Genomic DNA, 144179 nt, shown 5'->3' with positions numbered 1-144179 from the left:
CTGATGATGGCTCATAAAAGTGATTGGATCTGTTGAAAAACCTTAAATGTTTTTTTTTTATGTCCGAATTCCTGGCCTTCAAAAGGAGATCTCACCTGAAATGATTTGCATGTTACTCTCTTCATCCTGGTATATATGGTCTGTTACGACTCTATGGACCTAAACTAAGTAAAAGAAAGAAGCAAAACCAGCAAGATTTGTAATAAATAATTTAAGTATTCATAGTTATAATTGAAAATGTGAGAGGAGCCTACAGTATTGTGAAGTGAATCCAAATAATCCTGATAAAGTTCTATGAAAGCCCAAATGGAAGAAAAGTTTTGTATAAATTTCTAAACCGGAAATGTAATGGTCCGCCAAAAATTGTGACGTTGTCAATATGGCTTTTTCCAGAACTCCCTTGAATAATATTATACTTCAAATAATGCGCACTTTTTTCCCACTGAACAGTCCAACAATTTTTTCCTCTCGGATAATATCTAAGTGCAAATAAAACACGCGTGCAGGCTTAAAACAGAAACACAGTAAATGAGAATGACTCCAAAAAATAGGAATGAAACTGATTGCTCAATTCTCTCCTTATATACACCTTCTATTGCGAATCTATTTAACAGTGTATCCCACGTGACGCTTCTTACTACTCATTGCCTCTAACGTGCCTTCTCATGTCACCTAGCCTAACCAATGGGAAGTTAGTAAATTCTCCCAGAACAATCCAAACCCCATTAGCCAATGAGAATTAACCCAACGTCGTCATTATGTCTTCTTTATTGAGAGTATTATTAGTAAATGTCAACACATATGTTAGCATTTATTTATAGATCCCATGTAAAAGTATTCTCTTTGCAGACCCAAGTCACGTAGAAAAAATCTAACAAAGATAATCTGTACAACTTACCGCTATAAATATATAAAAAAGTAAATAAAACCACGTACAAAGAGTTACGTAATATAAAGATATACATAATAGATCTCTCTTAAAGGTTCTGAATCACGAATGATATATTCGATATAACTGGGCATGCATATGTTATATGTCATGGCTGAGATCATGGTACAGCATCATGGAATAAAATTCACATTTAATCTTTTCTGTCTTTAATGGAAACAGAAAGCAAGAGGAAAAGAGCACATTTAATTGGGGGTGGGAGTGTCTTTACTAGCAAGAGAAAGCATGGAAACAAAGGTCATAAAATAAAAACATTCTCTTTCTACATGCCTTTAATAGAAATAACATTGATAAAATAAATTAAGAATCAATAAATTTTAAGGAATTCATTTTATCCAAACTTTTCTATTCAGAACACCCTAGAGTGAAAACAAATATCACAGTTCTGAAAGTGCGTGTGGTTTATTGCATGATAAATTGTCTACATGAGCTAGAAGAACAGTTTTGTATATTTTAAAGAATGTGTCATTATGTTTCAAGAAATGTGATGAAATTCAATAGTGTACGAGAAGGAGATATTTGTACCTCATTTGTGACAAAAGGTGACGTGAAGTAGAATCAAAATCCGCTAAAACACATGTTGCATAAGATGACCTCAACTTTCATTCCAATTGGTATATAAAGTTTGTTTCTCATTTGTGTTGTCATTTTGTCCAAAATGGCCGTATAAAACGTTTTGCTCACAGTGTACTTACAAGCCTAGCTGAAATTCGAACATGCAAAACTCGTGTGCACTTGATGTTGTGAAGAATAACTTGAGTCATTACATTCCGTTATGTATCTTGACCTAGTAGAGAACAGTATTTCGAAATAATAGTGTTTGTTATTATTTATTGCCATGTTTCTTGATTTCACATGGTCATTTTTCATATCGCATGGTCATTCTTCATACCCCATATTCATTCTTCACGTCATATGCGCATGCCATCACTGACTTTTCCACATCAAAAAAGTTCTACCAGCCATCCTCTTGAGATGGCATTTGTATAAATCTTAAGCAAATTAAAATACATATTTCTTAAATCAGATAATAAAACAATTATAGACCTTCGTTTCAATGAATATAACGTTTTATGATCCAGTAAACCAGCCATAGTCATCTAGTTTCGTGCCACTCAATACAAGCCTTAAACATAAGAAGAGACTTTCTAAACTTTCCTCAGTGTTGATGCATATATCTCTCTCAATTGGACTGCAATGCAAATTTTTATGATTTTAAGATCTGATTTTGAGAATGAGTTCTTGCACAAGTCCAAAACGTGGCCCGAAGTGGAAGTGTTTGCACAGTCCACAACACAGCCAAATTTATTAAATAAAGAACGTTAGATTGCAGTTTATTACACGACTTTGCTTTGCCCAGTCTGGCTTAGAAACTTGTACACTTCTTCATACAGGCAGTCACAAAGTCTGTTACAAAATCTCAAAGCCATATTTCGTATTGCACATAAGAAAATGTACGATGTACCTTGGACTCCTGTTGAGGTGTTTACATTCATTCAGCAAAAAAGAAACAACACCCACAGCAAAAACACCAAATGATATGTACTGATATGTTCAATCGCTAGACAATGGATAGCTTGAATCTATTGCTGCATCTAAGAAAAAACAATATCATTTAGACATGGGTACACATGACGTTTTAATAGTTTCCACTATCAAAATAAATTGTAATTGGATCAGATAAAATGTGCATTTCACATGTCGCAATATATTTAAGTCCTTTCGATGAGAGGTTTGTTTAGATGAGATAGATATGCTACAGATCAAAAACAATTTATCTAATGGTTAAAAATAATAATTACCTCTTGCTATTTGTAATTGAATTTTACGGACTTTCAAGAGGAAAACGAAAATTTGCATAAGTCTATCATTTATTTAAACGTTCATTTCCAGAAATTATTACATCAATTCAAAGAGTGAATGAATGATCTTAATCGTGATTCTAGTTGTATGTTTATATTTATAAAAGGCATTATTTTGCATAATCAATATTTTATAAAACACTTCTATATTCAGGAATATAGAACTTTTGAACACATTTAAAGGCACATGCAAGATAAATGTATAAAAATAAATAAAAGTCACATTTTGATTCTCAGAAATACTCTCAGATTAGAATATGTGACTAGAACAAGGGCATAATAAACTATGCTACAATGCAAGTTTCATACTGGTTAATTGCATTTCATGATTGTAGACGTACTTTAGGCTTGTACAAGACTAATATAGCAAGGCAAATTGAGCTTGAAAGCGGAATAGACCAATAATTAGAAGGCTAGACACTGAGCTATTTCTAAACTAAGTTTCTCGAGTTTTCTTTTCTCGAATAGCTCCTTTTTGTAGACAAAATATGCGTAAATTGTAAGTCTACTTCCCTGTGGCCGTTTACTTCCACCCAGTGATCAACATAATGCTCCATATTTGATCTTACCACTTGTTTACTTGTACTGATAAAGTAATTTAGAGTCTTAAATAATGAAACAAAATCGCGAAGTATCTGCAATTTGAATGGATTTTGTATTAATGCGTTTCATTTACTGTTCCAGTAATTTCAATAAAATCTTTATAATAGTTTGTAAAATATTTGACATGTTCCATTTATTTTGGATTTTTCTTTTTAATTTAGTCATAATTATCATCTCATAATTCTTTATTATTTGCCTTGAAACGTTCATTTTCCGTCTGTACTTCTTGATGATTTAGTTGATTGTAATTCTCTACATTGAATAACCACCTGTAAATATGATATACTTGTCTGTTTTCATTACCACTGGAGAGCGCATATTTGCATATATTGAACAAATCTTAGCAAGAATTCTTACGTTTAGTGTCATCTGTCTGATGGAAGATAAACTAATACACAATAGGCAAGAAGTGTAATAACAAATTATCACATTACTGCAGAGTGCATCGTTAAAAAGAACAAATGCTCTATGGAAGCAAGACAGATGGAAAAAAAATCAATCGTTTTCCAAGGATATATTGTTGTTAACATTTGGCATGGTATTCATGAATCTGAAGTTGTGAAATAAAGCTCACTTAGGAAAAAAAGCAGGAAACTCATTTCTTCACTTATCGAAAACAACTGGAAGATCTTTGTCATCGTTGATTACATTTTGTGTTAAATTTACAATCTTCAATTGTTGAAAAAAATTATAAATAGAAATAATTATATTCTAATAAACGTTTGAATAAATGATAAAATGAGCTTCTAAGGAAAGAAATGCAGCACATATGGAGCGCATATGACAGACTTTCTAACTAATATAAGATTATGTCAGACTCTCTACTTGATATTAGATGACTGTGCATATGACAGACTTTCTACTTCATATTAGATGATTATGTGCATATGACAGACTTTCTACTTCATATTAGATGATTATGTGCATATGACAGACTTTCTACTTGATATTAGATGATTATGTGCATAAGATAGAATTTCTACTTGATATTAGATGATTATGTGCATATGGCAGGCTTTCTACTTGATAGAAGATGATTATATGCATATGACAGATTTTCTACTTGATATTAGATGATTATGTGCATATCACAGACTTTCTACTTGATATTAGATGATTATGTGCATATGACAGAATTTCTACTTGATATTAGATGAGTATGTGCATATGACAGAATTTCTACTTGATATTAGATGATTATGTTCATATGGCAGACTTTCTACTTGATAGAAGATGTTTATGTGTATATGACAGACTTTCTACTTGATATTAGATGATTATGTGCATATGACAGAATTTCTACTTGATAGAAGATGATTATGTGCATATGACAGACTTTCTACTTGATATTAGATGATTATGTTCATATGACAGACTTTCTACTTGATATTAGATGTTTATGTGCATATGACAAACTTTCTACTTGATAGAAGATGATTATGTGCATATGACAGGCTTTCTACTTGATAGAAGAGGAGTATGTGCATATGACAGACTTTCTACTTGATAGGAGATGAGCATGTGCATATGACAGACTTTCTACTTGATATTAGATGATTATGTGCATATGACAGAATTTCTACTTGATATTAGACGATTATGTTCATATGACAGACTTTCTACTTGATATTAGATGATCATGTGCATATGACAGACTTTCTACTTGATATTAGATGATTATGTGCATATAGCAGACTTTCTACTTGATAGAAGAGGAGTATGTGCATATGACAGAATTTCTACTTGATATTAGATGATTATGTTCATATGACAGACTTTCTACTTGATATTAGATGATCATGTGCATATGACAGACTTTCTACTTGATAGAAGATGATGATGTGCATATGACAGACTTTCTACTTGATAGAAGAGGAGTATGCGCATATGACAGACTTTCTACTTGATATTATTATGATTATGTGCATATGACAGACTTTCTACTTGATATTAGATGAGTATGTGCATATGACAGACTTTCTACTTGATATTAGATGATTATGTGCATATGACAGACTTTCTACTTGATATTAGATGATTATGTGCATATGACAGACTTTCTACTTGATATTAGATGATTATGTGCATATGACAGAATTTCTACTTGATAGAAGATGATTATGTGCATATGGCAGACTTTCTACTTGATAGAAGATGATTATGTTCATATGACGGACTTTCTACTTGATATTAGATGATTATGTTCATATGACAGACTTTCTACTTGATATTAGATGATTATGTGCATATGACAGACTTTCTACTTGATATTAGATGAGTATGTGCATATGACAGAATTTCTACTTGATATTAGATGATTATGTGCATATGACAGACTTTCTACTTGATATTAGATGATTATTTGCATATGACGGATTTTCTACTTGATATTAGATGATTATTTGCATATGACAGACTTTCTACTTGATATTAGATGATTATTTGCATATGACAGACTTTCTACTTGATATTAGATGATTATTTGCATATGACAGACTTTCTACTTGATATTAGATGATTATGTGCATATGACAGACTTTCTACTTGATAGAAGAGGAGTATGTGCGTATGACAGACTTTCTACTTGATAGGGGATGATTATGTGCATATGACAGACTTTCTAATTGATAGAAGATGATTATGTGCATATGACAGACTTTCTACTTGATATTAGATGATTATGTGCATATGACAGACTTTCTAATTGATAGAAGATGATGATGTGCATATGACAGACTTTCTACTTGATATTAGATGATTATGTTCATATGACAGACTTTCTAATTGATATAAGAGGTATGTCAGACTTTCTACTTGATATTAGATGATTATGTGCATATGACAGACTTTCTACTTGATAGAAGATGATTATGTGCAAATGACAGACTTTCTCATTGATAGAAGATGATTATGTGCATATGACAGATTTTCTAATTGATAGAAGCTAGTTGGTACAAAATTATAAGAATTTTACTGTTAAATTTACATAAAAAGTATGTGCAATTCTTGGAAGATTTAACACACGCTTCATTCTCCCTTTGAATGCATCCGTATGAACCGTAGATAATTTCCTGATTACTAAAAAGATTCAAAATTCACTGTCGCTATTATGTACCCTGTATAGTATACCAGTTCACCCAAGGACCATTTCCTTTCAAATATTTTTTCAGGACGTAAATTTATTCTTAAAATCTTAATTTATAACAAACCAAATAAAAAACAAATTTAAATGTTTGGTTCACTCTTCAAACAGGCATAAACTAACTGTATTTATTCGACGATGAAATTAATATTTTGTTTAAATCAAGTTATTTTCCATGATGGTAAAACTAGTCCTTTTTATGATATCCCATGTCCTCGTAACTTTGTACAACGTCACAATGTGAACTGTTGACCTTCTGAAAAAAAAATATCTAAAAAATGACTTACGGAGATATACTCATTTCACTTTGTACCAAAGACAGGAGCTTGTCATATTGATAAAGACACTCTTGCCTTATTAAAGTGGATACTGAAGTGAGAGTTGGTCTCACTCAAGCGATGATATTCTATTATTTAATCACACTGGATTTTAATAATGATTTCACTGTTTCAGTTTGCATAGAACTAATGAAGAGACGTTGGTATCGTGAAAGTACTGTATTCAGCCAGCGTATTGATTAGTGAGAACAAGTTATCTTTGCAATTTACATTTTCTTAGTATGGTTGGATAATTTAATTCATACGTTATTATTTGTTTTCTTTTCTTTCATTTTTACATTTAAGAACAATGTCACTTTTTAAAAAACTTATTTAACTTCTCAATATTACAACGCTTTGTACAATTAACATAATGTGAATTTAGAAAAGCCTAAAATATGAATTTGTTTGCCATGTGCGTGGAAAAGGGTACTTACAGAACCACCTGCCATCCGGTCCCGACCACTGTGTGATGTGCTTGATGGTAGTATTTTTAAACGTTACCTGTCATCAGATCCCGACCACTGTCAAGTGCTTGATGATGGTATTTAAAGTTGTTACCTCTCATTCGATCCCGACCACTGTGTCATGTGCATGCTGGAGAGTACTTACATGCATTACCTGTTAGCCTTTCCCGATCACTGTTCCATATGCGTGGGAAAGGGTACTTAAAGATTACCTGTCACTCAATCTCGACCAACATGTCCAAAAACTTAAACATAAATAAATGTTAACAAGTATCTGCTTGGTGAGAATTTGATTGAATGCTGCATATAAAACTAAAATAGGTGTCACGTTTTGCATTATTCCTGAAATTAGTATATAAGTCTAGTGTACTGTAGTACAAGGGAGATAATCCATTTTACCAGATACATCCCAAACTTAAAAAATTCCGGTGTCTTTCAAAACAGATCACGTCTCTTTAGGCATGATGCTATTCATACATGATTTTCTTACCTTTGGAATTGAAGAGCTCGATAACATGCAAAACTACACACCTCCGATAAGATAATGAAGATTTGACAATGAATGTACTCCTAAAACAAGCACGGAATCTTACGTTTTGCAAAAAGTGTTATCACATTTCTTTACGAAAAATTTTGCTTAGTTTATATTATAATCAAGATATATATTAGACTGACCTTAGCAAAATCATGAAAATGAATTAGTTAATTAGACCAAGTGTTTCGAATTATCTTTTTACTCTCCACATTCAGTTTACAGAACTAGCCATATAGCACAGACGCTTACTTGGCGGTGCTGGTGAAGAGTAAATGTACCTCCTAATAGTGTGATTAAAGCTTGTATAAAACCATGATTAATTTCCTGTAATAGAAGGCTGCATAGCAGGCTTGTAAGAAACCTTTGTCAACCGCTTTATGCCACGGAGTATTAATATTTCTATACATCGACGCTCCGGTGGCCTAGTGGTTAGAGCGTCAGCCTCGGATGCGGGAGGTCGTGGGTTCGATCCCCGGCAGAGTCATACGAAAGACTTACAATAATGGTACTAACAGCTGCCTCGCTTGGCGCTCAGCATTAAGAGGCTAGTGTTAGGACTGGTCGGCCTGGTGTCAGGATAATGTGACTAGGTGGGACATCATGCTACATGTCTGCGACATGATGCCCCAGTGCTAGATATCACTAAAACAAAAACTGCCACACTGCAGACATCGTAGCGATATGACTGAAAAATTGTTAAATTCACGTTAAAAATCCAAATCACATCACACATATATACATCTATTAGATCGTTTTTTGTAGCTGGATTTTCAGCCGCCTAGCCATACAAACACTCAACGAAAGAGAATGTGGCCATGATCACGAGCCGGACAGTGAAATGCTTGCTTACAGACTGAATCACGCGTTTCTTGGAACCTGTTATATAATACAGAAATCTAATGAAATGCTCATACCATAAAAGTAATTGCTTCATCAGATATGGAGGGCAAGTTGTGTATGTGTAAAGCCTAAACATTATGTCTCAACTCTTAATGTTTATATTGATATAGTTTAATTATTTGGCCTTTGCATGTCACGGCTCTTGCAACAGGCAAATGCGAATGAAATGACTCATAAAATCACTGGAATGTTATTATATAGAGAGATGGCTATGGATCACAAAACGTAAGATACTATATACAAGGAGGCAAATTATTAGGTCAGTATGAGAAATCAGTTGGGAGCCGTACATGTGAGGACTTGTTAACTTTGCTTACCGAAGGGAGGCTGCAATTGCCGGTTGTATTAGTTCTTGGTTGCCAGTTAGTAGTGAAAGGGGTGAGATTAGCGATAATGGGAATTAGCATTACAGACACACACACCCCGGGTAAGATTAGCGACAATGGAAATTTAACATTAACCACCCTGGGTAAGATTAGCGACAATGGAAATTTAACATGGGCAAAAAACCCTGGGTAAGATTAGCGACAATAGAATTTAACATTGGAGAAAGGAAAAAAAAGGAAATATCCATTCTAGGGACAAAGGCATTCGAACAATGGAAATTTAACATGGGAGATATTGCTGGGTCACTCTAGGGACAAAGGCAATTGAACATGGGGAATAGAGTTTGGGCTTGTCTAGGGACAAGGGGAATTGAACATGAGGAATAGAGTTTGGACCTGTATAGGGACAAGGGGAATTGAACATGGGATTATTTTATATAAAAAAAATTTAAAAAAGGGGTAGGCAATGGAAAGTCAGTCTCTTTTCGAGAAATGTGGGTGGCCCTGAAAAGGGCCTTTGGTTTTATGTTAATATTAACATAGACGGCATCTGTCACATCTTCTTCTTCTTAAACTCCTTCTAACTGCAGGTCCATACACAAGTACCCTCTTGAGGCATCCTTGTCTTTCTATGTAAACTCTTCTCATCCATAGACTAGTATCTGTCCTATCGACAACAGTCCACTTGGATCGGACATACATGGGTATGTCCGTCCTGAACATCATTGTTGACACAAGGATGGAAGATTGAACGTCGGTCCACATCTTGAGGCTCCGAGAACAGGTGAGTGATTGCGCTGAACTGCGCTTATTTATAGGGAGAGGAAGGATTGAAACGGATTGAGTTCATTGACCAATCCAAACACGCGTGACAAAATTCAGTCAGCCCGCATCCAATCCGAAGAGAGCAGTCTGTGACGTCACGTGGTCTATATAGATTCGCTAGCGCCTGTGTGCAGTCAATCGATGCGAGACAGTGATTCAACATGACGGAAACTCAGAAAACGATTCACTGGGGTGCACCAGCAGTGGAGACCGCCAAAGGGAACCCGGACTTACTTTCAGAAGAGGTACATTGGGATTTTGTGGATTTTCTTACCTCGCAAGAATTTGTTCCGGAACCTTCGTCTCATTCTTCATTACCGCAAGTGGAGAATTTTAGACAGAGATAGAAAGAAGAATTGGAGAAATTTATGCAACGACAAAAGGAAGCGGAACAAGCTTTTCTCCTACAGCAACAGCAACAGCAACAAGAAGAGGCAAGAAAAAAACAAGAAGAAGAAGAAGTAGCAGCAAAGAAACAAGAGGGTGAAAATCAAACGGTCACGGTACTGTTGGACATTTTAGCGGAGTTAAGAAGTCTGAAACAAATGTATCAGACTTCTTTATCACGACCGAAGAGAATACGACCTTCCCGAGCTAAACACGCCAACCCTGTCACCACCCTTAGTGATTTCAACCCAATCATCATCATCAGAAGTAGGCCTCGGCCGTGGCAAAGGCTTAAGGCAGTTAAAGTTGATTGCTTAAACTCACCCCTACACCAAAAAAGGCCCTTTTCAGGGCCACCCACTTCTCTCGAAAAGAGATAGCCTTTCAATTTGCCAATAACTCAAAAATCAACAAAAAAAAAACATTTTACCCTTATAGTACGTGTCTGTGTATTAAGGCGTGAGTGTAGCTTCTTATTTAAAATCAAAACTCAAAGACACTTACCTTATATAATTAATGTATTCTTTTCTCCATAGTTACAATCCAATTCACAATTCACAACAGAACACTTTATAAAGTTAATACACTTCTTCTGTTTCTTTTTTTTTTACTCTCTCTTTTTTTTCAATTTCTTCACCGTCACAGTCTTTTCCTCCTCACTTTTTTCCCTTCTTCTTTTCTTCTCCTGTTTCTTTTTTCTTCACCTGGCTGCTTTCTTCCTCTGAAGAATCTCTCTCTTCTTCTGAAGAATCCCTCTTTTCTTGACTCCTCTTGTTTCTTTTTTGGGCAATCTGGAGACCAATGTCCTTTTTCTTGACAATAATAACAGGTATCTTGACTTTTGTCTTTTCTAGCCCCTGTTTTTTTTTTTCTTTTTTGACGGTCTGGACACTCTGAAGACCAATGCCCTTTCTTCTGACAGATATAGCAAGTATCTTGACTTTTATCTCGAAAGGAAGGAGAGTAGTCCGTCTGCTGGTCTAAAGAGAATTTTCTAATGACCCCTCGCAAAGCTCTGATGAAACGTTCGATTTGGCTCGTCTCTTCCATCGTTGTGCTCGGTTTGAGAGTGAAATGAATAGTGAAAGGACAAGACACACACCCTTTTATATACGCTGGTCTGTCAGGACTATAAATTAGTCCATGGTGTTTAAACTTGAGTCATTTGACGTTTTGCACTCAAGATGAAACGATCCTATTCATTCGAGAAGAAAGAAGAAGAAAGTAAGAGGCAGAAACGTGATCTATCGCCTCGTACCAGAGCTGAACTCTTGGCACAAATTCATGCCAGTGATTTTGAAGAGGACATGAGTGAACCAGAATCCGAACCCTCTAAACAAAGTTCACCACCCTTAGTCAACCCTGAAAAGTACTATTCCATTCGAGAGACGGAAAAGCGCTCCTCTAGAAAATTTAGAACCACGGCTTACACCTACACAGTGAAGTTTAAAGATTTCAAGTCCGACGTACCATTGGAGAAAGCAGAAGGGTTTATCACCGAGATGTGGGATTCTTTGCTCACCGCACTCAAGCGACAATGTCAACCCAAAGAAGACGATCGCTTGACACTATCCATAGATCACGACGGTTTGAAATCCCCTGTTTGGATCGAGTTTAGCAGACCCGCAGAACTAACCCCTTCCAAAGTCATGGACAAGATTCAACACGTACAACAATCTAATGACCAGTTTGACATCACCGATGGAAAAGCCACACTGAAAATGGCCCACGTCTCTCCTCCTCAAGGGACCGGACAACGCAGTAAGGTGTTATTGGTGAACGACCTTCGCAACACCAAAAAGAGTCTCGTCCAAATTCACAATTCTCAAGACCAGATGTGTTTAGCCCGAGCCATCGTGGTGGGACGAACCTATGCCGACAAGAACGACACGGTAGAATGGAAAAGAGCCTGGAAAACTATTCAACGATCCGACCGAGCCAAACAACGAAACGAAGCAGAACTCCTGTTACAACAAGCCGGACTGTCCAAAGACACACCCTGTGGCATTCCTGAGATGCAAAAATTGCAAGATGTCCTAGCTCCATTCTACACCTTGAAAGTGCACCCTCAAGAAATGCGCGGACCTCTGTTGTTTCGAGGCCAAGACTTTAAGGACGGAAAATACATTCATGTCCATTATCACGATGACCATTTCGATACCATTACCACTATCACTGGATTTCTGGGATAAAGTTATTACTGTGAGAAATGTGACTATGGCTATAACAATCGAGAGCAACACAAACATTGCGGATGGAAATGCCCAGGATGTTTGGCCTCTCCACCCTGTCTGAGCGAAGGACAAGAAAGAGTACATTGTCCTGCTTGTCTGCGTACGTTTGTCAGCCTTGCCTGTTACCAACAACATCCGAAGACGCAAGGTTCACAGCAGAAATGTGCTTGTCAACTGCTGAGATTGTGCCCTACGTGTGGACAAGGCCTACGTACCAATAATGCCAAGGCACACATATGTTCAGGGGAAAAAAATGTCACATTTGTCACCACATCGTGGACTTGGAACGCGAATGCTACGTGCAAAAATACCAACCCCCACCAGAGAAAGAGGACGGTCACAAGAAGAAAGGCAATTTCATCTTTTTCGATTTCGAATGCATGCAAGAGACCGGCATTCACATTCCTAATTTCTGCGTGGCTCATCCAGCGTGCGAGAAGTGCATTCAGGAATCTATCTTCAGTCATTGCCCTCACTGCAGTAAGATTCCCGGAGGGCGTGAAAAAATCTTTCGAGGACCGAACACGTTAGCCGATTTTGCCCAATGGGTCTTAGACCCCATCGACAAGACGTGGAGCCAAGAGGACATCGAACGTTACGGAGATTGTCATCGTCATGCCACAGTGATGGCTCACAATTTCTCCGGATACGATGGAGAGTTTCTTTTGAGATACTATACGGAACAAGGCACCGAACGTTCTAAAGTCACTTTGAACGGAGCCAAAATCATTTTCATGCAAGTGGGACAAGTGCAGTTTAAAGATTCGATGAGCTATTTGGCCATGCCTTTGAGTCGAATGCCTAAAACGTTTGCAATGACAGAAATGGCTAAAGGGTACTTTCCACACTTTTTCAATACGGAAGCCAATCAACACGCCGTTCTACCCCATTTACCTGAGGCTCACTATTACGACCCCGACAACATGCGTACCGAACAACGAGAAGCTTTCTACGCTTGGTACCAGGCTCACGCCTCGGACCCTTTCGACTTTCAGGAAGAAATGCTAAAGTATTGTCGTTCCGACGTGGACATTTTACGGCGTTGCTGTGGAAAATTTCGAGAACTGTTCATGGAACACGGAGGGGTCGATCCTTTGAAAGAAGCTTGCACCATTGCCAAAGCGTGTTCCTTAGTGTATCGACAACGATTCATGCCTGAAAACACCGTGGCTGTCATCAGTCGTCAAACGACCCACTATGTCAAACGTCAGTACTCGGTCAAAGCCGTACGTTGGTTACATTACTTGTGCGACAAGGAAGACAAATGAATTCAGCATGCTCGCAACGGAGGAGGCGAAAAGACCATCGGAACGTATTCGGTCGATGGCTGGGACTTAGAAAACCCCAAGATCGTGTACGAGTTTAACGGTTGCTTATTTCACGGATGTCCCGTCTGTTACCCTGACCGTGGCACTAAAAATCAGTTTTTACAACGAACCATGGAAGACTTGTACCAGGACACTTGTCAGCGACGCCTAAAGTTAGAACAGCAAGGATACCAAGTGGTGGAAATGTGGGAACACGAGTACGATCACCGTATGAAAACCGATCCCGAGTTTACACGTGCCGTGGAAAGTTACAAGCTGATGGACCCCCTAAACCCGAGGGATAGTTTGTACGGAGGAAGGACCAATGCCACCTGTTTGCTGTACCAAGCCGACGAAGAGAAAGGAGAAGAAATCAAATACTTGGACGTGTGTTCGCTGTATCCCTACGTGTGCAAATATTGTCGCTTTCCTGCAGGGCACCCGCAATTGCTGACGGAACACATCAACCTGAAAAACATTCGACAATACGAAGGCTTGATCAAGTGTAAAGTTTTGCCTCCCACGAACCTATACCATCCCGTGCTACGTCACCATTGCCAAGGCAAACTGATGTTTCCTTTGTGCCGTACTTGTGCCGAAACGTGCAACCAAGACCAACCTTGTCAGCACACCCAGGACGAACGGGCCTTGACGGGGACGTGGGTTAGAGTGGAATTGTTCAAAGCTCTGGACATGGGATACCAACTGTTAGAAGTGTACGAAATTTGCCACTTTCCCAAGACACAACAATACCACAAGGGTGCCCCAGTCAGAAAGGCATTTTCGCCGACTACGTGGATGCCTTTTTGAAACTGAAACAAGAAGCCAGCGGCTATCCTTCCTGGTGTCACACTTCCGAAGACGAAAAGACATTCAAAGAGAAATACTATGAACAAGAAGGCATCTCTTTAGACCACATCGAGAAAAACGAAGGCAGGCGGTCGTTTGCAAAAGTGATGTTAAATTGCTTGTGGGGTAAAATGGCACAACGACCGTGTTTACCCAAGACGGAATATTTGACAGAACCTTCCCGCTACTTTCAGATGATTCACGACAAAACCAAATACATGAAACACGTGGACGTCGTTCGCGAGGATTTGATCTTGGTCAATTACGAAGAAGATCTGGACTTTGTACAAGACGACCCCTTTGGAAATGTCATCATTGCGGCTTACGTGACAGCTCATGCTCGCTTAAAATTGTACGAAGCTTTAGAACTGTTAGGGGAACGTGTCCTGCACTTTGACACGGACAGTTGCATTTACATCCATCACCCGAGTCAACAGCACCCTGACATCGAAGGAGACCGTTTAGGAGCCTGGACAGACGAACATCCCGACGACAATATTCTAAGTTTCATCAGTGGCGGTCCCAAAAATTACGGCTACGAATACCGGGACCCACAAGGAGAAGTGCACACGACGTGCAAAGTGAAAGGATTGACTCTGAATTATCGTACCAGTCGTGTGGTCAACTTTGGGGTATTGAAAGAAGCCTTGCAATCGGGAGAGGATGAACACTTTAAAGTGACCACCTATCAACCGAACAAGATTGTACGTTTACCCACTCACCACATCGTCAGTCGACCCTTGGAAAAAGTCTATCAAATCGTGTACCAGAAGCGAGTGCGACTTTCCAATCATTTCACCTTACCGTATGGACACGTCGGTATTGGTCTGTATATAAAAAGGAACCCTAGGCAAGATCGATAGTTCATTGTGACTACCAAGACCAAGCGAACAAGATGAATACTTTCAGAGAAACACAAAACATGTTTAGAAAGGCACAATTCAAGTGTGGGGCTTCTGAAGTGGAATGCGATTGTGAACCTTGCGACTTTTCAACCTGTGTTAGTGACAGTACCAGAAGAACCCGTCACCCAGGACAGGACTGTCATGGACATCCCTGAAATACCCTTTCGGGACGACACTTGTGTGACCTTACCCTATAGAACTGGTCAGAACATTACCCAAAACATGTTGTACAGACACTTGTGTTTATTCCACGTTGATGGTTATCATGTGCCTTTTATCGTTGTACTTAAGCCTTTGGCTTTTATGTATTTTTGTCTTTCGTATTCATGTTTAAAACATTCAATAAACGTGTCCTGAAAAAAGTATATAAACTCTCGTCTTGTTTGTTTTCGTGTCACAAGTGACATTCCTAACACTATGGCTACCTCTGCTGTCTCTGCTCCCTCTTCCTCTACTGTCAAAGTCATCGACGAACACTTAGATCGTGCCAGTTGGGAGGCTTTGTATCTTCGCCATCCCTTTAACATGCTCATTGCCGGACCTAGCGGTTCAGGCAAAACCGAATTCGTCAAACGTTTGATCGAACATAAACATCATTTGATCGATCGGCCACCTCAGCTGATCGTGTGGTGTTACAAAGAGTGGCAATCGGCGTACAGCCTCTTGCGAGAAAGTCAAGGCGATTCCATCGTGTTTGTGGAAGGCATTCCTAAAGAAGACGACGGCATCGTCTCTGACTCCCGTCAAACCCATTTGGTCATTTTTGACAACATGTTAGGAGAAGACGAAGAAGAAATTAAACTGTGGTTCGCGCGCAAAGGGCATCACCGTAATGCCAGTGTCGTTTACATCACCCAAAATTTGTTTCAACAAAGTAAAGCCCATCGCACCATCAGTCTCAATGCGCATTACGTGGTCTTGTTTAAAAGCCCTCGAGATAAATCGCAAGTGCAAGTCTTAGCCAAACAGTTAGGGACACCTTGGCTGACTCAGGCGTACGACGATGCCACTCAAACTCCACACGCCTATTTACTCGTCGATTTGAAACCTACGACCCCCGCGGATTTGCCATTTCGTACCCACTTGTTTCACCACTGGGGCCAAGACGGAGGGCCTGTCCTGTACACGTCTCCGTCCTCGACTTAATTTCACTCCACAAAAAAATCTATAGAAACCTCAGACCCTTTTTCGTCTGTCTCACACATTTTGAACATGACGTCCCTTCAGTCGCATCTTCCCGTCAAATTGATTCGTGCCTTGTATGACATCAGTCGAGCTAGTCTCAAAGAAGTCTTACGATGGCTCACGGTGACGGCACGTCAAATACTCCAAGGAATCATTCAGATTCCTCATCAAACCAAACGCTTTTTTGATCGAAACAAAGTTGCTTTGACCCAACTGGCCGATCTCCGCATCGACACTCAAACCAAAAAACAAATCATTTTGAAACCTGGAGGGAGCGTTACTCTAGGAGGGGTCATCATTCACTCTCTCTTAAGATGGGATCCTAATGCCCCCAAACTTCTCCCCAAGAAAAAAGTCAAACTAAGCTCCAAGAAGAAGAAGAAAAAGACCAGGTCCCCAAGGAGAACTTCTCCAGTGGCGGGACCCTCCTCTTACCAGACACCAACCCGGAAAAAGAAAAGAAGCCCCCAGAAAAAGAAAAGTCCACAGAAGAAAACTAGTTGCAAGAGAGGCACTTCGGCCAGGACGCAACTTTACACTCGCAAACCACGACCTGCCACGGCAGTGACCGTGTCTCCGGCAGCCTCAAGTTCATCCACTTCTCCGTTGATGACACCAAGAACTGAAGAGTACTTGGAGACGTTGATCACACCAAGAACTTCTCCGTTGATGACCCCAAGAAGAATTTCCCCAGTGGCAGGACCCTCCAATTTAGTGGCAGTGGCTGCTGCTCACAAAGTACATTCTCCCAAAATCAAAGTTTAAGAAAGATCGGGCATGTTACAAAGTTTACTGGATTTGTCCAAGCTAGAACTGGCTCGATTTAGTCCGTTGCGTACCCCTGCACGACGTGTCATGCCTGTCCTCAAACTGATACGACGTAAAGACAATCAGTGGCGACGCGTTCCAGTGTTTTTGGTGCTGAAGACTCAGAGATGTCACCCTCCAGAAAACATCCCTCTTCTAAACAGCCCCAAGGAAAGAAAAGGAAAGGACTGCCTCCTCGTTTAGTTAAACATGGGGACATGTTATCTGTCCTGTCCAAAGCATCTCCACCCCTACGAAAAAAACTCATTCAATTGGCCTCCAAAGAGGTCATCGATACCGTGTGCGAATGCTGTTTGAACGTCTTGAAAGGCACGATCCCTTTGTCCAAACACCAGAAACAATGCTTAGGCAAACATCGTCACGTTCTTCGCCAAATGGTTCAAAAGAAAATTCCCATTCGTCAAAAAAAGAAGATGTTAGTGCAACGTGGAGGTATTTTACCTCTCTTGTTAGGCCCCATACTGAAAGGAGTCTTGGGAACCATGTTGGGAGGACTGGTGGGAGCAAGATAAAAAGGCCCTCGGAAGTCCCAAGATCTCAGAATCGACCCCTGACAACCTCATGGAAGGACGAAAACTGGCTTTAGTGCCTTACAAACGATGGATGGAATACCATCGTTGGCAAGAACAACGCACCCCGCATTTACCTCCCAATCCCCATTTGAGCGAGATGTCCCAGTTACAACACGAATTGCAGTCCTTGATGGGTCGCCAAGATTTGTCCGAAACAGAAAAATCTCAAAAGTACGGTCAACTCTTGCAACGACTGCAACTCTTTCACCAGAAAGCTTTAGACGAAACAGCTCTACCCACTCTGAAAGATTTTAAGACCTTGATGAAAAGTTCAGCACCATCACCAGTACCACCACCACAACCAGTGACCAAGACAGAAAAAGGAGAAGAAGAAGAAGAGTTTCAAACTCCACCAGAAAAAGTAAGCAAGTTAACAACACCACCTACCTCCAGAATTGGATGGATTAAAAAGATGATGGTCACCCCTTCTTCATCACAAGAGAAAAAGAAAGTGAAGACAGAAGTGAAGACAGACGTGAAACAAGAACCGATATCCCCCGCTCAGACATCCTCCTCTTCAACACCTATTGCCGGTCACACACGCAAAGCATTGCAATCCAAGAAAATACCCCAAGAGAAAAAGAGTAGCATCCTCCAAGAGTGGGTGTCTTATTAACACACAAACACAAAAAAAATGGAAAAAGTCTTAGCCAGCATTTACTACGATCCCTCCCATCCTGCAGGTTACGCAGGAGTTCAAAAATTGTATCGTGCTGCCAAAACGCGACTGAAAAGTCTCCGTTTACCTCAAGTGCAACGATGGTTACAAGAACAAGCTACCTACACTTTACACAAACCCATTCGACGCAAGTTTGCCAGAAGTCGCACCCGAGTGGAAGGCATCGATCATCAATGGCAAGCCGATTTAGCCGATGTCTCTCATTTGGCCAGCTACAATCGTGGCTACAAATATTTGTTTTGTGTCATCGACGTCTTTTCCAAATTTGCCTGGGTCGTACCCTTGACTTCCAAATCGAGCAGCGAGTTAGCGCGAGCCCTGCAACGAGTGTTGAAACAAAGCGGTCGTCACCCTCTTCGATGGCAAACGGACAAAGGCACGGAATTTCTGAACCAAGCTTTCCAAAAAGAATTAAAGAAACGTGACATTCATTTTTTTACCACCGAGAATCCCGAAACCAAAGCCAGCATCGTGGAACGTTTTCAACGCACTTTGAAAGAACGCATGTGGAAATATTTTACGCATCACCACACTCTGAAGTACATCGACATCTTACCGCACCTGGTGCAAGCGTACAACCAATCTTACCATCGAAGCATCGGACGTGCCCCGCAAGAAGTGACTCCCGAGAACGAAGTGTTGGTGTTTGAGCGCCTGTTTGGTACGTCCCCGACGAGGGCTGTCCCCAAGAAAAGTGGAATGTTGGCCGTAGGAGATTGGGTGCGCATTGGCAAAACCAAACGCACTTTCGACAAAGGTTACTTACCTAACTGGACGACCGAATTGTTTCGTGTCACTGGACGAGTGCATGGCCGTCATCCTGCCGTCTATAAATTGGAAGACATGAACGGAGAAGTGCTCAAAGGAACGTTTTATTTGCCCGAGTTACAACGTGTCACCAAAAAAGAAGACGACGTGTACGACATCGAAAGCATTCTCGAACGCAGAACCCGTAAAGTGGGCAAACGACGTGTCAAAGAAGTCAAAGTACGTTGGAAAGGATATCCACCCAGTTTTGATTCTTGGATCGACGCTTCGTAAGTCATCGACTATAAAAAGAAGTGACCATCATGCCCTTTCACACAGACGCAGCTACGTCGACCACTCCTTCACCCAGTTCTTCTCTGCAAGATTTACAAAAACAACCCTTGTGGGTGTGGTGTGGAGAACGTGTGCCTAAAACGCAGATCGTCTTTTTCTGCCAAATCTTCGTGGTGTATTGTGTCATCGGGGTAGCCATGGCCAATTTGAGTTTGCAACAAGGAGACAAACAATTGTGGACCATTTTATTGAGCAGTTGCATCGGTTACCTGCTTCCCAATCCCTCCCTGAAATTCACCTCGAATGGGAACCACGGGAAACTTGTGTCCAGTGCCAGTGCCAGTCACCAGTCCAATAACAACCAGAACCCCATTTTGGGCGGAGACACACCTCTGACGTCCAGTAACCCCTCGGACAGACACAGAACTCTGGAATTATGAGTCACCAAAACCAATTTTACTTAACCTTACCCAGTGACAGTTCCATGGAGGTGTTTCCCAACAACACGTTGTGCTGTTACACGGCCAAATTACCTCAGGCCATCCCATTAGATCACGAAGCCCATTGGGAAGTGGCTTTAGTGGAAATCATTCACCCGACCCAAGTCCTCAATGTCCTTCCCAATCAAAACTTTTTTGATGTGGAAGTTTATGACCAGCAAATGCAACAGTACTTGGATACCCATGGCAAATATGACAAGAAAACCCCTGGCACAAGAAATCAAAAGTACACCACCTATCACTTGTTCATTCCCCCAGGCTATTATTTTAGTGGTCAACATTTGGTGAGCACCATTACCTCCAGGTTTAATGTCGTGTTTCTGAAAGCTTTGGAAAGTGTCAAAAAAAGTGTCACCATGGAATACCACAAAACAGCTCGTCGCTTCTTGATGAAATTTGACGGGAGTAAAATCCTGTCCATTTCATTTTGTCCTGAATTGTTTGACATGTTGGGCGGAGACAAGGACATGAGAATGGCCATGATCAAGAAAAACGAATTACCAATCGTTTACGACAACGAGTCTTTTAGCAAGTTATTTCGTGCCCCGGTAGAACTGAACCAAGGACTGAATTTGATGTTTGTGTACTCCGATGTGGTGGAGTACAACGTGGTGGGACACACCTCCGTACCGTTACTGCGTGTCATTCCTTTCAAAGTGGATTCTGCCACGAACGCTGACGAGGAAGGTGGAAACACTTACCACGTTCACAGCGAATTTGTCCATCCTCACTATTTGCCTGTCAGTAAGTCTTATTTGGACACGGTCAACATTGCTATAAAAGGAGATCTGGGACAAAATATTCCATTCACCAAAGGAAAAGTCACGGTGAAACTCCATTTTCGAAAACGGTTCTCTCACGACTCGTAAGTCATGTATCCAGTGTACCGAGGGGTTGCTCGACAGCGAGGACACGGTTTAGAGGATATGCTGAAATCGGCCTTTCCTTCGGTGTCCCCAGTCTTGAAACCGATGGTGACACGCGGATTGCACGCCTTGAAAGATGCGGCACTGACGCAAGGCAAAGAATTTCTCCAAAATGTCATCATCGACAAACAAAACCCTAAAGAAGCCTTCATGAGGGCAGGCAAAAATGTATTGCTGCAAACGGGCAAAGACATTTTGGGCCAACGAGAAACACCTATAAATGCCCTGCACGCTACCGAGCCAGGCATTCAGCAAGGACAAGGCAGAAAGAGACGATGAAGAAAACACCCTTTCACCAGACTTCACACGTCTAAAGCGAGAAAGACAAAGAAAAGAAGAACCGTTCGAGACTTAGACGTTTTCGATTATTGAGAAAGAACAAAATGCACCGAGAATCTTGCGCTTGTTCCAAGTCGGAACTGGATCTGTTTGCCATGCCCCCCCACTATGATGACCATGCAAGAATCCCAGTGGGTGGAATTTCACCCCGTCTCCTCTTTGACAGCCTCAGCTCCCATCGAGTTTGAAATCAAAGGACAGCCCGAAGATTACATCGATCGGAATAGCAGTTACTTGTACCTGAAAGTCAAAGTTGTCGATGAGGATAATACGACCCTAGATGGTGATGAGGTAATAGCTCCCGTCAACAATTTCATGCATTCCTTGTTCAGAGGAGTGGACTTGTACTTGAATAACTAGTCAGTAGCAGCATGGATACTTACCCTTATCGAGCGTACCTGGAAAATCTCTTGACGTACGGAATAGACGCCAAGAACACTCATCTCAATGCCTGTGTGGTATGGGAAACTGACGATGCAGGCCAGTTTGAAGAATTCGAAATTAATACAACCAAAGAACACAATGCGGGATTTGTAGAACGAAGAGACAGAATCAAAAGTGGAGATAGTTTAGAACTGATGGATCGTTTGCATTTGGACATGTGGTTACAAGAAAAGTATTTGCTGAACGGAGTGAATCTCCACCTGAGACTGAATCGTAGTAGTGCCGCTTTCCATTTGATAGGTACTAGTGCTTGCAAAACTGTCATCGAGGAAGCCAGGCTCTACGTACGACGCGTGGAAGTGTTACCTAAAGTGGGTAACGACATCAGTCAGACGTTGAGCAGAACGACCGCCAAGTATCCCATACGACGCGTGGAAGTGGAAACCTTCACCATTCCTACGGGGCTGCGATCCATGATCGAAGATCATCTGTTCCAAGGACAGTTACCCAAACGTTTGATCCTTGGTATCGTCGAGAATGCAGCCTTCAACGGAGCTTTGGCTAAAAATCCTTTCCACTTTAAACACTTTGACGTGTCCAAGATCGAAGTCAGTCGCGATGGCAAGACCTTGTGTACCCGACCTTTCGAACCTAACTTTGACAAGAAGAATTACTTGAGGTCGTACTTGTCCCTGTACGAAGCCACTGGTCAGTTAGGAACCAACACCAGTCACGGCATTACGTACGAGGATTACGCAGGAGGCTACGCTTTGTGGGCTTTCGATTTCACTCCAGACCAAGGCAGCGACGAGGGACATTTCCACCCTATAAAATCTGGCCAGATTCGCGTGGAAATTCAGTTTACTACAAATCTAACAGAGACAGTGAACGTCCACCTGTATGCCGAATTCGACAATACCGTAGAAATCAACAGTTTGAGAGAAGTCATTCTAGACTATTAGAAGCCATGGAAGACTGTTATCCCTCTTTACCTAGTGGAGAAACTTTGGAGATGGAATGTGAGGAGACCGTGGAAGGAGAATCCCAAGACAAAGACGATGAAATTTTGATGAAGTCAAGATGGCCAGAACAAGAAGTCCATTTAGTCTGCTATTTTGCCAAACACTTGGTCGAAAAAATGACGGAATTGATCAAGAAAGATTGCTATGGATGTCAAAACGATCATCCCAGTCAAATTCAACACGATAAATGCCTGATGCTGAGTCAAGAAGAAAAATTGGATGAGTATCTGGACGAAGCTTGGAGTATCATCTCGGACGAAGTCGTGTTGCATCAGTGGTATAAAGACTTGCGTGAACATTCTTGTCCACCATTAACCACTCAAGAGATTCATCGTATCGAAGCTGTCCTGAATCAGAGTGGGGAGACGAAACGAAGAAACGGTTATTTGTCAGACATTTTCAAGCAAAAAGTCAGGATCGAATTGATGACTTATTATTACCTGTGAAGAAGAAAAAAAACAAAAAAAAACATGGATACCTGGGAACTTTATTACCTTTTGAACCACAGTTCGTACACGGCTTCTTGGAATCCTGTCGTCTGTGCTAAAGATGAACTCCCTCATCGCAAACCTCAAGACCATCTAGCTTATGTCATCAACACGGACGACAGTCATCTCCCAGGAACCCACTGGGTAGCCGTCTACTTTCCTCAAGAAGGATGTGTGGAATATTTCGATTCGTACGGATTGCCCCCTTTGGAAGACGATATCATTGACTTTATGAGAAGAAATGCTCAGACCACCCGATTCAATAATGTGAAATTACAAGGGACAGATTCCTTGGTGTGTGGACAGTACTGTGTGTATTTTCTGCATCATCGCAGCCTGGGCTATTCCTTAGAACATTTAGTGACTCATTTTGATCCTCGTTCTTCTTCAAGAAACGATGTGAAAGTAGATCGATGGTTTTGTGACCGTTATGCTTATCTTTTGTCTCAAGCTAGGAAACGTAGTGTCCATCAATGGCCTAATGACTTCCAACAGTGGAAATCACAATTTCATTCACAACGTTGTCAACCCTGTTTAAAGTAGAGTGTTAATTGAAAAAAATGTTTGTGATTTGAAAAAAATGTTTGATGTTATATTGTTGGATTATTGTTAAAAATGTTAGAGTTGTTGGTTAGTGTTAAGTGATTTTGAATAAAAAATGTTGTGTTTTTTAAAACAAATGCCTTTGTCTTTTGTTTGGCTATAAGAATTTTGATATTTGCTCTTTGACTTCTTACTATCCCTCTCATGACACTCATTGAACGTTGCGGCTTGAAAACCGTAGAGGGATGTTTTCCTTCACGTCCGTGCTTTGACTTTAAGAACCGGGGTAGTTTCCAGTCTAACCATCCATTGTCGACTCATCCTCCTACGAAGATGTGCTCCAAACTAGCTAAGCTAAACGAAGCCTACGTGAATTTGCATAGGGTCAGACACAGACTGATACCGGAGCCAGAAGAGATAGAGAATGTGAGAATGTTAAAAGTCACTGAAGACCTGATAGAAGAGCTCTTCAGAGAAGAAGTGAACAGGGAGAAAGAAGAATGGACAGAGAAGTACAGACTTCAGAGACAGCAGCAACAGCAACAACAACAGCAACAGCAGCAGCAGGAACCTGAACCTGACAGTGGCTTTGTCGATTGTCGTATCGACACCAAAGAGTTCTTCTTCTCTTTCCGAAGAAGCAGACCTATCGTCAGAAAGTCTATCCTCAGAGGACGTCGCATTCTTAGAATATAAAAGATCGCCCTAGCAAACAAAAATAACAGCCCTTTTCAGGGCTACCCAATACTCTAGAAAAGAAATAACAATCGATTTGCCAATGTGTGTAGGTAGAGTATTGTGAATATAAACACTGACCCTTTTTTATAGTGTGAAGGTATGTGTTCGTGTATAGGATTGTGTGTTTGTAAGTGCTCACGTACGTTGGTGTGGATAGTAGATTAAGATCATGTTTTTTTTTTGCTGTTTGAGGTGTGGGGAGAGTAGATTTGGGGATGGATTGGATTGCTTTGCGTATGTGAATAGTATATTGAAGTGATTAATGAAATTGTTTTTAGAATAGTGATGGGTAGTATAAAAAAGTGAGTGTTTCTTTTAGGTCTGCGCGTTGTTTTGGTTATGATCTAGGTAAGATCAATTTTGTTTTAGGGGATGTTTTCCTTCACGTCCGCGCTTTTACTATAAATTGAAACTCGCTGGGCAGTCTAGCTACCCTTGTTGATTGATGAAGAGAATGAATACCAGAATTGTAAAGCTTCTAGAACTCCAGATGCACCTGGAATATGCCAGGCGCCTGTTAAATGAACTGGCCGCGGAGGCCATTGTCGAAGAGGGAAGGATGAGAGAGGAGGAGGAAAGAAGAAAAAAAGAAGAGGAGGAAAAGGAGAGAAGAAATTTCAGAATCCCAGAGACAGAAAATTGGGATTCTGAAGCCACATATCCCGCCTCTGCTCTCCCCCCAAAAAAGAGTGAAAAGAGACTGGGGAAGAAGATGTGTGTGTGGCGCCAGGCCAGGAAGGTGCCAGCATTAGATAGGTGCATCTGGAGTTAAAAACCAACAGCCCTTTTCAGGGCTACCCAATACTCTAGAAAAGAAATAACAATCGATTTGCCAATGTGTGTAGGTAGAGTAGTGTGAATATAAACACTGACTCTTTTTTATAGTGAGAGGGTATGTGTTTGTGTGTTTGTGTTTGTAACCGCTCATGTACGATTGTGTGGATAGTATATTATGGGTTTGTTTATTGTTTCTTAGCGTATGTGGAGAGTATAGTTTCGGTTTTGTAACCGCTCACGTACGATTGTGTGGACAGTAGATTATGGATTTGTTAAATGTTGCTTCACTTATGTGGATAGTATATTATATGAAATGAGAAAGTAGGGGGATGTTTTCCTTCACGTCCGCGCTTTCACTATAAGAACCCACAGTATTCGTCGTTCAAACCATTCTAAGGAATAAACAAAGAAGATGGAGATGACAAAATTATTTAACGATTTGAGACATAGTTATTTTTGGATCATGGATGGAACTTATGTAGTAGAAAGATTGAATAAGGAAGGAAGATTTGAAGGTAGCCTGAACAATGTGAAGAATCTTGGAGTAGCAAAAGATCAAATAGGGGGAATGATTGAGGAAGAAGTAGAAAGAATCAGAGGATTCATTGACCCACCTTACGTGAGAGTAGGTACTTTAAAGGAAGCCTTGGATCATATCACAGAAGTCAGGAGCTTCCTAGAAAATAGCTTTCATTGGACTGACTGGTGGTACGTAAAGTGGGGTTGTAACCAGTTAATAAAAGCAGAAGAACTAATTAGAGAGGTAATGAAAGTAGAAGTGATGAAGATAAAAGAAAAATGGAGCAAAGAGAGAAAGGAAGAAGAGAATAAGAAGAAGAAATTAGAGTTTGAAAGATTGAATAACAACTGGATGAAGATACAGGCCAAGTTCCGAGCCATGGGTCACCCGGACTGGATACCAGAAACAGAAAAGAAGAAGAAAGGAATGATGGCAAAAGTTAGAAGATGGCTACAGAAGTGGAGGAAATAAAAGAAGAAGATGATGATGAAACCAAAGGCCCTTTTCAGGGCCACTCCTATTTCTCGAAAAGAGACTGACTTTCCATTGCCTACCCCTTTTTTAAAAAAAATTTTTTTTTAAAAATCCCATGTTCAATTCCCCTTGTCCCTATACAGGCCCAAACTCTATTCCCCATGTTCAATTGCCTTTGTCCCTAGAGTGACCCAGCAATATCTCCCATGTTAAATTTCCATTGTTCGAATGCCTTTGTCCCTAGAATGGATATTTCCTTTTTTTCCTTTCTCCAATGTTAAATTCCATTGTCGCTAATCTTACCCAGGGTTTTTTGCCCATGTTAAATTTCCATTGTCGCTAATCTTACCCAGGGTGGTTAATGTTAAATTTCCATTGTCGCTAATCTTACCCGGGGGGGGGTCTGTAATGCTAATTCCCATTGTCGCTAATCTCACCCCTTTCACTACTCCAGTTCGTCTTCCATGCATCTATTCAGCTTGTCGAGATATCTTGAGCTGTGGGCAGTGTTTGCTTTTGTTTCACTACTTCAATTTAATAGTCCATTAAATACATGTCTCTTTTTAGGTATGTTAATAATAACAAAAACTACCTTGACAATAATTGGATTTTATACTGCAAGAAGATCAAAGTGTATTCATGGATTAAATATGCTTTCAAGTCAACTGTACTAAATTATAATAGTTTGCCAGACCTCATGATGGATGTCGCCCTGTATATCTAAAGGTGTTAGATGACCATGATCATTTTTTTGGTAACATATAAGCTCAAACCACCAAGTGAATTACTATCTACCACCTACAGGCATTTCTTCTATATGAACTTAGACCAAGATTACAATGACACTCCGATTCCTATGGGGTGATAGTTAATTATAGTACATCCACAGATACTAAAGTTTGTCAGAAATTACACTGCATTTTTTAATCAAACTGGATGAAAGTCCACTGGGGTCATGATTCCATTTCCGGGTCAATGAAAACAGTTCTTGACCAAATTTCTAACTTACTGTACCTGTACACTTCCACCACACTGCATGAACGGTGTCACGTTTGCAGATCGAGAGACTTCCCACCTATGTGTTACAAACATCTGAGGAAAAGTGAGAAACGGTGAGTGTTCTAAATCCACCCCCACGTGGCAGACAGTGAGAAGGACATTGTCCGCTAAGTTTGATTGGATCGAATCAAAGCGATATCCAATCGTAAATGAGATGGAGGGTGTGATAACAATTTCGATCCGAATTATAGCATCTAACTAGCAAGCGGAAATTTAGTCTCGCCTAGGAAGATTGATGATCAATATAGGGTTACTCCAAGACTCGTAATTTGGCGCTAAAACTTTGAGAGGAGATTCTAAGAAAAGACAAAGCTTCGTAAAGGCCAGTAAGGTATTTGCTCGATTTTGCAGAATATTATGGCATTGTAATTTTAAGTATGTGTAGTATGCATACTTAATTACTAGGATCGTTTATTACTTAGAATTACCTTTGTAGTGTTTAATTTCCATGCGTATTTTAGAAATGAGTTTCATTATTATGTAGAGAAATATGTAGATTATTAGTTTGTAGTTAGAATTAATTTTGTAATTCGCTTTTAGGTTACTTAGTAGTAAACTAGTGCATTTATTCATGTGATATGTTAGATTTTACACATGCTTGCATTGTGAATTGGGAATTGGTGTGTTCCTGGAAGACAGCTATGGAGCATGTTTACTTATCACAAACTTACTTGAATCTATTTTCTGCTTTGTTTGATAGAACTGTCTTTCTTACATAGGTTAGTACCTATAGAAGAAAAATTCGGGTGATAATGACCTCCTTTTCTTGCTTAAATGGTTATGCTATGTTTTTTGGTTTATGTACCGGCAAATAGTTACCATGCCAATTGCTACACTCAAAGTGGTGAACTATAATACTTATCATGTCAATTGCTACACTCAAAGTAATGAACTATAGATATTTACCATGTCAATTGCTACACTCAAAGTGGTGAACTATACATACTTACCATGCCAATTACTACACTCAAAGTGGTGAACTATACATACTTACCATGCCAATAGTTACACTCAAAGTGACAACTATGCATAACTGCCATGCCAATTGCTACACTCAAAGTGGTGAACTATATGTACTTACCATGCCAATTACTACACTCAAAGTGATTAACTACTTACCATGCCAATTGCTACACTCAAAGTGGTTAACTATACATAATTACCATGTCAGTTACTACATTCAAAGTGATTATTTATGCATACTTACCATGCCAATTACTACACCCAGAGTGGTGAACTATACATACTTACCATGCCAATTACTACACCCAGAGTGGTGAACTATACATACTTACCATGCCAATTACTACACCCAGAGTGGTGAACTATACATACTTACCATGCCAATTACTACACCCAGAGTGGTGAACTATACATACTTACCATGCCAATTATTACTCTCAACGATAACATGCCAATTTTGCATAATGCACTGAGCTCTACTTATCATTCTAGCATGGGTGATCTCAAATAAAATCAGCAGTGAAATAACATTTTTACAGTTGGAAACATAAAATTATGCTCTCGAAAACGTTTAAAATAGAAGAGCTTTCATGGGCATTGCACCCTGAGATTCCGTCACATACTAATCGCCTACATGTTTTCGCCCTACCCCAAAACCTACGATATATCTGGATCTGTCACTGACAACGTCATATCACTGGTAGCCTCATTAATGTTCAGTGAGTCATTTGATCCCATTATATAATATTCGGGTAACTGTAGGCACAGGAGACGGTTGTAAAAACATATTTACATTAGCTATTAGCCAAGACGTGACAATTTAAAAAGTCGTGGATGGTTGATTTCGTTGAGGGGAAATACATTATCAACCCTATAATTTCTATTGATTTCGTGTAGGGGAAACATATTAACAGCTCTTTCAATTATCTCGCTACTCCTGCACCTTTCTTCCTCCACATAACGTACCAATGCATCGGTTGTGTTCGATTCATCCTATCCATGGATGCATGTACAGTCTGTGGTATGGAACACGGGGACACTGTGTAAACGTCAACTGTTCCTTACACAGCACTGAACGCAGTGTAAAGTCTGATATTTGCTGATTTCTTATTAATTTCCCTACATTTTCATTATTTGATAAGAAGAATGTTAAGTTTCAGTACAAGCAAACGGAATATCGCAAAAGACTACGTTGGAGGGATCTGCTGTAAAATAGTTTGGCACTGCATTCAAGATCTCCAAACTTTCTTTGTTTCACACACACATACACACACACACACACGTACACACACACTATAAAGTCCAAGAACATGTCAGATGGAACATCATCACGGGACACATTCCAAAGTAAAAGGACCGATTGCCATTAGTCGCCTCATACGACACGCACGAAGACACGTCGGGCCTATTCTACATACCTGAGCCCACACCGGGGAGGGGGAATGGGGACTAACATTACGACGGGGCAGTAGTGGGTGGGACTAACAATACATCGATTCCTTGGAATTCTGAAGTACCGGAGCTCATCCTAAACCGAAACATTACGCGTACACATAGCCAGTGTATACAATGGACAAGTGTGTTCCCTGTTCAGAACTTTTGCTCAAAAGAATGAAAGTAAGAATGAAAAGAAACACATAACGCATAATCCTATTCAGAATGTTTCCAATGACCAGTCTTTTCAAAACAAGAGTCCATGTTTATCTCACTTTGCCTCCAATGGACAATGCAGTGATGATACTCACAAGAGCTCATGTCTAAGTTTCAGTTTGCCTCCGTGGGAAAATGCAGTGATGGTACTTAACAAGAGTTCATGTCTAAGCCATCACACCTCTGTCTGCATGGGTTCGAGTCTCGGATTCGGCTAATGTGGGTATGTGAGAAAGCTTGCCAGTAGCTTCTCGTGGGTCGGTGGTTCTTTCCGGGGTTTTCCCGGTTTGTTCCTCCACCATTAATACTGGCCGCCATGTATAGCCTATCGTGTGCTGAAAAATGGCGTTAAACTCTACAACAACAACAACAAGAAATGATAACAGTACGGATGTTAACTCTCTACAGTCAATTAAATTGATACATTGGGTCTGCACAATTTTTTTTTCTTCGGATAAACACCCCTATGGATGCTGTTAGCATATTTACAAGTTGCACCGGATCGATTTCATTTAAGATGGATTGATAAACTGAAATTTGTTCATATCCTTAATCTCTCAGTTAAAGAAGGGAATTCAATTCCATTAGATTTTTGATCGACATAGATTACTAGTGGCGGGGTTTAGGCTACTCAATTCAGCGAAGACATTATAAGCCTGTGCCATTGGATAATGTGTCAACAACGTTGTAATTTCGAGTGATAAGAATACGATAGTGAACACTGAGCAAGACACAACGCAAAGGAGAGGTAGATAAAGTATTTACGGCGTCCGCCATTTTTATTAAGCAATGTCAGGGAATAGTTTGCACTGCGACTTTTAAAACGCTTTTTTTCCAGTCAGCACGTATCATTTCAAACGAGGTGTGACTAAGAATGACATTATAGCACGAGTACCATTCAGTACTAATTGAAGGTTAAAGTCAACTTCAGTGTCAAAAGATGTGTTTGATATTTACTGGCGCTGTGTTGTTCATAACTGCATTGTGGGTATGGATACAAAAGAACGAGTCGTTCTTAACTCTAGCGTACGCCATGTTCTTTCCGGGAGCTACAGCTCTCGTGACGTCAGCGATCCAAGGGGACCTATTCAGCTTCATTCTGCAGGCTGTAGGAATAGGCACGGTATGGACTGGAATTTGTTTTTCAGCTGGTTTAACAGCTTCTTATTCTATATATGCTGCTTTTTATTTTTGTAATACTATTCTTTTTACTGCATTTATAGCGACATCTCTTATTACCGTATTGCTGTATTTATAGCGATTGCTCGTATTACCGTATTTATAGCGATAGATCTTATTAATGCATTTATTGCTGAATATCGTATTAATGTATTTATTGTGATAGCTCTTTTTACTTATTACTGTATTTATAGCGATAGGCATATAGACCGGAGGGCTGGTGAGTGATTGGGTGCGTGGAAAGATAGATCATTGGATGAATAGATTGATGGCTAGTTACAAAACTAAACGGATGCAGTTATGTATCAACTCAACTGCACACTTGTTTCCCATTTCCAGTCGATTGCTGATATGTAAGAACTCTCTCTCTCTCTCTCTCTCTCTCTCTCTCTCTTCAGTTTGATAGTAATGGCCGTTTGGGCTGTTGAACGCTTGTATATAGCATATAAATATCATTGTCACTTCTGGAAAACCAAGTTGAGTTCAACGTGATTTTTTTTCTACCAGGTTGTTGACAGCATCGTGTTTTCGGCTGCCTCTGTAGTTATAGTCTGTTTACTGGTTGGATGTTGTGTGACACTGACGCTGGGAATGGGATGGGCTTCGATAGGTAATATTTTCAGCAGTAAAATTTCATTATTACAATAGTTACCTATTCCTCGGGGGCCCCGAGTGGCCGAGTGGTCTAAAGCGCTCTTCGTTACGGATCACTGCCATCTCACCTCTGTCTGCGGCGGTTCGAGTCTAAGATTCAGCCAATGTAGGCATGTGAGAAAGCTTGCCAGTAGCTTCTCGTGGGTCGGTGGTTCTTTCCGGAGTTTTCCGGGTTCTTCCTCCACCATTAATACTGGCCGCCATGTATAGCCTATCGTGTGCTGAAAAATGGCGTTAAACCCCACAACAACAACAACAACAACCTATTCCTCGTCCTGAAGACTCGAAGGCTATTGGGTAGAGGATAAAGTGAGATGTTTTCCGCATTAAACGAGTCATTAAAATATTAGTATATGTGTAAACAGCCTGGAAACTGTACAACTCTTGAGTTTTAGTTTGCCGTTGAGATTGTATTTCAACCAATTACAAATAATGTTCTGTTACATTGTCGTTTTTGACTGGCTGATGGATGAAAAGCCAATCTAAACCTCAAGTTCAGAATTGTATAATTTCCAGGCAAGATTGAACAAGGTTGACTCTTTACAATGTAATGACACTAAATGACACTAAAAACCTTTGTTTTCAAAGCTTGAAATTTTGTATGGAATTCAAAATCGGTCTGATAAAATTTTACAAGTCTATATCCTATAAAAACAACCAGTTGTACACTTTAAAAAGATACCAAAACGCCAGTACCTATCAAAAAGGTTGACAGTGACCTATATTTGACTCAATACAGCACATAACAAGCAACTGTTAAATAGGTCGAGAGAAGATATTCAACTCGCTGTTATCGCCATAGTTGTTGTCATCGTCAGCATCATTTTCATCAGTTTCTCTTCATGTTCTACTTACAGCTGAGGATCAGCAAAGTGGTATTCACGAACATAATAAGCATCTCCTGGCGGGATATATCCGGGCCGCTGGGGAGGAGCTTGGGTGGAGATGCTATCTATTGCCCTGTCTCATGGCAAGGTACGAACCGCTCTTGGCCATCTCCCTCAGGTAAGAGAACGAACAGCATTGCGCTATTGTTTGAAAGCTTCTTTCCCATTCAGAAATAGATCTTGCCTTTGATAATATAACAACTAGCGGTTCACTTCCAATATCTCAGGGGGCCCCGAGTGGCCGAGTGGTCTAAAGCGCTCTCCGTCACGGATCACTACCATCTCACCTCTGTCTGTGTGGGTTCGAGTCTCGGGCTCGGCAAATGTGGATATGTAAGAAAGCTTACCGGTAGCTTCTCGTGGCTCGGTGGTTCTTTTGGGGATTTTCTCGGGTTCTTCCTCCACCATTAATACTGGCCGCCATGTATAGCATATATTGTGCTGAAAAATGGCGTTAAACACAATAACAGTAACAGTAACCAATATCTCAGGCCTTTATGCTAAGAGAAAAGACATCTTAAACAAAAGTAATCACCAAATTTGAAGTACAAAATTCATATGATTGCAATATGGCTAAGCTCTAATAAGACGACATTTTTCTGATTGGGTTACTGAGAAGGGCCAAAAGAAAAATGCGATTGTGATTACGGAAGTTAATGGCTTGTCTTATGTCAAATGTAACAAAAAAGATATTCAGCTTTTTATCCACCGTATTTCATTTAAGGTTTTGTTGCTTTGTTTTATGTTTTGTTTGTTTGTTTGCTTGTTTGTTTTGCTTTTGTTTTTATGGGGTGGGGGTTTGGGGGGGGGTTGCTCTCAGAAAGGTCTAAGATTTGGAGATCGATTGCGGTAGTACATATATTGCTAATCTACATGTTACCTTGATCCCTATCGTTTCCAAATGTTACACGACTTAAGATGCATTACAGAGCAACCAGACCTCAGTAACACGCAAGGCGTTCGAAATAAAACCTGTCGAAAACCCTTAAGAGTTGTCAAGTTCAATTTCTTGACTGGTCTTGCAGACCGATGGCGAAGGGATTGTAAGAGGAAATGTAAATTTAAATTTAGCACCTTTGACCCATATCATAACATTATTTTCCTAGGGACCCGTGGGCACCCTGAGTTAAAAATTTAAGAACACGTTGCGGGTTTGAGTTGTTTAGATCAGTCTCGGTCGGCTAATGTGATTTGTTTCTGGGCAATAACTGCAATACCATTGACCCGGTACTGTATAGCCATCCTTGTGATGATATACCATCAAACTCCGGGGCGGGGTGGGGGGTGGGGGAAAGAACATTATTCACTGCAATTTAAGCGAGACAGCATCACATTGGTTGCACAACAAAACATGAAATATTATTGATGATGATGTAAGTACATTCGCTAACACCAGCGAGTACAACCTGTAATTCGTTAGGTCAATGGAAGACGTTTTCTTAACATAACTGATTGAGTCAACTTCAAAGAAGTATCTTTAACAAAAAACAACCAGTTGGACAGCAATAAACAATTGATTAGAGGAAATCTGTTTTATCACTTTCCAGTGCCAAAATTGTTTTCCGCAGATAGGTTCACCACCGTTTTCGTATAACATTTTAAAAGGCTCTTTTCTTCTGCATTGCTTTACCACATACATTATAGTCGAACTAATGTAACCCCACCCCTTCAACTTTCGTGAACCTTTTTTGAAATGCAAATTATAGCAGATTTTATGGTAACATATTATAACGAGTTCTCGAGCTAAACAATAACGAGAACAGAAAAAGGAAATATATATGGAAAGAAGAATTTTTTAATAACGAGTTTTTTCATACTTTGCTTGTAGTCAAGGTCTGCTACTGATAGTTAACAGTTTAACAAAATCGAACACTAATGTCTGCATGGTGATATGCTAAGTTCATGTAGTAGGAGAGATTGTTTGAAATTACTGTCGATCCGGAAACAAAACAGTATATATTGTGCTTTTGACGAGACCGTAGTATTTGACCTATCTCGAGTCGTAGAACGATGATAGCACAAAATCTGACGTACATGTTTAGGTGAGCTGAATGAAATTCCTCTGATCTTTTTTTTTAATGTACGAAACAGATTATGCATTGCAACTTGTAACTTTAGCTTAATCTTCGACACATATCAGATAGTATATTTACAGATTTTTAACCAGCAGCCATGATAGGACGCTGGATGAATATCTCGTCATAAAAACAGATTTAGAGCAAGCAGCCATGATAGAACGCCGGATAACTATCTGATCATAAAATGTTACATAGGCATGTAATATTTCTTAGGCGACATAAATATGGCCAGAATCTTTTATCGGAAGATATTTCATACATTGGAAGAACAGTCTTTATCCTAACAAGGTGATTTTTTTTAGAGACATTGGAGTTTTCTAGGAAAATTAATTGGTAGATTTCCGATGGAAGCAAGTTAGTGGGAGCGTATTACTGTTTTTATGTGTTGAGTTGTTTGCAAATTTGACTTTCCCAGAAGGTTTATGGATGTGTTTAAGATGTTGGCCGAAACTGTGTGTGTGTGTGTGTGTGGTAAATGTTTTGAACTTGGGTTTTTGTTTTAATACGAGAAATGTGGTTTGCTCTGCACATTCTAAGCATAATAGTCGCTTGTTATAAACTCTGATAATTTTCGTAAAAACATTTGGCGACATTGTGTTACGTTGCAGGTAAAATATGTGGGTTTCTTTCCAGCGGAATTGCTTGGGGTCTGTTCCATGTTCCAGTGATGATATTGCTGACGTACAAACTTAGACCACCAAGGCCATACCTCACCGTCTTCATTCAGTGTCTCTCTTGTATCATGGCGGCCTTCCCTCACGGATGGGTAGCGATCAAGTCAGGGTATGCCACGGTCGAATGTTCAAGGAACATGATATAAATAAACCCAAATAGTTCTTTCTTGTTTATTATAATAAGGATTTATACAATCCTTCATACTATGTCAGTTTTGTTATTTGTATGCTAAACATTCTTCTTTTTTTATATATAGCCTCGCTTAAACTGACTTTGTGCGTCTTTGAGATGGTTTTCTTTTTTAACTCTTTATCTTGCCTATGTTGCAAGAAGTTGAAAGACTTTTATAGCTTTGATCAGCATTCAGATAATTGATTACGAACATTCAGAACTTTAAAATACCAGACTTCCACATTTTTCTGCAAATTCATCCCTCACTATGGAATAATTTAAAGCTATAATAGTTTCTTCTATAAATGTGTGACCTTATACAAATAAGAAATTTGTATAGTAAATTATGTCACAAACTGATTTTTTCTTATTTTTCAAAAACATTTTATATCACATCACTAACTTTAGTTGCTAGCTTTACTTTCTCTCAGAATGTATCGTCGGCATTTAATAAGAATATACTGTTCGAATTCGACAAGTTTAATTTAACTGGAATGCTTCCCAGTTGTATTTTTGAAAGTTGAGGAAGTTTAATAGAGCTGGAATGCTTCCTAGTTGTATTTTTGTAAGTTGAGGAAGTTAAACACAGCTGGGATGCTGCAGAGTTGTATTTTTGATGTTGGAGAAGTATAATACAGCTGGAATGCTTCCCCGTTTTATTCTTGTGAGTTTGTGAAGTTTAAAATAACTGGAATTCGTCCCAGTTTTATTTTGTAAGTTGATGAAGTTTAATATAACTGGAATTATTCCCGTTCTATTTTGTAAGTTGAGGAAGTTTAATATAACTGGAATGCTGTCCAGTTTTGTTTTTGTAGCTGATGAAGTTTACACAGCTGGAATGCTGCACAGTTTTATTTTTGTAATCAAATAACTCTTACTGTTCTGATACGACAGCTAGTTTGATATATTCTTGAATAGTGTTTGACTTGTTTCCCTTTCTCAAGAATATAACATTTATCATTTCATTTCATCTTTTGTAACATTGTTTGTGGGGGTTTTTTTCCTCTCCAGGTATTCTTTGTGGGCTGCCACTATAATGCACGGTACGTGGAACCAGGTCAACCCTAGATTACTGGGCAGTATATACACCCAGACGCCGGGGAAGCTTGTGGGACCCCAGTGGGTCATTAATGGTGAGGGGTTGGCAGGAGTCATCACCATCCTCCCTCTAGCGGCGTTGTTAACACTGGATCTAAAGTATAACTGGATATGAACGTTGAAGGCCTCACTATACGCTGAAGTACAGATAAAGGCGAAATCTCAAGACAAGAGTATAACTTGATATCAGCTATGACATTTAACTTTATTTCAAACATTACACAAAAAACATCAGTGAAACTACCTTTATTATGCCACGATGGGTCGTAGCATGACATGGTAAGTGGTGGTTAACACGTTAAGAAAGACACTAAAATTGCTTCAAACAATAAAATATGGGGAAAAGAAAATTAAACTATTGACAGTCTTTGTGTTTAGTTTATATAGAATTTGGGTTTTATTTCTCGTAGATGCGATTTTTTTGTATGATCTGCGGTTCTAAATTTTAAACAGAAGCAGAATATATTGGCTTGTGATGGTAATCGACACTTGTCACTCAAACCCCAATACATCCCCATCCTTACAGACCACTAGCAAAGGCGTGTGCATGACGAGATTTACTAGTGCAGTGGCAGCTTTTGAGACTTTCATACTTAACATACACCATCTGTCCCACTTCCACTATATATCCTAAGAGTTCGAATAGTCATAACATACTATGTCTTCAAACGTTTTTCATGAAAATTTCAGCCTGCGCCAATTCTAGTAGTGAATAAAAATAATTTGATTTTTATATAATTTGTGTTGTTGATTACGGCGTGGTAACTTCAACTCTGTCGAAATTGAATTAATCTCAAAATTCAGGTAACCTCAGATCGATTCACATGACCAAAGCAACGGAGATACTTTCAAAGGAGCGAACGAGCAGATGTCTCAGCTGATTGGTCGCTGTATCTGGTGGAACATACGCATGTAGCCGAGAAATTCGAAATCGACAGTGTAGGGTTGTGTTTTACAAGTTTATATTCAAAAGAGTTGCTCCAGAAATATTCTACACATATCGCCGAAAGGCCTATTCAAACTTCCGAAACTAGAGTTACTGGTGAGTGTCTAAATTTTGATACTGGTGTGTAGCGGAAAATCTCGTCTGTACCAATTAAACGATTTATTGAATGGGTGAACTCAAACCAAATCCGTCCAGCAATATCACTGGCAGTGGCGTCATTTTAACTTTTTTCAGGAGGGGGCAAAACTTGGAGTGGGGGGGGCAAAACTTGATGGGGGAATTTGACGGGCTTGTTAATTTTCGTATATAGGCTACAGCAATTTTATAGCACATGCAAATTCGGGATGGGGGGGTGGGGGGCCCTGGGTATCAGTACAGGTTTAGGGACCCATTTAGTTTACTAATGCTTCCTGAAAGATTCTAAAGACCCAACCGAGTACGAATGTTTATGGAATTGCAGAACGAAGAGCATCAAAGTGACAAGTCATATCTATACAAATTGTCTAACCTGGTCAAACCATCATCTAAACTGTCAGTTTACAGCCGATCCAGATCACGATGCGGTTGTCTTCCCATTGTGTAGAGAGGCGTAACTATTGCCCCAATGCGAGGGTGTGCGTATGTATGTATGCGTTAATATTTTTTCACCACACGAAATCTTGGTCACATGTCACTTGTTTAACTGCTACTTGGTCATCTACTGCGCCCGCTCATTCGCTTCACGAAAACCGGTAAGGGATAAAACTGGATTAGTCAACTGGACGTGTCAGTAAGTCGCGCAATAATTCAGTTTAAAACGAAGACCATGAGGTCTAGTGTACATGTGGTGATCTACTTGATTCAAATCTGTTTTGAATATCAACTCATGGTTAAGAAAAATATTTTCTTTGTTTCTAAAATTGTCCAGGCAGCTCTACATTATGAAATCAACGGTCTTATTGTGAAACAGGTCTAAGAGTTCACAGGTTGATTTCTACTGATTAGCTGAGATAGCCACTAATGTAAGCCGTTATGGGTATTTTTATTTTTGCAGGAAAATACCATTGCTAGATTGGTATTATCTTCCCCTATCATAGAAAAAAATGACAGATTAGCATCGTCCTCCACAATAATAAAAATATGCCATTGCCAGATTAGCAGTCTTCCCCAATTATAGCAATATGCCATTGCCAGATTAGCATTACCTTCGCCCAATTGTATAAATATGTCATTGCCAGATTAGCATTATCTTCCCCAATTATAGAAATGTCATTGCCAGATTAACATTATCTTCCCCTATTGTATAAATATGCCATTGCCAGATTAGCAGTCTTCCCCCATTACATAAATATGTCATTGACAGATTAACATTATCTTTCTCTATTGTATAAATATGACATTGCCAGATTAGCAGTCTTCCCCCATTACAGAAATATGTCATTGACAGATTAACATTATCTTTCTCTATTGTATAAATATGTCATTGCCAGATTAGCATTATCTTCCCCTATTGTATAAATATGACACTGTCAGATTATCATTGTCTTCCCCATTACAGAAATATGCCATTGACAGATTAGCAATATTTTCCGCTTTTTATGGAAAGAATAAGCAGCCTGCATGAAACGAAAGACCACTAAGGTTTTGCGGTTTGTTTTGGTTGGTTTTAATGGGGGCCATAACATAAAGGAAATTGTCTTTTCCATTGACATACCAAGACAACTAACTGAGGCAGGTACTGAACCCTCGACCCTTGGATTACAAGTCTGACAATCTGCAAACTGAGCTACTGCAGGCTTCTCTGAAAAAAATAACGTGACCTATAGTACACGCGCTGTTTCAGACACAGTAAATACCAAATATTTTCAAACGATTAATTTTACAGAAGGCGCATTTTTGCAGCCACTTGAAAGCCTGTCTTAAATATTAACCATTTGTGACATCACCTTTTAATTAGTGTAGATTATCGTCCAAATTAGCAGTTGTGTACCAAAAGAATTTGAGAATATCTACCTATAAAAAAACAAAGGTCACGGATACAGATGATATTTGCCTAATATGATACAGTAATATAGAATGGAATAGGTTTGGAAAGTGTAAAAAAATCTTTGATTACCGGCGCCTAAATATGGCAAGTAACGAAGACAGAATTTCATAAGCAAAAGACACTGAAGTACTTCAAAATCTTATGATAACAGCTAACAATAAAAATTTATTTCAATAAATTAATCGTTATACATTTGTATACGTAAGCAACAATAGTTTCATTAAAAACAACAGGACCGAGGCATCTGAACGGCGCCGATATGTCCACATACACATATATATAAATATATACACAATCTCATCAAAGTTGTAAATAAAACGAAATTGTAAAACGAAACATTGATAGCCAAGTCTTCTGTGTAAATTTAAAACTGGGCTACCAAGGATATGTGAAACTAAATGAGATGAATTGTATTTTTCCTCCCGTTATTTTTTTAAAAACAAGTACATTATATTTTGGAAGTTTGACTAGCTTCGTTTGAATACCGCTGAAAGGCTCTGTAGAGATATATTGCACACTTAATAAACATTTTAACACACTTTAAATTCATTTCATACTTTACGAATGATATCCCATATTCCATCAACCAGGTTAACGCTATAAAGTCAAAGGTAAATCAGACCAGTAACCCAAACTCATGCAGAGGAGCATGCATTTCCACAAATACAGGGGTACAATCCCCGCAAGCTAACCCGACAGTGGTTTTAAAAAAAAAATGCCTGGACCTGGGGAAAAACCTTAAATCGTTTTTTTTTTTTTTTTTGTTTTTTTTTTTGTATGTCCGGATCCCTGGGCTTCAAAGCGAGATCTCACCTAAAAACGATTTGCATGAAACTCCCATCACCTTGGTATCTATGGCGTCTTAAAAGCGCTGAATCACGGAAGGTATATTTGGTATAGCTGCGCATGCATGTGTTAGGTGTCATGGTTGAGATCATGGTACAACATCATGGAATAAAATTCACATTTAATCTTTTCTGTCTTTAATGGAAACAGAAAGCAAGGAGAAAAGACCATAACATAGTATATCTGTCTTTTTACATGCCTTTAATAAAAAAAATTGATAAAATAAATTAGGAATAAATAAATCTGAATGAAGTCATTTCATCCATCAGACCACCAAGGAGTGAAAAAACAAATATTACAGTTCTGAAAGTGCATAGTGCTTCTAAAACCAGAACCAGTTTTAAAACAACAGTAACAGTGGACAACTATGTTGCCCTAAAAACAGAAAGATGACACCATGTCCTCGTACACACGATACCCAACACGTGCGCAGCTAACCTAAAACGGGGAATAAAATATAACACAAGACGAAGCAACAACCACCACCAGAACACCACAACCAAAACCGCCACCATTGCGTTCTATATTGTTTATTGCATAATAAATGATATATATGTCTACTTCAAAGAATGTGAAGTAATGTGAGAAGAAATGTGATTAAATTTAAGAGTGTTTGAAAAGAAGCCATTTTGTACTTCATTTGTGACAAAAGGAAACATCTGAAGTGGAATCAAAAACCATTAAAACACACGTTGCATAAGATGACCTAAAATGTAATTCCCTTTGGTAATGTTATTTAAAATGTGCTTTTCATTTGTCTTGTATTTTTGTTCAAGAGCAAATAGCCTTTAAATACTATTTGCATACATTGTACGCAGAAACCAAGTCCAAATTCGAACATGCAAACACACATGGACTTGATCGCTTTTCAAAGTCATTATTTACTGTTATGTTTCTTCATATCATAAAGTCATTTTACTCATTGCGTGGGCATGTCAACATTGACGTTCACACAGCATCACAAAGTTCTTCTGCTAAAATGGTATTTGTATAAATCTAAAACAAATAAAGATACATTTTTGTCTAAATCTCGTTACAAAACAATTATAAACTTGTGTTTTAACAGAGGTAAAGTTTTATCAACCAGTAAACCAGCCATATTCATCTTTTGCTTCGTGTCAGTCAATAAAAGGTCGACGGGTTCAGAAAACTTAATATTCCCCTCATTGAAAGTCTACAGTTGTATAATAAATAGGTCATCTTATACAGCTTACATAGCTTGAAACATTGCCCTTTCACACCGACTGCTTGCTATATTTAGCATCATGTGATGACAACAGATCTAAAAATACATTGGCTTTTCATGCAAAAGAGTTTTTCCCTAACATTGATACATTTACCTCTCTATTGCACTCTACCTCACTTTTCCACTCTTCCTCTCTATCCCACTCCAGGGCGAATTTTTAGGCCTTATTTTGAGTGTGAGCTGTTGCACAAGTCCAAAATGTGGCCCAAAGGGGAAGTGTTTGCCAAAAGATGGCCAAATTTATTAAATAAACAATTTTGGATTGTGGTACAGTACACAACTTTGCTTTGCTCAATCTGGCCTCAAAACTCACACAATTCTCAATACAGGTAGTCATACAAATATGAGACAAAATCATAAAGCCATATTTTGTAAAGCACATAAAGAATACATGATGTACCTTGGGCTCCCGTTAAGATGTTTACATTCATTCAGCAATAAAGAAACAACATCCACAGCAAAAACACCGAATGATATGTATTGATATGTCAGTCGCTAGCCAATGGATAGCTTGAATCTATTGCTGCATCTAAGAAAAAACAATATCATTTAGACACGGGTACACATTACTTTTTTATAGGTTCTACTATCAAAAACTGATTAAATTGGATCTCACAGTGTAGTTTACAGTCCATTTATTTCCATTCCCTGAAGTAACTTTCATGGTATTTTTTCCATAAGAGATAAATATGTTACAAAAGAAAAATGTATACAGGACAATGGTTACAAATGAAATTGCCACTTGATATTTGCAATGAAACTTTTCAGCCATTCAATAAGATATTTTTTTAAAATTTTGTATAATCATTCACTCATTTAAGGGTAAATTTCCAGAATCAATTACATCCATTCAAAGAGTCAATGAATCTTCTAAATCGAGATTCCATCTGTATTTTTATATTTCTATAAGGCACGATAACAAAGACCCCAAGGTATTACAGCCAGATAAAGATATTTAACATTTTAATACCAGCAGTATTCAATGTATACCCTAGACAAAGGTGTATTGCACAATATTAATGGTATGAAGAAATGAATGTCATGTTATTACATACAATATATCAGACTTAGTTTCATCATAAAGAAATTATACATTCAATATTTTACAATTAAATTTCTAATGACCTCAGATAGGTCCTCCTATATACATAATAACAAATATGTTTACAACATTGGAAAAATATACAATACTTTGAACAATTGAATTACACATTTTCTGTAGTATATCTAAATATCCATTTACATAGTTAATGAGGAATCAATCAAAACAGTTCTATATTTCTGTCTTGTTCAATATTCTTCAAAGAAATTATCTGAATCCTACCTGGATAACTCTAAAAGTGAATGACTCCAAACATATTAATGAACACTATGAACTAATGATTGTCCGAAACATTTTGGAGTTGTAAAATTTTGGGTAAGTTATTTGAATTTATATGCACAAAGCCAGGTACAAGTAACAAGAATATCATCTCAAAGTTCTTTTTGTCATCTTGTGGAATATCTAAGGTAAAAACATTAAGAATACCTAAGAACCACAAATTACAAGCATTTCAACATTGCGTGTTGGATGTTGGGACACATTTACTTTTCTGGTTTTTATTGGCATCATTTTGCATACTTAATATTTCATAAAACACTTCTATATTCAGGAATATAGTACTTCTGAACACATTTAAAGGCAGATGCAAGATAAATCTATAAAAATAAATAAAAGTCACATTTTGATTCTCAGAAATACTCTCAAATTAGAATATGTGACTAGAACATAATAAACTCTGATACAATGCAAGTTTCATATTGGTTAATTGCATTTCATGATTGTAGACGTACTTTAGGCTTGCATAAGACTAATATAGCAAGGCAAATTGAGCTTGAAAGCGGAATAGACCAGTAATTAGAATGCTAGATACTGAGCTATTTATAAACTAAGTTTCTGGATTTTTCTTTTCACTGACAGCTCCTTAAGTACACTCAGACTTGTAATTTTGTATCTTCAAGTGGAAGACTTAAGGGAACTGCTTAAATGTAGACAACCTTCCATATGGAGGCTCAAAAAGGGGTATCTGGCATTTTGAAATATCCGACCGGGAGGGATAAAAATGTTAATATTTCTACATCTAATAAAACATTCCAATAAATCTAGTATAAATATGATACTTGTTAAGAATCAAGAATGAAAATCACTTAGATGCCATAAAAAAGTAAAATAACATTTGATGAGATTTAAAGGGAGAAGTTCACAAATTGTATGAAATTGTTGCATATCTCAAATGCCCAAGAGCTACAGTCACTGTAAAATATATACACATTCACACACTCACATAAAGGTACATCTTCCTTCAGAATATATAAATCTACCTTAGGTCAGATCAATAAGTTTCATTGTTATATCTTTCTCTAATATATACCCTGCTATAGGCATGCAAACACATTTACATCTTTACAATTTACTAATACTTTTATCAGTCATGGCTTTAGCTACACAAAAAATAAGATAAAACTTTATAACTATTAATTAATAATTCCTGCTACATACATATTTACAAGAAAAAAAATCTTGTCCATGAGACAGAATATTACAAGGCATGTGAGTAATGGTAGGACTATGTATTATTGATAGTTCTGGTGAATAATCAATTTTCTGGCGGGGATACTTCGTTGAATTTGAGGTTTTACAAACTATTACATTCAAAACCACAATACAAACAAAATTAAAAGATGTAGCATTCTTCAAGTAGAACTTTAAAACATTAAAAAGTCATATTCTTTTCTGAGGACAAGGTTAAGTCAAAAACATTATCACCCAAAAAACAGTATGATTTATGATTCAGTCCTACCTATGTGTTTTGTTGCACACAGAGATACAAGAGTGTGAGTAATGAATCAGTTCTATATATAACTTTCATTACACATATAGATATCCTACAATATGAAAATGATATATTGTTTTCTACAATAATGGTGAGCATAAAACTAACATTTCATATATTCAAAAATATGTCAGGAATGATACCTATCTTTGCTTATAACTATATCATTAAAATGATGCCATTGAAAAATGACATTATTGCAATGGAAATACAGATTTGTGATAATATCTGACAAGAAGACTGCATATGCCAGCCATGCATTGCATCTGTAACAATTATATAATGCACATGTTGTTCAAGAAAACAAAATTGAGAGAACTAAGAATTTTTTCTAAGAATTTTTTCTATCTGAAAAGGTTGTCAGGTTTTTAGATGGGTCCAGAAACATCTAATGAAGTTATCACCATATTCCCTATTGTAATGCAAAAAGCAAATAATCTTTAAAATGCACAATGATTTGCAAACACTACTCTAGCGATGCCAACAAAAAAAAAACCACATAAGAGAAGACCTGAAACATCAAAGGTTACTAATATATTACTGACAATTTTAACAATAAGTAAACAATTGGTCTAGGCAACAAAAAGCTCAATTAGTCTGTTTCCCATCAAGTGTCTACTTCGTTCGATGACGGCACGTTCTGCTTCAATCCTAGATGAAAATGTCACCAAAACTTCACCCGTGGATCGCCCATCTGCAGTCTGCTGGAACTGAATTACTTCTGGGGTCACCTACATGCAGAAATGCAGTTTGTTACAATGAGAATTTGAGTTATCACTGTTACTTGTTGAAATAGAATGAATACTTTCTTTTTACATTATTAAATAGTTCATGTAATGTGTGAAATTATTTTTCAGTTTTAATGATTTCATGACCAGTGCCAGGATAAAAAGGATATTGTACCAGAAAATGTTCTGTTAATCTTTGCAATACATTTCAAAGCAAATTATGTCAATAGGAAAATGAGTGTCTGCTAAGAGATATCCATTTGTAAAATAAATCTAATATCCTGTGTACTTGAGTTCGGACTAGTTCATCAAACATCACATTTAATATGGACTTTTGTACTATTATTTAGACATGACACATAAGAGACTGGTATGAAATTATGACTTGAATACTGTATTACTGATATAACTTACATGCAAACTTGATGATCACTGAGGCTAGAGAATATTTCTGATCAACATTAAATATCTTTTTTGTAAAATGGTCTATTATTTCTCACGATTGTTGAAGCAATATCTAACAAAGATATAGTGTACAATATCAGATCTTACTGAATACACAAGTAAATTTTCCACATGTGTCTTCAAATTATCACTGCTTTTATTTGTAGCCTCAGCCTACCCTGCATATATTTGCCAACAAAAGTACATGTATAGCAGAAATAAAAATTAATGTATCATGGTAAAATGTTCATTTTATCTGCTATAACAGCTATATATGGAGAAAATCTTCAATAAGTAGTTTAGTCATGCTTCTTGTAGAACAATGTGTAAATTGTTAAGTCCACTTCTCTGATGGTATTAATTCCACCATTTAATCAAGATAATGACCCATATTTGACCTTAACACTTGTCGACTCGTACTGATAAAACAGATTTGAATTTTAAACCATGAAACAATGGATGAACTTCTTTTTAAATAAATTAATGAAATATTGACGATTTGGAATGCATTTTTGCATTAATGCATTTATTTGCTGTTCCAGCAATTTCTATAAAATCATTCATGCTCACAATTTTAATAAATATTTTCCAATTTCCTTTACTGTGGATCTTTATTTTTAATTTATCCATAATAATCACCTCATAATTCTTTATTATATGCCCTGAAACTTGAAGTTTCCATCTGTGCTTCTTTAAGATTCAGTAGATTGTGATTCTATACAGTGAATTATCACTTGTAAATAGGACATACTCGTCTACTTTAATTACCATTGAAGAGCACATATATGCATATTGGACAACCTTTATTTCTGAGCATGCATTCTTATGTTTAGTGTCATCCGTCTCATGGAAGATGAATTGATACACAATAGGCAAGAAGTGTAATAACAATTATCACATAAGTGCAGAGTGCATCGTTAAAAAGGACAATGCTCTATGGAAGCAAGATAGATGGAAAAAATAAATAGTTTTCAAAGTATATATTGTTAAAATTTGGAATGTTATTTACGAATTAGAAGTGGTGAAATAACAGTCTAAAAGAAGAACATATCACTTAGGAAAAGAAGCAGGAAACTCATTTCTTCACTTATTGAAACAACTGGAAGATCTTTGTCATCAAGGGTTGCATTCAGTGTTAAATTTATGATCTTCGATTAAAGAGATCAAAAGAAAAAAACTTTATAAGTAGAAATTGCTATGTGCTAATGAAAGTTTGAATAAATGATGAAATGAGCATCCAAGGAAAGAAACGCAACATTTACAGCGCGCATATGACAGACTTTCTAATTGATAAAAGATGATCACGTGCGTAAATAAAATGCCCCATTAGTAAAAAAAAATTACCCAAAAAGGAAATGAACTTCTACACTGAAATCTACATAAAAGTAGCTGCAATATTCTTGAATGATTTAACACACAGATCATTCTCCTTTTAAATGCATCTGTATGAACCACGGAGTTTATTCTGTGTCAGTAATCGGCTTTAGAATTTACTGTAGCTGTTATGCATCCAGTCTAGCAGCCCAATTCACCCGCTAACCATTTTCTATCAAAATTCTTTATGTCTTTTCACAGGAATATATATTCTAATAATCTTAATTTATGACAAACTTTTCAATAACAAATTTACATTTTTGGGTCACTATTCAAACATGCATGAACTAAAGGTATTTATTTGATGATGAAATGATTATTTTTGAAAAGGTGTGCACCAAAATCAAGTTATTTTCCAATATGACAGAACTAATCAGTTTTATAGTGATACACATCCTCATAACTGTTGGACTTCTGAAGCATATATTTCAATCAAATTAATTTGCATACTACAAACAACAAGGGAAAGATCTTGCAACCAAGAGGATTAAATATATTATTTCTATAAAATATTTAGTTTGATTAATCAAGCTGAAAGTCTGTCTACATTAGAGTACAGGGAAGAAATTGCAAGATTTCAAACACTATAGAAAGTTATTATATAAAAAATACTGACAGATATGTAAGCTAAGAATTATATATTGGCCAAGAAACTTTCTCGAGTTAGTATAAGGAAACACTTTGTATAGTACATCACACAACACCTACCTTTAGACCCATCCTTGGTCGTGATAAAGTTCTATATCCTAAACCTGCCCAAGTTGCTTCTAGAATGTTTTCTTCTTAAAAACATATCTTTCATGAAGCTTTGTCAAGTTTTGCACATTTTTCATTAACAATATCTGTAGAACTTAAGAGTTATTTTAATTATAACATGACTTTATTGGTGCCTTTAAAAATACAAAATTTAGAAACAAAAGTTCCTTTCCATCTTTTTTCACAATTTATATGTGACATTACTTTTGCATGTTTTAATGCATTAAATGGTTTGCAAATATATTGCAGGATAATAAATTTGTTCTAATCGTATATTTTATGCTAGCTTTCCTCAGGTAATTTGACTGTCATGCGTGTCGACCTTGATATCATAAAGAGCATAGTCTCTAGTATTTTCAATACATTATAATTTTATATATGCAATAAAAAGTTTTATCTCCAGTATATGGCAATTAAGGTAGGCAATCTTTATGAATGTGTTCTGTTTTAGTCGTCTTAACTTTCTGAGTATTTTATAAACTTTGATAGAAATTTAAACCCTGATGTGAAATGATTTCCATAAAAATGACATACCTCTGGAAAACCTTGAAAAAAGTTTAAAATATCTTGCACGGTGACGTTATGAGGGATTCCCCTCATCACGACCAGGGAAGGTCCAGTGTTAGTTGGAGTGAAATAGGTCTGTGGAGAAACAGGTGGGGTAGGGTACCAGTATATGATCTGTGGAAACATGGTGGCAGGCCGCGGTGGAATCTGTGTGATGGGGGTGACTGTGGGAGGCAATGCAGCATGTGGAATGTGTTGTGAAAAATGAGTTAACGGCAATGCCGTGGCAAGGGATGTGCTCGTGGGAATGAATGTAGCTCCTGAAAGAACAAAAATTTTGTTTTTTAATTACATTGATTATTATAAGAAAACAGGTTTAACAATTACAGTAAAAAGTATTTGATAAAAAAATGTTTACCAATTATCGATAAAGAATGAAGACAAACAAAATCAATATACATTTTACGGTTTTTGGTTCCCCATGTCTAGTGATGTGACCATTGAATGGGATAACTGATATGTGCCTATCCGTGAAATTCAAAGCCGTTTTTGAAACTTTGACCTTTGTGTATATGCACCGTCAATCCATTAGCACAGCCAACATCTAAACTAACAAGATGCAATGTTTCTTTTTGCATGGTGTCATATACAAAGAGATGCAAAGGTGTCTTGATGATCCTCATTACTTAGCCATGATAAGAGTAAAGAAGCTCATGCAGATTAATGCTCCATCGCAGGAATTCATTACTGTCAAATTTAAATTAAATACGTATTCTACTATAAAAATGTGTCCATGATATTTGAGTCACACTATCTGCTCCATCAGACACTGATGAAGACAAGTCTTTGCCATTGATGCCATGTTACTTACTATGAGAGAATATTGGCCTCTGGATGAACTGTGGCTGGGCAAGAGTAACGGTCGGCATAGTTGGCACCATTGTCGGAGGTAGAGAGGCAGTGGGAATGCCATTTGTCAAGACCAAGTTCATATCTTCTCCGGAACACTGGATGACATCAATAATCCGCTTTTTGCTGGCAAAGATCATCTGACGTCGGTGACGGTTTAGTGATGTCAGCTGAGCAGATTCCTCGGAGTCCATCTGAATGAAAGCTTCGCCTGACTGCTCTCCCTGACCAAAGCAACAAAGTTGAAATGATATAAGCTAATGATCATAAGATGTTCAAATTATTAAAAGCCAAAAACAGAAGCCAACCATATCTTTGCTTTGAACCTTGATCTTTTTCAGATCTAAGTAGGTTTTCTACCTCAACATGTTTATCCATCTAATTCATAAATAAAGTCATATTCTTTCACAAAGAATGCAATAAGCATCATCATCAGTGACGATTCGGTCTCATAAACTATCAAACAAGACTATCTGAATGCAAGCATTTAACGATACAATAAGCAAATAATTTACTTCTTAAAAAATGAATTTTTGTCATTAAAAGGTTGAAAGGACAATGTCACTAGTCATTGATGCAAATACCAGTTCATACATGTGCACTGTACACCATATGGACAAGTCATTAATGTAAATTCCAGTTCATACCTGTGCACTGTACACCATATGGACTAGTCACTGACGCAAATTCCAGTTAATACCTGTGCACTGTACACCATATGGACAAGTCATTGATGCAAATTCCAGTTCATACCTGTGCACTGTACACCATATGGACTAGTCATTGATGCAAATTCCAATTCATACCTGTGAACTGTACACCATATGGACTAGTCATTGATGTAAATTCCAGTTCATACCTGTGCACTGTACACCATATGGACTAGTCATTGATGTAAATTCCAATTCATACCTGTGCACTGTAAACCATATGGACAAGTCATTAATGTAAATTTCAGTTCATACCTGTGCACTGTACACCATATGGACACCCTGGTAGATTATGAACTGGGAAAACTCCGCAAGAAAGTTTAAAATGTCAGTCACTTGACAGCCATTTGGAAGATTCCGCAAGCGAATGCAGTCTTTCCGAGTTCCACTTGTGATTAAGCTCTGAGGGATGTATGGTAACGTGACTTGGGGCGGGAGCTGGGCAATGAGGGGTGGCAAGGTGGCTTCTGGGTGAGGGTCAGGATTTCTGGGGTCCATACTTCGATTTAACACCTGCAAATATGTGTTGAAATAACGAATAAATTTCGTTAACCGGAGGAATTGTACATATTGTCATAATGCATATTATTATTGATAAATGATTCATCTTGTATCTTTTAAAGCTAAAACAAATAACTGCAATTATAATTATCCAAATTTTACTTGTACACGTTAAAGTATAATATGAGTGATGTAAAGCTATGTCAAAAAGTATATATGAGTGATGTATGCTATGTCAAAAAGTATAATTTTATCCAATGACCACTAGCTATCTTATCACAAGTTTTTCAAAATGCATAATTGTATCCAAGGGGAATTAACTATGTTTATGTTAGTTGTTCAAAAGTTTTAATATCCAAGGGCAATTACCCATGTTATCATGAATTATTCAAATAGTATCATTATATCCTGCGGCCATTTGCTATGTTATCGTGAATTATTCATAAGGTTCACATAGATCAATGAGTGTTATTCAGTTTGGTGTGTGTGTGTGTGTGTGTGTGTGTGTGTGTGTGTGTGTGAGTTTGGATATTTAACATAGCTTTAACATTTTTACAATCATATCCATACGATGTCTGCAGTGTGGAAGTTTATAGTGATGTCTAGTGCTGGGGCATCATGCCACAAACATGCACATTATCCGACCAGTCCTGGAACTAACATCGTAATGCTGTGCTCCAAGCGAGGTAGCTGCTAGTACCATTTCTATAAGTCTTTGGTATGACTCGACCGGGGTTCAAGCCCGTTACCTACCACATCTGAGGCGGACGCTCTAACCACTTAGGCCACTAGAACAGTTTATTCAGTTCGATAAAAAAAATTTAACTCAGGAAGATTTTCTAAGTGACAACATTTTCCTGCACAAGAAATATGTAAATTGAGACAAGTTTTACAAAATCATGCTTTATTTCTGGTGTAAAATTTTATAATTTATAATGAAAATATTTTTTTTATATACGAATGGAAAATGCATGAACACGAGAGTAATCAGTGCTATAGATGGCTATTTCATCGTAGCAGCTTTCAGTGCAATAGATGGTGACTTCGATATGACAGCTTTCTGTGCTATAAATGGCTACTTCGACGTAACAGATTTCAGTGCTATAGAGGGCGACTTCGACATGACAGCTTTCAGTGCTATGTGTGGCTATTTCAATATGACAGCTTTCAGTGCAATAGAAGGCGACTTCGACGTAACAGATTTCAGTACTACAGATAGCTATTTCAACATGACAACTTTCAGTGCTATAGATGGCGACTTCAACAGGGCATCTTTCAGTGCTATAGGTGGCTATTTCAACATTACAGCTTTCAGTGCTATATGAAGCAATTTCAGTATGACAGCTTTCAGTGCTACATATGGCTACTTAGAGATTATAGCCGTCGGTGCTATAGAGGGCTACTTCAACATATACTTCATCATAATAAGTTTCTGTATAAAAAAGATAGTGCTATAAACTTGTAAAGTATAATGCAGATATACTATGTACTTGATAGTAACCATCAATAGTTTCATAATGAGTCAGAAAATAAACTAGTCTATTGAAGATGAAGAATTTGAAAAGCAATGTCTATGAAAATGACTATTAGTTCGAACAGTTCAACACATTCTGAAGACACTGTATAGGGACTCCAGAATAATAACTTCTTCAATTCAGTGTTCACTACTCGAATCAAATTTATTTTTAAAGTGGCAAAAAGATCAGTGCCAAATATTCCTTTAAAAACCTAGAAATGTGTTCATGAACAACGATACCCTACCACAAAACCTGACATTACACAATACACAACTTAACTAAAGTATGACAAACGGACGCACTGACAAGTACAACACCATATGCCCCTACCACTATCGTTGGGTACGAGGGGTATTAAAAATGGTCTGAATAATCAGTGTGCTGTACAAAAAAGTCCTTTATTTCTGAACAGAACGTCAGTGCACCCACACACCCCGCCCCCGAAGCACTCGCCATGCGCTTCCACACGCTTTCTCCGTCTGATTCTCCAAGTGTTGAATGCCATTTTGTAACACCTTTTGGTATTTTGTTCATAAACTGACAAACTGCACTTCCAACCGCGTGACCGCTTTCAATTCGTCTGCCCATCACCTAATCTATGACTAAATCAACAAACATTCACTTGTAGCTAAGACAGGGCTGTAAGTAGAATGTGGCAAAGATAGGATGTGATGTTCCTTCAAGAAGTCTGTCACAATAGTAATTTGTATGCACCTGTTTGTTACCATCGAGTATATGGATATATCAGGTACCGGTGGGCGGATGCGTGGATAGGTATTGTTCAGCAACTTTTTTCATACATTTTGGAGGCATAAAAATGTCCATTTGCACTAGTAGAGCCAGGCACAGGTACCTGGATGTAATGGCCTTTTTGCTTTGAAAACTAATACGCATACAACCCTGTGGACTGTCTGACCACGCGGAACCATTTTTGTGATCTCTGCTCATTGCTCATTTTCTCTGATCGAAATTTAATTATATTCGATTAAGACGTGCTCAGAAACGTGCACCAGTGTTTCCCGGCCTGTGACAATATCATTTAAACGTATGTAATCCGTCTTTTCATATTTGGCGATTTCAACGAGAGCCTGGTTTTGACTAACCATCGACAAATGCGGGATCCATCTTTCACAAACCTTTCTGAGCTTCAAACGTTTTCGTCAGTATATTAAAAACAGCTGACAAATTAATGCCCGTATTAATTGAATTATCTTCCATTGTGTATTTAACGTCTTTATAAATTACCTCATCAAAGTAGCCACTTGACTCTCGCCAATCGCAGACAACGGTCTTTCAGAACGTGGGTTGTCTTATATGGACTGGCGACCATCTTTAAAACGATTTAACCCCATCACATGTGTAGCATATGAACGGAATTACCTCCGTAAACTTTGCACAAGTCGACATTGATATCCGTCAGAGAGGACCCTAAGTGCACCCCAATTTTACAGCAAGCTCGTTGCTCCATTGCAGAATAGCTTTCTCCAATATTTTTACGTCACGGTCATTTACCTATATTACGTCACACACACACACACACACACACACACATATATATTTCCGGCGCTGTGCGTGCCGCTGGGTAGCATTTTATAGCACGCGATTTTGTCTATCAATCAGCAATAAATTTACTGACAGGTTCAAAGAATGAGAACATTTCTGAAAAAAATGTTCAGAACTTATCAAATACCCATCGTATAGTCTAAATTGCAATTTCACTAGTAATCAAAAATCAAAAATTCAAGACTGACACGAGACGAATTCCGAAGTCTTTCGCTATAAATATCTCGTATCACCTTTTGTCGTTGTGCATGCGTTTGTTTACAATTTTATTAAAAATCTTTTTTAAAATATTTCAAATATGTATACTTTGTAAGGAAATTTTGTCCAGAACTGACTAAAATGTACAAGACAAAATGTTACTCGGGTAATAAATTGGTGCAGAAAGGGAAACAGTACACGGAGGCGTTAAAATTCTGTCAATAGCCAACTTATGACTTTTCCTACGCTTCGTTAACAAAATTAATAATAACTTTTTTGGGATGGAGCTGCTCACCAGTTTATGGCACTAAATTGAAATTCAAAAGTAATATGTTTAAGTTATGATGATAAAAGACGTACAAATATATAAATACCTTAATTACGCCGTTTGCTTATTTATTTATTTATTAAATTGTATTAAACGCCTTTCCGCAAAACACAAAGCGTAGGAACAAAATACTAATAGGATTTATTTTCACTATACTACTGTTACTTTTACTTTTATTATTCTTTATCAAACTTGAAAAGAAATCTTGTGAAGTAGAAATAAAAAACCACCGATAAATTCTAAGTTTCATCTGATAAAATACGTGTGGTGGGTCGCTTTTCAAATTCTTTGTTAAAACAAAATCATAGCATTTTCTGTGAATTACAACACTAAGAAAAATAGATCCAAGTCTCCAATCATACTGCGTTATAGTCGTACATATTATTTACTTCCTTATATTTCCATATTACAAGTATGTGTGTGTGTGTGATTTAATTTTTTAACATAACAGTAACAATTTCAGTCATATCGCTACGATGTCGGCAGTGTGGTGGTTGATAGTGATGTCTAGCACTTGGGGCATAAAGCCGCAGACATGTAGCATCATGTCCCACCCAGTCACATTATCCTGACACCAAGCCGACCAGCCCTAACACTAACCTCTTAATGGTAAGCGTCAAGCGGGGTAACTTAGTACCATTTTACAAGTCGTTGGTCATCCATTATACACAGCAGAGGCAGTCCGTAATGTTAACCAAATTTGTATTCCAACTGTTATTACGTTTTTTGAGCTCAGTGAAGTCGCAGACTAAATTTCATTAGAAGAGATTCCTAACTACTTAACTTCCAGTTCCATATTATCTTAGATTGCAAGTTCTTCATAAACCAACCTAAAATAGGTTTTATATAAAATACTAATTAGTTTGTAACGGAAAACGTTTTCTAGCAAGCTCAATGAGAGAAAATATGCTTTCAGGTTCTTGAAAACCAGCTTATCACGAAGATGTCGATAAAAACATAACTTCCTTTGCAAGGTTCTTTTAAAATAAATTACATGGGTTTGGTGACGTTATGGTGACATCATGCGAGCAACAATTTTGAGATCATATCAGATAAAACATTATCTTACCAGTCTGCATTAAATGAATCAAACAAACAAAAAATCCCAAAATATCGTCCATCCATTTATTCGTTTTGAACTTTATGCAAGGGCCATCGAGCCATCTGCAACCAAGTCTGGAGGTTTTTAACATCAAGAGAAGACGTTTATACGCGGACTTAAATTGAATAGTTAATTAGCTATTTTGTGTATGAAAATTAGCCAATGAAAATTACAGGATGATATTAAGATTAAGTGTGTACATATATATTCATACATAATGCATAACATTTAGAAGTTAATTTCCTAACGAGCAGATTCAGCTATCATGTTGAGGCTAACAATTATATTTAAAAAAAGATTTTGTTAGATTTTTTAACTCGTGCTAATTTGTCCATGACGGCGTGTGTAGTCTTCCTCCTTTATTATTGTTTGTATTTATTTTCACAACAGTACTGTGTTCACGTTTTCTATCGCTAATTTTCTTTCAAAGTTCTCTTGGATTTTTTTTTTTTAAAAACAACTGAAAATGAACGTTACCAATTAATGTTAGCTTACCAGTATAAGATACATTGATGACCACTTCCCATCCAGGTATGAAAAACTCTTATTCCCATATTACAGCCCACGCCTCTGTGTTTTGTTAGCCACTATATTTAAGCTCAACAAGTCCAACACATCTGTATACGCAATCAGTGTGTATCCATAAATGCAACACCGGGAAAACAATGGGAAGTTTAGAAATCCAATATGTGAACTTTTTCGTAAAATTACAATCAATCAGTATTAATTGGCAAATTGTACTTTCTGACAGCATCTTTCCATATAAAAAAGTATACATGAAAATATTAGAGAAAACTTTCCTTTTTAATACTTTTAATCGGCGACAATACAGTTCTGAGTTTTGGACTTGCTGAGTCGTAACCAATATCTGTTAACAGCACCAGTGAAAAGGATTGGTTCAAGTTGACACAGGTTATTTCGGAGGGAAGCATCCTTATTTCAATAAAACTTATAAGCATGCTATAGTTTAAACCAGGGGTCTCAAACTCAAACCAACCTGAGGGCCGAATGAGGGCATTTTCGATGGCCCAAGGGCCGCACCACCAAAGTTATCTCTCATGACACCTTGTGACGCCATTCATGTTGCGGGCTACAAAATACGGCTTGGCGGGCCGTGTGTTTAAGACCCCTACTTTAAACAATCACCCGTTTCTATACATGAAACACTGGCATCCTTTGATTAATGTCATCAAACTAATGTAATATTTGTCCGCACATATTTTGCAGACTGTCAAATCTTATTTTCTTCATCAACATGATATAAACTGGTGTCTTTCCGAAATATACTGTTGCTTAAACATCCAAATCCTTTTCACTCGTGCAGTTAATTTTTTTAAAAACTTGGAACAATACGTGTACAACAAGCAAGCGATCCAATACCTGTTGAACCTCGGCCGTAGTACTTTTAAATAGCTCTATGTAACGTGTCCCCATAATTTCCCTATGTTTTTTTAGACATTTTTCTGCCTCTTCTTCTGAGGCAAGGAGAATGAAGGCGTCCCCAGTTGACCTTCCATCGGGGTAGTGCACAAAGAGTATTCCATCCTCGCCGTCCAAAACCGTACAGCTATTGGGCTCTCTGGCAAAGAATTCTAACTGCAAGCGCAAGACACAGAACCAAAGGCAATTAGATACGGAGAGAAACGCTCAACCACATGCACCTAGTAAAGCCAATTATACGAGAGTCTCCCATGTCAACGGAAGCACGTGACCTGCACGAGTAACTGAAGCACATACCCTGTGGATAGTGTTGCCACCTTGATATTTTCCATTGCAAAGTAAAATGCTGTGCAAAAAAATATTTTCTCTGAATAATTTTGTGTTGAATATTTACATTCTCAAAGGTTGTGCAAAATAGGTTGTGAATTCCCTCATAATACTAAGCAGAGGTCTCAAAATTAAATGTGATGATATGTTCTTTATTACTAAGACTGACCTTTCCTCTCTTTTTAATGACATCAAAATATTACTTTTACAGCACTGTTTACTTGTATGATGGTTTTGGAATGACCACAACGTAGATTTACTTAGAATAACTTTAAAACTGGTACCCTCGGTATCAAAACTGTATTCATTACACCCAGACAGTCATATCATATATGGCAATTTTTCATATCAACAGTGTATTTTGAACTTCATAGAGACAAACTGAATACAATTTTCATATGCAACAACAAAATCATATTAAAAATAAATATGATTAGCTCGTAGTGTAAAGTGCAATTCAGTTTGGAATTCACAACTTATTTCCCCTTTTCTAATCCGCTATAAAGTATTTTACGTATGCACTGTATATACATTACCAATTACACGAACCATAACCATAACGAAAAAGGCAACCATAACCCGTCAAAAGAATGCGAAAAAAAAGGTTTCTTTTATGTGCTTCATGGGAGATCCTCGGAGAAAACTTTTACTCGGAAATTAATCACGAACATAAAATAAATGTTAAAGATTTTCCCTTGAAATTGCTTTCACAACTCCAAGTATATTTAATATCCCGCATCAACTTACTGCCCCGCACCATATGAGACCCTGCAAAAATTACTGGGCTATTTCTGTCACCATGGTTTCCATTGCCAAATATGGCAATCAAACGCTATCCCAATTTCCCATTCCCTACCACACGCCATATACCGTTTATTATTCATGAGAAGCCCAACCAATGAACTTACCTCTCACTACCGATTAGATTATGTTACAGCTATTTCCATTGGCTGAAAGTTGAAGTTAATGTGTAAGAATAGTTATCCACTCTCTCTCTCTCTTCGAATGCTTATTCAAGTAAAAATGTGTCCATCCTAAAAACGCAAGTACAAAAAGCTAAATTAGCCGTCTAAATAGATGGTCATTAAATACGATCAACATAGTTCATACGAATTGTATGGGCGTATTTAAATAATGCATATATTTGTGCCCTTTCATTCCTAATCTATCTTTGAATCTTAACAATGGCGGAATGAGACACATCCAGGAACTATACATGCTCTTAATAATTTTGTTTCAACGTTTCTAGAGTTCATCACTAAAGTTTTGATGGCGTCTCCACAAAATCATTTGATTACAAACAATTTTTTATTTCCCAGTTGTAACCGTTTCAATTCTTTTCGAGTAACTCTAGAGTGGTTACCTCCTTTCAATACCAAAGAAGAATCAGTTTTTATTTATTTATTTATTTTTGAAAATGTCAAACTAAGATGTGTCATGTCTTCGTCTATTAAGTTTCCTAGTTTCTGCAAATTTTTAACATTCTACACCATTCATGGCCAAGTTTTCGAAAATGTTTCAAATGCACAAACATACACGATATATGTATCATACTCTGCCAAAAGCCGGTTGTTATTATTATGTTCACCAGTGGGTTCTTTTGTTTTTCGTAAATGATGGATGGATAAAAATCGACTGGGAACTATGTTTTAAAAAACATAGAGTTTAGAATATTGTCGCAGCTTTCTAACACCTTATCAAACCAATGCTCTTGAGCCTGGAGTCACATAACTTACTGTATCAGGTTCCCATTGGTCATTTTAAAAAATCATTAATTTAAATAAAAGGCCCATGTGAATGTCTATTGACAGTATATACCAGATAATCTAAATTTATACACACATCAATGTCATTACTCAACAATAAAGCATACACAATGTTGAAAATCGACAACAACATGAATCTAGACATAAAACATATAACCTAAAGGTCATCGTCTTTGCATTTTGAGGACGCTCTGGCGACAACAAATAAATAACGTTTCTACAATTTGCTTCAAAAGTATCAGAAAACATGTTCATTCTTCATAAATCTGCATTATTTGTCTGAATACAGAATATGCTTTACAAAAGAAAAACATTCGGAATCAAATCTATAGTCTAATAGTAGAGACGCTGAACACAAAACCAATAGTTTAGGCTGAATTCCTCTATTGGTAATCAAATTTCTTTTAAGTAAACTATTGATCACAATGAATAAGAAACATTTTTTGAAACTACTTTTTCTTAAAATTGTAGATCTTATTGACAAAAATAAGGCTGTTTGTAAGGCAAGTTATGTCTCGCTCTGGGTGTATCGTGCCATATGAAGTATTTGCATCGTAGATATAATTAAAATATTACTCAGAATTTTTTTAACTAATGTAACAAGACGTCATCAGATTGATCCATTGTAAAACAATTCATGTTACAATCTTGCTTAACAAAATATATGCATCAGTCCCATTGCTCTTGGCGTTCGTTTTTTACAATAATCCACAACTACACTTTCATCAAGTCAAGTTTTCGAATTTATATAATTAAAGTTGAGTTTGTAGCACTAGTTCTAACAGCAAAATATGTAAGGAGCTCTTGATTGCCAGTGAGTTCACTGGCAAAGTCAGATGCTCGCGAACATAGAAACAAAACTTAAAGAGTGAACATAACCGTTAACTTTAACTGGGACAAACTGATTGGACAATTTACAAGAAAAACGACAAGCACACAAATATACACAAGAATGAAACTTACTACTTGCGTCGGTGTGGCTGTGAATGGAAGTCCACGCATGCGTATTATGACCTGGCCTCCGCGTTGAAGGAAGGCTTGCGCTTCGGAATTGCTACCTAAAATGAGGAAGAGACGAAATACACATAATATAAGTTAGTCAAATATATAACCTATGACAGTACAAATTCTGGCCAACAGGAAATAATGTATTCTTCAGATTCCATAATATAGTTGAAACAAATTATATGAAGTTATCAGTATGTCCTCGTCAGTACGTATAATGCTTGAAACTACTTTATAAACTACCTTTTTCAGTTCATGTAACTGGTGTCAAACTTGGCTAACTGTAATAAATGATAAAATAGCTCGTGGATAAGGAGTAAGGCTAGCAATTTTGAATGATCCCTATACATAAACGTACCTCCAGCAATATTGACAAAGTCCTTGCCCGAAGCCTTGTAGACCTCAATGTACCTCTGGCCTATATGATGCTTATGTCTTTTGAGGGCAAGGTCTCTATGCTCATCACACTCAAACCGAACCAACGCTTCTCCGTTACGCCGACCCTGCGGACTCAGGCACAAAGCAACGCCACCTCTGAAACAAGGTTACGAGATTGATGAAGATGACGGTGGCTTCAAGGACTGGAATGTTTCGTGATGTAGACAAAACCATGGTGCATCAATTACTATAACTATATTAATAAGAACATGGGTGATGTTTATTAATTATTACATTACTATTTGACAATTCATACGATGAACCTTGCACGTGACTTATGATGTATTTTATCGAAGGAGGGGGTAAATATAGATCGAAAAATATTGAGGTTAGAAAGGACGTTCGGGAAAAGTACACAGCATGCTAATATATCACACGTTCTTGTAAATGTGTACTGATAGACTGAGAACTGAATTACATTGCGTTATTGTATGCATGTACAGCTAGACTGAGGACTGAAATACTTTGCATTCTTTTTATAAGCCTTCTTTGCAGGAGTATTATTATTATTCATCTTCTCTACACAAATTCATGTTTAGAGGAGTTTGACTTACCTTGCAATGTTGAGACCCTTGAAAAATCTGGCTATATCCTGATCAGACGCTTGCCAGGGCAAACCCCGTGCTCGGACCACAACATTGTCATCAACAAAGTCGCTTTTGCTGCTGCAATACACATATAAGAAGGCATGTTATATTACTGTGTTTATTACAAGATCACTACCTCTGTTTCAAAATACATGCTTGTCATCTGTTATGTATGTTTTATTTAATTATATCTGATTTAATATATATTTATTTCAATTGTTTGTCAGTTTTACAATTTTGTATTTTTCATTACATGACATTGTAATGTAAATTTATTCACTAGAGATGATACTTTTTTTTCAGAAAATAGTTTGGCCGTGACTGTTTGTTTTATAAACACCAGGTGTTGATCTAAATCCTGACCTTGTTTCAGAATTTGTAGCAACCATTGTAAACAAGTTCTATTTTATTTTATTGTTGTTGTTGTTGTTGTGGGGTTTAACGCCATTTTTCAGCACGATAGGCTATACATGGCGGCCAGTATTAATGGTGGAGGAAGAACCCGGAAAACCCCGGAAAGAACCACCGACCCACGAGAAGCTACTGGGAAGCTTTCTCACATGCCCACATTGGCTGAATCTTAGACTCGAACCGCCGCAGACAGAGGTGAGATGGCAGTGATCCGTAACGAAGAGCGCTTTAGACCACTCGGCTATTTTATTTTATTTTAAAATGATTGGTTGTTTTCGAGGTCATGATAGGACTTTAGTCTTTAAGATGTAAAACAATTTTGCTTTTATTTCTTAGAGTAAAACGATTGGTTTTCGTCAGGGTCACACTGGGTAAACGTGATCTGTAACAAGTACTTGTCTTCTATACCCTTCGAGAAGATGATCACGTGACCCCTTGTTTACGTTAATAATACGATATAACCCATGTTTTGGAGAATTAATTTCAGTAGAAGCTGGGCTGTTAAAATGTTGCATATTCTGCTGTTTGGAGTTATTTCAAATTACTTGGATTCAAAAGGATTAATTCTGTTATTTTTCTGGAAAGTCCGTGTGTTCATGTAATATTGTGGAACAAGAAGTTTCTTTTATAAAAATTTATTCAGCTATCAGAAACCGGAGTGATAATTCTTGTTTCTGCAAGAACTGTAGACGTCAACACTACAGACTGCAGCATACGTCATCGTCTTCCATCTTGGATTCTTCGTCGGGATTCGAACGTGAAGTCAGTAGAACATTTTGTTATTAGGACTAATAAAATTTTATTCTTGGATTATTCTTGGATTATTTTTGGATTTGATTCTATAAAACCGTAAGTTCATATTTTTGTATTCTTACAGAATTTTTCCAGGGAAATAAATTATTGTATTTTTTAAAGCTTGATGTTTTCACTCTTTCTTGTGTTACTGTTTATTCGAGCGTAAACACGTAACATAAGGAATCATTTAAATTCTTACCTATGTTATAATTTTGCCGCCCAAAATTCTGAGATTTTTAATTGGTTCTGATTGACTGATCTGAAGAACTGTTTGCTTGTCTGATCTGAAAATTTGATTGACTGATTGACTGATCTGGAAAAAAAACCTGACTGAATGAGCTATTGTTTTCATGGGTGACTTACATTTTGGGAGAAGGTGATCCATTACCTTAATCAACTAAAGTCTCTTGCCACTGACTTCCGTATACGTTTTCAAATGACGTGATCATTCAAACTAATCATATTTTCCAGCAAAATGAGTATCAATCTATCTTTAGTTAACAAGAATATGAAATTTTACAATGGGTAACAATCGAGCTTGGTTAAAGAACTGAATTTAAAACTTCACAATGTATTTGTGTTAATAAACTCACTTAAAAGTGGAACTAATTGTGTGTGTGTGTGTGTGTGTGATTTTGGATTTTTAACGTAGCTTTACCAATCTGTCAGTCATATCGCTACGATGTCTGCCATGTGACAGTTTATAGTGATGTCTAGCACTGGGGCATCATGCCGCAGACGTGTATAGCATGATGTCCCACGCAGTCACATTATCCTTACACCAGGCCGACCAGTCCTAACACTAACCTCTTAATGCTGAGCGCCAAGCGAGGCAGCTGTTAGTACCATTTTTGTAAGTCTTTGGTATGAAACTAAGTGTAAATAATGAGTTGATAAACGAGGAAATTACAGACTTTTGTTCTATACTATCAAGAAATCTTTGAAGTTTCGGTTTTAACGGAGGAAAACACAATTCTGTAAATTAAAAGTACAGGTTTTTTCTCAATAAACAAAACAACCACTTCAGGTTTGAAATACATGTAAAATTAACAATACTTTTCAAACCAATAGAGACTTTCACTGCGGTTTGATTACATACGTACATCAAAACGGACATTCGTCGTTAGCGATAAAATTCATTTACATCACGTCAACTTTTACTGAATTCTTGATACGTTGCAAACTGTACTGTAATTTATGCATGTATAAATACTCTCCTGTCAGCAGCTGTCAAAAAGCCGACGTGATAAATTTGAGTCATGCGAGAGAACTGAATAGGAAAACTGAAATTGACGCAGGAAATATTGATCTTTGTCCAGGCGGTATTCTCTGTCAATATCGGCTTCATTATTCTTATCAGATGAAACGCTCATTTCTGGGCAACAGATTGGACCACATAACAGGACTTTTTCCCGCAAGGAGTTGGACGGCAGAGGGCAATTTGTATTTCCAATTGTTTGATGTTTTAATTTACAGTTAACACTTTGATAAGATTGTTCTCTACATAAACCGTAATAACATGAATAAATTTCGATATTCAATAAGCTGTATGGATGAGCGTGATGCAATCCTAAACTCGACTTCAAATATTCTCATTTTCAACGTTACAACTTGTATTTATAAATAATAAAAAAACGAAGTATACCAAAATCCTAATAAATTATGCTTTCTGACTGATTACAAAAGTTGGAAAGCTTGCTACTTATAAAATAAATTATATTTATACTCTACAAGGTTTGTAACCATATTATTATATATATATTAATTAGCAATACATCCGATGCGTAATATTTTTTTCGATTTGATATTTTATCATGTGTGACTTCTTGGCTTCTCTTGTCGAGTACAGATGAATTTTGTATTCTCGCATCCATACATGTTGTGTATGTATTTGTATTTGAAAATGGTTACTGCATTTTCATGGAATTGAGTATGAACTACACACGCACTTTACAGCAGGTATTTGTACAAATAGTTTACCAGCTTACCATATTCCTGGCTCCAACTTATCACTAATAATATCTGGTACTCCAACTATGTGACCTACAAAGACAAAAGTTGATGCATAGAATAAAACATAAGGGTAATACACTTTTGTTCAATGTATTTTCGTTAAAGCATAAATGACTTAAGACCCAAAACTGTCTCCGTGTCGTATTTGCTTCAAGTTAATGCTTTAAGGACGTCATTTGTATAAACTGTCACACCTGTACATTTACGTAGAAATATCAATCCTTCTGACTCGCTTGATCATACCTGTATGTTTTCGTGTTTTTATTTATGAAACAGCCATTATTTTCAAACCTGGCCATTTGGAGAGATCAGTAGGAGTGCTTAGTAGAACCCATGGCATAAAAAGAAGGCTTGTACACTAACTGAAGGTATATATTATAAATAGACGTTCTTCCGATTTATAACACTGATAAATGCAATTAAAAGGCATGCGATTCAGGCTGGTTTCATCACCTTTCATGGTGGAGAGTCTATGTTATCTCGCAAACGTTATCCATTCCGTCTGAAAGAACTCCAATACGTTTTCTTTAATTCTATTCTACTTTATTTTTGGAACCGAATTTAACTCTGAATATGTCACTTGCGTTCAAGAATTGTATGTTTAAAATTCACCTCCTCGGTGGAAGCATACAAGCCAGTTTCTGCGAATTTCTAACAGCACCCTACATTATATAGTAATATCTTATATTTGCACCAAAGATGGTGTCCAATAAAAGTACAATTACGAGTTAAAAGTACAATTTTGTTTGTAAAAAATTTACACAGCAATTTGGTATTACTTGTTCTTGACAAAATACGATTTTTGTTTAATGATGTGTAGACTGGCAACGACTGGCTAACATTTGAGTTATCTTACAGACAAAATCCAACATTCACGCATCTCTTCTTCACATTGAAACAATGTGTTGTGAATATAATGGACTAGACATCTATTTGAATTGAAACAATTAAATATTATGGCATGCCTATACTCAACAAGCGTAACAGTATTCAAAACCTCCCGCGTTCGCATTAAATTTCATGCCTACAGCTCAAGAAACTTGTAACGACGCGAACGAAATATCGCATTAGTATCCGCCATAGTGGTTTTTTGTTCGATTTAATCTCGTTTGTAAAACATTTATTTCTATTCTAGGCATCGCCCATATTCTTGCTGAATGAAGACAGTATCCATTATCTGGACGAGAATCTTCATACGGTTGATTATAGCAAACGAATATAGGCTGTATACCCGCCTGTCCCGTCCAGATAGGGATCTGTCTACCACGGGTGATGGAAACCCGTCAACACCCGATGGAAATGCATTGTTTACCGCAATTCAGCAAGATCTGATGTTTTGGCGATATGTTTGTTATGTATATAGATGTATGTCATCCTTTATCTACCTCGATCTTCGTTACAGAATAAACTTTAGCAAATGTTTACAGAAAATAAGCATGTATATCTAGCCCACTTTTTCATTGTCGAATGTAAATAGTTGCATGTTACCATTAGACTATTTAACAACGCTTGCAAAACAGCCATTATCTCCTTTTTTCTTATTACCAAACGTTATCCAATTTATAACCGTTGTTAATTCTATAACGGGTGAATTTTATTGAACAAGAAAACTGAAATAGCTTTCCTTTTCTCTGTATTAAAAACGTTTTTTAAATTGGAAAGTAAACAAAAATATAAACTGACTGATTATCTCTAAATTCTCAATCAATACCAAAACAACAGCTTTAATTTCAAGCCAGCAAAATGTAAAGAACTGCCGCTTAGAGTCTCTACAACAAAAATTTGCACATAGCAAGAATCGCATTTGGCATAACGAGGAGAACAAATCACAAAACGCAAAGTTCATCGGCATCAGATAGCATGTATTCTCAGAGTGTAATTTTCGGAGAGATTTTTTTTTAAAAAAAACCTGCTACATATGTTTCGTGAGATCCTCATATCTTATTAAGACTATGTCTGATACAAATTTTCTACCGTCGGTTTCCACGAACTTGAAAGTCTGATTCGCATCGATTTGGCGGGACGTAGAAGAATTCAATGGCCCTTATTATATCCTCAAGTGGGTCTATTGACGATTCAGTCCTAGTTGCTGCTGGATTATTTTGCTAAGATTATCTAAATACAAAAGCATTAATTCTTGAGGAGGCCTATTGATACACTGATTATATAATTTATTCAGCTGAATTTCTTTCTTCAAAGGGGTAATATTGAACAGTAAGAATGTTGCTACACTAATACAATGTTATGTATTTGGTGTCTAATCTGGGAATTCAAGATACTCAGCCAATGTTGACAGGACCATTCGTAGCGTGTACTGCCCCGAGGAGGTTCTTATTTCAAGGGCCTTTCAAGGCATTGTCAAGCCCTTCGAAACGTTTTTCAAGGCTTATACTGTCTTAGAAAAAATGAACCTTCTCGATACGTTAATTTGCTAACTATTGGTGCTGTGTGTCCACTAATTTTATCCACTTTAATGTATATATTATTGTTTACAATATGTAGATTAAACATATTCTGAAAAAGCGACATATTTTGCCTATATTTTAGTTATAACATTGTTTTTCCCTCAAGTAAATACAATGAGTTTTAGATAAATTTGTCAAGAAATTCAAGGAGTTTCAAGGATAAATAAAACAAGTTGTGTTTTTTTAAAAGAATACTGTCCATAATTAACTACTAAGTTCAGAAATCCCTCGTTTTCCTCCTGCTTTGGCAACTCTGTACACAAAGGATGTTATGTATCTACTTAGTAGGTAACAAACAGGTAGTTTCATATTCTATAGACTAAAATGTCATGTAAATAAATGTCACGCAGTAACCGTTAACTTGGATTTTCTCAAAGCAACTATTCATACTACCGGCCAAAAGAATTACTAAGCACTTGTGTGTCGCTTGTAATGCGTGGAAATAATGTAGTCAGCATGTCGTCGTCGCTAAAATAAACCCATAATATTTCATGAACACATTTTAATAGTTTTCACACAATTATTCATCACAGCACGTGGTATTCTAAGACACAGAAGAAATATGTTTGTTATATATTATTATAGAATGTTGTTTAATAATAACACAAAAACTTGTTTTATTAATAACAAAAATTATACTCACCATCGAGGACCAGTCTTCGCAAAATGGAGGCCATTTCTTGGCACTGCCTCACGCCATATTCAACTGACTGGTCTTCCTGAAGTCCAATATCTGAGCAACTGGTCAAGGATTGTTTGCTTTTTTTATTGTACACACAGGAAAAAAAATTGCTATATTAGACCCGAATATTAAATTCTGCTCAAATGTTTAAATAACGAGACAAAAGAACATATAAGCCTTATGATGATGTATACAATACAACCATAACCCTATTTGCAAACAATTTTAGCTCCAAAAGAATGCCAGATAAAGAAAATACAAAAATAAAGTGCGTGTGCTTGTGTGTGTGTGTTCAAGCAATTTCATCGTATCGAATTAAAGTCACCGTTTCCTTCAAGGATCTCAAGGAGAAATGGTAATGGGACTCGGTTCAAATCAAGGATCATGCCTTTATCACCGATCCTTGTGTTAAATATGATCTAGAACTATTCAGTACTACCTTCATATTTACAACTATCGTGCCAAAATTACAGAATTCACGTTTTATATGGTGCACAATTGTATGCGTCCTTTAATGTTTGAAAGTGCATTGTGGTACTTTGTCTAGGTAAATATATCTCAAGATCTTTTATCACTGACTAAAACTTTACATTTAAACTATTCTGAATCACAGAAAGAACGAAACGTTTTGAGCTTTGACAAACAAACGATTGTGTCTTTGCTTTAATTTACACTTACGGCACACTTTCTTTCGCTACCACTTTTCAAAGTATTTCGTTGAGGGCCCGTTATGAAGAAAATGAGCTCAAACATTACAAATCTCAATATTTACTGTCAACAAATAGTTCAATGTGGCGGTGTCGTTTGCACGAGGCCATTCATTCCTTTTTGCATTGATTCTTTTTTTTTATATTGATTTCTAAATATATTGTGCTCTCAGCAGAGTGGATCGCGCCTTGATAATCGAGAGAAAACCGACACCTAAAACTACCCAACAAAATAGGCTCTTTCATTGATAAAAGTAACAGAGAAATAGCCGCTTAAGAATTGACTCTGATGGTAAAGAAATATTTGTATCAATGGACGAGTGAATGAAGAACGCCCACCAGAGAAAAGATCTCTTGCGGGAAAAAAGATGAGAGTGAAGGAAAGTTTTAAAGAAAGACTAGTAGAATCAAGAGACCCATCCCCATCCATATCAAAACACTCCCACAATAATCATATATGCACACATACACGGTACCATCATATTTAAAACTATACTCAACATTTTCAACCAAACATCTGGTTGTACACAGTACCCCACGCAAAATAAATTGGTCCGGTTTTCTTGTTTAATCGTGTGTTTCCTGTAGGGAGGAGACAAACTGAACAAAACGATACCGTAAACCGGTTAGAATGGTCTACACGGATGTTTGTAATTCTTTGTTGGTCACATGGTATGCAAGAACACGTTCTTATACTCCAAGAATGCTTGTTTACTTACCGGATTAGATACAGAGAAATGTCACAAAAACTATTAAACAGTGGATCAAACATACTCTAAGCAATTACCCTCCCCCCCCCCTCTCTCTCTCTCTCACACACACACACACAAATACAGTTCAAACTCGCATACGCAACCACCTGTACAGAAAGTCACAAACATGAGAACATTCACGCACTCATGCCACTGTATGTACATTAACCGTATGTGCTGTGCTAGAACTGAGCCTACATAACTATCTTATTATTTACACTAAAGGCAGTACACGTCCTTATTAAGAGTGCAGTGATGTGACTCCCATGCGAATACCACTGGAATACTTCAATTAAAAAAATATAACAATTCAATATTCAGTCGTTTCGTAATCAAAGACGCTTGGTGCAAGATTTCTCTTTGTCCAACAAAGCGGGATAAACTTAGGTGAAACTTTGTCAATAGTATCTTAGTTATGCAGAAATAACTGCTGCACAGGCTGTTGAAAATGTATGTTCAGCCACTTGTGAAATCAAAGCGACGCTTGTTGCCCGAGTTCTCCCTGCCCGACAAGGCGGGATAAACTTTGAGTGAAGCTTGTCATTATCATCTAACTGATGCAGAAATAACTAGTCAACGCTTGTTGAAAATATATATTCAACCACTTGTGAAATCAAAGAGACGTCTGATGCCTGAGTTCTCCTTGCCCGACAAGACGGGATGAAGTTTGGTTGAAGTTTCGTCAACAACATCCGTTGGCTGCTGCTGCTGACAATGACTCATGAAAATAAAGCTTGAACATCCAGATCTGAATTGTATGTAGTACATGCATGAGCCATGATGTCACATGACTAACCATGCGTTTCAAAATGGTCCACTTTTAAAGATTACAAAACGTAATTAGTTTTAATGAAGTATCGAATATACTCGATGATTAAGTCGGATCGAACCAAAATCACCATAAAATTGAATCAGCCGTCGTCGCATAATGCTTCGGAAGAGAATCGTCGATTTTGTGTGTTGTTTTAATTAACCCTAACAAACTGTACAGACCTTGATCTGTCGACGCATTATGTGACGGATGATCTGGGTGTGTGTAGCATTCAGTTGGGTCCAACTTATCAGCGAGTATATACGGTATGTGTGCAGTATATAAAAATATGTCTAGCACTAATGCATCAGTCTTATGGGTTTTTTGATTGATCAAGCACTAAGATTCTCAATTCGTGTCAATCCTGGCACGAACTAGTTTACATTATAGGCGTCATCGGGACTCCTCTCAATCCAACGTTCTAATGTACGCTTCGCATGTTTTAAAATGTACGATTCCTTCATCATTTTATTTACTTATTACTTCTGATTTGTTTTTTTTCCCTGAATTTTATAATCGCATTAACAATACTATCTGAAATATCTCTAACACATTGTACTCTGAATTCTCGATTATGTACTTTCATCAGGTGGTGAGAATACATAGGTTTGTTTAGTATCAGAACGCAATTATTGGGATCAAGACAACAGACTGATCTGTAGAGGAGCCGAAATACTAAGAGGTCGTTTTAGGCGAGTTTTCATATTCTTATAAATAATGTCGTTATTTGTTAACATTTCTGGAATACAGGAAATGAGTTTTTGGTCCATTCGTATTTTAACAGCATATAACAGGTCCTTGCAATATTCTAGTCACGAAAATGCACAGCCTGAGATTGAATGTCATACAATATTTTAGGCTATTCATTGAGGGACTGGTTATATCGACGGTAGCTATAGTACTTCGATACAGGGTAAGTCAGACATGGCGATATTGTTATACAGTGTTAGAATGCTTAGCACCATGTCGGTATTCATTCTTTTCTATCGAGAGAGACAAAACGTGACCCTACTTAGAATTCTAACACCTCATACAAAAATATCAACACACAACTAAAACAATGAGCGGCAAATGAAAAGAGACAAATGGGTCTTCAACAACTACACATGTTTAGATGTTATTGATAAAAACTATGAGCAACTCCCTTTTGTTCCAAATTGTCGAGTAACATCAATTGTTGTCCGCTGTTCTTCCAGAATATTTGTACATAAAAGAGATGGTTTAGAAGAAACAAAGCGGTTGAGAACGTTTTCAAAACTTAGCCCGATTTATAAGGAATTGTTTGTATGTAGTGTAGTACCGCGACAAAAGAAAACTGGAAAAGGTTTTGAAGATAGCATGGTGACAAAAGAAAACTGAAGATTTTTAAGATTGTGTGCAACATAAAGATAGAAGAGAATGCGAAACATTTATCATTTGTCAACGGCTGATCTCATTGTCTTTCAACGTATGGCTTATGTTCCGATGATACACAAAACTTTATCACTAACCGACAGTAGCCAATGTTTTGTTTTAAAAATGCTGTCATTGTACCGCCATAGAACCATACTACTTGGCACGATGTCACGTGATTCCACTTGTTTTCCGTAATTTATGCTCTCTGTGTAAATGTGTGTGTGTGTGCGTGCGTGTGTGTGTGTGTTATTTGGATTTTTAACGTAGCTTTACAATTTTTTTTAGTCATATCGCTACGATGTATTCAGTGTGGGGGTTTATAGTGATGTCTAGCACTGAGGCATCATGCCACAGACATGTGGGGTCATGTCCCACCCAGTCACATTATGCAGACACCAGGCCGACCAGTCCTAACACTAACCTCTTAATGCTGAGCACAAAGTGAGGCAGCTGCAAGTACCATTTTTTATAAGTCTTTGGTATGACTCGGCCAGGGTATGAACTGCGACCTCCCGCATCCGAGGCGGATGCTCTAACCACTTAGGCCAACGGGGCGGTCTCTGTGTGAATTTAAGCATCATACACGACTCAAATGAGGAGAAACATACAATCAAACAATAGTTGCCAAAATTATTGAATTCCAGCGCGGGGTGAAATCGGCAATACAATTAATCAGATCTTCGTCTCTGTGAGAATAGTTTGGACGCGTGTGTGAGATTAAAATTATATGAATAAACCACTTCTGTCTACTATTTCAGTGATTCCTGGTAGATATGTCCCACCAGTACTGTAAGCGATCTAATGATTATTACAAATATACCGTCTCGGGAATTTTGGCAATACAAATTAGGTCCAATTTTATGTTTCGCTTTTTGACAAAATAAATTAGATCCAATTTTAGGTCTTTTGGGTGTTCTTTTTTTCTTATTTTCTTTTTTTTGCAAGACAAATTAGGTCCACTTTAACCTCTCCATTTTGTTAGGTCTTGATTTGCGGACGAAACTCGGTATACTCACTCCATCACCGAAGCTGGTTTTCCCAGTCTACTGTTGTTAGAGTGACGCGTTCGTTTTAGCATGAATGTTAAGCTATAAAAAAAAGTTCAAATTAAAGTAGCCGATATCGTCACCAGTCTAAACCTGGTTCATGTAATACGGGGCTATTATCCTGGTCCATATAGTGAGATACAACATATGACCTACACACCAGAACGGGCGAAGCTCTTTAAAAATAGAAGAGAGACTGAAATTCGTGTACACTTTTCAACCAGTCAATTTATATCAGTACGAGACCGAAACAAATTGTTTTGTTATGCATTGATAATTACTGTATCTTTCAGAAATTATTTGAAGTCGTCTGACCTTCTAGATTCATACGCACGCCTCTCTTTGCAGTCAAACAGAACCTCACCTACGGTTAAAGATATTGGAAGGAATGAAAACGTTATTATCGGATGAAATGAAAACTCGACTTCCTCATACCTACACATGTACTATATTCATGATACTTTCCCAAGTTTTACTTTTGAACTCTTGATGAGAAAATTGGAAGTTAACTACTAGATGCTTGAATGTAGTTCGAGTTTTAGACACTTCAGAAAGGCTAGTCTCATATCTCTCTCGTCACAGTATTTAGCAATTTAATGTCCACGTACCTAATTCTAAATGTAAGAAGTTTAAAATGCTAACATAAATGCCGAATAATTCAATCTCCAATCCTTTTAATAATCGTGCAAGAAAGAGACGACCACTGGCATTAAAGCGATATTGGACATCACGTTCGGCCCTAGGGCAAGGCGAACGAGGCAACCGCCTTGGCACTGCGCTTTCAAGAAATCAACTCCGCAATACAGTTTTTTATTGGGGTCCCGCTCATCGCTTGCTGCCTTGCCCCACCCCACCCCATGTTGCTTTGGGTCCCGCACATCCTAGGACCGGGCCTATTGGGCATGGCTTTACTACAAGGAGGCAGGAATATCAAACGTTCCCGCAATGTTATTAAAGTAATACTGGACATCGCTTTACTATATCTGATATTGGATATCGCTTAACTGCATGCGATACTGGACATCGCTTTACTATACTCAAGCAGGAATATCAAGCGTTTCCAGTAATACTATTATGGTGCAAGGAGGCAGGAATATCAAACGTTCCCGCAATGTTATTAAAGTGATACTGGACATCGCTTTACTACATCTGATATTGGACATCGCTTAACTGCATGCGATACTGGACATGGATAAACCCAAATATTTGCGCCATGTCTTTCGCACACAATGTCATGCAAACACACACACACACACACACATACATACATACATCGACAGATTAAACAGAAATATCACATCAAACAAAATCAAGAATATTTGCACCTAATATTATTGGCAGTTTCGATATATAGCAAACACTCCTCGGGCCCCGTAAACAAACTGAACAGCATGCATAGTAAACAATTTTTCACGACATAGTACGTCTTTCTGTATTTGTTGTTTACAGTGGAAATGTGTCTCCGACAATGTCATTTGTGACCATCACTGTCATGATCAAATGTCTGTAAAACGTGTTTTCGTTTCCACTGACATACAATGATTGACATCAGTCAACGGTGAAACATGACAAGGACACGATAGGAAAGATTAAATTCAGTAGCGTAGCAACATCCGCAAATGAGAAGAATGGGGCTGCTGACGCAGTGGGGACCCTCAATTTCCTTCGAACATGCAAAATTTTATTTGGAGGTGGTCCCAGAATTAAGTTTGGCGGGGTAGGGACAGAACTTCTTGCTACGCCTGTGACTAACATATTAAATCTAATTACTGAACGGGGTCAAAAGGCAATAGTACTAATCGTTCACATAATAAAAGTACAGGTATACAAGAAACATCGCACGGTATATGTTGAGCACAATGCCCAGTTTTTATTTGCCTGTTTTTAATATTTAAAAAAATATAAGTATTACTTCCTTTGCAACCGGTTCTAGATTACTTTCCTTGCACCTTAGACCTTAGCGCAAGATAAATATCGACTGTTTGAACAGCAAACGACGACGACAACAGCAATAACAGCAATAATCTCCTTAATTTCACAATTTTTAAAATATTTCAACCGTCTAATAAAACTTAAAAATAATGAGATGCTGCATTCTGGTGTTTAAAATACAAAAGATTAAGTATTTCAAGCAGAAATACGTGCAAAAGTAGTTTTCATTAATTCGGACACACGAGTACATACGTATCTACATATGAATACCACTGGATGGATAATAAAGCCTCTAAACTTATCACAAGAAAGTAATCTCACTTTAAATATATTTAAAGATATTTTAGGTGCAGAAAATTTTAAAGTTCAAAATGTATCTGCTGTCTACAAAAGTTACCGCAACTTTTTTATGCACATAAAACCGCGGCACAACTATGTCTAAATTGGTCCCCATTTAAATGTACATTTCACTATGTGAGAGGGGACAATTAATCACCAGAAGAACGTCCAACCGTCACCGCGATGCTTCTATATTTGGTAAATTTAATGGGTGTTCTTTGTATTCAGAAAAGCCCCCGTCTAGGAAAACTTTAATTTTGCACATGACCTATGATTTATCCGATCCCCTATAGTTGGCTGACGTCGCGAAAGACATCTTGATCCAAAATGTCAAACATTCATTGTCATAGACTGGGTTTCAAATAAATTTAAATCTTTACGCACACAATCGTGTTTCCTTCAGCAAAAAAATAGGGAAGGGTGGGGAGTCAGCATAGTAATACGGTTTTAACAAATTCTTTTTTTTTAAACGACCATAAAATTTAGACAATTTTGAGTGATGATCTGATTTCATCAGACGACACAAACTCTACTAGAACTCGACGAATTTCCAGGAATAACCCTTCATTCGTTTCACAGAGTAACGCATCTATTAATTCCCGAGAAATAAATTTACACAAGATATACTTATCTGGTAAAGCTTAAAACAGCTTTTTCAAACTCCCATTATATGACATATGATGGTGTTAAACGTGATTAATACTATTCAGACGATCCCAGACTCAACAAAATGTCAAATTTAAAGGAAAACGGTTTTCATAGGTACCTTGAATGAATGAATATACTGCATAAATGGGAAGAAAAAATAAACACGCCAAAATGTTTCTGATATCAACCGAGCAGTTTTAAATATATGACCGAGGAATTTAAAGCATTAGGCTCAGTAGTCTGTGTTAATAAAAATATCGCCCAATGGAATGTCACGGTGGAGAATATTGACTTTTATATTACTGCTGTTTTCACAACTAGAGAGCTTACAAATATGGCGACATAATACGCACAGATAAAGTCGTCGATTTAGGAATTATCCTTAGCATAAGTGCTTAAAAGTAACATTAGGTAATTAGCCAACTTTCTGTACATTTTACAGTAAATAAAACTGATTTGTCGCAAACAGCTTTCCTTTATGGATTACTCCTTTTGCTCCATTTGATTCACGATTACATTTATGCATTACAAATCAACCAAGCAAGATATACGCCTGTAGAGTAAGCTCAGAACAAAGCTATATTCATGTCACATTCTAAATGGAACATTATGTGGTGCGTGTATTTCAAAAGTTATTAGAAATTTCCAAAGACAGGGCAGGGGCCCCGAGTGGCCGAGTGGTCTAAAGAGCTCACCGTTACGGATCACTGCCATCTCACCTCTGTCTGCGTGGGTTCGGCTAATGTGGTTATGTGAGAAAGCTTGCAAGTAGCTTCTCGTGGGTCGGTGGTTCTTTCCGGGGGTTTTCCAGGTTCTTTCTCCAACATTAACATTGGCAGCCATGTATAGCCTATCTTGTGCTGAAAAATGGCGTTAAACCCTACAACAACCAAAGACAGGGCAGATTTTTCTCAGTGCAAAGAATGTTGTGTGATACATTTCACATGTTGTGCATTGTTTGTATACTATATTATTGCTGTTGTTGTTTTTGTTGTTGTTGTGTAACACCATTTTTAAGCAGATTTATGACGGCCAGTATATCTGGTGGACGAATAACCCAGGGAACCACTGAGAAAAACCACCAATCCACGAACAATTGCTGGCTGGCTTTCTCAAATACCCATGTCTGTCCAGCCCGAGAGTATATTGTGATGAAGACCATATAGAAAATAAAATGTGCCTGGACTTTTGTATTTGTTATTGCTGCTGATGTTTTACCCTCCATCCTTCTCAAATATATAATGTGTATAGACGTTGTTATAAAGGTATGAGCAACGAACTTAGATTCTAGGAGTTAAAAAATTCCGTGTGTTTGTGTGTTGGATTTTTAACGTATCTTTAATACGTTTTCGGTCATATCGCTGCGATGTCAGTAGTGAACAGTTTATAGTGATGTCAAGCACTGGGACATCATGCCGCGGACATTTAGCATGATGTCCCACCCAGTCGCATTATCATGTCACCAGGCCAACGAGTCCTAATACTAACCTCTAAATACTTAGCGCCAAGCAAGGCAGCTATTAGTACCATTTTTTTAAAAGTCTTTGGTATGAAGAGGTTCGAACCCGCGACCTCCTGCATCCGAAGTGGACGCTCTATCCACTAGGCCACCAGGAGCGGTCAAAACTTCCATTAAAGCTAGGCAAAGTTAATTATTATTGCATTCAATTTCAAGCAAAATACCAATTTTCCAATGTTACAAGAGATTGTATAAATTTTGTACAGCAGAATAACACTAAAATGTTATGCTAAGAGAGCATCGTAAAAGATGTCTGCAAAATAAAGCCTCGTGTGTGTGGTACTACATCTAAGTGACAGTATTGGAATGCTAAAAATAAAATATTATTGGTCACGTTTTACAAGCCTGCAAACTACTGACCCAGTATTACTTCATACACGTAGCAGTAAGCATTACACTAATGAAATTACTGACCAAATATCCCTTGATATATGTAGCAGTTAGCGGTGCGCTCAGGAAATTACTAACCGAATATCCCCCGATATATGTAGCAGTTAGCATTACCGTCAGGAAATTACTGACCAGATATCCCTTGATATATGTGGCAGTTATCATTACACTCAGGAAATTATAGACCGAAATACCCCCTAATAAACGTAGCAGTTAGCATTATACTCAGGAAATTACTGACCAAATATCCCCTGATATATGTGGCAGTTATCATTACACTCAGGAAATTATAGACCGAATATCCCCTGATATATGTAGCTGTTAGCATTACATTTAACGTTTTGATCTTCTATTTTTCTATATCATACACTACAGAGATCTGACGACTTTCCGAGTGCTGCGTGGAGTCGACCGAATGCTCCTGATTTTATCTCCGCAGGCAAGAAAGAAACTGGTTAACATTTATTATTTACATAGCCATTCTTTGTCATGTTAACGTACAATGTATTAGGATCAAAATTCATGGTGGGTTGGTTGACATTACGGAAATAAGTTACTTATAATTATCTTGTAGAAGTGGAAATGAAGGTTGGCAAATACATTTGTGCTTGATATGCATATAAAGTTTGTGTTGTGAAGGTGTGCATATTGTTTGTGTTACCCATCTTATGCATATAAAAGTTTGTGCTATACAAATGTGAATAGTGGGTTTGTGGTATGAGTGTGTGACCCAGTCACATTATCCTGACACCAGGCCTACTAATCCTAGCATTAATCTGTTAATGTTGAGTGCCAAGAGGCGGCTGCAACTACCATTTTTATACGTATTTGGTATGACCCCACCTAGGTTCGAACCCGCGACCTCCTGCATCCGGGGCGGACTCTCTAACATCTTGGCCACCGGAACGGTCTGATTTGTGTTATGAAGGTATGCATATACAACTTGTCTATGATTAGTGTGAATTTGTATACCTTTTTTCCCACTCTTTCAATCAAGGTGAAGACAACTGTTATTTTGAAACAACCGAAGAGTGAACCATGACCAGTACGAAGAACTATGTCTTTAATTGATGACATTGCAAGGAATATTCATACTGAAGTGATTTACTGATTGATTTGTTTAACGGCACATCATCACATGAATGGCTGTCTCGTGCTGAGACAATGCGTCAGCTGTCGAATATACTCTTCAATTTTTGAAAACCATACTTAGTATGCTCATGTACAGTACTGGCAAACCTATTCAATAGGATTAATTAGTTTATGCATTGTGTATTTAAAAAAGACATTTTCCCAAAAATACCTTTACAACTAACATTCATAAACCTAGAAGCCAGCATCGAATACTTGTGTCTCTCAATCTATCTTAACACAGACTACGCTGGGATTTCTTAATGTAATATGCTACATGCATAAAAAGTAACGCGCAATCCAGGTTTTGGTGCATTTCCAATTTGCAAACAAATATGTTCAAAAGATAATAAAATCGTCGACAAAACCACAAAAGGCCCATGTCAACATAAAATAGTAGTCACTGTTATTTATGCGCGCGACATCTGGCGGATATACTTGTCGGCTGACGCATTTATGTCTGGGCGGGATTCTAACCAGCACCCTTCTGATCGATAGTCTGGTAATCTAACCATTAAGCCACCATGTCTTGGAGTGTCTAATTGTGCAGGAAATGCAGGGAAATTTCTCACTGAAAGTCATTATTGGGATGGTAGTACAGAACAAAGATTACTGCAAAGGTGGTTGTTAAGGGAAGGCAAGATATAGTGCAAGCCCGATTCGGGGTGGGGGGAGTAACCGTTGGTGGAAGAAGAGGTACGAGTACTTGCAACAGTGTTCTCGCAGCAGGACAGTTCAGGTTGCAGAATTCACATCTATGATGAGGATAGTTCATGTCTTGCTTGGCGATATCGTATACAAGGCTTTGGGATGTGGCTACAGGGAAGTATATCAATATATCATGTAGCCACAACGCTTCCCCCACCCCCACCCCTTAGTCTCCAGATCAAACACTCGAGTGAGAGGTTATGAGCAAACTGAACGGCTACACTTCCTTCTCGACGTCAACGCCATCAATCAATGTCTTTCGGAAGAAATAGCCGAAGGGAAGACACGTTTGTCAACTCTCACCAGCATATGTAAATCAAGTCGACCTCGAAGGGGGGAAAAAAAACAACCCATTTCAAATATTCAGATTAACTGCTAAGAGAGCAACATATATCCCTGGGGTTAATTCTCAAATGGTCACATTTTATATGTGCGTTAGTCATACAAGAGATTATTACTTATTTGTGCGTGAAGAGATACTTTTCAACTGGGCGCCTGGTATCTATGTGGGAGAGTTAACTGCATACTTACATTAAATGTACACATTACCCACACTGCAACACCCTATCACAATAAATAGCATCACCTGATTAATGAGCCAAGAAGTAAACTCATGTATAGAACAATATAACAGCTCTTTGTCTGAAGTGAAACAAAGTGTAATTTAGACGTATTACTTAATCAGAGTCGGAAACTGTATATACATATTTGTACCGGGTATGAGGGGTTCGGTACTTTGTCAAGGGCTAGTGAAATTTGCTGATTGTAAAGGATTTGGTCGTAGTAGAAAAGATCTATTCGATACGAACTAATAGATTACTTTGGGCGATTTAAATGAAAGCGCAGTTTGTATTGTTTTCCTGGGGGGGGGGGGGGGTAACAATGACTTTGTCGCAAGACCTTACATTTAGAAGGACGCAAGAAATATGTATCTGCATATCTCGGGAGAACCACGGCACCAACCTACGTTGTTTTATACGCATGCGTGGCGTGGAGTACAATGCAGCTGTAATTTTGTTGCTTTCTTTACTTTTGTCTTTTTGTTTGCTTTTAATCTGGCCACCTGACGACTCGGTCGAAGGATGGATGGTTGGTTGAATGGTTGGTTGGTTGGTCTATTCAAGCTCAGAACCGCCATACGACCCAAAATAAAAATACAGGATAAAATAAACAAATTTCCAATCCTATTAAAATCAACACTCTCTTTGCCATTAAGTAAATCCGATATGCACCTACACGAAGTCATATTCTCTTGAAATTTTGATCCACCAATCAAACGACAGTTTTCTTACTTCCAAAAGTGAATCTTTTTTCTCGAAATATATCGTTGTAAATGATAACTCTCCCTAACGCGGTATGCAATGAATTATCCTATAGGCTACTAACATACGTGGACAGGGGCATTCCGAAGGTCACCAAAATATGTCAGACGGATCTATATAGACAAGTAGGTTTGATTTTAATAAAATTGTAATACTTCGCATAAATAGGTTATGTACTGTTTACCTCGTAAAGTTTTGTATCCACATAAATATTTATGTCACCTCGTTAATGAAAAACATGGTATAACCAGAGATACTTTCCTGTTTCATACACTTTGTTTTGACTTCATTCCTAGTCCATTTGGTTTGGTAACTAAGTATTATATCATCCCAAAGTCAATTAAATGTGAAAACGGTTCGAAACAGGTAAAGCAAACAAAGCCACTAGAGAAAATTAAACGTTTAAAAAGGTGTCATTTAAATATTGTTAAGTTGTCTAACATTATCTGGTTTAAAAAAAATCCGATTGTCGTGTTTGGGGCGACTTTTATTTAATGTCAAGAGAACAATTACTGTTTTAAAGAAATTCAAGAGATTTTTTTTAAAAAAAAACTTTGACAAGTGTGTGGGTGTGGGTGGGTGTTAAACTTGAGTTAGTGAATGCCAACCACACACGCAGCCAATTTTTGTTTTGTGAAATATGAGAAACGAAAGGTTGGCCGTGTTAAAATAAAATCCCTTGTTTTATCTGGTCTTTGTTAAGCTCCAAACTCCTCTGAATGAGGTGTTTTATAAACTCCAACTTGTTACAGAATATGCGGTAACTAGTGGTACATGAACCCAAGCTGAACGGGGAATAGTTTTTCTCTCCTAGATACATGTAAAATACATATCTAATTCAATCGAGCGTTTCTTGGCATATACAGTAAATAAAAGTCTACATGTATTTACCTATACCATTATAGATCAGTCGAAAAGTATGTATACATGTTCTGGATATATAATAATGGGAAGGGGGTGGGGCCTTTTAACGTTTTGCAATGCATTGTTAATGATTGATTTTGGGCAGAAATGTCACCAGTCATGAGATGGATGGGGGTGATTTCATACAAAAGGTGTGACAAATGGCTAAGTCCTTTAGGCTCATTTGCGCTTTCCAGATGTTATGACGGGAACTTGTTCCTTAGTATTCGGCAAGATTTCAGAAGGTACAGATAGAAACAGAGACGTGGTATGGTTGGCAGTATTTTATAATTTAAAAATAGCATAAACAAAACTGTTGGGTTATTTCATTAAGAAAAGTGAACTGAAAGATAAGAGATAAAACATTTTCCTCTTTTTATATTGGTATTTGAGTTTATCGGACCAAGTTTGGATTATGACAGGCTCAATAGTCAACATCAAGACCCACTACGTTATGGACTAAGAAAACCGTTCTCAATAATATTAGACGACTTGCAAAACTTTTTAAAAACTTTCTATCAACAGTTGAAAGTAAAATATAGATGTCAAATGTCGTTCAATGCTTTCTGACAGATTAAATTTACCTTTATACGTTACTTTTAAATGTCAAATCTCACGGTGTTTGTAAATTTGTATTGAAATTTTAGTAATAATAAAAGTGAGCAAATCTCGTATCGTATAACCAGTGGACTATACGATCAACTACACAAATAGTCCCGCAGGTACAATGAACTTTATTGTCACGGTAAATCAAGTACGTTTTCTACCCGTTGCACTCGTTTTCAGCTCAATCCATCCCGAACAAACAAAATTTGCAAGTACTTTCATATAAGCTAGTTAGATCTACCAACCAAACATTGCTCTTTCTTTGAAAGATAATCGGCCTTTTTCTGTGTCTATCTCATGGGCCAACGATAAAAGGAAGGTAGCCAGGGTGGATAACGGTTAAGTCGAGCAACAACATTCTTAATTTTACGTTTTCTTGCCATGCCTTAATAGAAAACTTAGCAACATCTAACAAAAGGGAAGTCTACTATTTCCTCTCGCCCTGACACCGGCTATTGAACCGAGACAATCTCTCAATACACCGGTCTAAATTACCTCCGTTTAGCCCTCGGAATGTGAAAATCGTCCATCTAAAACCAACATATCCAACTTTTCTAAAGCCTGACACGCAATATCTTTAAACGGGTAATGATTCCAAGTAGGGTAGCTTTGGAAAACTATTATTCCTCAAACATGAGAGTTTACCTTTCAGGCAGCAGTTCTAGTGTTGGTGTCGAAATTTTGATTTCAACTTTTGTCTTCAGTCTTATCTCTCGCCATCTATTTGTCTCGTGTTTGGTATCAATTACCAGTATCCATTGTTTTACTTTCTTCAATTGCCAGATTTACCTACAAGACAAACTTTTAAAATGCTCTGGTCCTCAAAACACGTAAAGGTCTATTGTCATTTTCTTTCAGTTGTTTGGAGTTTTTGTTAATTAGGTGCAAAGTCATAACTACCCATTCGGTTCTTCTTTGTCACAATTCAAACCATTAACGATAATTTTACCCAGGCAGCTACAGTACTGATAATCAACTCTTTTCTTTAAAACACCCTTTATACTCTTAAACAGTATTGAAACAAAGAGACAGCTCTTTTGCAATATTATGAACCACATACATACAATTCTCATAAGGGAATCAAAATGGTCTTGCATGGATCCCCAAAAGTAACTCAAGACGTAACCGATATCGAAATCGGGTTACAATTGGGGCTGGGAACAGTACCTTCAGACAGAGTTGTGATGAAGTTGAGGTGGGAGGTGTGTGAAGCTTGGGTGGAGGTAGGCATCAATAGGTTTACATTCCAAGATGACGTAACAGGTAAAATTTAACTAAAAAAATCAGCCTAGTTTCAACGATTTTACAATAAACTGAGTTTCCACTCGACAATTTACATGCTGTATATCTTTGTACATACAGAAATAAAAGGGCAAATTAGAATAAACGACGAAAACAATGATGATGATGATTGGGATTTGGGGTGAAGCTGTGACACACTCGGCGAGTAAAACCGTAATCTGTCGATTCCAACTCTGCACATAGGTATAAAAAGGCAATATTTACCTGATTCCAAAGAATTCTTCATTGCTGAATCATTGGAAAACGCACAATACCATACAAAACTGCATATGCCACACTTCATTTCATTCGCAAAATATTACTATAAACACTGAGGCAAAAGGATACAATCCAACATAGCTTTAATGTTAACTCCAGAGTCTGTTTTATAGAATTTCTTGAACTCCTTCCTGAGATCATGGTACTTGTAAAAGTAACTTGGCAAGGAAATGTTTTTATTGCTGGCTTCTGGGTGAAGACATTGTCGAAGGTGGTTAGGTCCATCTGTGACAAAACAGAATGATTTCCCTCCATGATCGGGGTGGACTCCCTTTGCTTGTAAAAACCTGTCAAACTGAAATTTGAAATATATATATATATATATATATATATATATATATATATATATATATATATATATATATATATATAACTAAAACATGCTTCTGCTAAGAGTATATTTATGAAAAGGCATGAGAGGTGATCTTTGCATGTTGGATGAAAATTTTGTACGTGATATGACTGATATCTACGCGCTTTATTTCTTATTATACTGCCTTTCCTGTCACCGAAAACTGTATAATCTTCTAAAATTATCTTACATAATCGGTGAACATTCATAGAATTTTTCATACGCATCATTGAAGGATGGGAAAATTCGGCCTAGTTCAGATCCCATGAGTGGAATTTTTCTATCCATCATTGATGCATAATGAAGGATATATTTTTCACATTCAGTAAAATGAAAACGAGGGACAAATTTTATATTACGTAATGTGAATACTGAAGAAACTTTAAAGCAACGTCAATGGCAAGACACAATGTTCGAACTGTGTACCAAAAATGGATGGTACAGTTACTATGAATGTCAACTAATCCCAAAAACTTCCTCGCAGGTTCCACTTATTAAAGGAGACCGAGGCAAAATTTTGATATGGTACTCGATCCAACTTTGCTCAAGATTCGATTTTCATCTCAATCATTATAATAAGATGATTTTTTAAAATTAAAATAGGAATTACAAAAACCTTTAATTCAACTCGAAACCAGACTACATAATATGCACGTGCAGCTAGGTCGATCAATTTAAGATGTCATGTTTGCGGTAGACTGTCTTTAAATGTCGTAATGTTTGTAAGAAACGGAATTAAAACGCTGAAGGTTTTAGGATGTAGTATGTTGCAAACAATGTGTATCTTAGTTACCATATTTAAAACTTCTCAAAAGATGACGAGATTCGCGAGAGTTTTTGACGGTTTAGATGCAATGTCATCGCAGTGAAATGTCATGTTGTGAAATACAACCTTCACTGGAAAACACGATCATATGCGTGTAGGAATGCGAGAAAAATATATTGTCTGGTCCCATACGTCTAACTAAAACTGAAATCAACAAGAAACAGGAAAGCAGATAATGTCAAACGATACGGCATATATGAGCCCGAGGACCTATTGCATAAGGCAATCATAAAACCTTGCTTTTGAATATACATTACTCGACCTATTGCATAAGGCAATCATAAAACCATTGCTTTTTGACTATACACTATTCGACCTAATGCATAAGGCAATCGTAAAACCATTGCTTTTTGACTATACACTACTCGACCTGTTACACAAGGCAATAGTAAAACCATTGCTTTTTGACTATACACTATTCGACCTGTTGCATAAGGCAATCATAAAACCATTGCTTTTGACTACACACTGCTCGACCTGTTGCATAAGGCAATTACAAAGCCATTGCTTTTTGACTATACACTACTCGCTTTGTGGCTATATGCTTCTATTTCAGTCTCTGGCTGTAATAGAGTTGGCGTTTCATCAGGAAAGATTTTCAGCGTTTCATCAGGAAAGAATTTCAATGAAAAGTTTTACTTCATTCGTCCTGAAGACCGTCCACCCTACGTTATCAGTGGTGTGTTCAGAACATTCTTTTTTTCAATACTTTAAAATGAACCAGAAAAATATTAGCATCTTCTTGTTCATAAGCAATGCGAATGCCAGGATATTTAACTAAACCTACTTACATTGGCGGGACTCGAATCTTTATCAGATTGTCCCACACTTACCCCGTAGTACATCTGATCACATTATTAGGTTTCCAGTGATATACATTTTCTGATATATGTGTGTATCTGCCGGTGTCTGCATGTGCGTTAGATGGGTTTAAAGCCACATCAGCACAATACACTATCGTGTAGTGAGCAAACGCCTGTTAGCAACAATGGCAAAATCCGTACCAACTTTCCAAAGAAGATCAACCCGTCCAACCAAAGGTAAATATCTACCCTCAGAAAAGAGACATGGTAAAGATGTTGTAAAGAAGATAAACCAAAATCGAAGGCAAAAAGGTAAAACAACCGGGGGAAGGGAATAAAAAAGTAATCTTTTAAAAATTCCAAGATCTTCTCAGCCGGAACACTATTCCAGTATGCACCCCACAACAAAAAAGAGTCGCCTCTATGCTAAGAGTGGAACACCATGACAGTATGTACCCCATCACAAAAAAGTCACTTCTATGCTAAAGAGTGGAACACCATGACAGTATGTACCCCATAACAAAAAGGTCTCCTCTATGCTAAAGAGTGGAACACCATGACAGTATGTACCCTATAACAAACAAGTCGCCTCTATGCTAAAGAGTGGAACACCATGACAGTATGTACCCCATAACAAAAAAGTCGCCTCTGTGCTAAAGAGCTGAACACCATGACAGTATGTACCCCATAACAAACAAGTTACTATGCAGCCTATTCTACATCCATAAACACAGAGAGGAACTGATCTGCAGGAAATGTTTACAGTGTGGCGGACCAAAAACAACCATCCATAAATCATCACTACACACAACGCACAACTTATGACTTGGTCAAGTTCGTTTAAATTAAACTGATTTGTAAGAAAAGACCGTTACTACTGATGGACTTATGGACTACTGACTTGTGGTTATAACCTTTAAACTTTGGCGAGGGAATAATTATATTCCAATTAGGCTTTTCACAAAAGTATTTTAAAAGGACAGTATATGGTATTTTTGACAGCGTATGTATGTATGTATGTACGTATGTATGTATGTATGTCATACAAAAAGTTAGCCAAGTATGAACTAATGTTTAAAAGAAAAACTGGCCGAGTCTTTAAGACCTGTAAAAAGGAATTGTTTTGCTTTTTCCAAATATCGTACTTTGTCTTTCTATATTTTGTAGCTTAATGCGTGTTGTAATGCCACAGGGTACTAATATTTTATCAAGTTCTAAACTGCTCTGAGCCTTTCATCCTTTGACCCTGTGCTCTCATCTAAACAAGCCGCTTTTAAATGCCTTTAGGGACAAAGATATTATCGCAATTCACTTCGCTTGACGTATTCAGTCCAGATTGTATCACTGCCTGCCTTCAGAGCAGGAAAATAAATAAACAGAACAAAAAGTCTCCTTTCTGTTGTTCTCAATCCTGCTCACAAGACTTTTTAAGAATATTCTGTACATGTACACAGAACAGTTTTCTTTCTCATTTTTAACCTAATTAACCGCCCGTATCAAGAAATAGATCATACCGTAACATTTACGGGAGCTATTTGTTCATTTCGTCAGGCACTACAGTCTGTGTGAATTTTGATACAAAAATTAGATATAATGGCGTTGACCTTGATACCTAACTAGGCGTGCTAGAGTAAAAGCCACAGAGAACAAATCTGATGAGTGTGCCTCAACAGGCGTACTGAAGTTAAGTCCCAAAGAGTGCAAGTCTGATGATTGGGTCTAAATGGACGTGTCAGAGTAAAGGCCCCCATATAACAAGTTTGGTGTTTGGGCTTAAACAGACGTGCCTGAGTAAAAGCCCAAAGAGAACAAGTCTGGTGACTGGGCCTAAATAGACCTACCAGAGTAAATGCTGAAAGAGAACATGTCTGGTAATTGGGCCTAAATAGACGTGACATAGTAAATGCTGAAAGAGAAAATGTCTGGTAATTGGGCCTAAATAGACGTGACATAGTAAATGCTGAAAGAGAACATGTCTGGTAATTGGGCCTAAATAGACGTGACATAGTAAATGCTGAAAGAGAACATGTCTGGTAATTGGGCCTAAATAGACGTGACATAGTAAATGCTGAAAGAGAACATGTCTGGTAATTGGGCCTAAATAGACGTGACATAGGAAATACCCTCAGAGTAAAGGTCTGATTGGGAATAAACAGACGTCGCAGAGTAAGGGCCCTTATAGAACAAGTCAGGTAAATGGGCCCAAGTAGACGTGCCAGAGTTAACGCCAAAAGAGGACAAGTCTGGTGATTGGGCCTAAATATATGTGCCAGAGGAAAGACCCTCACAGAAAAAGTCTGTCGAATTGCAGCTTGTTATTTTATCAATTTCAAAATGATGAAAAATAATAATGCCAGGGTTGAGTAAATAAAATACTTTTTAAACTTGCACGTCGCGTTTTCATAGTATGTGACCAAAACGGAAGGAAGTAGTAACTTGCCTTCTTTGCGTAAGAATGGAAGTCAGTGTTATCTTCTCATTTTCATTATGCAGCATGTCATGCCATTTACTGTTGGGAGCCTGCTTACGAGTTAAAGGATGCTAGACTGTACATATGGATCTTAATAACAGTCACCAAGATATTAGAAGTATATATAAAACATACGAGTATGTTTAACATTAAATCAATGGGTAGTATACATACGAGTACCATTCTATCAATGGGTAATACGTAAAACTCAAAAATCCTCCACGTTTTACAAAAGATTATATTGCATATCCTTCTGCTGGGATGATTTTGTTTTCCATTTATCCGCCAGAATTTTTAAACGGATGGGTTCCAGGTAAATGGCAAAATTATTCGTCTAATATGGTTTATTCGGAACTGGTTTGGAGACCAGATTAAGTGACAGCTGGACGTTTCTAGTTGTATATACTAGTATTACAACAGAAGCCGATTTGGCAATCGTAGGTCAGACTGGGAGAATCTCTGGGAAGCACCGGGTGTTGAAGTAATGCCTGGCGATAACACAGCACATGGGATAGCTAGAAGGGACCCCTTATCATGTGGTGTGAACAAAGTGAAAATGGCATGCTGCTTATCTCTGTTCTACCATGTCCCTTGCTTATATAAAATACCAGTTAACACAACTATGATTAACCAAATTCTATAAGCAGTGTATCGAGTTTACTGAATGATGCAAAGACAACAACTAAATAAAGGAATAAATAAGTGTTGTTGGCTGGTTTAATATCAGTGTAGAAAATGTTATTTCAATGCCGTGATTTAATGTCCGTGTAGAAAATGGTATTTGAAGACCTATGTGTGATTGCCATTTTAAACATGTCACGCCTACACAAGTATCCATGAGAAACAGTCGACTAACCTATTCAGCATTGCTATCCGTTGGGACTATAAAAAGACAGTATGGAGAGAGAGAGAGAGAGAGAGAGAGAGAGAGAGTCTTCAACGTCTCTGGTTCTTGTTGTGAATACACTATAAAAGAATGCTAATAGACCGGAAGCACTATACTATGATTGATACTTCTTGTAAATCAACTGTAAATACACTTTGTGGGTCATAAGCAAACAATTGGGTTTATATTCGAAGTGTATACCGCAGAACGGCACCCATCTCTGAACTGTTTGTCCAGCTATTGCCACCATTCAATTGGGATTGTTCACGCGAGTGTTCGATATCATTTAGATCAATACTCGCTGTAATCAACAGGTGAGCTGATGATATTCAACAGGTAACACGTTGACAGTGCAGTGTATCAATACACATTGGCGGTTCGCTTTGAACTTAATTTAACACAGGTATGCATTGGGCGTCAACAACCATTCATGAACAGCAGTTATTATATCCAACTTTAGTTCACATTTCAGAAGTGCAGATTTTAAGATTTTTAACTGATTCTCTGATAAAATTTCTTAATCGAAAAATATGATTTAGTTATACATCAAAGTAAACATTTATCCTCCATATCGTCGCTTCCCAGCGATGACTAAAAATTAGTTTAAGGCCATAGTATATCATACTTCTACAATGTAGTCGATTTTCATTCATTACTTTAAAATTTTAAAGAACTTGAAACGAGCTTTCTTATCAATCGTAATACCTTCAACACACGGTACTCCAGCCAAACACACAAACATAAATTACCGTAAAAACTGAGTCATTTAAGCGTCATATAATGTTTCAATTATAATGGACACATTTTTGCCGTTTTATTCTTCTTTAAATTATTCTCTTCATGATCCATTGTGGATATATATATATATATATATATATATATATATATATATATATATATATATATATATATATATATATAACCATAATCAACAGCATATTTCAACTCAAGTTTCTATTACATAAAGCACTGTGAAGCTTTAAGATCACTTAAGGTATTTTTTGTACAAGTCTCTTGTTGCAGCATCTACCCCCCCCCCCCCCGTTTTCTGTCCATAAACAGCATTTCGTAAGTGTGAAAACGTGTGATCCAATAAGTGAAGCATTCTGATTGTTGCACAAAGAAGAAATTTATTAATAATTAGAGACGAAAAGATCTCAGCTTTCAAAGCTAAGTGGTACAGTACAATTAAACGGTTTGATGTGAAAATAATTCAGTATATAATTAAATGTACTTACTTCGTCTAGAACGTGTTCCAAGGGTTGCGAATTCTTTATTGCATCTTCTTGCAGACCCGTTTCTATTTTACAGTCATCAGTGAGTACTGTCTCGGATAGTTCATTAGGAACTGGTTTCACGTAATGTTGCTGAACGGCTACAACCTGAAAGTGGGCAATAGGCACTTCAGCGTACATGTATACACATTTACCTGGGTTAGGTGTTCTCCAGATTTACTTTTCCGGTATTGAGAAGTTACAGATTCTTTGTCAAATTTACGTGCCGATACTTCTGAATCTGTCAATAAACGTTATTATTAAATAGTGAGTTGCGCGCAATGTGCGAAAAGTTGACATTATACCCACCGAAGTCACGATTTAGTCGAGAGGTTTCAACTGCACTCGTGTATAGTTGGCTCAATTTTTTTTCCGCGAAACTGACAACCTAGGATCCAGGTAAAAACCGGGTAAATAAGGGTGACTTACCTTGTTATTGGGAATGTCAAATAGTAAATATACAAATAGTACAATCTGTTCTTCGTCCACTCCTAAGTCTTCTCCGTTCTTTCCTGCCGAGGCACAGAATAGCACCACTTTGTAAGTAGCGGCCATTCTGAGCTGTGTCTCCCGACGTTTGAATCTGTCACCTGAACTTGTGTAAATGTCGAGGGAATGTTGTGTTATTCATCTAAACCATGTGGCACATACTAGAGGCTTTTGTGGGCGATACATTCCTATTGGCCCGTCACCGAAACGTGGCAGTGAATACAGGGGCTCGAAAAGGGAGTAATTAAGTCACAGCTGAGTTGGCTCAGGTAATTACAGGTGCTCATACTTCTCAAACTTTGAGAAAGTCTGTTCCATAATTGAAAGTACGTACTTCTTTGGCTATATAGCCTATGTGATAACTTTTGTAATCTGAATAAATGGTTGATTATGGTACTTATAAAGAACACTTATCTTTGCTTATCATACCTTGGCCAGGTAAAAATATTTTGGTAACCTTGCTGATAAATAGCACTCGAAATGCGCACGCATATCCCTGGCCTGGAGGGAAATTTGCAGCAAGCTGTTGCTAAGTTCACAGGCTGTGCACAGTTCTCTTCTCTCGACAACATGTGTATTGCTTTTTAAACAATAAACTTTTATCAAGCTGACACCAGTTGGAATAAAGCGTGAAGATATTATTTTACCAGTTTGCCGACTGCTGCAAAGTAAACCTTGGAAAAAGAGAGGCACACTGTTTTTGATTGTAGTCGTCACGTTGCTGAACTTTTCTTTTTTTTTATACAAATTCTTTAATGATGATTATTATGTTTTACATTGAGATAAATATCTCCTCCGATATGTTAGTTGAAATAGGATGTCATTAAATTTTAGTGAAATGTAGCCAGTGACAGATTTTACTGGCATAGCAATATTATAACCGTTCATGTATATGCCTGATATGACGTACCATTTATTTAATTTACAGACAAATATTGACAGCTTGGTCCGCTTATGTTCACAAAAGGTCAACACATATAATGCTACAGAAACGTTATTCTTTAAATGTGTACTTCCTCAAAAATTTCTTATGTTATTGATATTTGTTTTCCTCGGATTCAAGCCTGCTCACTTATCAAAATTGTAAAGTTTAAGTATGAAAAATATTGCATTAATTGTTTGGTTTTTTTCATAAAAAAATTTTTCAGTGTAAATTTATCACAATTTAATCTGTCCAAAATATTTTTAAACTGCTAAATATTCAGACGCTTATGTATGAAAAATGTTGCATTCATTATCGAAACTTGTAATTCCACAGAATTTCAATATTTTTTTCTAGATTTTTATTAATTGTTTGTCCTTTAATTTGGACGTTCGTTGTGAAAAGTAAATTTTGTAAAGTTGAACGGAACATCCGATGAAAGAGAATATGAACTGAAAACTTGTGAAAAAGGACGCACTGGTTGGTTCAGGTGCACGTGACCTTAATTTTTACATTTGTTTTGTACAAGTTGTCTCATTGCATGACGTACTGGATAACATATTCAAAGATATTCCTCACTCCAATTGAATAAAATGTATATTACTTAGACTTGACATTCTTCACACCGACTGCCTAATATAAATATCAATTAGAATAGTTATTCCTCATTCCGATTTTATATGAATATCACTAACCCTAACCCTACTTAGACTTGATATTCCTCACTCCAGTTGTATAAAATGAATATCACTTAGACTTGATATTCCTCACTCCGATTGAATAAAATAAAAATCACTTGAAACTGATATTCCTCACTCCGGTTGTATAAAATGAATATAACTTAGAACTGATATTCCTCGTTCCGGTTGTCTAAAATGAGTATCATCTCGACATGATATTACTTAATTCGATTTACTTTAAGCCTGTCGGCAATATTAATATCACTGACTTGAAATTCCTCACTCCGGTTGTATAATAGGAATATCATTTAGACTTGATGTTCCTCGCTCCGATTATCTAATACGAATATCACTTAGACTTAAACGTAAGCATTCTTAACTTCCTTTTGCAGCTGTCTCGATCCAAAGGTTTACACGAGGAGAGTGTTCAACCGCAACCAATTAGCAATAATTTATCATAACGATGCAAGTAAAATTGAACATTTATGTTATTATTTATCACATTTTTGAATGCTGATCGCATCAATATTTCTTGATTCTCTTTCTATCAACTAAAAAATGTGGCAAAATCGGAGATGAAGATTTACTACTCTCAGAAGCTCAAAATCAGTACAACTAAACGGGAGTCTGATTTATCTGCAATAAAAGGACACAAGGAAATTACCTCTGAAATGTCAAACCGACATCCTGTACTGTAATAATTATCATAAATGATAGATTTACTTTAATTGTACCACGTGATAAAACTGGGAAGGGGATTGTTAATATCGGGTCACCTAGTGTTACTTTCGAGCTTTTTTAAAACCTAATCTGTGAAATTTTTCAAACAAAAGGATGAAAATGGGATATCCTTGACGAATACCATCAACTGTCAGAAGACAACTTAATTGTCTAACACGGAGTAGCTTTGGTGGAAAAACCAGCTGTGTGACGAATGTCTACAACATTATTTCTGGGGAGAAATTGTCGACAGTTTAGAATAATTGGTACTGTAATGCTTCTAAAGGTTTAATACCTCCGTGAAACATCTTAGACTGACAAGAATGAACTCTTTGTAAATTCATTAAATGACCACTGTAAACAAAAATTATCATGGATCTGAACTGAAGAAGTGAAAGTTATGTAATAAGTGTAAAGTCCCACATCCTCTACGGCCCCCTCCAATGCTATAAAGGTTACGTAATACTTGTTATGTCCCACAACCTCTATGGCCTCTTCCACTGTTACAGACAATAAACACGTTTTATTCAGCGACAGTTTGCACTGACACGTTAAGAAAATCAGGAACAAGGAATTTTCCCTGAAATAATAAACAACAATAATACGTATTTGTTGCTCTTGAATTTGAAAGTTTTTTTCTTCTTTTTATTGTTTACAGGAAATTTTGATATAAATGAAGACTACAAAACAATATATTGGAATGCATCAGAGACGCAGAGCAACATTTGTGGTTTGGTTGGTCTAAGCCTACTTTAAGGTCCTATCCCTGTTTGGCTTTTGTTAGATTTTATACGGCAATGACAAGACAACGTCTTTTCCAAGGACACAGCACAGCCGCCGACCTGGCCTGATCTGCGAATCGAACACGCTGTATTTCAGTGGTTAGAATGCTGACTTCTTACACATGAGTACTTTGTTTGATTATCAGACCAGGCTGGGTCGGCTACCGTGTTGTTTTAAGACACTTTAATCACATTGCCGAATACCAAATGCTTAAAACCATTAGACAAAATCATTACGAAGTGAGCAGGGCCTGAGCAAACTAAAAGTGTCCATGTGCATCACTGATGTATCTTAACAGCATGCTTAATTAATACTGGATTAGCCTTGGCAACATAGTTAATATTGGATTAACCTTGGCAGCATAGTTAATATTGGATTATCCTTGGCAGCATTCTTGATATTGGATTATCCTTGGCAGCATTCCTAATATTGGATTATATCGGACACCATTCTTAATACTGGAGTATTACTACCAAGCGGACCTCTCTGGCGGACTAAGTGGTTAGAGTGTCCGTGCTTCGGATGCGGGAGGTCGCGGGTTCGAACCCCGGCCGAGTCTTACAAGACACTAATAAAATAGGTACTAGCATCTGCCTCGCTTGGTGCCTAGTATTAAGAGGTTAATGTTAGGACTGGTCGTCCTAGTGTCAGGATAATGTGACTAGTTGGGGCATGATACTAAAGGATGCCCCGGTGCTATACAGTACTAAAAATTGTCACACCGGAGACATCGTTGCAATATGATTTTTTGTTTTAAAAGCTACGTTAAAAATCCAACACACACACACACACACAAAGCTAAAATTAAAGTTGGAGAGGGTTGAAATGTTTATCTTTCTTGTCTACAGGTGGTATATGTCAGCACCTGTTCATGTTACCACCATCATTACGCTCTTGAGTACGTACCCATCGTAATGATATGATAAGATGATAAGTACCTCTTGGTTTATGTTCTGTTTGCTACGTCAGCATAACATTGCTGATCAAGCGCGTGTTAAGAAGTGTCTTCAATGTAATTGACACGCGACTGTTTATGACATTTATTCAACGGAAAAATTTACAAAATTCATACGATACTTGTAATGACAGAGAATGACATAATGTCCCTGCTAAATATAATTAACATGATAACAGAGAATATCGCAGCGTTCCTTTTATAATTATAATCTTTCGTGGAGTATAATTTTTCGTTTTCCCGTCATGCATATCCTTGTTTGTTTGTTTGCGGGTTGCTGTTTTTTTTTTTTTTTTTCTTCTTTTTTCTTGCTTGTAAGAACAACGGTCATTTGTCTTTTAAGTCCCAATATCAAGCAAAATTATCAATGCAGACATAAGTAATTTGTTACATTTAAGAAACAGCCACTGTCTGTTCCCTTTTTTATATTACATACGTACACACGTGGACTGCTTTGATGTGACATTGTTAAAAATTTACTGTTTGCATGTGACATTGTTCAGATTGACTATTTGGATGTGACATTGTTCTAAATTAATTGTTTGGGTGTGACATTGTTTAAATTGACTGTTTGGATGTGACATTTTTCAAATTGACTGTTTGGATGTGACATTGTTCTAAATTGATTGTTTAGGTGTGACATGGTTCAAAATTGACTGCTTGGATGTGACATTGTTTAAATTGACTGTTTGGATGTGACATTGTTCAAATTGACTGTTTGGATGTGACATTGTTAAAATTGACTTTTTGGACGTGACATGGTTCAAACTGACTATTTGGATGTGACATTGTTCAAATTAACTGGATGTGACATTGTTCAAACTGACTGTTTGGATGTGACATTGTTAAAATTTACAGTTTTGGATATGACATTGTTCAAACTGACTGTTTGGACTTGACAGTGTTCAAACCGACTGTTTGGATGTGACATTGATAATAAAGACTCTTTCCTACCTTAAACACATCATATTCTTTCTTGTACTCAGTTAAATTTCTTTCCATAAAAACGATATTAGGCTGATCTAAATTAATATATTTCTTTATGCCAAACAAACCCTGACATGTGCCGATATATATGGCCCACCGACCAATACTATCGCTGGCAAAAGTGTTCGCCTCACGTGGTCACAAATGCGCTGGCAGCTTGTTGGATATGGATGTCTAATGTCAATCATATCGTCATAAGATAAACATTTGTAACCATTATTCATGAAACTTTTAAGTATGCAGTACAAAGTAATGACATTCATATGAGTGTCGACATAAAAAATTTTGATTTTATATAATGTGCAATACTAATGCGTAAGATGTGTTCTGTTCTGGTAATAGGTCACGTGGCTATATATGTTCTTTATGGTAGATCACGTGGTTCTGGCGATAGGTTATTAGTAAAAGAGCCTTGACATCGCAAAAAGACGAAACATAACAAAATAATGCAATATTTGATTTCCTAACATAACAATTATCCTTTACGATATATATATATATATATATATATATATATATATATATATATATATATATATATATATATATAGAGAGAGAGAGAGAGAGAGAGAGAGAGAGAGAGAGAGAGAGAGAGAGAGACAGACAGACAGACAGACAGACAGACAGAGTATGTATAATGGAAGAGGCCGTCATGAAACAAAGTTATGCATTATTAATTTACATTGTGTGTCTGACTTTTATCCACAATTGAGTATTGGAGTTTGTGTGTGTGTGTGTGTGTGTGTGTGTGTGATTTGGATTTTTTACGTAGCTTTAACAATGTTTCAATCATATCGCTACGATGTCTGAAGCGTGGCATTTTAAAGTGATATCTAGCACTGGGACATCATGCCGCAGACATGTAGCATGATGTCCCACCCAGAAACATCATCCTGACACCAGGCCGACCAATCACAAATAGAACTTTTAGAACAAATTGAGATTTAATTCACAATACTATAATTTCATTGTAAATTTTCACTTTGTATTCTAGGGAAATATATAATTTGTTACATTTCACAAAAACTTGTTGGTTTTTCTCTCATTTCTGTTACTTAGTTTAAGACCAGAGAGTATTGACAAAGTGTAATTTATAGAAAGTGTTTTATACGATGATGTAGTTCAAAAGACACAGTACTTTCGTCGACCTTATTATTGTAAAAAACAAAATAGCCACACAAAAACTCCCTGACGAACAACTGATAATATCTTAATCGTTCTTGTTTTTCAAGCACAATACAAAGCGTTCGCTGGCATTTGAATTGAACAATTCTTGCTTTCAGTGTAAGACGTTTTGGACATTACATGTCTCAAAGGACGATTCACTTTTGAAGTTGTCCTTTGAAAATTGAATACATCACGTAAACAGAACTTTTCACTATTTTAAAGAATTTAAAAATTTTTGTGATCATTATTATGGTGTGTGATCTTTGACTGAATGATTCACGCTTCTGGATTGTAGTCAGTGTGCAAATTATGCATTATACATTGTAAGTTTTCTCGTTTAAAATATACGTAGGTAATTAGACCGATATTTCTAGCAATAGTTAAGCCTATTTAAAACTTTGCTTTTACTCCTTTCTTAAATATGGTACCAATTTAACAAATACATGAAATCTTTAGCATTTTTGTTCATATAGTCATCATGCAAAACTAGAAAAATAGACAAATGTTTTGTAATTGTACCATAAATCTAACTTGGATAGACGTTGCAACTGAAATTTCGACCACACTAAAGCGGATTTTTTTCTGATTCGTATAATTTTTAAAAACTCGTCCTTTTACCGTTAGGAATTTCAGCAAACTGGATGCAGACATTAAATTAGGATGTAGCGAGACGGGCCTGATTTTTACCGCAAAGAAAGCATTAAGATAACGCCAACTGAAATTTATCAAATGAAGAAAAAAAAAGATGGCAAATAGTTATAAAACTATTCTAAATTAGTGCATTAAAGATTTCACGTAATGGAGAACAACAATTAATTTCAAGATAATATAGACATACAATATACTGACCATAGTCTTTCCTATACAAATATAATTATCAGGAAATACTTTATATTTAATTGTATTCTTTTTCGTTTTTCAAAAGCTTACGACTGTAATCTAAGTTATTACTCTTTCGATGATCAGCACACTATGACGCGTATATGACTCTAACATAACTATAAACGACCGAATGCATGAATGAAAGAATTAGAGAATAAAAAAAACAAACAAGTAAATACAAAACTAAAACGTAACCACCCAAACTATAATAACGTCAAGTACTTGTAAATAATTTGGCATATTTACAAATTGACTGTTTAATCCCAGAAACCTCAACGAAAAACAGACACTGTGGTATCAAAATGGTCACAAACATAACAACCCAGCTGACACAAATGAGGAGACACGTGTCTGAAATTTCTAGAAGCAGATGACTCGTTACCGCTACTTGAATTTTTGAAGATAGGCAAATGAAACACGTGGCTGGGAAAACAACATACACTATTTGCGGTGTTATCATAAATTAAAGAGTTTAGATATTATGTATTGACAAACAGCTCTGTAAAACCAGAATTTAACCCAGCTGTCGCAACTGTTTATCGATTTGATTGCACTGATTTACGTATTTCAATACCCGTGAGCTGCATCGAATTTTGTGATGATATTTTCTTTCTTCAATGTTACGATTTTCTGGAGATTGAAGGCGGGGGGAGGGGGGGGGGGAGTTGGGGAGGGAGAGATATTCTGGATCAACTTTTAGCAGATAGAAGTGACGTGTATACGTGTGCGAAGTTTGGGTGGCTGCCCGTCCCTTGTGTTGCTTTAAATAGAAACTCGAAGCGACACAAACTAGTCTAATGTTCTAAATAGACTTTCAACCGTCAATTCCGTCATGCATCGACAGCATATTTGCTTTGCAGGCTTGGATTCTGGTGTGGATGTTTTTGTACGATTGCATGTCGACTTACATTTATGTCCGACGTTTGAATTACACATAACGTTTCCTCCACCCGATGGCCGTTTCCCACCATTAATGTTCCTCAAGAATAATTTACTTGTTGTGAAGCCTAAGTTTGTAGTAACAGTAAAATATATTTTTTTCAAATTATCTTTGTCGTAATAGCTATTCGAATGACCGCAGGGCCTTGGTTAGTGGGTAGGTGGAGAAAGGACGTCCATTTAAATACGCGGACGAGATAATATGCATACATGGCATGTATTTATCCAGACAAATATGAAGTATTTCTTTTTAATGTGCGTACATACATGTAATTGTCCAGATAATATGTGGACGAGATAATTTAAACTGTAATGCTTTGGGAAGTGACTGCATCACTTGCATTGCAAACAGGCACGTGTATAGTGAAAAGGTTATTAATACAATTTTCGCGTCTCATAATTTTAAAATAGTGACGGTATACATCTTCTGTTCATATCCAGCGCTAGTTGATTTCTGAAATTGAGAATGTGCCATTCAAATTAGGTCCTATAAAGAGTATAAGATATCTTTACATTACGTCCGACAATTGGTATATGAAATATGTCAATAACACATATAAACGAAAGTATTATATATAAAAAAAAGAACTCAACAAGGCCAACTTTCTTTCTTTTGTTTACATTATATCTAAATATCTGAATTCGCCCATGTAGGTGTGACGATTTATACAGAGCTCCACTGAATATGTTAGTCCATGACAGTTGTAAGCATTCGACTGATTTTCCACAGCCATCTTGCGTTCGGAAATCGCGTCCAACTGATTTATAGTCTAAGCACGCGCACACGCGTGTGTGTGTGTGCGTGTGTGTGGGTGTGTGTGCAGTGGCATACAATGGGTACATGACGCCCGGGTAAACGATGATGGAGTTTTCGCATATCAAGACCTCTGGCACACGGGGCAACCGCCCCATTCGCCCCCCCCCCTCCCGTTAATACGCTACTTTGTGTTGTGTGTGTGTGTGTGTGTGTGTGTGTGTGTGTTCCATCAATATATATGTATGTGTGTGTGTGTGTGTTCCATCAATGAACACATATATACATGTGCATTTATATTAAGGTATGAAATTGTTCTCTCTTAATGTTTCTATATATTAGACTTTCTTACCGGCTTGATCCATACTCTGGTATACATCATTAAGACTAAACACCGACACTGTCAATTTATTGATATAATTCATAGTCATCTGGATAAATAAATGTACGCACATTACAAATATGTAATTCATATTCGTCTGGATAAATAAATGTATATACGCACATTACAAATATGTACTTCATATTCATCTGGATAAATACATGCATGTACGCACATTACAAATATGTACTTCATATTCGTCTGGATAAATAAATGTATATACGCACATTACAAATATATAATTCATTTTCGTCTGGATAAATAAATGTATATACGCACATTACAAATATATAATTAATATTCGTCTGGATAAATAAATGTATATACGAACATTACAAATATATAATTCATATTTGTCAAGATAAATAAATGTATATACGCACATTACAAATATGTACTTCATATTCGTCTGCATAAATACATGTATATACGCACATTACAAATATGTACTTCATATTCGTCTGCATAAATACATGTATATACGCACATTACAAATATGTACTTCATATTCGTCTGGATAAATACAAGTATGTATGCACATTACAAATATGTACTTCATATTCATCTGGATAAATAAATGTATGTACGCACATTACAAATATGCAATTCCTGCCTTTAGAGACAAATTTCAATTTCTAAGCTGAATAATTTTTTTGTATTAATAAAACAAATAAGCTATTAGGTGAGCTATTTTCATTGAAGTTAAAATGACAAGAATGGTTACGTTGTGTATACAGATACTGTTAGCACTTTACGTAGTTAATTGTTTAAGAGATTAAGTTATAGTTCCCGTTCATTTGTACCCCTGCCGATTTTAAAAACAAAAGGTTTCACTGATATAAAAACAAAATGATCAAAACTTAGTCCTTTCATCCGTTCATTGATTGGTTCTAGCATGATTGTCGCCGGGGCGGGGTGGGTGGGGGTGGGGTGGGGTGGGAGGGCCCAAATACCTGTCAACTTGTTGGCGTTTAGAATCAAACAGGAATTTCTTGAGTAAGACGGTCGCCATATTTGCATGTCCAAGTCAAGCAACAGATGTGATGTAGTTCACTGTCTTTGATAATCTCAATAATTCCGTAAATGTTGGAGTAAAATATCTCTTGGCACATGTATATAAGAGTTTCTCCTTTTTATTTGTTCAGTTTGTTTTAGAAATATTAAAAAGAGACATTACAAATATTGGACGCAGACGACAGTTTTACTGAAATGACTATTTCCAGAAACCAGAAAAAGGACCCTTAACAGTCTGCATGCTTGTTTACACCGGACGCGTCAGTTTGCTTTGAAACACCAATAAAGTCGACAGTATTTTAGGGACCCCATTGGCGACAGTCAGGTTAAAATTAAAAATCAATGATGACATGACAACGTTTTGTATATTTTTTATATCCTTGTTGCTTTTCGTTTTTGAAATTGGTGGTGGTGGTGAGTGGTGTATAAACAGTCGGGAGAGTGTGCGAATACTATATTTACGTTGTGTATAACGATTCAGGTAGTGGTTTATCTGTAGTTACGTTGTTTAAAAAGACTCAGTGATATAACTAGTCAAAATAATTAGTTTAGCTGGCTACATCATGTATGAACGTTAGATGTTTATCTATAAAAAGAAAAAAGTATTCGCACCCCACCACCCCACCGAATTCAAGACCAATAGGCTTCAAGGATATAAAAAAATGTTCAAAACTTAGTTGTATCACTCATTGATTTAGACGTTCTAACCTTATTGTCGCCAGGGGATCCAAAAGCTATGTTAACATGCTAGCGTTTCGAATCAAACCGGAATTTTCTTAGTAACACGGCCGCCATATTTGCATAGCCAAATCTGTCTTTTCAAGCAATAGGTTGATGCAGTTCACCGTCTTTGTTAATCTCAGTAATTCCTTAAGTTTTGGAAATACATCTCTTTGAACACATGTATAGGAGTGTTTTTACTTTTTTGTTCACCCTTTTTTTAAAATATTAATACTAGACATTAAAAATTTTGGACGTAGACGACGTATTTTTAACTGAAATGGACTACTGAATGACACACGGAACTAACTGTATGGAAAAATAGGAACCGGGCCGGAAATGGTTGAAGATAAAATAGAGTATATTTAGGTTTGGATGGCGAGGATTGGTTGATAATGAAAGTTACTTTGTAGGAAAAGAACCTTTTGAGAACTTATCCTAGTTGTAACGTTAAAAATTAGAGACATTGTTTTCTTGATGGAATTTCAGTCCTTTAACGGTCTTGAGTTGGAACACTCATTACTGAAATTAGCACCCGACTCTTTAGTGCGGAATTGAAAACACACGTTTCAAACACATGTAGGTCCAGAAAATGCCGCAGCTCGTATCCTTTTCTCTTCACACAAGCTGTCATCCATGTTTCATATATACTGATAAATATAGGTTTGATCATGAGCACTCAGAAATTTAAAATTATTGAAATTTTAATATCATGGTGTTTGCATAGGTTTACTACAGGAATTGAATTAGAACCGTGAGTCCTGAAGAAGAAAAAAAACCAACAGAAAATGGCAGTGAGCAGTATGTCTGCTTGTTTACATTGGGATCTATCGTTTGCTTTGAACGGCCAATAAGTCGACCGTTTTAGGAACCATTGGCGACAGTCAGATCAGAAATTTTAAATCAATGAATGAAATGACTAAGATTTGTGCATTTTTATTCTTGATGCTTTTCGTTTTCAAGATCGTTGGGGGTGGGGACAAATAAACGGTAGGGTGTGCAAGTACTACATGGTTTATCTAGTCAAAATAAGTTAATCTTTTATCTAGTTACGTTGTGTATGAGGATTTATTTAGTGGTTTATTTACTTACGTTATGTATAAAGATTAAGTTAATGGTTTATATACTCAAATTAAGTTGGTCGTTTATCTAGTCGAAATAATTTTATTTAAAAAAAAGAAAAAGCAAACTACAGCGAATTTGTTATGCATTTTTCTTAGTACTTTTGTAGCATGAATCGAAGTAACATTTCTGGAAATAATCAGCTGATTTTAAACTGTAAACTCTTATAAACAATAATTGTGGGTTTTTTTTATACAGTGAGAGTTATTTACAATCCCTAAATTGAAAACTATTTTTTATCCAACTGACTTCATATCATTGTGTGTTACTTATGAATAACGTTAAAAGTGCACACATAAACAAAACCCATTATGGGAGTACACCCCCCCCCATCGGGTGGATATCATTGTCTGTATCGTATGCCCCAAGGGGTAGTGTAAACTCTGTGACAGTCCCTCACGGTTTAATGTTCTTATCATCAATATCAATCACTAAAGATCGACAGATATTGATCACTTTCAATCATCACTCGCTCGGGGGGACTCCACTGTTGACTAATAGTGTACACGTCTGTTGATAACAGTAATAACGCACATGACACATTAAAAGCGTATTCTATAAAATATAGTCAGATTAATATGACCGACGATTGTGGGGGGGGGGTTCAGGGGGAGAGGAGGAGGCGCACGCTAGTGTTGAAGACACTAACTTTTCAGATGCAGTCACTGCAATCGACAATGCAGACTTCCTAATCATCAGCATTAATTTTGTTGAAGTTTTTTTTTCCTTCTCCTTCTTCACGTACTCTGCTCATAATTTGAATGTATTCTTACAATTAAAAACCAAAATAAAATCATTTGCTGCACACTAAACTCACCATTTTGGCCTTGGGATGATGTTTAACGGGTCCACAGAAATGCTTTGGGCATGCGAATGCCATGATCTTTTTGTACATTAGATTGGGTCACAAAGATGCCAAGTCAGATAACTCTGTTTATGGAGCCTTCATTCTATTGCTGCTGACAACCTTTCAGTCTTGTAATTTCTTAGCGTATCGAAATTAGAACTTCGTGCATTTAGAGGCTTCAAGCATGCGCCTAAGACAGGCTTCTGCAAAATAAAAGTGAAGTGAGTGATATTTTTTTTTTGTTGATGATTACGGATTTAAAATAAGTGACCAATATGAAAGGTTAAGGCAGAAGAAAATGCGGTAAATACTGTGACGCTCTATTAAGGCAGAGTGCCTTCTTTAATAGAATTTGTTTCGCTTGCAAAGGACATGCGACACAAAGGCATGTTGCTTCTGCTTTATCGTTGGATTAAACCTCTGACTCTGTATGATTTGAATTTTTAAAGTAGCTTTAACAATTATTATCGATATCGCAACGATGTCTGCAGTGCGGCAGTTTATAGTGATGTTTAGCAATGGGGCATTATGCCGCAGACATGTAGCATCATGTCCCACCCAGTTACATTATCCTGATGGGGGCTCCGAGTGTCCGAGCGGTCTAAAGCGCTCACAGTTACAGATCAATGCCATCTCACCTTTCTCTACTTGGATTAGAGTCTCGGGTTCGGCCAATGTGGGTATGTGAGAAAGCTTGCCAGTAGCTTCTAGTGGGTCGGTGGTTCTTTCAGGGTTTTCCCGGATTGTTCCTCCACCATTTATACTGGCCGCCATGTATAGCCTATCTTGTGCTGAAAAAATGACGTTGAACCTTACAACAACATTATCCCGACACCAGGCCGACTAGTCATAACACTAACCTGTTGGTGCTGAGCGCCTAGCGAGGCAGCTGCTAATACCATTTTTATAAGTCTTCGGTATGACTCTGCTGGGGTTCGACCCGCGACCTCCCGCATCCGAGTTGGACGCTTTAACCACTAGGCCACCGATACGGACGATTAAGCCTTTGAAGTGTTTATGTTTACTTTCCTGTATCAAAGAGTAATGTATTTAGTCATGAAACATTGGTATTACTCGCAACTCTCAAATAATATCAGAGACATATTCTTCGTGCTTCTTTGAATTAAAACAGTGGCTCACTAATGGTCAATGGCGCCCGTGGCGACGATGATGACCCAACGGGTTTTTTGGCGCCCCAAGACATCTGGCGCCCAGGGCAACCGACCAGCCCACCCCCCAACGCACAGTACGCTACTGAATACAAATCTGCGGACGTTTCTTAGACGCTGTAGACGATTCGACGAAACCACATAGATGTTCAAGTTTATCTATTTTCGCTAGTTTTCAATTTTGTTAAATTTTCGTAATTAATCAAATTCTAGTAATTAATTCCATTCAGCTAGCTGAAATTTTCTCACGTTGTGGCCGGGTCGCGAAATTTAAATAAGTCGGTTACTTCCCCAAATAAAGGATGGATAATTTTGGGATTAAAAAATATAGTGACAGGATATAAAACATTGCCTGTATAATGATTTTTTTGACAAAATGCAGTTAAGCCGACAAGAGTTTCTGCCCCTTACATTGTACCCGCCCCGCTAATGGATGGTAAAGACATAGATATATTTTACTTTATTCAGTTCAGTTATGGTTTATAAAGAGCAAATAATAAAACTTTATAAATGAAATGTGGAAGCATGTTATATCAAATAATTATTTTTTGTATTAATGACTGAATATTGCATAAATTTCAATTCGTACGCTTTGTGCCTTATTGATATTTCCTTCAGATTTTTGTGCTTAATACGACATTAGAGCTCCAATGCCGCCGTTAATCCTAAGTTTCACAATTCTTCCAATCTAACTACCGTTTGGAAAGAAGGAAATGACTTGTAAAATCAAGCTATCTGACATAAACCTTTATTTGAAATAATCAAGATGTTGAGTATAAACGTTCAACTACTCAGTTTAGAATTAAGAGATGCCATCCCTTAATTCAGTCAACGAAGTGGCACGTAATTTGGATCTTTTTACCGGTGCGCTCGTAAAGCACTGATGTGATACATTCCACAAATTCCGTTAACGAATGATCTAATAACAACATTGGCACTAGGCGCACACGTTGAGTTGATTGCAAATAAAGAGAGACATGCCCGCCTTTTTAGGCGGATCTGAGAAGAAAAAATCGTGCATTAGATAAAAAATAAGACGCGAGTTTTGGTGATCAGCTGGGGCGCTGGAATATACTGAAGCCCGAACAAGAAATGAAGACGATCCGACATAGTGTGGTGTTAGCTTCTTATGTTTAGAATGGTGATGCCATCAAATTTTGTTTTTAGTTTTCGACTGAAATCAGTAAACTCACGGATGTTGCCGAGTAATATCGGATTAATTCGTACACGTTAAAATATGGCCGGGTTTCTCTGTTTGCGGTATAAATTATATGGTTCACAATGCGATGAAACGTCAATATTATATGGTTTTAGTATAACCCAATAATGTTTTAGGACCAATATCCTTAAAGATTCAGCATTATTTAAAACGAGTTGGCATAAATGACTTTGTGCGGGTAATGGCGGCAGGTATGCGAAGAACTCGCCCCAACGTAACTGGAGAAGTCGCCCCAATTAGTTGGAGAATTCACCCCAAAACTTGTCACCCAGATAACCTTTTTATAACAGAATTAAATCATCCTTTACGTGATTCATATTTAGATTTTTATTTATACGTGATCAGAAAAGAGATATTAACTGGTAATCATTAAAAGCAATATCATAGTAATATTTCTAAGGACGAAATTAAGTCTTTATATAATCTAATGAATGACGACAGTATAGTGATTACAAAGGACGACAAGTCGAACACAATTATTATTATTATTATTAATCAAGAAGATTATATTGAAGAAGTTGAAGTCAATTAAATGATGAAAAATACTACTAACATATTATCGAAGACCCGTCAACAGAAATTAAATAAAAAATTTCAACATGCATTAATGAGATCGCTAAAAATAATAATTCCGTATATGAGGAATTTGATACTTTCCCTCTTAATATACGTACACCTCCATGCCATAAAGTTATCTCACGATGACTTAGGTTATTATGTTGGAACCCTTTCGTATATAAAACTGCAGACATCACATCATGCTTACACCCTCTCTATTTTTCCAAATAAAATGCATCTAATAATTTGAAAAGCAGAGCAAAAGGGACAGACAACACTTATTTTTCGTTAAGTACAGAAGCGGAGTTGATCATATGAAACAGTTAAAAAATTGTAAATTTTATTGATTTAATAAGTTAGTAAGTTGAAGAAAAACAAAAATAAATAAAGCATTAACAACCATGTGGCGACATCTCATAATTACTATATGTGATCCTTGGGGCGACTTCTCCAACCACCATGGAGCGACTTCTCTTGACACCTGGAATGAGTTCTCCGCTATTCATGGCGACATTGGGGCTTTAAAGCGACTAAAGATACCTGATGAAAACTGGCGTACTGACACTGCCAACGATAGCGTAGCTTATCATCTTGTATGCTATTTATACACAACATAAGCTATTTTATGTTTTTACTGGTCCCTTTAACTGCTTGATAGTACAGGTACGCTTACAGGATATGTTACAGGTGAGGAGAATTCCAAGCCAGACAGAGGCTTTGGGGATCACACAAGTCAGTCAGTGGCTTTGAGACTCATACAGATGGTTCAAAGAGTAGTAGACTGTAAATATTTGGATGCTGGATCTAGGAAATGCTCCAGACAATGGGCTAGAGAAAATATATCAAATTTCCATATTGCAACAACTTTTTGGCACTTTTTATTGCTTAAAAAAATCGTAGTGAAGACTTTGTAATCCACTGTTAAGACCAGAAATTATGTTTTAATTAATAATAACTCAAATTAATGGCATAAACATTTTTGTTTACAATTCTAGGAACCAATTTTTGTTTCCAGAGTTTTAAAATCTTGATCTCGATTAATTTGGTGCTAGATTATAAAGACATTTTTGCACCGTGCAGCTTCGACTTTTCTAAGACTTTTTTTTGCAGAAAAAACGTGTCTGTACTTACTGAAAGGTTATCACTATGGTTTTCTCAGGATTTTGCCAGTGTGATTAATATTTGTGGCAATGAATTCAATGTTATGGCTGCTGGGAGTGGGGGGGGGGGACTAAATTTATATAACTATCAGTTTGTGGGTATATATTCATGATGATTTTTACTGGTTCATATTGGTTTCATTAACTGTGTGGCCTGGTACTTATTCTGTTTTTTTTTTTATTATATACCTTTGCAGAAAAGTATTAATCTATTTTCCTGTCATTTAATGGTTTCCAATTGAAGTCGTGTATGTGATTTAGATTTTTAACGTAGCTTTAATAATTTGTCAGTCATATAGCTACGTCTGCAGTGTGGCAGTTTATAGTGATGTCTAACACTGGGGCATCATGCCGCAGATATGTAGCATGATGTCCCACCCAGACACATTATCCTGACACCAGGCCAACCAGTCATAACACGAACCTCTTAATGCTGAGCACCTAGCGCGGCAGTTATTAGTACCATTTTTATAAGTCTTTGGTATGACTCAACCGGGATTCAAACCCGCGACCACCCGCATCCGAGGCGGACGCTCTAACCACCATGCCACTGGAGCAGTAATTAAGCTCATACTACTGGGTATAATCATATCAGATTTAACATACATGGCTGCTCACTTCTGGAGTTTTTCAATTTCATCTCATAAAAGCCGAAATGGGGGGGGGGGGGACGACTGAACCAGCATATTCTTAAATACATCCAACAAAAACCTAGTTGGCTAACTCTTACACATTTTGTGGGCATGATGATAAGTTGTGTCTAAAAAGACAGAATCCTTGAATTTGAAAGCTTCATTACAGATCATTAGGACCGCTCTGGTGGCCTAGTGGTTATAGCGTCCACCTTATATGTGGGAGTTGTGGGTATGAAACCCCAGCAAAGTCATACCAAAGACTTATAAAAATGGTACATGCAGCTGCCTCGCTAGGCGCTCAACATTTATTAGTGTTAGGACTGGTTGGTCTACGTTAAAAATCCAAAACACACACACACATCATTAGTAATTTGTGACCACTTCATATTTTATTTGATTGAGGTAGTACCTTCCAATGATTATGATATACTGGTTTTATGGCATAGCTTTCTTGTCATTTGCATAATGTTGCATTTTTAAGTTGTAATTGCATGCCCCCAGTCCTAGTTTATTTTAATATGATTTTGTAATATCATGGTATCCTGCTTGGGTTTGACTGATCCATAACATACACAGCCATCTGCAAAGGGGTGAATGTCTGAGTCAAAGTCAATCATGACATCACTAAAGTGCAAAGAAATAAGTACTGGCCTGAGTACTATGCCTTGAGATACTCCTGTAGCTGCTTTTGACTAGCTAGAATTATGGGGCCCTGAGTGGTCTAGAGTGTTCACCATTATGGATCACTGCCATCTCACCTGTCTACGTGGGTTCAAGTCTCAGGCTCAGCTAACATGGGTACGTAAGAAAGCCTGCCAGTGGCGTCTCGTGGGTCGGTGGTTCTTCTTCTACCTGTTATACTGGCCGCCATGTATAGCCCATCTTGTGCTTGAAAATGGCGTTAAACATTACAACAACAAGAACTAGTTAGATTTGGAACCAGCGGTTTTGAGTCACTAAATTTAGCATTTGACAGGTTTCTATGGAATGGTGTAACATGTGCATTTTGTTAAAGCCTGATTGTATTTATGCTTAATTACATTTTTATGGTCAAATGTATTTAGTTAAAGCCTAGCATTTGCTACTTCTTCCAATGTGTGGATGAAACAGCGATTTCGAAATGTACTCATATAATGTAAATGTAACCATATAAAACCAGGTTATGACCTTGATGTGGCCCACAGGTCATGGCCTTGATGTGGCTCACAAGTCGTGACCTTGATGCAGCCCATAGGTCATGGCCTTGATGTGGTGTCCCACAGTTCATGGCATTGATGTGGGCCACAGGTAATACATTGCACATGTATGACTTAAGCTAAAAAGCTAAAAGGGTTTTCTTTTAAAATACATATAAGCTTACGCAAAATATCTAATTGTGACAATATACCATACCATACCATAGGTTACACTTTTTCGTCCAATATGAAACTTCTGATGAATCTGATAGCAAAGCTTGGCTATCTGGTGTGCAGCACTGCAACTCCTTAAATAGTCTGTCAAATAATTAAGGTAGCTCCTTAAATATTCTGTCAAAATAATGTTCCCAATTATAACCAACTAGAATATTATCAGCAAAGTTGACCCTCATTTATCTGAACTCATCATAGAAAGAAGAAATCGATTCTGATGAAAAAGGGTTAGGATGAAAAGTCGGTACCAATTCTTCAAGTGTGAAGATTTATTTGGATTGAATAAATCAATAATCAACATAAACAAGCTCCATATAAACAGGTTTCCAATGTTTTGGCCAAGAAAAATAAAATATTTATATTGATTACTGAGTGGAAGGAAGCAAGTGAGCGATCTACTTTCTTTTCAGCAATATTTGGAAGCTGCTGTTGACTTATGCTGTATAAATGTTTCAGATCCACTCAGATTTATCTCCCCTGGAAATAGGTGACTGCCATCAGTGAGGTAAATCCTCAACTTTTGCACTCTTTAGCACTGAAAGAAACTGTCTTTTGCTACGTTATTATACTGCAACTGTAATACAATTCCTATGTAAACATATAAAGTCACGTGAGAAAACAACGTGGAATATCTCATTCCTGCATAAATGTAAAAAATCCTGCCCATGTCAGACAGCTATGTGGAATACCCCTTACCTTTGTAAATGTAAACCAGTCTGTCATTTGTGAGAAAGCTATGTGGAATACCCCATTCCTATGTAAATGTAAACCAGTCTGCCATTAGTGAAAAAGCTATGTGGAATACCCCACTCCTATGTAAATGTAAATCAGTCTGCCATTTGTGAGAACGCTATGTGGAATACCCCACTCCTGTTTAAATGTAAACCAGTCTGCCATTTGTGAGAAATGTGGAATACCCCATTCCTATGTAAAACAGTCTGCACATGTAAGAAAGCTATGGAATACCCAATTCCTATGTAAATATAAAACAGTCTGTCCATGTGAGAAAGCTATGTGGAGTATGCCATTACTATATAATGTAAAAACAGTCTGCCCATGTGAGAAAGTTATGTGGAATATCCCATTCCTATGTAAATGCAAGTCTGCCAATGAGTGAATTACAGTTACTGATAATGAAGAGAACACCATTATATTTACAAGGTTATAAACATCTGCAATTTTTTAGTAGTGCTAATATACCAAAAAACAATTTATGACACATATTAACTGTATTTTTTTTTTACAGATTATCTTTTTAGTTTGTTATAAACTAAATTTTCTTCAAGCTTTAAATGATATATTTTTGTTGTTGAAAATACTCTGTATTTCTATAGCCATATCCATACAGATTATCCACTACATTTTTGGCCAGCCAGCCTTCAAGTGGGATTTTCCTATCTCAAACCAACTCAACCAACCTTCAAGTGTGATTTCCCTATCCCATACCAACTTAACCAACCTTCAAGTGGGATTTCCCTATCCCATACCAACTCAAGCAACCTTCAAGTGGGATTTCCCTATCCCATACCAACTCAAGCAACCTTCAAGTGGGATTTCCCTATCCCATACCAACTCAACCAACCTTCAAGTGTGATTTCCCTATCCAACACCAATGCATAATTATGATGGACTATATTATTACCTTTCACATATTACTGGTTACACACTAAAATTATTTATGCTATTTTTTCCAGAATTTGTGGCTTCTTTACATTTTTCATGGAAGCAGTGTCTCCCAAGCAATGGCAGACAGTAATTTTAGGTGAAGTAATCATGAAATACAAGACTTCATATGAAGACATACAGCTCCAGACATAATATTCAAGGGAAGTAATCACAAAGACCAGACTTCATATGAAGACATAACTCGCACAATATTCAAGGGAAGTAATCACAAAGACCAAACTTCATATGAAGACATAGCTCCAGATATAATGTTCAATGGAAGTAATCACAAAGACCAGACTTCATATGAAGACATAACTTGCACAATATTCAAGGGAAGTAATCACAAAGACCAGACTTCATATAAAGACATAGCTCCAGATATAATGTTCAATGGAAGTAATCACAAAGACCAAACTTCATATGAAGACACAGCTCCAGACAATATTCAAGGGAAGTAATCACAAAGACCAGACTTCATATGAATACATATAGCTCCAGCTATAATGTTCAACAGAAGTAATCACAAAGACCAGACTTCATATGAAGACATAGCTCCAGATATAATGTTCAATGGAAGTAATCACAAAGACCAAACTTCATATGAAGACATAGCTACAGACAACATTCAAGGGAAGTAATCACAAAGACCAGACTTCATATGAAGACATAGCTCCAGACAACATTCAAAGGAAGTAATCACAAAGACCAGACTTCAGATGAAGACATAGCTCCAGACAACATTCAAAGGAAGTAATCACAAAGACCAGACTTCATATGAAGACATAGCTCCAGATATAATGTTCAATGGAAGTAATCACAAAGACCAAACTTCATATGAAGACATAGCTCCAGACAATATTTAAGGGAAGTAATCACAAAGACCAGACTTCAGATGAAGACATAGCTCCAGATATAATGTTCAATGGAAGTAATCACATAGACCAGACTTCATATGAAAACTGCAATAGCTCCAGATATAATGTTCAAGGGAAGTAATCACATAGACCAGACTTCATATGAAAACTGCAATAGCTCCAGACATAATGTCCAAGGGAAGTAATCACATAGACCAGACTTCATAAGAAAGTATACAGATCCAGACATAATGTCCAAGGGAAGTAATCACAAAGACCAGGTCTAATATGAAAATTAAATTAGCTCCATACAGAAATTCAAGGGAGGTAAATATATCAGACCTGACATCATATGAAAACATAACTCCAGACACCAGTGTCAAGATAAGCAAAATTTAAAGACAAGACTTCATCTGGAAATAGCAACAGCTTATGTACATAAATTTCAAGGGAAGCAATCATAAGAGACAGACCTGATATGAAAATAGCAATAGCTCCAGAGAGCAATTTCTCAGGAAAGTAATCAATTAAAACCAGGTTAAAAAGAAAATGTTGTTTTTGTTATAGGGTTTAATGCCTTTTTTCAGCACAAGATAGGCTATACATGGCAGCCAGTATTAATGGTGGAGGAATAACCTGGGAAAACTCCATAAAAAACCCACTGACCCATGAGAAGCTACCGGCAAACTTTCTCACATACCCACACTGGCCGAGCCCGAGACTCGAACCTACGCAGACAGAGGTGAGATGGCAGTGTTCCATGATGGAGAGTGCTTTAGACCACTTGGCCACTCGGGGCCCCCAAAAGATAATGTAGCTCTAGACATAAATTTCAAGTGAAACAATTATAAAAGACCAGATTTCATATGAAAACAGCAATAGCTTCTGATAACAATTTCAAGGGAAATAATTATGAAAGACCAGACTTCATACGAAAACTAGCTATCGCTCTTAAAATGTCAACAGTAGGATCATTTGTTAATTAGAAACAATCATCAAGAAAATAGGAAATACAAGGTGTAACAGATTCACTGCTGTGGTAAAGAAATTAATCCTTTGTAATTTTTTTAATGATTAACTTCATATTCTGAAGAAAATTTAAGACAAATCATTTTAATAAAATATTATTATAATTATCAACATATAGTTAAGTAAATCATAAATGACTAGAAGGATGTACATAATCACAAAAAATTATGAAGTATTTATTTTAAAAAATCAACTATAAAAGAATATGTATATTTACAAAATCACATATTTATTAAGTAATTATTTAAAAAATCAACTATAAAAAAATTTGTATATTTACAAAATCACATATTTATAAAGTAATTATAAAAAATAATCAACTATAAAATATATATATTCTTTCAGTAAAAACAACACAAGGATATATGCAAACAAAATATTAATCAAAGTACAATACTAAACAATACAATTTATTATAAAGTTTTTAAGATAAACAACTCTAATTTCAGCCTCTTCAACATTCTGGCATATCAAAAATAGTACAGAATCATACAGAAAGACAAGATGTTTGAAGAAAAAAAGTAAATTAATGAAGAAAATTACTTTCAAAAATATCTGGAATATAGCAAAAAATGAATTTGACAGGCTTCCCCTAATACCGTCATACAGTAACACTGGAAAACAAGATGCCCAAGTGAACCTGATATCACTCACCTGATCAACTGACAAATATAAGCTTATGAAAGCTTTTCAGACATGCATTTGTTGTGGAAAGAAAAGTTTGTAGCTGCCATAATATCTATCTGCCTTACAAACTATGCGTGATTTTGGCTTCATGCTTAAAAAAAATATTGGACTGATTGGTTGAATACAATTTTTAAAATTCATCTTCCCTTCCATTTTCCAATATTGATCTGCAATTGCATGACCTATCTTTAACCATTTAAGAAAAGACCATGTCAGTATCACTCAACAACACAATGCTTTGTGATAGATACACACTCTTTATAACTGCTTAAATAACTGCCTCACATAACTTGCTGTAAATTTAGCAAACTGCAAACAAAGGAAGCCATTAGTGAATTATGCTTTCTATTCTATGTCCAGAACGGTTCTAAAACATTGGGAGGAAACCTAAATATCTCAATGAGTGTGATGTATAATACTGAAACAGAAGCACAAAATATAATGCAGTCTGGTCTCAAAATTCTAAAAATCAAGAATTTGTTTCTTTTCAAAAATTCTGTTTTATGTTTGGAAAGTTTCTAGGGTCAGTATCCAGAAAAATGGTGAGTCAAATATTTATATTATAACACAATATAAATTTGTAAGTGGTTCTGGAAAAGGGGTCATTTGAATATTTTTGTACTATTGTTATTGTAGGCAAAAAATAAAAAATATCAATTTACAATAATTGTTTGCATTCTAACTTTTACTATGTCAAATGCCCTAAAATAATGCATATATGTGTACTAATATTAAAAACAAGAGATATTTCAGGCATTATCATATATAACAATATTGTTTAACAGGTTTAATGTTTAGTTGGGCCACATGATTAATGGTAAGCATCTGAAACGAATAAAGTTAGATTTATGCTGGATTAGACCCACTTTAAAAAATCTGGAAACTAAGATAGATCAGTTGGTGGAGCATTTGACTCTTAATCCAAGGGCTGCATGTTTGATACACACCCACACCAGCCCTGGTTGATGGCCTCAATGTGCCTTTGGGAAAGCACTTACTAGTTCTAATACTGAAGTTGGTTTTTTAACCAACAGTCCATCCAATGCAGGTGACTTTCCTTTGTCAAGTTCTTTTTATTGCTTTTGCAATTTCCTTTGGATTCTACGTTATCTACGTACAATTTATTCCTTCACAGTATTTATCTATTTCTGCTCATTCAATATTGGTTTAGGGTTTAATTATCCTCCATGGCCTTTTCTCACATAACTAGTGTGCTCAGGACTTCAGCCAGTCTAGGACACTCCTTTGTTATCATTTCTTCACAATCTAGAAGCTGGTATCCTAGTTTTCTATGAGCCAAAAATGTTCTATCCTCTCCTATGGTTCTTATTTCAGTGTCGAGATAGGCTTCAAGTTTCTTTCCTTCCATTTTACCGAAGTAGAGTGAAAAGTGTGGAAAGTTAAAAGTTTCAAAAGAATGAAAAATTCAAAGTTAGACAAGATACCGAAAATTTAGAAAAATAAGTGATAGAAAAATCAGAAAAACTTTTTCCATGGCATAGAATGTATGTGGTAAAAGAAAAGGCTAGATAGTTACAATTGTCTATAAAATACAATTGTCCATTTAATGTAAAGTGATTCATCATCTAGTTTAAACTGTGAGTGACCTTCTCTGGTTGTCCATGGTAGACTTGTGTGTGGTTTGCTTTGTATATGCCACTGCTACAAGTTTGTCAGCTTCCCTCTCAACTCTGAGCATATAACCAATAACGTGTAAAAAGTGCATATACCAACACAAAAAAATGCAGGAAAACTCATTTCCACGATTCACTGCTTTTTCAAGTTAATATATAAAATATAAGTACATATGGCAAAATCAACTTAAAGGCATGATCTAGTGTTATCCAGATTGAATGTCTCATTCTGTGATGTCACAATGGAAGCTACACATGTTCATAAACAAATTTATGCCTCCTGTACTGTAATGATTAGTCTCAATGTGCTTTTTTCTTGACCAAGTTTAGAACATGGCCACTGTTGTAAAGTCCATAAGAATTGATAATTTTCCTCTGGAAGTTTCCTGATGACAGCTAAGGTGGAGAGCATTCAACAATCAGGATTTAATAGACTTTGGTTAAAGAAAATTAGTATTAAATTTTAAAACAATTTATATTTGAGTAAATGGGATACATGACATATATATATATATATATATATATATATATATATATATATATATACACACACACACACACACACACACACACATATACATATATGAGGTTATTTTATTTTATTTTATATATTTTCTTCAAAAACTAGTGATAAAAATTACCCAACTAATACACATCAGGGATTAAATGAAATAATGTTATTTAAAGTATTGAAATTTATAAGACATGTATTAGAGCAAACATTTTTAAAAATGTTTTAATACTTTCCAAAGGGGAATACTCTCTTCAAAACCCAATAACCGTCATTTTCAACAGACCTAATCATCAGTTACTTCCCTTGTTTTAATATGCAAAGTGATATTTTCACCTCCAGGACTCACGGTACTAATTCCACTCCAATGGTAAACATATGGAAACACTATCATATTCAAAATTCAATAACTTAAAATTTATGGGTGCTGATAGTGACACCTATAATTTTTTGTGCACATCTAACCTTGGTGCAAGCTTATGTGTGGAGAACACCATATGACCCGCGGCAATTTGTTTACATACATGTGCATGAAACACGTGTTATTGATTCTGCACCAAATGAATCAGGTGCTACTTTCAGTAATGAGTACTCCTGAGTCAAGCCTGTAAAAATGCTAAAGTTGCATCAGTAGAAATTTGTCAATATTTTTTTTACATTACATATAGGATAAGCTCTCAAAAGATATTTTTCCTAAAATTTTAATTTTCATTATTAACCAATTATGGACCACCAAACCTGTAAATGCTCTATTATTTCTTCACCCATTTCTAGACTGGTTCACAGTTCTTCCGTATAATTAGTACCGTGTGTCCTATAACCAGATTTAATTTTTTTTGAAAAAGTTGTATTTTACTCCTTGATATTAGAGCATAATTGTAAGAAAGAATTGGCCATGCTTGTGCATGGATAATAGTGCAATAGCATTTTATGTGATACCAATATCTGTAGTTAAATTGCATCCGCATTACATGTTGCTGTCTTGTATTGTACTTATTAATGGCTTATTCTTGTTATTAAAATAATTGTTTTCTGCCTTTGTATCTTCATGTTATCTTTCTATGGCATGCATGCTACACAAAAGAAACACAAGCATGCTGACATCAGCAAGTATGACATCACAGGGTATCAAATTACATGACGCATTGTATTTTCATCTCTCACTGGCTATAAGACAAGTTTTAAATGTTTTAAATTTCAAAATTGCATTTCTTTTCTTGCTGACTCTCACAGAAATAACATACAGTGCATCCCTATTCACATCAATCAAACAAAACAAATAAGTGTGCCACATGACAGGTCAAAATGATACGAGGCCATTGCCCTTTTGTGACTAAAACAAATACACACACCCATGAAGCATCAAGAGATGCTGATATTCCAAACTTATTTAAACTATCATCACATGTGATTCATGACCCCCAAATGTTAATAAAAAGGTATAAAAGCCAAGGAAGAGTTCCATAAGCTGTATTATACTGAATAATTAAATAACATAGTGCTACTTTTTAGTATAAAACTATGGGGAAGGGTGAATAAGCAAAGAATAGACAGAGTAATTTCTTCAAGCCTGGTAATGTTCCCCACAACAAAGGGGGTGGGGGGGAATGTATATCAACCCAAATAACACATCAACATGAGGTATGTTACATAAGGACATCAAGAGACAAATTTGAAAAAGCTATCCAAAGTTCCTATAATGCTGACATTGATGTTGGAGACAGAAAGTGTATGCACAAACTGTTATGACTCAAGCTATTAAGTATGCTGGAGGTGAAGAAATGTGTGAAAAACTTTGCTATGCCAAGACAAGTTCATGTCTCTATGCAATATGCAGACACTGATAAAAATTGTCACTGAATACACTACTTGTTAAATTTAAGTAATAGAACTGAATTGCATATTGAAGTTGTCTAATACATAAACATATACCTACATTTACCCAAAGCTCATAAAAAGTTAAGAAAAAGTCTAAAAATCATTACTGTGGCTGCTTTCCACTATAAGCAGTGTTAAATTACTTACTTTTTAATATAAAGCTGAAAAAATGCATACATTATTGAACAAAAGAGAAACAAAGCAAACATTGCAATCACTCAATTACAGTCAAAGGGGAGGTAATACACCTTGATTTGGCAAACCAAATAGCAAGCTCTAATTTACAGCTAAATGATTCCTTACTATTACTTGATGGTAAGAACAGAGCAATGTAGGTTTTATAAATAGCTTTTGTTTCAAATATGAAACCATATTTCTGAAATGAAGCTTGTTTTCATTTATTCACAACAACATATATGGTGAACAAAACACATATCGCTTAGTGCACGCAGTAATCAAATACTGAGATTTGGAATAATGTGTTCTGAGACCACAAGTTGCAACACCCTGAGTATGAAGGTTTTCTATCATGGGACTTGGTACATGAAGAAAAAAGAGATCTAGTTTGGTGGGAGAGAGCAGTATGTTCACCATGCAGTTATACATCAAGAATGTTTCAACTGTATGAAGAGAGGTTGGGGAAGAAAAACTGCCTGTGTAAAGAATGCAATACAGATAGGACTTTTGCAGAGTTATATTTGGAATGAAGGGTTGAAAACTATTATTTTAAGTGAAAATATCCCTCCCTGCTCCCTCAACAAAAGGAATGCAGAAAAGTTCCAATACTGTTTACCCAAAAATGTAATGTACCAATATGAGAAACATGCTGAACATAGAATAGGTGTCAAGGAGTTTAATTCTAGGATAAGAAATAAGACCGGTATAATTGATATTCAATGTGACTCGACATATAATAATTCAATTTACAGGTTGAGGCAATGCAGCATGTGCAGTTTTGTGCACAGTCCTTATTTTTACAATGTTCTCTGCTTTGATCTGCTGAGTGTGTCTCTAAAGTTAAATGATCAGTACTGATACATAAGTGATTGTGACATAAGTGGCTTACATATAAAATCTCCCCCACCCCCACCCCCATTTGGGGAATTGTTGCATGTGTTAAATGGTATTTAACCATATAGGCCAATCTATGGGTACCATCATATGAAATTCTGCCATCAGGCCATACTATGCTCTTTTCCCTATGGCCTGAGCTATCTACTTCCACTCTCCAGTGTATAAAACCATCCCCATCTGTCTTTTGTATAGAATTTTTCTCCAAAATCACATTCAAACCATGATAAAAAGACTCCATTATGATTGTCATATGTAAAAACCACCAAATTGATACCCTGTATGCACGTGGTAACCATGGAAACAACAAACTCCTATTATGGTATAGGTCGCATATAGGACTCACGGTACTAATTCCACTCCAATGGTAAACATATGGAAACACTATCATATTCAAAATTCAATAACTTAAAATTTATGGGTGCTGATAGTGACACCTATAATTTTTTGTGCACATCTAACCTTGGTGCAAGCTTATGTGTGGAGAACACCATATGACCCGCGGCAATTTGTTTACATACATGTGCATGAAACACGTGTTATTGATTCTGCACCAAATGAATCAGGTGCTACTTTCAGTATTGAGTACTCCTGAGTCAAGCCTGTAAAAATGCTAAAGTTGCATCAGTAGAAATTTGTCAATATTTTTTTTACATTACATATAGGATAAGCTCTCAAAAGATATTTTTCCTAAAATTTTAATTTTCATTATTAACCAATTATGGACCACCAAACCTGTAAATGCTCTATTATTTCTTCACCCATTTCTAGACTGGTTCACAGTTCTTCCGTATAATTAGTACCGTGTGTCTTCCATAGTCGAAACAGCCAATCAGATCCAAGGTTAATGTACAACATGGATCTTGCTCATCATCAAACCCATATTTTAACTCTGATTAGAAATGATGAGAAATGTGGCTTCCTGATCGGTAACATGCTAAGCCGATCAGATGCAAGATCACCCAATTAGTAAGCATGGACTTCACCCATTACTGAAACTCAACTGAGACTCTTAATTATATAAGTATATATTTCTTACATATCAAAATCATATCAGAAATATGGCCTTATGAACAGTAACAAGTGCAACCAATTAGATAGATGATCACATTATCATTATGCAGATATCTTGCTACTTTTTTTTAAAACTCTCGCTACTTTTTTTTTTTACTCATCGGAGATCTTGATGATGAAGGATAAACTTGTATTTTCAATTTGTGACTCAAAAACCGGTCAGATCTAAGACCAATTCATTAATATGCCATGATCTTACTCAATATTACACTTATAATTTGGATTATATCAATCCAAGCTTGTATTTTCAATTTGTGACTCAAAAACCGATCAGATCTAAGACCAATTCATTAATATGCCATGATCTTACTCAAAATTACACTTATGATTTGGATTATATCAATCCAAGCTTGCATGAAACTGATCAGAAATATCAATTCCATAGTTGTTATAAAAAAACTGCTAATGGAAGACAGACAAAACACAATGTATGCAGGGTCATGTAATAAGCTCACTTGGAATTGTAGTTATGTAAGCTGAAGTTAAATATGAAATTGAACACATAAGGCATATACAAATTTTGTATGGACCAAATGTTAACATTATGGGTAACATCTACAATATGTATACATTACTGATTACAATATGTATACAATACTGATTACAATACATGACTTGTTTGAACCGATTCCTAGATTCTGCATTGACATAGGTTTCCATCATTATTTCAGCATAGACCATGATGCAGGCAATAGAAGTCTTGAGTGGCTGCTTGCAATACCTATACCACATTCCTTCTTACCTGTAAAAAAAAATGTATTCAAAAAGCATGTACAACACAGAAAGAGCACACTGAGAAAGAACAGGCAACAGATAAAATGTTCAACTTCACAAACAGACAAGAAAACCACCAGGGTAGTATGACTGGGCTGCAGCCCATAAATGCTTTAGTTCTCTTTTCATTTCTAATGGACCAATCTTATGAACCACACATTCACACAGCTAAACTCTCAGTGGTGCACCTAGGATCACAAAGGCATTAGAGATAGTGTTCTGTTGTCCTACAAATCTGGGTGACACATTGTCCAACAAATCTGGGTGATACAATATTGTCCTACAAATCTGGTTGTTGTCTTCGTTGTGGGGTTTAACGCCATTTTTTCAGCACACGATAGGCTATACATGGCGGCCAGTATTAATTGTGGAGGAAGAACCCGGGGTAAACCCCGGAAAGAACCACCAACCTATGAGAAGCTACTGTCAGGCTTTCTCATATATCCACATTGGCTGAATTCAAGACTCGAACCAATGCAGACAGAGGTGCATTGGAGAGCACTTGAGACCACTTGGCCACTTGAGGCCCCTACAAATCTGGATGACACAATATCCAACAAATCTGGGTAACACAATGTCCAACAAATCTGAGGAATATAGGTGACACTTTGGCCTATAAATCTAGGTGACACAAAATTGTCCTACAAATCTGGGTGACACACTGTCCCACTAATCTGGGAGACACATTGTCCTACATATCTAGGTAGCACATTGTCCTACAAATCTGGGAGACACATTGTCCTACAAATCTGGGAGACACATTGTCCTACAAATCTGTGTGACACATTGTCCTATAAATCTGGGTAACACAGTGTCCTACAAATCTGGGAGACACAATGTCCTACAAATCTGGGGTACACCCACAATTTAAAAGGAAAAATACCTTAAAGTATTTTATATACTAGTAGTGGAAAGAAAATATAAATAATTGTATTTGCTTTGGCAGTCTTACTACCTTAACATCGTTATCTGCTCTGCATTATGTATATTTAAATTAATTGTTTGTCTGTTAGTTTTAAATTATTTTTTATTCCATTACATGTTACTGTAAGGTAATGTTGTTTACTGGACTTGACTTTTTCATAATTAAGTTCAGTTCTGTTCGACTTGATTTTTTAAAATATTTATTTCACTGATGTAAATAAATAATAATAGAAAGATAGTATCGAGTTACTGACCTTAAATTCTGTGGCAGTTTTGGTAAACAGCTTTTTAATTTATTGTTTTAAATTCTTTCTCTGCGTTGGAATCATTTAGTTGGGTGAAGGTCATACCTGGATTATGTGATGTAAGGCACGTGTTATTTTATTTTGCCAGAAGGATGAATTCTTGACCCCCATCCAGGAGTCTGTTTTGCATTTTATTAGTATTATAACTGATGATTTGATAAGAATTCTATCAGTCATGCCTTAAAACTTGACACATCAATTTGTTTTATGCTGTGTCCAGTTTGGGGCTGAATTTTTTTTCTTCTTCTAATTATTGAATTTCAAGTTATTGTTTTCTCTAGAAATACTAAAGTGCTCTGATATTTACCGGAATTTATACAGAATTCAAAAACTGGAATAATATTTTGTGATTCGACAAGAGACTGTTGACACATCAGTACAATGATGATTATTGCATACGTCATCGCCTTCCATCTTGGATTTTCTGCTAAGAAATATGTCCATTACAGTGTTCACTGGCTCAGCCTAGATAAATAACTTCATTGTCCACTACAGTGTTCACTGGCTAGCTAACTTCAATGTCCACTACAGTGTTCACTGGTTCAGCCTAGATAACTTCATTAAAATGAATGGACATCACTCATAATTTAACTTGTCCAAAGCCTTAATGAGAAAAGATTGAATACAAAATCTGAACCAAATATGATCAGAAATATGGCCTCTACAAAATATGACTAGGAATATGGCCTCTACAAAATATGATTAGAAATATGGCCTCTACAAAATATGATTAGAAATATGGCCTCTACAAAACATGATTCAAAATATGGCTTCGACGAAACATTAGAAATATGGTCTCGACAAAATATGATTAGAAATATGGCCTCCACAAAATGATTAGAATTATGGCCTCTACAAAATATGATTAGAAATATGGCCTCTACAAAATATGATTAGATAATATGGCCTCTACAAAATATGATTAGAAATATGGCCTCTATGGTGTTCAAAAGCGCAGCCAAGATAACTTCATTGATATGCATGGACATCACTCTTAATCTGATTTGTCCAAACTTTTAAAACCAGATTATCCACAAAATATGATCAGATGTATGGCCTCTACAGTGTTCAAAGGCTCAGCCAATCAGATGCAAAATTACCTCAATATATATGATGTCACTCAGCCAATCAGATGCAAAATTACCTCAATATATGTGGATGTCAGTCAGCCAATCAGATGCAAAATTACATCATTATACATGTCACACTGCCAATCAGATGCAAAATTATCTCAATATATATGGATGTCAATCACACTCAAAATTACCTCAATATACAGTGGTCACCCTTGTATACGGTCACCCATTCTGCACGGGGAAAGTGGCCTTATGAGACGGGTGGCCTTTCCTGAGGGGGGACTAAATTTTTTATGAGAAGTAAATGTAATGTATGTAGTAAGAAAGCTATATATAACATCAAAGCTTTTAATATCTTCATTTAATATCTTCGTTTAAAAGTAACATTAATTATTAAAAGGTTTTTCTTGTTATAATAATAAACTTATTGATATGCAAGCATGCATTGTTGTCATGCTCATTACAAAACCATTAAAAAAATGTCATTTAAATCTTGGTACATACATAATTCTCTTTCCATTTGCTCCATTTTCCCACTGCTGCTGAATAATCTCCTTATCGGTTACGACATTGTTTGAGTCTTTTCTACATAAAATTGTTCTGTAAGTCCCCCCCCACCTCACCCGATGTTGTTGAGTAGAATAACGACTTTCTTCTAAAATAATACATCTCCATTTATGTGATGACATATTAATGTTTGGTAATGATTTATTCGGATGTTGCTAACTGTATGTGATTTGATTAATATGCAGATGAAACTTTTGTCAAGTGGACAAAATGCCTTCTTCTTAAAGGAAGCAATAAATGTTTTGTCGTGTGATTTTTCAGTCTTTGTCTGGTACCCTGATTTGTTCAAGGTTAATTTTTGTGTGTGTGTGTTAATGTACAAAATCTATTTTTAGCCTATGCTGACCCTGTTATGATCTTGACAACAACGTCCAGTTGCAGGCCTAATCATTGAAAAGAAGAACTTGACAGATGTGTGAAGCCCAAAACTCTATCATAACCTTGTTGAGCCCATTTATTGTAAATGTAAATGTCAGCTTTTACAGACGATATAATATTAATCTTAGTGTTACATGTACTTTAGTCAACACTTCTTTCAGTAACTGAAACTTGACATTAGGAGACATGTATCGACAACAGAGATAATCTGATTACTTACCTTACATCATGATATGAATTAATTACTTATTCTGGGTATATTTGAAGAAAAAAAAAGTGGCTTCTCATGAGGGGGACATTTTCCATATTTGTACTAATATGCTGGCTGCGTTAGAGGGGTGGCCGTTTTTGAGGGGTACTTTTGAATACAAACTTGTCGGTGCCAAGGGATTCTGGCTTAAGTGGCCGCTGGTTAAGGGGGCCATTCAAGAGGGGGACTAATGTATATGAATGTCACTCACAATCAAAATTACCTCAATGTATATGAATGTCACTCACAATCAAAACTACTTCATTATATATGGATGTAACTCACAATCAAAACTACTTCACTATATATGGATTTAACTCAAAATCAAAACTACTTCACTATATATGGCTGTAACTCACAATCAAAACTACTTCACTATATATGGCTGTAACTCACAATCAAAACTACTTCACTATATATGGCTGTAACTCACAATCAAAACTACTTCACTATATATGGATGTCACTCAGTCAAAACTACTTCACTATATATGGATGTCACTCAAAATCAAAACTACTTCATTATATATGGATGTCACTCCCAGTCAAAACTACTTCACTATATATGGATGTCACTCAAAATCAAAACTACTTCACTATATATGGATGTCACTCAAAATCAAAACTACTTCACTATATATGGATGTCACTCAAAATCAAAACTACTTCACTATATATGGCTGTAACTCAAAATCAAAACTACTTCACTATATATGGATGTCACTCCCAGTCAAAACTACTTCACTATATATGGATGTCACTCAAAATCAAAACTACTTCACTATATATGGATGTCACTCAAAATCAAAACTACTTCACTATATATGGATGTCACTCACAATCAAAACTACTTCACTATATATGGATGTCACTCACAATCAAAACTACTTCACTATATATGGATGTCACTCAAAATCAAAACTACTTCATTATATATGGATGTCACTCCCAGTCAAAACTACTTCACTATATATGGATGTCACTCAAAATCAAAACTACTTCACTATATATGGATGTCACTCAAAATCAAAACTACTTCACTATATATGGATGTCACTCAAAATCAAAACTACTTCACTATATATGGCTGTAACTCAAAATCAAAACTACTTCACTATATATGGATGTCACTCCCAGTCAAAACTACTTCACTATATATGGATGTCACTCAAAATCAAAACTACTTCACTATATATGGATGTCACTCACAATCAAAACTACTTCACTATATATGGATGTCACTCACAATCAAAACTACTTCATTATATATGGCTGTAACTCACAATCAAAACTATTTCACTATATATGGATGTCACTCAGTCAAAACTACTTCACTATATATGGATGTCACTCAAAATCAAAACTACTTCACTATATATGGATGTCACTCACAATCAAAACTACTTCACTATATATGGCTGTAACTCACAATCAAAACTACTTCACTATATATGGATGTGACTCAGTCAAAACTACTTCACTATATATGGATGTCACTCAAAATCAAAACTACTTCACTATATATGGATGTCACTCACAATCAAAACTACTTCACTATATATGGATGTCACTCCCAGTCAAAAGTACCTCAATATATATGGATGTCACTCCCAGTCAAAAGTACCTCAATATATATCGATGTCACTCCCAGTCAAAAGTACCTCAATGTATATGGATGTCACTCACAGACATCTTACATATTGATGAAATAAACTTATACACCATATCAGATCAGAATATGATCAGAAATATTGCTTCTACATTGTTTCCAGGACCACCTTGTTAATAGGTATGGATGTTGCTTATAACTCAATCTTCCAAGATCTTGATGACATAAATTTACATCCAATATCTGATTAACAGTATGACCACTACTGTGAGAATGTCACTCATCACTGGACACAATCAAGGTCTTGATGATATATGATTACATGTATGGATGTTGCTCATAATCAAACACACTACATAACTTACTATTACATACCAAATTTGATGACTTACTATTACATATAAAATTTGACGACTTACTATTACATATCAAATTTGATGACTTACTATTACATACCAAATGTGATAACATACTATTACATACCAACTTTGATGGCATACTATTATATACCAAATTTGATGACGTACAATTACATACCACATTTGATGGCATACTATTACATATCAAATTTGATGACATACTATTACATACCAACTTTGATGGCATACTATTACATACCAAATTTGATGACATACTATTTCATACCAACTTTGATGGCATACTATTACATACCAAATTTGATGACATACAATTACATACCACGTTTGATAGCATACTATTACATACCAAATTTGATAACATACTATTACATACCAACTTTGATGGCATACTATTACATACCAAATTTGATGACATACTATTTCTTACAATTTTGATGGCATACTATTACATACCAAATTTGATGACATACAATTACATACCACATTTGATGGCATACTACCACATACCAAATCTGATGACATACTATTACGTACCAAATTTGATGACTTAATATTACATTCCAAATTTGATGGCATACTACCACATACCAAATTTGATGACATACTGTTACATACCAAATTTGATGGCATACTACCACATACCAAATTTGATGACATACTATTATATACCACATTTGATGGCATACTACCACATACCAAATTTGATGACATACTACCACATACCAAATTTGATGACATACTGTTACATACCAAATTTGATGACATACTGTTATATACCAAATTTGATGACATACTGTTACATACCAAATTTGATGACATACTATTACGTACCAAATTTGGTCAGAAATATGGCTTCTACAGCATTCATACGCTCTTCCAACTGGATGCAGAATCACTTCATTCACATGTGTGGATGTTGCTCATAATTATTTCATCTGAGGTCTTGATCATATAATCTAATATTTCAAATCTATTCAAAATCTGAACAGACATATGGCCTCTAAAGTGTTAATTGGCTTCACAAATCAGTTGCATGATCACTTATTTAACATACATGGATATTTATTCTAACTGAAATCATCTGAGGTCTTGATGATACAAATGTACATAATGAATCTGATGAGAAATATGGCCTCAATAAAATCTGCCAATCAGATGTAATATCATTTCATTAATATGTGTGAATCAAGTAATAACTGAACTCATCCATCATCTTGATAATATAAGCTAACATACTAGCCTGCTCAAAATCAAATGAGAAATTTGTCCTCGACAATGCGCATAAGCTCAGCCAATCAGATGCACCATACACTCAGCCAATCAGATGCACCATTAACTCAGCCAATCAGATGCACCATTAACACAGCCAATCAGATGCACCATAAACTCAGCCAATCAGATGCACCATACACTCAGCCAATCAGATGCACCATAAACTAGCCAATCAGATGCACCATTAACTCAGCCATCAGATGCACCATACACTCAGCCAATCAGATGCACCATTAACTCAGCCATGAGATGCACCATTAACTCGGCCAATCAGATGAACCATTAACTCAGCCATCAGATGAACCATAAACTCTACCAATCTGATGCACCATAAACTCAGCCAATCCAATGCAATTCTCATGAGAAATATATACAAACTCAGCCAATCAAATGCAAGATCATTTCATTATTATAAATAGATCTCACTGATAAACAAACTCATCTGACATCTTAATGATATAAACTTATGTACTAAATTCTGATTGAAATCGGATCATAAATATGACATTTACAGTATGACTGCTCCAGTGGCCTAGTGGTTAGAGCATCCACCTCGGATGCAGGTGGTTGCAGGTTTGAACCCTGACAGTCATAACAAAGACTTATAAAATGGTACTAGCAGCTGCCTTGCTAGGTGCTCAGCATTAAGAGGTTAGTGTTAGGACAGGTTGGCCTGGTGTCAGGATAATGTGACTGGGTGGGACATCATTCTGCATGTCTGTGGCATGATGCCCCAGTACTAGATGTCACTATAAACTGCCACACTGCAGACATCATAGTGATATGACTGATTTTTTTTTAAAGCTACGTTGAAAATTCAAAACACACGAGCTCAACTGTTCAAATGCGAGATCACATCATTATTATGTGTAGATATTGCTAATAATTTAAACTCAATCTTAATGATATAAGCTAATATTCTAAGTCTGATAGAAATCTGATTAGAAATGTAGCCTTTAAAATGCTTACAAACAGGTGTTAACGGCTGAAGGACACACGATGGAATTGCCATACCACTATTTCCAGTGAGCAGACATCAAAGTGTGCAGACATCATGGTGCATATTTACACAGTACACCGCTCCCTCGATAACTCGCGCCCGGATAACTCGCGATCCCGCTTATAACGCGGTGTTTGTCTTGGCTCCCGATTTTTTCCAGACAAAATGTATTTAAAATATCTTTAAAATATGCTGAACATGAAAAAAATCACGATAAGAATTGATAAATTAAACCTTGATACATTGCTCGTTTTATCATCGAAAATGGTGATTAATGCCCGTAAAAATATAATCCATATTTTGCAATTTGCAAGCTCTAGAGAAGAATTAATTTCAGAGATCTCCAAAACGCTTAATTACGCGTATTTGGACGCCAATTTTTGATCTGGGACGCAGAAAATCACTGAGGCTGGAGTCCTCCGTACGCATGTAACAGGTGCGCGGGAAAATTCAAAGATTTGCCGGTCCTGTTTCAGCCACCTGCTTTGTGGGAAAATGTGTTGATCAGTTTACTGTGCTGATATTTACAATGACAGAATTCAGTGACTGAAAGACTCTTTGATGTACTGTTGCTATTTCATAAGAGTACATTTAAAAAAAAAAGAACATGATGCAAGAGCTAGGCGGCTAGTTCAAAGGCTTTGACTTGGCGGCCGAGTGAGAAAATGTACTGATATTTAGTGATTGAATTCAGAGGCAGAAAGACCCAGTTTTAAAATCCTAGCGAGACCTCTGTTTAAAGATATCATATATTATGTAAGTTTTTAGGATAAATAGTTGTCATTATACTGTAAATAAACAGTCTGGTGAAATAGCGACCAATGAAAACTTCTGGTAAATGTTAACAGGTGGCAACAGAGAATGAAATAAACACCAATTAAACGACTTCCTGTGTGAAAGTCACGTTCTAATCCTTTAATTCCGTTTCAGTGTAAACATTATAATCACAACATAGTCTGTTCATTGAAAACATGAAAAGAGTCAATCGACCGTCACATCGAAACCCGTGAGTACTTCTGTGAGAACCTAATTACATGTACATGCCGGCTTTGTTTTGATCAACAACTTGGGGAAGTGTTTGTTGCATTAAAAAAAAAATCGATTACAAGAGACCTCGGGTGCTGAATTAAGGGTCTTGGAGCTGCCTTTGACGTAAAGCAAAACAGTAACAGAGACAACGACGACGATAGTGACTTCGAATGTTTCATAGAAACTGATGTCATTAATGCCGAGGCTGTTTGGGAGAAATTAGTAAAGACTCATGGTCCTGAGATGGGCGTTTCTCTTGATGGAGGAGTGGATTTGTGCTGACAATGATTGCCCTACAGCCGAATACATGTCAGATGAAACTATAATTATTTCTATAGCGAACAAATTTGCAGCAGAAGACGATTCTAACTGGAGTAACACAAGTGTTGAAAGTGATGCAGACACTGATGTTGCACCCCCACCCCTCTGCACAGGAAGCAAATATTTTGATATTGCCATAAGGTGGATGGAGACCCAAAATGTTGACTACGTAAAGCTCATGCAGTTGAGAAATCTGAGGGATTTTGCTCGGCGGCAGAGAAACCAAGGAGTAACACACAAAAAAAATTAACTGATTTTTTTCAAAAAGTGAATTGATATTTGTCAAGCGTGGCACAAACGGCAAGTATTAACTTGTTCTAATTTACGTTGTTTTAAATTTGTAGACCAATTAAATATGTCAGTACTGATTAACTCTTGTTTTTTTTTGTTTTCCATTTTACTTCTATCGCATTCAAATCTATCTATCTATCTATCGTTCGATCGACACTGTTTCTCGAAAAGAGTCGATCTTTTGTGTATAAAAAACTTCTAATTTGGCTCAAACAATAAAACTAGAATGTATACAATTCAACATAAAACTTAGTGACGTAGTACACAATGTGTGAATGGTACACATGTTCAGCGAACGGAAACAACGTGGAATAATGTTTCGATGATCGCCTCAATATACTGTAATTTATCCTGAAATTTTTAATGTTGTCCTATGAGAAAATAATAAAGTACACCGTTATGAAGAGATATTTATTAACAGTTAATCTCAGAACGATTATAAAGTGAGTATTCAACAGTATAATCTGCCTACCCCCCCCCCTTATTTTTCCGTTATGTCGTCAATCACTTTATTGGTTTTGGGCTTATTTTATAGGTCCCTCGATAACTCGCCCCTCGCTTATAGTGCGGTCGATGTTTCTGGACCCCGATGTGCGCGAGTTATCGAGGGAGTGGTGTATAAGTCTATAAAACCATAAATACCAAATTCATTTTGTGAAAATTTAAAAATCATATCTAACCATGGAAAAGACTGAGTCAGAGAAGAAGAAAGAGCATATCATAACTGATGGATATCACATTTTGAACAGTGATAGAAATAATACACTGAAACTCATAACAATACTATTAAACATTTTTAATAGCGAATATTTGCTATTTATTTGGCGATGACATAATAACATATAATTTATGCCTTGCGCGCTAATGATGGGATACCCATATGCTCACTTGCCCTTTGACCAGATGAGATAAAACACTGACATGATCTGATATCTGGTTCAACTAAAAATAAACAGCATGTTAGAATTTTCAATTCTAGATCTGGCTGTCAGGGCCCTGAGTGGCCGAGAGGTTTAACGCGCTCTCCGTTACAGATCACTGCCATCTCACCTCTGTCTGCATGGGTTCGAGTCTCGGATTCAGCCAATGTGGATATATGAGAAAGCCTGACAGTAGCTTCTCATGGGTCGGTGGTTCTTTCTGGGGTTTTCCCGGGTTCTTCCTCCACAATTAATACTGGCCGCCATGTATAGCCTATAGTGTGCTGAAAAAATGGTGTTAAACCCTACAACAACAACAACAATAACGACAAGATCTGGCTGTCATTTCAATCTAGTCTTCACTCATTATTTACCAGAATTTTGTACAATAATTCCCATTTTCTATGAATAATTTTTTTTATTGATTATATACCACAATATGTAGACCTTTAAAGTTACTTTCCCACCTAGATATTGAGTTCCTATAGTCATTAGTTCAGCCTATACATTTCATTACTCAAGCAGTTGACAGTGACTTCGATACCGACAAATAACTAATTTCAGTTGCAAAATTGTTCTTTTATTGTAAATTAAATGCTATCTCAAAATATGTATTGCATCTGTCCAATTTCATCATTGAAAACACATAAATGTAGAATGGACAGGTACTAATGGGAAAGAGTAGGTGAATGTTTTAACATTTCCACATTAAAATAGCAACCTTGGAGTTTAAGAGTTGGGGAAAATAGTATTAAAACTTGCAGAAAACCTGTATTTCAGTGCACAAGTGCAAGACTAAATAACAACTTCTGAGTTTCTGTGAATAATAAAGCCTCCGAAAATGCCATAATGTACAAAACTAATGTAATGGTAAGCACAAATCGATGGATCATGAACAATGACCTACATTTTCACTAATGTCTCAATACATATTTGTGACAATTACATCCAAAGTTATTGGACTGTATAGGTAATAGTGCCCATGAAATAAGATAAACATAATGGTTAACATATCACAGTGACCTCATTTTCACTGAAAGATGCAGTTAATATTATTAAAAAAATGGTTTAAATGCATACCTAACAAAGAGAAACTAAACAGTAACATTTTATGAACCATGAAATGCATGTTAAGTGACTGAATGCTGAGAAAGTAAGTGCAGTGCAAGGATAAAAATTAATAAACTCTTAAATACATGTTAAGTGACAAAATTTACATTGAGAAGTGCAGTACACAAGTCATGTGACTAACCTAACAATAGTATCTGAGAAGTGACCTAAACTACATACCCTAATTCCAGTGCTGGCACCAGATGCACAGATGGATTTCCAGGCAGGCACAATCAATCCATAAACTGACACTGGTTTGTAATTTAGCTGAAAATTGCAGAACTATATTGCTTGAGAGCAGATTTTGTTACTTAAAAAGCACAAATGCTACATTGAGTGTGTTATACCTGTTGAATGTCCAGATCCTGTACGAGTTATCAAATTATCAACATCTGGATGACGCCATAATTGGTAAGCTGGAAGAACAAGGAACCATTAAAATAAATGCAGACATGATAAAATGGTGGAAAATCCAATAGGATACAGGAAAAGCAGCTTTAGTAACATTGCATTCAAGTATATACAGTACATATATTTCCCAACGATCAGGAAATCTATCTGATTCAAATTCAAAGCGTTGGTCTCAAAAATAGGGAAAGAAAGAAATCTCCATGAAGATCAACAGGGCTTTCCTTATTTAATGCACATTTTGTGGGAAAATCTCTCCCGATATGTATCTTTCATACTGATATACAGCTTTTTAAATAAAATAAACGATAAGTGTAATACCATAAAAATAGTCATACCCTACCACATTTAAGCAGGCCTTATACAGGGCCTTCTACTGATCTTAAATAGTAACTAGAGCACCATTTAAGGCCCCATAGAGGCCTGAAAAAGGGCTGACTTGCAGTGACATATTAACATATTGTCTTCAGTGTGTTATCACAAATCAAATAAATTAGATAGTTACATTAAAACAGATGTTATAGTAACATTACACACATTTCATGATCAAAAATCATTTAAATAGATGTTTTATGGCTGGTCTTGTAGAGGTCAATAGTCAGTCATATTTTGATCCCTGTTGGATTGTACAGATCCTCAGTATTGCCTCAGCAATACCACCATACCTGGGTTGACACCACTGACCTTGGATCTTTAATTGTATCAATAGAAAAATAAATAAGTCAGTTTTATAATATTCTAAAGTAATTGTGTAAGTCATTAATTACAATTTCACGGGAACAATTTAAGGTCTAGCTCTGACATTGTTACAAGTGGAGATTTTGTAAGTGTATACGTCATTAATTACAATTATATAGGAATATTACAATTTAAGATGTAGCTTGGACATCATTACAAGTGAAGTTTTTGTATGTAGACACACTATATCATCATTGCAATGTGAGTTTTTGTATGTCGAGATATTGTATTATCATTGAAGTTCAATGGAATTAAGATCTTCCTGTATAACAGAAACTTTTTCATTCTTTCCAAACTTGAAAAATAAAAAATAAATGGAAAGGTCTGATGAGGACAGAACAGCAAACTACAGCCTTTTTTTTTTACCTTATAGCCTACATACAATGATCTCTCACTATCTCACTACAATGCATATCATTATAACAATGTCTCTTTATAAGGTGGGTATGGTATTGGATCATTATCAATGATCTTTCACTACAGGGCACATCATTATAACACTGTCCCTTTATAAGGTGGGTATAGTATTAGATCATATCAATGATCTCTCACTACAGGGCACATCATTATAACACTGTCCCTTTATAAGGTGGATATGGTATTGGATCATTATCAATATTCTCTCACTACAACGCACATCATTATAACACTGTCCCTTTATAAGGTGGGTATGGCATTGGATCATTATCAATGATTTTTCACCACAAGGCACATCATTATATGGTATTGGAACTAATAACATTATATAATAGTAATCTTCATAAAGTACCCCTCTATAAGACAACTTCATCTACAGAATAGTACATGTTTATGGCTGTGAATAGTGAGGGTTCACTGTACTATGCATAATGTACCTAGTGTGAGGCCTCAATGTGATATGCATAATGTACCCAGTGCTACAGTGAGGGATCACTGTACCATACATAATGTACCCATTATTATAGTGAGAAATCACTGTATTGTGTATAGTATACCCAGTGTTAAAGTGATAGATCACTGTACCATGCATAATTTACCTAGTGTTAAAGTGAGGGATCACAGTACTATGCATAATGTATCCAGTGTGAGGGATCACAGTGCTAAGCATAATGTACCCAGTGCTACAGTGAGTGATCACTGTACTATGCAAAATGTACCCAGTGATATAATGAAGGATCACTATAATTTATAATGTTATAGTGAGGGATCACTGTGCTATGGATAATGTACCCATTGTTATAGTGAGGGATCATTGCATAATGCATAATGTATCCAGTGTTACAGTGAGAGATCACTGTATAATGCATAATGTACCCTGTGTTATAGTGAGGGATCACTGTACCATGCATAATGTGCCGAAGGTTATAGTGAGTGAAACATAATGTACCCAGTGTTATAGTGAAGGATCACTGCATTTATAGGAGATACATTACATACTATGTTTTCACAACTTTCAGTCTGGTGCCAATTTTGGGGGATTTTTTTGTTGTTGCTGCAAAGACCCAATTAATCCATGATTCCAACAAGGAAACAATACAATGTTCTAAAATCCATGATTTTGAGTACCAATAAAAATGCCAATTTTCATACATCCTCAAAAAATGGTACCCGCAAAAATATATTCAGTCACTGCAGTCACAGCAAGCTGTTAAATTACACAAGATATACATGACCTTGACAGAAGGCCACTATTCACCTAACATATTAATTTGCCCTTTAATATTTTCATGTTATCATTATCATACTGATATTTCTTAATAATTCTTTTATTTTTTTATTTTATTATAAACTGATGTAATTATGACGCTATGTCACTATCATTAAACGTAATTCTCATTTAAATTTTCAAACAATGTAGATTTACCAGAGCTGATAGTCCCAATCATGCTGTAGAAAGTGCCCAGCAGCATGGCATTTGGGTGACTGCAATCTGATAGAGCCTGGGCTATCTGGTCTGGGCTTGGACTACCAGGCAAGTTGAACTGTTGCAATTCATACACACCTAATATTTGGAGAAATTGAAAATTTATTATTTCACAAAAAAGTTCAAAGATAATAGAGCCTCCAAAAGCTCTGAAATTTAAACTCATACAAATAAAATAAACACATTTACAAAGGAAGGTGACTATTTAATATCATGTAAACTTGTTTAAAAGTCCAACTGCAAACTACAAAAAACTTGATCTGCCATCACAAACTGTGCAGACCCATATCTGTCAACATGTTATTCAATGACAGATGATGATTTGTGTTGCATCTTCTACCAATTATTTCTAACAAACAGCACAGACCTATATCTGCCAACATGATGACAGATTTGGATCTGTGCCGTTTTGCAGACAGACTCAACTTAAAAGTGAATATTGACAGTACCTTTACTTAATAAGGAATTGCATCAAAAATGTGATTTACAGTTGCACTGTTCCATAGTCACAGAGCTTCCTTCACTTCGTTTGGGCCATTGCCAAGTTTCATGCATTTACAACTTTGCTTTTGACCCCCAATTTGTGTCAATACTTAAATGCTATTATGCCCATATACTTCATACCTGCTTCCAACAGTGCACGTATGGAGTATCGGCTGATGTTTGTTATCATAGCAATCCTCAGGATCAGACTTATCAAGTTTTGGTTATCAGTGTCCCTAAATACCTTGTATGAACCCCTTGCGGCTCCACATACAGGTGTCGGACACTCTTACAACCCTACAAACTCCCCCAAGTCTCTCTTCCTGAGGTATTCCTATAGAAACAATTCAGAGCTCGGCTGGTGCAGTGTGCTGTGACAGGATTTGCCCCCATTATGCCAAAGATTATTTATATTTACAATAAAGTTTATACTGAACCTATGTATTGTGTGTTATTTAAATGATTATTAGCTTTGAAGAAGTGCTGCTTAAAGTGAGTGAAAGAATTATTGCTCATTTTATTTACTGTCAAGATGAAGTAAAACAATCATAGAAACATGTCAATCTCTTTCCTTTTTTCAAAGTAGTGAAAATAATTTTTTTTATACTGCATTGTAAGGTTCATACCAATGTTTTCATTTCCTTCAATTTCTGTAACTTTTCTACTCACACTGACAAAAGATAGACTCCTTACTGAATGATAACAAACTGCAATGATTAAGATCAATTCAATCTTCATATTTACCTTTAGCAGTATTGGTGATTAGGTCTGATCCTGGAACCAGTCTAAGCAGACTGTTCTCCTGTCTTGACAACAAAGGTAATATTTTACTGAAATAATTTTGGATCCATTCTGGGTCCTTTGCCAGGGCCTGTCTCACAGATGCCCTGTGACTCAAGTTATCTGTAAAGAATTCAAAAGCAGCTACAACTATTCCTTTTGTGAACATCTGCTAAATATCTCTATAGGTTTTATATAATAGTTTTAACTTTACATCTAAAATTGAAATTAGTTTAATAATAGCATTATAAAGGCCCCTGCAACTGTATTGAAATCACTATAAAGCCCATTTCAAGTGTTTTAACATTATAAAGGTCATTTCAAGTGTACCAACATCATTATAAAGGCTATTTCAAGTGCATTAACATCATTATAAAGGCCATTTCAAATGTATTAACGTCGTTATAAAGCCGATTTCAAGTGTATTAACATCATTATAAAGCCCATTTTGAGTGTTTTAATATTATAAAGACCATTTCAAGTGTATTAACATTATAAAGGCCATTTCAAGGGTACCAACATCATTATAAAGGCCATTTCAAGTGCATTAACATCATTATAAAGGCCATTTCAAGTTTATTAACATCATTATAAAGCCTATTTACAGTGTATTAAAATCATTATAAAGCCCATTTTGAGTGTTTAAATACAATAAAGACCATTTCAAGTGTATTAACATTATAAAGGCCATTTCAAGGGTACCAACATCATTAAACATCATTAAAAAGGCCATTTCAAGTGCAATAACATCATTATAAAGGCCATTTCAAGTGTATTAACATCGATATAAAGCCGATTTCAAGTGTATTAACATCATTATAAAGCCCATTTTGAGTGTTTTAATATTATAAAGACCATTTCAAGTGTATTAACATTATAAAGGCCATTTCAAGTGCATTAACATCATGTTAAAGACCATTTCAAGTGTATTAACATCATTATAAAGGTCACTGAAAGTGTGTTAACATTCTAATAAAGCCCATTTAAAGTGTACTAACATCATTATAAAGGTCATTTCAAGTGTGTTAACATTATCATAAAGGCCATTTCAAGTGTGTTAACATCATCATAAAGGTCATTTCAAGTGTGCTAACATCATAATAAAGGCCATTTCAAGTGTATTAACACTTATAATGGCCATTTCAAGTGTATTAAAATCATTTTAATGGCCATTTCAGATATATTAACATCATTATAAAGCCCATTTAAAGTGTGTTAACATCATCATAAAGACCATTTCAAGTGTTTTAACATCATGCAAGCAATTTCAAGTGTATTAATATCATTATAATGGCCACTGCAAGTGTAGTAAAATCATCATAAAGGCCATTTCAAGTGTATTAACATCATCATAAAGGCCATTTCGAGTATATTAACATCAATATAAAGGCCATTTCAAGTGTGATAAGACTATTATAAGGGCCTGTTTCTTTATAAAGGCTACTGAAAGTGCATTATCATGATTATAAAGGCCATTTCAAATGTATTAGCACTTTTATTTAATACATTTCTATCTATGACAATTCCTTTCACCCAAGCCAGTTGCAAACCCTTCCTGTCCCGCATACGAATTTAAGCAAATGTGCATGAATATATATCATTTGTGCTGGTTTAATTATTAGTTTTCAATAAGTTCCTATCATGTAAAATTTAACCAACCCACTTGGACATTTTGAGCAGAGTGTGCAAATAGCTCATGCATTACATTGTATACAGAAGCATTCCGGCAAAGATATAATCGTGTGGAGTTAGTTGAAGAAACCTCAATTATACATGGTTCACATGTGATCATTACTGAATGGAATTAAAAAACATTTTAGATTATAAATCATGCATTTTCTAAATCTAAAGATGTTTCTCTGTCAAGACAATCCAAAACATCTAAGTAAGAAAAGATGATCATGTACAAAACCACAAAATGTATCACACAAAACAAGTTTGATTATATTCCGATAAATTGGCATGTAAAGTCATTTCAATGTACAGAATAAAAATTCTAACATTATTTTGCTGATCTACATTATGTTGCCAAGTGGGAACAACATAATGAACATAAATAAGTTTTGTTTCCTTTCAAACCTTTAATTCTAAAGAATTCTATAGCAATATATATATATATATATATATATATATATATATATATATATATATATATATATATATAGAAAGTAAAAATTTCCTAATTACAGATATTAAAAAACCCAAATGCAAATAATTAAAATCTTGTCTTGTAACGAAAAGAGTAACCCTAAATTTATCTGTGCCAATAAAATCCCAAACAAGATTTTTCAAACAACTTAATTTTCTTAAGATGATCTGGTTAAAAATCCATCATTTAAAAAACATTTTAAACGGGTTGATTTAAATTTTGACAAAAGACCTTCAAAATTATATACTGTTGTATAAACAAGGACTCAATTTTCTGTAAAATCAACATGTCTTCTTGTAATTCGTTAAACCAGTCCCCAAGCCTGTATTGAAACAGGGGTTCATATAGTTTTTTAATATATAATACAAGGGACGACAATTTCTCATTTCAGCTCGGAGAGTCAACAATCTGTACTACAAAATTGGCTTAAAACGAATAGCAGTCTGTTTTGTAATCCAGGTTTTCTCCAAATATTCCCACCCCATTTTTCATATTTGGACATTAAGGTTAGGGTGGGGGGTCAATGTAATTGCATATTGAAAATTTGGAATTTGCCACCACTGTGCGTAGCGACATATGGTAGTCACTTACCAGTGGGCCTAGCAAATTTAAACTTATGTTATATCGACTCATACCTGCATGAAATCAATAGGAAAATTATTTATTTTCTCAGAAATGGCAAGTATTATAAACATTATGTCTTTAATCCGTTGACAGACTAGACAAAACTACAGCAAAGGCATTACTAGTCACATGACTTCACAAATCTCAAATGACGACAGAGAAGTCCAATAGTCTTGTGATATCAACAACAAACTCCTTTTTAATGTTGTTGTACAGAAATTCAATTACATTAAATGAAAGTCAGACACTTTTGTAAAAGCCAGCAATCTGGCCAGTCTCATTTATCAAGCTGAGAGCAGACGTCAACATGGTAGTCATGTGATACAACTCTAGAATTTGTTCTCGGAATATCTAAATATGGAGAATTTTGTGTTCTTTTGTTTTTGTATTTTTTTACAACCAGCATGACTTTCATTGTAAAAAATTTTCTACAACATCTGAAAATATGGGTTGTTAGATTTGTGTCCTCATGCAACTAGCAATGCAAATTGTAAGTACCAGGTAACATTTCATCGACGTCTTAGTTTTATCTTGTCTTTCAGCAAATTAAAGACATAACGATTTAAACACTCAAAATTTCTGAAAAAATATGTAATTTTCATATCGATTTCATGCATGTATCACTCAATCTAACAATGTTTAAGTTTTCTCGGCCATCTGGTAAGTGGCTACACTTTGCAACGACCAGGTTGGCATCTTGTGATGCAAGACTAGTTTTCATACCTTCTACATAATAAAAGGTACAGATATCAAGCTGAGTTTGAAAATAAACTTCTAATAGACGAATCTAATCCAATGAGTGTTTGGATTGACTCAGCATATATGTTTATTGCAAGCACCAAAATGATCCATACTGCTCCCTCCAAATATTCTGGTTAGAATTCAATAAATTTAACTCATGATCAGTTTAGTTACAACTCAATTAAGTGATTGTTTTGGGCATCGAGTAGTGGCAGAAAATTCCAGGGTTTTTCCTTGACTTTCATCAATATTTGCGAAATTCAAGGACTTTTCACGGTCAGGAAAACATTATAATTTCTCCCGACTTTTTCCCAATAGTGTGGGAACCCTAATTATAATAAGCCATAAATATTGTATTGACAAAGCCTCAATTATTATAAACAATACATATTTTATTGTCAAAGCCTCAATCATTATAAACTATAAATATTTTATCACAAGTGGACTTAATGAATACTGTCAATTCAGCTTACAAAACTTCTGCAAACTGTCTTTTTTTATGAATATTATTTTCACAAAATCATTTTTCAGAAATATTGGTGAAATTTATTTCCTAATTAAAATATTCTTATATTGTTTCTCTCTTTTATATCATGCATGTTATATACCATACTCCCAAATGTGAACTACATCATTTATCCCTCCGATTTCGCTAGTCCAGTAACCAATACATTTCGAGTGCACGGTTCTTAAGTGCATCCATTTCTCACTGAGCTCAAGGAAGTATTTCATGTCTTTGGGAATGATATTGTAACAGCGTAGCTCATACACCTTTCCCGCTGATGTTTCACAAGAGTTAGTGGAAAAGTTAGTTGTTGTGCAAGCAAACTAAAATAAAGACACACAAAACAGAAATTAATCGAAAGTTTATAAGTACATATGGACACAAATACTGAACAAAATCAAAATAAATTAGTAAAATGCAACCACCAGAGCAACCACCAAAATGCAAGAAAAATTAAACTTTCACAATACAAATACTGCAATACCATATTTCTTTTAATATATGTCACTGAAACTTCTTCCACCTGAAAAAAAGGAAATAAGTCAATAATCAATTGGTATCATAGTACTTTCAATATATGTTAAAGGTTCTTCAAGGTTTTCTTTCACATGAAAAAGCAATAATGATCCAATAAAACTTCTTTGGAAAATAAAATAAAAAAATATGAGACTACTGCATTTTTGCAACAAATGACAGTGCTTCCCCATGTAGAATTTATGTAAGGGCCTTTCCTGCAGGTCACTGATGGTAAGGACTGTCCCAAACACAAATGTCATGTCATGCAGGTCACTGATGGTAAGGACCTTCCCAAGCACAAATGTCATGTCATGCAGGGCACTGATGGTAAGGACTGCCCCAAGTACAAATGTCATGTCATACAGGACACTGATGGTAAGGACTTTCCCAAGCACAAATGTCATGTCATGCAGGTCACTGATGGTAAGGACTGCCCCAAGTACAAATGTCATGTCATGCTGGACACTGATGGTAAAGACTTTCCCAAGCACAACTGTCATGTCATGCAGGTAACTGTTGTTATGTCTGCCCCAGGTAGGACACTGATGATAAGGACTTTTCCAAGCACAAATGTCATGTCATGCAGGTCACTGATGGTAAGGACTGTTCCCAGCACAAATGTCATGTCATGCAGGTCATTGAAGGTAAGGACTTTCCCAAACACAAATGTCATTTCATGCAGGACACTGATGATAAGGACTTTCCCAAGCACAAATGTCATGTCATGCAGGTCACTGATGGTAAGGACTTTCCCAAGCACAAATGTCATGTCATGCAGGTCACTGATGGTAAGGACTGTCCCAAGCACAAATGTCATGTCACGCAGGTCACTGAAGGTAAGGACTTTCCCAAACACAAATGTCATTTCATGCAGGACACTGATGGTAAGGACTTTCCCAAGCACAAATGTCATGTCATGCAGGTCACTGATGGTAGTAACTACCCCCAAAGTACAAAGGTCATTGTGGCATCTGCATTTGTATTTTCATGAGCAGTAAGTATGGCCATGATTATATAGTTGAGATGACAAACAATGTCACAGGGGCTAAATCCCCTTTAGATGTATGGGTGCCTCCCAGGACCAAGGCCAGGTGCATGCATGCACATGCACACACACACACATGATGAGGCTGCTTTGATGACTACAGGTGATGGGGACTGCCTCTTTAATGCTGTTTCCATTTATCTGAAGGAAGATGAGTCAGTGAGTACAGAATCACAGTATTGTTGTTGCTAAATGGTGCTAAATGGTGTCAGATTAAATGGAATAGTACACCAAGTTATAAATGCTTTCACCTGAATTGAAAAAAGAATGTAGACTGTTCTGAACCAGGAAATTGGTTCTCTTTATAGTGGATCAGTACTCTTTCCAACTTACTGAATATATGGATGGATACAGTGTATCCAAGTGTTAATGGGACTAAAAAATATGCATTTAAGTGCAGGAACATGACCTTCCACCCTTTTCGCTGAGTGGTTAGTGCATATACCTCGGATGCAGGAGGTCATGGGTTCAAACCCTGGCTGAATCATATCAAAGACTTATAAAAATGGTACTAGCAGCTGCCTGGGAAGAAAGGATTTTATTTCTAAAGAATCACAGCCTCTTGCAAGTGAAGTTATAATACTCGAATGGCCTTATCACTCTCTGTCAGCTTCTTCCACTGACAAGGAAAATTTAAACAAGAATTACATGAATTTAAAGTTGCTTCACTTCCCTTTTAAGTTTCTCAAGACTTAGCCATTGTAGAATATATGGGCACATTTCTGCCTAAACAGTGGGAGGGGCATGCTATAAAGAAGGAAAACAACGGCAACTTAATCTGGATCAAATCACAATATGAATGGAATTATCAGAAAATCAAAACAACCACATTCAAAGGTAGTGGAAAGGTCAATGCATAAAGACAATAATAATGAATATGATAATGCAATGGAAGACAATAGACAAAAATGAACTACTCTATCAACAAACATGAACAGAAACCTAAAGAGGTATCATACAATACTGCAGACAACATAATCAATGTCAAAAGAGATGACAAAGACACATCCATTTGTACCAAGAGTAAAGCATATAAATGGTTCAAATTATCCATTTATAACACTTTTTGTGCCACAACAAATTAATGACATTAAAAGATTCTGTTGTAAGGAGCTGGATTTTGTATTATATATACTTACATACAACACAGAAGATGTGATGCCTACAGTATATAAAGATCTGTCAGTTGTAAAAAGATAAACCATGGATTATCCGCTGTGTTTTGGACAGACTTTTATACACATAAATTGGAACAATTTTATAAACATAAATTGGACAGACTTTTATAAATATAAATTGGACAGACTTTTATACACATAAATTGGACAGACTTTTATAAACATAAATTGGACAGACTTTTATACACATAAATTGAACAGACTTTTAAAAACATAAATTGGACAGATTTTTATAAACATAAATTGGAAACACTCTTATACACGTAAATTGGACAGACATTAAAACACATAAATTGGACAACTTTTATACACATAAATTGGACAGATATTAAAACATAAATTGGACAGACTTTTATACACATAAATTCATCAGCAAAGACATATTCTTCCTTCCTACATGACACTGCAGATAACCTAAGTGATAATGAACTCTCAAACTTCGCTGTAGGCAGTGACAATGAATGGGAATGAAAAAAATGTCATGTCCATATGATACCTGGAAGTACACAGGTGCTGTGCACAGGGCATTTGAAAAACAATGCTAACAAGCACATGGAGCACGGGGCCCCGAGTGGCCGAATGGTCTAAAGCGCTCTCCGTTACGGATCATTGCCATCTCACCTCTGTCTGTGTAGGTTCAAGTCTCGAATTCAGCCAATGTGGGTATGTGAGAAAGCTTGCCAGTAGCTTCTTGTGGGTCGGTGGTTCTTACCGGGGTTTTCCCGGGTTCTCACTCCACCATTAATACTGGCTGCCATGTATGTGCTGAAAAATGGCATTAAACTCTACAACAACAACAACACATGGAGCACATCAATGGATATACAAGCACATGGAGCACAGTGATGGATATACAAGCACATGGTGCACAGTGATGGATATACAAGCACATGGAGCACAGCGATGGATATACAAGCACATGCTGCACAGTGATGGATATACAAGCACATGGAGCACAGTGATGGATATACAAGCACATAGAGCACAGTGATCGATATACAAGCACATGATGGATATACAAGCACATGGAGCACAGTGATGGATATACAAGCACATGGAGCACA

General features: G+C 36.5%; 3 protein-coding genes across 5 annotated transcripts in view; 1 reads left to right on the top strand and 2 right to left on the bottom strand.

Moving 5' to 3' along the window:
• The first annotated feature begins 30995 nt into the window (after positions 1-30995).
• Positions 30996-37398, top strand: LOC149782641 (uncharacterized). Of its 2 annotated transcripts, XM_089934137.1 has the most exons (6): positions 30996-31147; positions 31233-31419; positions 31983-32085; positions 32987-33134; positions 35728-35877; positions 36952-37398. In XM_089934137.1, the coding sequence occupies exons 2-6, from the start codon at positions 31237-31239 to the stop codon at positions 37151-37153; spliced, it is 786 nt and encodes a 261-aa protein (XP_089790263.1). In that variant the 5' UTR covers positions 30996-31147; positions 31233-31236; the 3' UTR covers positions 37154-37398. The 2 variants fall into 2 exon arrangements, with proteins under 2 accessions (XP_089790263.1, XP_089790264.1); XM_089934138.1 differs by having other exon boundaries at positions 31051-31419.
• A 2757-nt stretch (positions 37399-40155) lies between these two features.
• On the bottom strand, positions 40156-92605 carry LOC149782640 (RNA-binding protein fusilli-like). 2 transcript variants are annotated; one of them, XM_089934135.1, is made up of 13 exons: positions 90351-92605; positions 89886-90029; positions 83380-83605; positions 67503-67592; positions 64370-64424; positions 61143-61253; positions 60509-60684; positions 60109-60203; positions 56993-57208; positions 50659-50916; positions 49656-49917; positions 48812-49104; positions 40156-45706 (listed from the first exon to the last, which is right to left on the bottom strand). In XM_089934135.1, the coding sequence occupies exons 1-13, from the start codon at positions 90474-90476 to the stop codon at positions 45548-45550; spliced, it is 2211 nt and encodes a 736-aa protein (XP_089790261.1). In that variant the 5' UTR covers positions 90477-92605; the 3' UTR covers positions 40156-45547. The 2 variants fall into 2 exon arrangements, with proteins under 2 accessions (XP_089790261.1, XP_089790262.1); XM_089934136.1 differs by having other exon boundaries at positions 45571-45706; positions 48948-49104.
• A 25928-nt stretch (positions 92606-118533) lies between these two features.
• LOC149782639 (protein NipSnap homolog 3A-like) overlaps positions 118534-144179 on the bottom strand; it is a 32154-nt gene continuing 6508 nt past the window's right edge. Inside the window, exons 2-6 of the mRNA XM_089934134.1 lie at positions 140480-140699; positions 136322-136480; positions 135035-135172; positions 132393-132461; positions 118534-120582 (exon numbers count right to left, since the gene is read on the bottom strand). Of these exons, the coding sequence (XP_089790260.1) occupies positions 120503-120582; positions 132393-132461; positions 135035-135172; positions 136322-136480; positions 140480-140699 (666 nt within the window). The 3' untranslated portion in view covers positions 118534-120502. The remainder of the gene's footprint in view (positions 120583-132392; positions 132462-135034; positions 135173-136321; positions 136481-140479; positions 140700-144179) is intronic.

The sequence above is a fragment of the Sinohyriopsis cumingii genome, chromosome 15 (assembly GCF_028554795.1).
Source record: "Sinohyriopsis cumingii isolate HCF-2022 chromosome 15, ASM2855479v2, whole genome shotgun sequence".
Taxonomy (NCBI): Eukaryota; Metazoa; Mollusca; class Bivalvia; order Unionida; family Unionidae; genus Sinohyriopsis; species Sinohyriopsis cumingii.
Note: the sequence above shows the minus strand (reverse complement) of the source record. Positions and strands in the feature narration are given on the sequence as shown.

Coding starts and splice junctions, on each gene's coding strand:
- LOC149782641 (XM_089934137.1), top strand. CDS start 31,237: ATGTGTTTGATATTTACTGGCGCTGTGTTGTTCATAACTGCATTGTGG. Junction 31,420..31,982: donor AGGCTGTAGGAATAGGCACG/GTATGGACTGGA, acceptor TTTTTCTACCAG/GTTGTTGACAGCATCGTGTT. Junction 32,086..32,986: donor AATGGGATGGGCTTCGATAG/GTAATATTTTCA, acceptor TTCTACTTACAG/CTGAGGATCAGCAAAGTGGT.
- LOC149782640 (XM_089934135.1), bottom strand. CDS start 90,476: ATGGCCGCTACTTACAAAGTGGTGCTATTCTGTGCCTCGGCAGGAAAG. Junction 60,204..60,508: donor CTTTGTCAATATTGCTGGAG/GTACGTTTATGT, acceptor TCCTCATTTTAG/GTAGCAATTCCGAAGCGCAA. Junction 45,707..48,811: donor TTTTTCAAGGTTTTCCAGAG/GTATGTCATTTT, acceptor TTCTGCATGTAG/GTGACCCCAGAAGTAATTCA.